Source organism: Pelobates fuscus, chromosome 1 (assembly GCF_036172605.1).
Source record: "Pelobates fuscus isolate aPelFus1 chromosome 1, aPelFus1.pri, whole genome shotgun sequence".
Taxonomy (NCBI): domain Eukaryota; kingdom Metazoa; phylum Chordata; class Amphibia; order Anura; family Pelobatidae; genus Pelobates; species Pelobates fuscus.
Window position 1 is genome coordinate 481,534,732 of NC_086317.1, and position 144,179 is coordinate 481,678,910.

Consider the following 144,179-nt stretch of genomic DNA (forward strand, 5'->3'; position numbering starts at 1 on the left):
GCAGTTACAGAGCTCGCATTGCTCTCTATATGTGAGCAGTTACAGAGCTCCCATTACTCTCTATCTGTGAGCAGTTACAGAGCTCGCATTGCTCTCTATTTGTGAGCAGTTACAAAGCTCCCATTACTCTCTATGTGTGAGCAGTTACAGAGGTCCCATTACTCTCTATGTGTGAGCAGTTACAGAGCTCCCATTACTCTCTATGTGTGAGCAGTTACCGAGCTCCCATTACTCTCTATGTGTGAGCAGTTACAGAGGTCCCATTACTCTCTATGTGTGAGCAGTTACAGAGCTCCCATTACTCTCTATTTGTGAGCAGTTACCGAGCTCCCATTACTCTCTATGTGTGAGCAGTTACCGAGCTCCCATTACTCTCTATGTGTGAGCAGTTACAGAGGTCCCATTACTCTCTATGTGTGAGCAGTTACAGAGCTCCCATTACTCTCTATGTGTGAGCAGGGCTGAGCTGCTGTATCAGGTTTGGAAATAAAACATTCCGCGCATGCGCAGTGAGGCAGAGCCGCTGTTTCGTCCCGCGCATGCGCAGACACTGTTCGGAGTAGTCCGCCCCGCGCAAGCGCAGTGTTCAATACGTCCAGTCTGAGAGAGCGCAGTGTTTATCGCCTGGAGAGAGCGAGCTCGGTGTGAGAGAGACAGACAGAGCCCAGTCAGTCAGTTGGAGCGGATAGCGGGTAGCGGATAGCGGGTAGCGGGTAGCGGGTAGCGGGTAGCGGATAGCGGATAGCGGATAGCGGGTAGCGGGCTCTGGCCATGGAGGATCCCCGGGGGGATGTGAATTCCAACCTCCTGATCGTCAAATCCACCGGAGACCGACAGCTAGACACCGCCATCCACCAATGGCTGCAATGGGACAAGGTGAGTGCGCACTCACACTGCACCCCACTCACTGCACCCACACTGGTCCCACTCACTGCACCCACACTGGTCCCACTCACTGCATCCACACTGGACCCCACTGGACCCCACTCACTGCATCTACACTGGACCCACTCACTGCATCCACACCGGTCCCACTCACTGCATCCACACTGGACCCCACTGGACCCCACTCACTGCACCCACACTGGTCCCACTCACTGCACCCACACTGGTCCCACTCACTGCATCCACACTGGACCCCACTCACTGCATCCACACTGGACCCCACTCACTGCATCCACACTGGACCCCACTCACTGCATCCACACTGGACCCCACTCACTGCATCCACACTGGACCCCACTCACTGCATCCACACTGGACCCCACTCACTGCATCCACACTGGACCCCACTCACTGCATCCACACTGGACCCCACTCACTGCATCCACACTGGACCCCACTCACTGCATCCACACTGGACCCCACTCACTGCATCCACACTGGTCCCACTCACTGCATCCGCACTGGACCCCACTCACTGCATCCACACTGGACCCCACTCACTGCATCCACACTGGACCCCACTCACTGCATCCACACTGGACCCCACTGGACCCCACTCACTGCATCTACACTGGACCCCACTCACTGCATCTACACTGGACCCCACTCACTGCATCCACACTGGACCCCACTCACTGCATCCACACTGGACCCCACTCACTGCATCCACACTGGACCCCACTCACTGCATCCACACTGGACCCCACTCACTGCATCCACACTGGACCCCACTCACTGCATCCACACTGGACCCCACTCACTGCATCCACACTGGACCCCACTCACTGCATCCACACTGGTCCCACTCACTGCATCCGCACTGGACCCCACTCACTGCATCCGCACTGGACCCCACTCACTGCATCCGCACTGGACCCCACTCACTGCATCCGCACTGGACCCCCTCACTGCATCCGCACTGGACCCCACTCACTGCATCCGCACTGGACCCCACTCACTGCATCCGCACTGGACCCCACTCACTGCATCCGCACTGGACCCCACTCACTGCATCCACACTGCAACATTACTGGACCACACTCACTGCATCCACACTGCATTACTGAACACTGCAACAGGACTGGACCACATTGCACTCCCTGCATGTTAACCTAGACGGTTAACTTACGGTAATAGTTAAAAAAGTTATTATGACAGAAAAAAATTGATTTGAAAACATCGAACTAATTTTGGTTATTTTATAATGTAATAATAAAAAAAAAATGGCATAGTACCGTACCCTTATATTTAGTTTGTCACACCATTTCATACCTTAGCCGAGTACCTGGTTACAGGGTGACAGTCCAGACAGGATTGATAAGTAGCTTAGGGTATGACACCAACAAAATGTGTCATGTGAATCTGTCTTCTTTCTAGGACTCGCGTGTGGATTGTACAATGCACTGTTTATGGGGAACGTAGACTATGTGCATTTAGATCAGAGTGCTTTGAATAATAAATGGTTTGTAACTAGCTCAGTGTGATAAAGTAAGGATAGAGAGATTCTTGGCGTGTTTTATTCATGGCATTTACCGCTGACTTTCAGTTGCCTGGAGGCTAATACCTGTGTTATGTAATATAAAGGATGCTGCGGCTGCAAGCTTTGCTGTCTGTAATGGAGTTTACCCGATCTCCGCAATCCCACTGCTCAGAAAGCTTATCAGGGTTATTTACTAAACTGAGAATTTCAAATTTAAGGCCAAAATAGCCAAACTGTAAATACAAGTGACTTGGACAATTTCTCTAATTTGACTATTTTGGCCTACATTTAGCTGTGGGTATAGTGTTTATTTTTTGAAAACAATGGGGTTTATATTTTAAACAATGAATTGCATAAATTTACCAATCTACTTCCCTAATACTATCGTTGCCTTTTGTGTCGCTATACCCCACTCCCTCTAGCGTGTACTCATTGAGCAGGACCCTCAACCCCTCTGTTCCTATGCGACAAACTTGTCTGGTTACAAATACATGTCTGTTAGTCCACCCATTGTACAGTGCTACGGAATTTGTAGGCGCTATATAAATATAATAAAAATAGCCAAGCTAGTTTGAATAAATTTTACTGTGTCTATTATGACAAAAATATTGCAATCAAGTGTCCAATTTACTACAATTCATGGTTTAGTTAATAAACACCTGCTTGCCTACAGGTTTGATTGACATCAATCTAAATATACGGGTATCGTGCTATTTGTTCAATTGCAGCAACATTCACCGTTTATATACCCAGTCACTAAACTGAGAATTCAAAGGGAATTTCAAATTTGAGATCAAGATACCCAAACTGGCCAAAGTCAGCTATGCTTCCAGCTTGCTTACTCAGGCAGACCTTACATTTGAAATTAATTTTGAATTCTCAATTTAGTACCGTATATACTCGTGTATAAGTCGAGTGCAGTTTTGTGACCAACAATTGTGAAATATGCTATGTCTCGTGGATAAGTCGAGGGTAAAACTTGGGGCTATGAAATTCTGTGATTTTTATAATTTTGTCAGATTTTACCTAGGTAAGATCCTGGAACAATCAAACATGTCAGCTAAAAACTGGATTAAAAAAACACTGACACACACACTCACTGATAGAAACACACACTGACAAACAAGCATACACACTGACACAAACTCACACTTTTTATTTTTTTTTATACATTTAAACAAATGTGTGTACCAGTGGCCAGCCTTCTCTATTTAGAACACTTGGCTGCTGGGATATGATGTCATGTATCCCAGCAGCCTCTAACATAATGTGAGCTGATTGGCTGCAGCTCACATCCCCTCATTTGGCCGATACATCTGGAGGGGTAAGAGAGTGACCGTCGGGAGAGTGGTTTTATGTGCTCCCGCCGGTCCGACGAATATGAATGTCCCGTCCCTCTCCCTCCAGCTACCCTGATTATGCCGCCGCCCTCCTTCAGTTCGTGCTTTCTGACAGCTGCAGTCAGAAAGCACGAAAGTGAGTATGCCGCCGGACCGGCTAGGCGGCCGCCCGGTCCAGCGGCACCACTTTGATGCGGCCATCCCCCCTCACACCCGTGTATAAGTCGAGCCTGCATAATTAAGATAACATTACGTTTGCAGGCAAAATTTCTCGACCTATACACGGGTATATACGGTAAACAACCTGGTTTGTGTGTGTGTCCGCCCCCCACCCTTTATGTCATTCTCATCACTCCCTTACCCTTTGTGTGTATCTTATCCCTCCTGACTCCTATTATGCCTCTTAGCCCTCTCCTGTGGTGTGTATCCCTTATGTGTTTTTGGTTTTTTTTGTCATGCGTTTGTTTTGTAGCATGGCTGTGCCTGGTCACACAGTAAGCTCTGAGCATCGAACGGAGCGTGGCCATATAGAACGGGGACATGATATTCAGTGATTCCCCTGTCCTGTCTAATCCCTGCATGTCACTAGCAGCCAGACTTGTCTACAAATCCTTTTCACCTACAACAAATCAAATTCCGCTTAATCTACGCCCGGACATAACAATGTGTCACATAAGTCCTGTACGGATTGATTCGTTCAGGCGTAGATTAACAGGAATGTGATGTGTTTGTCGCAGGTGAAAAGGATTTGTGCGCAAGTCTACTTGCAGCATCTCTATCAATCAATGCAGATGAACATGAAGATGCCAAGCTACATTTAGTGACATGTAGGAAGAGTTAGGAAGCCTTTCACTCTTCCCTGAAGAGAGCAGAGCCACAGATATCAGCTCCGTGAGCATTACTGTGTATCATTCCTGTGCCATTATATGGTTCCTGTTGGTATATAATGCAGTTCTAGTCATCCTGTGTGAAGACTGGAGCTGCAGGAGATAACCTACCGTATATATTCGAGTATAAGCCGAGGCCCCTAATTTTACCCCAAAAAACTGAGAAAACGTATTGACTTGAGTATAAGACTAGGGTGGGAAATGCAGCAGCTACTGATAAATTTCTAAATAAAATTAGATCCTAAAATTATTTTAATTGAATATTTATTTACAGTGTGTGTGTGTATATAATGAATGCAGTGCGTGTGTTTGTGTGTGTGTTGCAGAGCCTTGGTGGGGGGTGGCCATTTTTATTCTTATTTTTTTAATTCTTATTTTAATAATTTTTTTGTTTTTATTAATTTTTTTTATTATTAATTTTTATTTTATTATTTTTTAAAATATTATTTTATTATTATTATTATTATTTATATATATTTTTTCTTCGTTTCCCTCCCCCCCCCCCCATGCTTGATACATGGCAGGGAGGGGGGCTCTCACTCCCTGGTGGTCCAGTGGCATTGGCAGTTCAGTGGAGGGGGGCTGGCAGGAAGCACTTACCTCTCCTGCAGCTCCTGTCAGCTCCCTCCTCCTCCGCGCCGGTCCGGTCAGCTCACAGTGTAAGTCTCGCGAAAGCCGCACTATGACCCCGCGGCTCTCGCGAGACTTACACTGGGAGCTGACCGAGGTGCTGACAGGAGCTGCAGGAGAGGTAAGTAAAAGCTCTCTGCAGCCCCCACAGCCCCATTGTCTGTATTATGGCAATGTAAATTGCCATAATACAGACATTGACTCGAGTATAAGACGAGTTGGGGTTTTTCAGCACAAATACTGTGCTGAAAAACTTGTCTTATACTCGAGTATATACGGTACTTATCTCAAAAACTTCTGCTGCATTAACCCCTTAAGGACACACACGACATGTGTGACATGTCATGATTCCCTTTTATTCCAGAAGTTTGGTCCTTAAGGGGTTAAACCAGTCACATAGAAGAAGAGGACATGCTTCTTATAGGAGGGTCTCATCCAGGCATGGAAACGGTATGGACGCAACTGCAGAAATTAAATAGAAACATCTGCGCCTCTTGCAACTGGTTGCCTCCACCTCATCTCCCTGTCAATCATTGTTATAAGCTCTGTCCTTTACACCTGGCAGGCAGCACCGGGCTTTCTCGGTGGCTATAGTATCGTGGCTGTGCGTGGGAAGGCTGAGCGTGATTGTGTGTGGTGGCTGAGTATGGCTAAGTGTGATTGCTTGTGTGGATTGGCTAAATGTTATTGTGTGGTTGTTGGTGAATGCGTCAAGAAAGGATTAGCGGAGTGTGATTGTGTATGGTGTTTGTAGGTTTTTAATAAAAAAAATGTTAAGTAATCAGGCTTTTTTTCATCTGTTGCTTCTTTAGCACAATAATTATATTTTTTTAATATCCATTTTCAGTGACAAAACAGATATTTCAAGCTGTTACTGTACAGAACGTTTAAATATTGCCCACAGTGTCATACGGACACATACTCACTTTTATACAAACTCATGTGTTGACATCTAGTTAGTCAAACACACATGCATACACTCATTCAGACACATAGTCAAACACACATACTCTAGTCTACATAGATGCTGCCTTTATACTTGGATACTGTTTATGAGAAATGACTGTGATTCCTTATAACCAGTGTGGATTTGATTGAACTCTAGTCTATATTAAATCACTAGTCCGTAAGACTCGATTGAAGTCATGATCTTGTAATGTAAAGACTCATTCTCGTGGATTGCTGTATTCTTTAAAGAGTTAATTCAACCCTTTTTGAATTACTGGGCATCATTCTTTAGGCCCCCTACAAATGCTAAAAAAAAAAAAAATATATATATATTTTTTTTTTTTTTTTTCATGCTATCAATTGCCTGAGGATTTATAAAATGTGTCACATATTATGTCATGCAGGTAGTCTATAGGAAGGCTTACATGTGTTTTTTGAATTCTACTGATCCGATTTCCTGGCTGTAGAACACATTGTAAGGGTGCTTTCCAAGTCACACTTTTCCACAATGACATCGTTCGAAAACATGTTCCTCTCTACATCATTTAACCTGTATTGGGGTGATGAGTAGTGTAATGTTAAAAGCAAGCATTTTATACATTATAATCTTTTTTTAATTAAATTTTTTTTTTTTTTTTATTATTATTGCTTCTGTCATTCCTGAATTTTATCAGGAAAAAAAGCTCGGAGATACTTTGCTTGCTCATATAAGCATTTCCTGGGTTTTTCTTACCTGTTGGCAACACAGTACTGGAATTATTGCGCTCTACTTTTACCAACAAAATGAATGAGACAGACAACTGTTACTAATATAGGGAGAACTTATGCAGCTTAAATGAACAATCTGCAACTCTGCTATTTTAGCCTGAACTGTACAGTTTCCTATCTCAACTTGCTTCCATTCTTGGTTTGATAAATCAACCCCATAGGGTTTTTTTTTTTTTATTATTTTTTTCTTGTGCATTTTGTTCCCCTTTATACATTGGAGGGAGCTAGGCTCCTTCTTGCCCCTGGTGATATAATACCTCCTCAGCATGTAAGTTTAAAGGAACACTATATAGTATAATACAAACATGCATTCATGAGACTATAGTGTTTAAAAAACTATTTAGGTGTCCTGCCTAAAATACTTAAATTTAAATTAAAAAAATAATTTGTAAGTGTTTTTGTGTCCGTTTCCGTTTGTGTGTCTTTCATTCAGTGAGCATGTGTGTCAAATCAGTGTGTCTGTTATTGAGTGTTTACATGACTAGCCCCACTCCAATCGCATAGGAAAGGTGTTTAAACTGGCTCCACCACCATGGCTGAGATAATCAATCTTGATGATCTCAGCCAACCCAATGCTTTCCCATAGGAGAGCATTGGGGTGATATTGCACATGTGCAGTAAAACCCTGTGCTGCGCCATTCAGGACCTCCTTATAGAAATGCATCTATATGGGGAACATTCAGTATCTCCATCTAGAAATGCATGGACTTGGAATCACATGTAGTAGCCGTCTGAGTGACTGTCAGTAGAGGTGTTACTTGGCAAAAATGTAAAGCCTGCAGGGACAGGCTGTAGAGACCCCAGAACCACTATATTAAGATGTAGTGCTTATGGTGACTATAGGACCACTTTAACCCCTTAACGACCGCTGACGGTTCAGGACCGTCAGCGGTAAAACGTGCGTTTGGACCGCTGACGGTCCTGAACCGTCATAACGGTTTTGGGCTACTTACCTGATCGCCGTCGGTCCCACGGCGGCGATCAGTGCTCCACCCGGTCCAGGGGGGTTGCCTGTCTGCCCAGGCAGTCCCCCTTCGGCAGATCAGGACCCCACGGCCATGTGATCACTCGATCACTCGATCACATGACCGCAATAGGTGTCCATGTGTCTGCCTGCAGGGGGACTGTCTGTGCTGACAGGCAGTCTCCCTGCAAGTGAAAAATCCAAAATAAAGTGTAAAAAAAAAAATCTGTGTAAAAAAAAAAAATAAATATGTGTATATATATGCTATATATACATGTATTATATCTATATATACCTATATATAATATATGTATATATATCATATATATAATGTCACACTAAGTGTATTTTTATATTTATATATACGTATATAATTATAAAAATACACTTATATTTAAATTACACACGAATATATACAATATATATAATAACTATATATATGGTATATATATATTATTATAAAATACAAATAATGTTAATAAAAATAAATAACAAAAAATAAAAATAATTTTTAATAATTAAAAAAAATTATATATATATATTCAGTTTTATTCTAACAGTATTTTGATATTGATATATATATATATTTATATCAAAATATACTTAGAATGTAATGATATATATATCTATGTATAAATAAATAAATAAAAATAATACGAAATATACATATGTCCACATACATAATTACATAAATAATTTCATAAATATACACGTAGACGTCAAATATATAAATATGTATATATATTAAAATTCTACGTGCATATTTATGTAATATTTTTACCTAATTAAGTAATTTTAATGATTGCAATTTGAGGGACCTGCCTGCCAACCCAGGCCAAAAGTCCAGATAATTTAATTTGCTAGCACTGTGTTTAACCCTGTAACTTTCTATGACACCCTAAATCCTGTACATGGGGGTACTGTTTTACTCGGGAGACTTCGCTGAACACAAATATTAGTGTTTCAAAACAGTAAAACAGTAAGTTTTTTGCATTTTTCACACACAAACAGCTCTTTCACTGAGGATATTATTGCTGTGATATATTTTACTGTTCTGATACACTAATATTTGTGTTCAGCGAAGTCTCCTGAGTATAACAGTACCCCACATGTAGAGGTTTTATAGTGTTTGTGAAAGTTACAGGGTCAAATATAAGGCTTGATTTTACTTTTTTTTTTTTTATTGAAATTTGTCAGATTGGTTAGGTTGCCTTTGAGAGCGTATGGTAGCCAAGGAATGAGAATTAGCCCCATGATGGCATACCATTTGCGAAAGAAGACAACCCAAGGTATTGCAAATGGGGTATGTTCAGCTTTTTTTAGTAGCCACTTAGTCACAAACACCGGCCAAAGTTAGCGTTTTTTGCATTTTTAACACACAAACAAATATAAATGCTAACTTTGGCCAGTGTTTGTGACTAGGTGGCTACTAAAAAAAACTGGACATACCCCATTTTGAATACCCTGGGTTGTCTACTTTAAAAAATATGTACATGTTAGGTGTGTTTCGGGGATTTATGACAGATAACGGTGTAACAATGTCACTATTGATACATTTAAAATATATATATATTGAAACAGCAATTTCCTACTTGTATTTATAGGCCTATAACTTGCAAAAAAAAGCAATAAAGCATGTAAACACTGGGTGTTTTTAAACTCGGGACAAAATTTTGAATCTATTTAGCAGTTTTTTTCATTAGCTTTTGTAGATAAGTAAAAGATTTTTCAAGTAAAAGTCCAAAAACATGTTTTTTTTTTTATTTTTCACCATATTTTATTATTTTTTTTAAATACAATATATGACATAATATATATACTGGTATGTAAAGAAAGCCCTTCTTGTCGTGAAAAAAACAGTATATAACTTGTATGGGAACCGTAAATGAGAGAGCGGAAAATTACAGCTAAACACAAACACCACAAAAGTGTTAAAACTGCTCTGGTCCTTAACGTACAAACATCGCAAAAACAGGCCGGTCCTGAAGGGGTTAAAGGAACACTATAGTCACCTAAACTACTTTAGCTAAATAAAGCAGTTTTAGTGTATAGATCATTCCCCTGCAATTTCACTGCTCAATTCACTGTCATTTAGGAGTTAAATCACTTTGTTTCTGTTTATGCAGCCCTAGCCACACCTCCCCTGGCTATGATTGGCAGAGCCTGCATGAAAAAAAAAAAGCTGGTTTCACTTTCAAACAGATGTAATTTGCCTTAAATAATTGGATCTCAATCTCTAAATTGAACTTTAATCACATACAGGAGGCTCTTGCAGGGTCTAGGAAGCTATTAACATAGCAGGGGATAAGAAAATCTTAATTAAACAGAACTGGCAATAAAGAAAGCCTAAATAGGGCTCTCTTTACAGGAAGTGTTTATGGAAGTCTGTGCAAGACACATGCAGGGAGGTGTGACTAGGGTTCATAAACAAAGGGATTTAACTCCTAAATGGCAGAGGATTGAGCAGCGAGGCTGCAGGGGCATGTTCTATACACCAAAACTGCTTCATTAAGCTAAAGCTTTTCAGATGACTATAGTGTTCCTTTAAGAACAATATTTGTGTTGTTGAAAATAAAGCTTTGTTGGTTTAAAAAAAAAAAACGGTCTTATAACTTTTTTTTTTTATATATATAAATAGTGTCCCTTTAAGAAACATGCACATTTCAAAACCAGGCAGAGAAACATGAATGAATACGTTGCATTATTATTTTTACCTGTACTGGCAGTGGCAAGTTCTAGCGTGCATAATTTTAAATACTTGTTTCTGGAGTTTAGAATATATATATTATTACATTTATATAATATTTGTATTTTATGAGGATCATTGTAGATACAATATACACATATGTTGGATACAAATATATTGTGAGGGGCGAAATGAGCAAAGAAGGCTTTAAAAATTGTCTTTATTGTAAACAATAATACTCAAAAATACTCTGCTCTCATGGATATCAAACAATTGCAAGCACACCGGTTTATAAAAATAAATACCGTATATACTAGAGTATAAGCCGACCCGAATATAAGCCGAGGCCCCCTAATTTTACCCCAAAAAACTGGGAAAACTTATTGACTCTAGTATAAGACTAGGGTGGGAAATGCAGCAGCTACTGGTAAATTTCTAAATAAAATTAGATCCTAAAAAAAAATGTTAATTTAATATTTATTTATAGTGTGTGTATATAATGAGTGCAGTGTGTGTGTGATGCAGAGCCTTGGTGGGGGGGTGGGCATTTTTATTATTTTTTTAATTATTATAATTGTAATATTATTTTTGTTATATTAATTATTTTTAATATTATTATTTTATTATAATTTTTATTTTTTTCGTCCTTCACTCCCTGGTTGTCCAGTGGATGGGCACTGTGTAGGAGGGGGGCTGGCAGAGCTCTTACTTACCTCTCCTGCAGCTCCTGTCAGCTCCCTCCACCTCTGTCAGCTCCCACTGTAAGTCTCGCGAGAGCCGCACTATGACCCCGCGGCTCTCGCGAGACTTACACTGGGAGCTGACAGAGGTGCTGAACGGACCGCCGCGGAGGAGGAGAGAGCTGACAGGAGCTGCAGGAGAGGTAAGTAACCGCACACAGCCCCCAGTCTGTATTATGGCAATGTAAATTGCCATAATACAGACAGTGACTCGAGTATAAGCCGAGTTGGGGTTTTTCAGCACAAAAAATGTGCTGAAAAACTCAGCTTATACTCGAGTATATACGGTAAATAAATAAAACTGATAAATATGTGGCACAACTATTGGCATTATATGAGGAAAATATATTTAAAGTATATTCCCATTGATATTTGAAATGTTTTAGAACACCTGGGTGACTAGGAACAGGAAACTGTTCAAACATGACTTCCAGTTTCACAGGGGCCAAATTCCCTTAGTCATTCTTCATAATGGGTAAGAGCAAGGGATATAGCTATGATGCGCAGCAAAAGTTTCCATCATCAGGACAATAATTAAGAATCAACTTGGAAGAGCACATGTGTCTACGTTGTCTCAACGCATTGCGAATATAATGGTTAGCGTATCCAAAAATCTCAAACGTATCACAGCAGGAGAATTGCAAAAGTTTGTTACGTCTTTGGTCAGAAAATTTCTTACTATCCAACGTCCCCCACATCGCCACAATTTTTTTAGAATGGTTTAAAAAAAAAAAAAATGCTTCTACTCTCATCCAAAAACAAACTGAACACACACACACATAGTGGTAGCCATATGGAAAGGTAACTCATTCCCATGGTTAAATATGGTGCTGACTGTTTTTCTGACAGAGGACCTGGGCGTTTTTAGGATACCTGTTATAATGGACTCGAACACCTGACTGCTGCTGCTAGAAAGCTTAGAATGGGTTGTGGTTGGATCTTCCAGCAGGACAATGACCCAAACCACATCAAAATCACCACAAAAATAGTGTACTCACATGGATATCCCAGTCCCCTAACTTGAACCCCATATAAAACCTGTGAGGTTGGCCAAAGAGCAGAGTCCAGCAGCTACAACCTTGAAATTTGAAGTATCTGTAAAGACTCTATGGAGGAATGGTCTCAGGTCCCTTGCTATGTATTTTCCAGCCTCATCAGTCATTCTAGAAGACCCCAAACTATTGACAAACGGATTGCCAATAATTGTGACACACATATTTACATATGTAACAATATTTTTATTTACATATTTTTTTTTATAAACTTGCTATGTTTGCAATTGTTTGATATCCATGAGAGCAGAGTATTTTTGGATATTTTTTGTACAAAGGGTTAAACCAGGGGTAGTCGACCTTTTTCTATCTACCACCCACTAATGCATCTTTCTTAAAAGAAAAATGTCCTTACCGCCCATCAGTTTTCACGCAAGTGCTGAATAATTTTAAGAATGAGGATGTTTTTAAAAAAAAATTAAGTACATTTATCTTTTTATTTCTACTTAATGCATGTTTATAATGTTTTTAACTTTTATAAAGTTTAATGAGAATACAAAGTAAATTGAAATTACCTTTACTAGTGATTAATGAGATCCTTGAGGTTGATGCTGCGAGACTAAATATTTGATATCTGGTTCGATTTTCGTAAGGAACAAACGAAGGTCTCCTCTTTCGGTGATATTCAGACAATTTCTCTGTTTGCTCATACTATGATTTCTCATCTGTGCATCAGCTCCCCTCCTCTCCCTCCTCAATTCCCCTCCCCACCTTTTTTTCTTCCTTTTTTCTATTTTTAACCTTCCTTATAGCAAAGCCCAGTAGGAAGGCTGAGCTAGGTAGCCCATTTATTATTATTATTATTATTATTATTATTATTATTATTATTATTATTATTAGCCAACAACAATTCTCTCCTTTTCCTTTTTATATTTTTATTTTCATTTTTTCTCCTTTTTTACAAGTACTCTGCTCCTTCTTTCTCCTATTCTACAAGTACTCTGCTCCTTCTTTCTCCTATTCTACAAATACTCTGCTCCTTCTTTCTCCTATTCTACAAGTACTCCGCTCCTTCTGTCTCCTATTCTACAAGTACTCTGCTCCTTCTTTCTCCTATTCTACACGTACTCTGCTCCTTCTTTCTCCTATTCTACAAGTACTCTGCTCCTTCTTTCTCCTATTCTACACGTACTCTGCTCCTTCTTTCTCCTATTCTACACGTACTCTGCTCCTTCTTTCTCCTATTCTACACGTACTCTGCTCCTTCTTTCTCCTATTCTACACGTACTCTGCTCCTTCTTTCTCCTATTCTACACGTACTCTGCTCCTTCTTTCTCCTATTCTACACGTACTCTGCTCCTTCTTTCTCCTATTCTACACGTACTCTGCTCCTTCTTTCTCCTATTCTACACGTACTCTGCTCCTTCTTTCTCCTATTCTACACGTACTCTGCTCCTTCTTTCTCCTATTCTACACGTACTCTGCTCCTTCTTTCTCCTATTCTACACGTACTCTGCTCCTTCTTTCTCCTATTCTACACGTACTCTGCTCCTTCTTTCTCCTATTCTACACGTACTCTGCTCCTTCTTTCTCCTATTCTACACGTACTCTGCTCCTTCTTTCTCCTATTCTACACGTACTCTGCTCCTTCTTTCTCCTATTCTACACGTACTCTGCTCCTTCTTTCTCCTATTCTACACGTACTCTGCTCCTTCTTTCTCCTATTCTACACGTACTCTGCTCCTTCTTTCTCCTATTCTACACGTACTCTGCTCCTTCTTTCTCCTATTCTACACGTACTCTGCTCCTTCTTTCTCCTATTCTACACGTACTCTGCTCCTTCTTTCTCCTATTCTACACGTACTCTGCTCCTTCTTTCTCCTATTCTACACGTACTCTGCTCCTTCTTTCTCCTATTCTACACGTACTCTGCTCCTTCTTTCTCCTATTCTACACGTACTCTGCTCCTTCTTTCTCCTATTCTACACGTACTCTGCTCCTTCTTTCTCCTATTCTACACGTACTCTGCTCCTTCTTTCTCCTATTCTACACGTACTCTGCTCCTTCTTTCTCCTATTCTACACGTACTCTGCTCCTTCTTTCTCCTATTCTACACGTACTCTGCTCCTTCTTTCTCCTATTCTACACGTACTCTGCTCCTTCTTTCTCCTATTCTACACGTACTCTGCTCCTTCTTTCTCCTATTCTACACGTACTCTGCTCCTTCTTTCTCCTATTCTACACGTACTCTGCTCCTTCTTTCTCCTATTCTACACGTACTCTGCTCCTTCTTTCTCCTATTCTACACGTACTCTGCTCCTTCTTTCTCCTATTCTACACGTACTCCGCTCCTTCTTTCTCCTATTCTACACGTACTCCGCTCCTTCTTTCTCCTATTCTACACGTACTCCGCTCCTTCTTTCTCCTATTCTACACGTACTCCGCTCCTTCTTTCTCCTATTCTACACGTACTCCGCTCCTTCTTTCTCCTATTCTACACGTACTCCGCTCCTTCTTTCTCCTATTCTACACGTACTCCGCTCCTTCTTTCTCCTATTCTACACGTACTCCGCTCCTTCTTTCTCCTATTCTACACGTACTCCGCTCCTTCTTTCTCCTATTCTACACGTACTCCGCTCCTTCTTTCTCCTATTCTACACGTACTCCGCTCCTTCTTTCTCCTATTCTACACGTACTCCGCTCCTTCTTTCTCCTATTCTACACGTACTCCGCTCCTTCTTTCTCCTATTCTACACGTACTCCGCTCCTTCTTTCTCCTATTCTACACGTACTCCGCTCCTTCTTTCTCCTATTCTACACGTACTCCGCTCCTTCTTTCTCCTATTCTACACGTACTCCGCTCCTTCTTTCTCCTATTCTACACGTACTCCGCTCCTTCTTTCTCCTATTCTACACGTACTCCGCTCCTTCTTTCTCCTATTCTACACGTACTCCGCTCCTTCTTTCTCCTATTCTACACGTACTCCGCTCCTTCTTTCTCCTATTCTACACGTACTCCGCTCCTTCTTTCTCCTATTCTACACGTACTCCGCTCCTTCTTTCTCCTTTATTTTACACGTACTCCGCTCCTTCTTTCTCCTTTATTTTACACGTACTCCGCTCCTTCTTTCTCCTTTATTTTACACGTACTCCGCTCCTTCTTTCTCCTTTATTTTACACGTACTCCGCTCCTTCTTTCTCCTTTATTTTACACGTACTCCGCTCCTTCTTTCTCCTTTATTTTACACGTACTCCGCTCCTTCTTTCTCCTTTATTTTACACGTACTCCGCTCCTTCTTTCTCCTTTATTTTACACGTACTCCGCTCCTTCTTTCTCCTTTATTTAACACGTACTCCGCTCCTTCTTTCTCCTTTATTTAACACGTACTCCGCTCCTTCTTTCTCCTTTATTTAACAAGTGCTCCGCTCCTTCTTTCTCCTTTATTTAACAAGTGCTCCGCTCCTTCTTTCTCCTTTATTTAACAAGTGCTCCACTCCCTGCTATTGTGTATCCCCCATACCTACTCCAACTCCTTTCTCTACCCGCGTGTTACACTCGTTCACGAGCACACGCATTCGTACGTGCATACGCCCGTGCGATATGGGCGCACATGCGCGTTCAGGCACACACGCTCGCGCTTTCATGCATTCGCATCTGCAACCTCGCACTTCCTGCTTTCATGCACTTCGCACTAAGTGTGCGAGAGATGAATAAAGGGTTCATCTCACTAAATGGAGGGAGGATTCTGCTACCGCCCACCTGAAATCCCAAAACGCCAACTGGTGGGCGGTAGGGACCAGGTTGGCAACCCATGGGTTAAACAATAATGACATTTTTTTTCACGGCCTACTTTGCTCATATTTACCAAGGGTATTACTGGTGGGCACTGTATATCTGCTGACACTACAACTTTAATACCAGCCATATAATCAAACACTGCCACAAAAAGCACATTTTAGTAAAAATTAGACCCACCAGGGTATTTACAATCCTGTTGACACTTTTCCTCTAACCATTTATCACCAACCAGTTTGCTAGTTATGTTTAATGCTTTGTGTTTTTTACACACTTTTCATTTTCATTGGAAGTTTCAGACCATGTATTGCTACACTGCTACAACCCCTGAGTAAAGCAGGATCCCACATGGAGACCTCAATGACGTGCTCTTGGTTCAGGGGCCCTGAGGTAAAAATCATTGCAGTTATGTAGACATTGCAATGTTTCCAACGTAGGCTTAACACACTATTATAGTGGCTGTCTTCCTATCAGACAATAGCTCCCATGTTGAGAACCACTTCAGTGAGAGGAAGCCGTTACAGTGCCTACATGGAACACTCACACTCCCATCGGTGCTTGGAGTGTCCAGGTGCTTTTCTTTTACGTTTAGAGGTTGAACTGTTGTCAAGTTGTTATGAGATAGGAAAGCCCAGGAAAAAAAACTCAAAGAAAAATTGGTTTAAAAAAAAAAAACCAACAAAAAAAAGTTTTATTTCCAGAATAGTTTTTTATACAACTTGGAAATTAGATAAATTATTTTACAATTATGACATGTTGTTGATATATCTAAACCTCCAGTACTTCTAAAAACTATATAATATGAAGGCTTTTATGAAAGACTTTGTATAAAGTCTTAAACTCATTGCAATTTCTGTAAATCCTAGAGTAAAATAGAAATATGCATTTTCTAGCGGAGGTATTGGATTAATATAGATTCCCACTGAAGTTGTCTGGGTGCAGTGTCCCAGTCACTTTATTCCTGCAGGGGAACAGAAACTGCGATATACATTGCAGGGTTAAGACCGCCTCTAGTGACCGTCTCCCAGACAGCCACTAGAAAACTTCCTGCAGTTTCACTGAGTTTAATGATGTGAAACGATGCTGGGTGTCATCACGCTGTGCATGAGGACTTGCAGCGTCTTGCCGTTCCCTATAGGAACGCATTGATTTAATGCTTTCCTGTGGGGAAGGCCTAATACGCATTAGGTTCCAGTATTGCCCAATTTTTTTCCCATTTTGGCTATTTTTACCATTATGTGTTTTCGAGGTCTTTTCTCTTTAATGGAAATAAGTTCTCTCTCGCTTAGAGGAGACAAAATAATGTTCTTAGTTTTGTTGGTGGTTTAGAGCAGAGGTAGTCAACCTTTTAATACCTACCGCCCACTTTTGTATCTTTGTTGATGGTAAAATATCCTTACTGCCCACCAGTGCCACAGTAACTAATTTTATAGCGCAAATGTGTGTGTGTGTGTGTGTAAGGGGTTTAGTCTGTGCTGTGTTTAGGTGGGTGAGATGTGAAAATCTATATTAATGTCTCCCCCACCCTTCTTCTTACCTATTACCAGGGAGGAGGGACATAATGCTGCAAGTCCTGGTTGTCCAGTGGTGGCATGTTCACTTTAGCCTGCAGTCCTCCACAAACAGCACTGTATCTGAACATTGCTATGTTAACGCGTGGCAACACTCCGACCAGCCTGCTCGTGGGAGGAACACAGCCTCCCTGGCCTTTCCCTCCCTCTTTGATCTCACCAGCCTAAGAGGGCTTAGAGCAAGGATGGCTCTGCATGGGCCGGCAGGGGAGATGAAAGGATTTCCCCTGCCGGGCTTGTCCCACGGCCATTGAGGCACACCAGACATTTTCCTCAGAACCCACCACCGCCCACTTGAAATCATAAATCGCCCACTAGTGGGTGGTAGGGACCAGGTTGACTACCCCTGGTTTAGAGTGTTACTTTCATCACCAATTTCTGTAGTGGTACATTTTTTCATTTTTGACATTGAATTGTGACGGTAATTTCACTGTATTTGTGTATTGTTATCTTGAAATCTTTTATTCCATGTCTATATGGGGTTAGTCAGGACCCCTGTCACAGCTACAATATGACAGTCACCAGTCTTTAAATGTGCATTTACACTTGGTCAGACAGGGTCCTGCAGGAAGGGGTTAACAATTTGGACTATTTAAAATGATGTTAAACTCTGACGACATAGATGATGTTTATTGTAGAAGCAGGGGAAAAAACTCTTCATAGAGTGTGCACCACCCCTATATATAATTTCTAAATGGCACCTTTATTACACTGGGCATGTGTTTAATTCCATATGTCACTAATTACTGATGCCATTTTTGCAAGTGATTCAGAAAGCCTAATGGCAGTGATGAAACATACAGGACCAGACTTTGCACTTGGAAACAGATTTTATTATTCATAATACAATTATTATTCTATATTAGATCACAGTCTGTCTCATTGTAGACACTCCCTGCACTGCAGGCTATAATAATGTTAGGGGTGTATAATGAAATTGATTAATCTTGTTTACCCTTTGTCGTTTGTCCTTGGGTGCGAGAGATTTCAGTGTATCCATTGTGTTCTCACCTAGCCCCAGCTCAGCCATACATTCCTATATTAAGGGGTTGCCCATCTACACTCTCTATCCTTTTTATATTCTCATTTAAAGGTTACTCCAACCATCATAGCCACTGATAGCCCGCTGTATTTGTTATGATGGTAGGGGTATCCTGGGGCTGTTCCCCCGGCAATGGGAAAAACCATTTGCCCTCATACCCGGTCCTGCCGGTGCCGAGTCTTTTCTGTAAGCAGGTTTACGACGGTTTCTGTGCATCGATATTTGCACTGAACTGACTATAGCCAGCCCAGAACACTTATTACGGACTGGATGACAAGGTCCCGATGATGCGGCCGGAGGTGGAGTTTTACCTCCGGCAGCATTTCACACGCTGCACATATTAATAATAATATTATTATTTTTTATTTTTTTATTTATATAGTGCCATCAAATTCCGCAGCGCTTTACAATGGGTGGATGAACAAACATGTAGTTGTAACCAGACAAGTTGGACACACAGGAACAGAGGGGTTGAAGGCCCTGCTCAATGAGCTTACATGCTAGAGGGAGTGGGGTAAAATGACACAAAAAGGTAAGGATAGTATTAGACTAGTGACATACAGCCTCTCGGCACCATGACCACTTCAAATCACTGAAAATCAACCTTTTCTTTATATGTAATTATATGTTTAACAGGATTATTCACTTAAACTCCAGATTGCAGAGAATTAAAGTTAGTATAATGTGGTTGATCTATTGCACTTTGCCCATAAGAGTTTTTTTAATTATTTTTCTAATGTCAAGAAGAGGGACAGCATTGCTATTCTGAACTAATATCAAACTCATCCTGTAGAGGAAGGGGCTAGAATTTATATTCCATTCTGTCTCCTATAGATATGGTAAAATAAAGTCATAGCGTATTGTATTTGCTCTAACGTACTCTACCTGTAGTGTTTCTTTTTAGAGTCTCTGTTTTCGGATTAATACAGTTAGATGGCAGATTATGTATTGGATGTTTTATATCTTATGGAAGCATCCCTGCAATATTGGGCTGGGAGATTAATTTTTACACAAACCTTGTTCCTGCATTCCATTATGTGTGAATGTAGAGTAGTTAGAAGCTCACATGAGTATATTGCTGAAGCTGGCCTAATGCAGAAAGTGCTGGCTCGGGCTTGTGAGATGCTGGCTGACCTTTGTGATTTAAATGTCACATGCATTTATATTCCACATCCGCTCCGTTTACCTTCCTGCCCAGATAACAAACACCCTGAGCTGTATGTTATTTCTTACATTGATTGTAAATCAGTTTTGTTTACTGTAAGCTCGTTTGAGCAGGGTCTTCTTCAACCTATCGTTCCTGAAAGTTTTCTAGTAATTGTCCTATTTATAGTTAAATACCCCCTCTCATAATATTGTAAAGCGCTACGGAATCTGTTGGCGCTATATAAATGGCAATAATAATAACTGCAGAAACCGATCTCATGGGATTTTGAGTTCTTCTATTTTATTACTATTCTTATTCCTCTTAATTAATTCCTACTCTGGATTGTACGGAAGGAAACGCTTAAGATTTCTGAATTTTATATTGTATTCATGATTTTGCAGAGAAACATCTGGTCCATTATCACTTCCCATTTGAAAAAATAAGATTTAGGGCTTATTTACAGTCTTGGATTTCTGCATCTTAGAGGAACCTGCTTTTATCAAAGCAACTATACTTACTGTGTGTGGGCACTAATGTAATATGGAAGTGGTATTTTTACATCTTTCTCATTTTTGTCTGGCTTAGTTGACATTTTATCTAAAAGAGGTAATTTACGAATGCGTAACATTTCTTGCAAGTATTAGAATTTCAATCCTATACAGGAAGTAAAAAAACAAAACATAAAATTAAAATTTTAGCTCCTATGAAAGAAAAGTAGCGTCCTTGTCAGTTATGTAAAAATATACACACTTAAAGGGATTCTATACAAAGGGATTACAAATCTGTTTTCCTAATAACACTATAGTGCCCTTTAGTCCTCCCTTCCCTTGTGCCCCCCCCAGCACATAAAGGGTTAAAAAACATTTAACTCTTACCAGATTCAAGCACAGCTGTCTCTTGGCACTAGGTCAGAACTCTGCCTCCTCCAATGTCATCTGGCGGGGGATCTAATGCGCATGCGAGTGCGTTAGGCATTCCCCATAGGAAAAGCACTGTCTCAAGGGCATTCAGGTGTAGTGCAATGTTGTGGTGAGATTTCTGGAGCTTATATACTAAATCTTGTACATTTGTTAGGTTAGTTGAGACTTCGGCCATATCAGTCTCCGCGGCCTGTACTCTGTCCTTTGTGCATTGTAGGTCTGCCTTGAGTCCTGCTAGTTCTTTTGATAAAGTCGAAAGTCGTGTAACAGAATATCAAAAGTCATGCTTTGTTGCTGGTGGCGATCCCTCTGGGGGTGCTGGTGATATTATGCAGAGGCTGTTTCCCTCTGCTTGTTCAGCCAGGCCTGTTTGGGTAGGGAGAGGTTGGCGTTCCACTGAGGCCTGTTTGCTACTAAACTGGCCAGATTTAGGAATCAGTGGTATGGGGCAGTGGTAACCAACTTTGTCCATCCAGGCTCAGTGAGCATCATGGGGAGTGTAGTCTACAAACATAGGGGATACCGTGAACTGCTGTAAATTACTATGCGTGGGTCAGGTTGCAATGTAATGTGTGCGGGTGATTACCTCATTATCTGATTTCAATAATGGACCAATATATTTAAATGGGTGTTTTGTTGTCTTTCCGGCAGAATCCTAAAACGAGAGCCCAGATTGAGACGTTGCTGCACAATGGCATGAACAAGGAGCTGCGAGAGCGGCTGTGCTGCCGCATGTCGTTTGGCACTGCTGGTCTGCGCTCCGCCATGGGAGCCGGATTCTCTTGTATCAATGACTTGACTATCATCCAAACAACGCAGGTAAGCAGCTGGGTGCATGGCGTGTCAGAAATCCACATCATGGGATGATCACATTGGGGTTTAATCCCCAAACATGGTTTTCTACAGAATTATACATGGAATTGCAAAATGTATGCTTGAGTATGCAAGCTGCTGTAATAGATGATTCAGAGATTGTTTCCTTAAACATTGCTGTGTGTGTTATACTTGGCACTATTTGGAATCCTGAGTTTTGTTTTGTTTTATTTTTTTTTATTTTTTTGACCAGCTTGAATTTCAGTTTGTTTTGGACAGATCGTTTTGCCTTCTCCCGTCTGTTCACAGTCTCACCAGCTACCCATTGAGAGTAATAATAATAATTCACCAAAGCAAGGGTCTGACACATGAAACTATACTCTGGAAAATAACTTGGGAAAGCCCATAGAATAAAAGTTTGAAATTCATCCATAACTTGCATACACTTTTTATCTTTTTAATATGATGGTCCCATTTTAAAATGTGTATATAATTTTGTATAGCGCCAACAAAATCCACGTTGCTTTTACGATTATAGAAAAAGGGATATGAAGGCCCTTCAATCAGTATGCTAAAGCAGACGGATATATATCATTGGGTGTTTTGCAAGACTTGCCATGGACTCTTACTGGTGAGGTGGACAGATTTCAATAGAAATGTACACTTTTGTAAATTAACCTTGCTACACCCCCTGACTTTCAAGCAGACAGCATGTCCTGTTACTTCCTGGTTTGTTTAGCTTAGTGGTGATAACATTTAATGGGCAGTAATTACCCTGAGCACCTGCCTTGCAAATACTTCTCATAGAGCTGCATTGGGAAGTCTGTGATTGGGCAGCCACAGAAAGTCTGGGCGGGGTTAGAAAGGGAGAACTTGCAAAAGACCGCAGACCAAAGATCTGCAGATTTTGCAAGCTGTTAGATATGCCCCCAATGAAAAATGTATAATTGCATGTTTTAATTTGGGGTAAATCTGCTACAGGATTTTTAATTTTGTTTTGTATTTTCTCACCGTAGTGTGCCTTTGACCAGCAAAATGTAATTTGCAGAGTAATCTAAAAAAATGCATAATGTGATATGATTTACAGGAGTGATAAAATAACATAATCTTATATTTTACAACCAGTTTAAAAGACTTTCCCTTCGGATGTTCTTCGTTACATGCGTTAAATCGTATATTGGAGAAATCAGAAGTACTCGGGGCCCAGCCCAAATAAGGGCTTATTTCACTAGTTGTTTAAGATTAAATTTACAGAATTAGTGAATAGTTTCTCATCTGTGCCTATTCCCCCTCATTCCCCGCCCTTTCCCCTCCCCCCCAAATGTACCAAATTATTTGGCAGGTTATCAAAATTTGCTGTTTAGTGAATAATTCCCAAATGCAAAGATTTTACGCACACACACAATTTTCGCTCTTATTGTGCCTGCTGTTTATTGGAACTTACATATTATTTTGTTTTATTTTTTCCAATGCACATCAGAGTCTCAGGAGTGTAATTTCATGCTGTGTAAGGACTGGCCTCATCTGGATACCCATAAAACTAAAATAGCAATGTAATCTAAACTGCATCCTGTACGAAATCTATTTTAAATACATTCTTTTACAGGAGGTCACATGGTTTAATACACCCATCATGCAGCACCGTGGACTATGTTAGCGCTATACATTTTCAACCAATTCTCCAGACTGCTGTCTGAGGTGCTGACCTGCATTACAGGAATCATCCACTGATCCTTGGCAAACGCTAACCGTATTAATTCCATTTCAATAAGTCCTCACTGGCCATACAAAGATAACACCGTTTTACTTTGCCATTTGAAACCATTAAGGTCGATTACACAGGAGTGAGCTTTGTTTTAATTAGCACTGAGCAAACACCAGTGGGAGTGAATGAACTTGGCCTGCTTTATCAGTGTTTCAAATTGTGTTTATCAAGCATGGATTTTTTTATTATTCTGTCAATATCTTAGTTTGCAGTGCGCAATGGACACAGAATGAAAGGAACATGTTAATGTTTCAATATATTTATTTATAATTGCTTTATTCCTCTTCCCCTCCCCCACCCCCAAACCCCAAAAGACCACATTCAATTTATAACAGACACAGCTCATTGCCGCAGCCCAATGTGTCCACAATAAGATTCTCATGCCTGATATCGGAATCAATTCTTGTAAAGAATTGTGGAATTGTGGCCATGAAACGTTACCCGGTGTCGTCATGCTGTGTGTGAAGAGCTTTGAAAACTGAAGATCTGTAAAGGGTTACTCTAAGGCTAAGCATAATACCCAACACCCTGTAATGGTTATGATGGCTGGAGCACCCTGGCTAATTGTTTTCCCTCTTACTTGTGTTCCTGTCGGGTGCCACCTGTCCTGAAGCCGAAAGTCCATCCCACTAGCCATTCATTGGCTGAGTGCGTCAGCTGACAGCTCTCATCATTGAATGAAAACCTTTGCATAAGAATGTGCCAACCCAGAGATCGAGGTAATAGGGGCTAAGACACCCTTATGACCCTGTCGGAGTTGGAGTTACACCTCTGGCAGCATAGGGGGTTAGACTCCATATGTTCAGCATTTGAAAGTGAAACACTGCACATACAGACTCCAGGCACCATGGCCATCACTGAAATAGCCATGGTGTTTGGACTAGCCATTTAGGGGTGACTTCACATTTGTCCCTCTTTCTCTCCAAGTAATCGTGCTCTGTATTTGTAACAGTGATATAGATGGTGTGCAAGTGCTCCTCTCCTTATGTCATTACCAGCATGAGTTTAATGTTGACAGAATGACCTTGGAGTATACGTTTAAACAGTGCATGTGTGTTTTTACTGTAGGCTATATTTAGCATTAAAGGAAGACTCTAAGCACTTCATGGAGTGGTTTTGGTGTATAGATCATACCCTGCAGCCTCATTGCCCAATTCTCTTGTATGCCTGCTCGCTGTCTTATTAAAGGGACACTATAGGTACCCAAACCAGTTAATCTCATTGAAGGGATCTGGTTGTACCCTGTAGCTGAAACATTGCATTACATTTAGAGAAACTGCACTGTGTTGATTGCAGTGTTAGGAATGCCTCTAGTGGCTGTCTACCAGACTTTAACTCCATTGTGAACCGAAGCTGAACGCTGTGCAGGAAGCTGTCTACCGTTTTCTATATCCCCATTGGAAAGCATTGAGTCATTCCTTTCCTCTGGGAAAGACCTAATGTGTGCGTTGCATGCTTCCCTGTTTATTATAGCTGCTTACTATCTTATTGATGCACATTTAACTGCATGCACTTGCTATTTATGATGGCTGCTCACTATCCTTGATGCGTGTTTCCCTGTGTGCTGTCTATTATGCGTGCTTGCTGTCTGTTTGATGCTGCATGCTCTTGCTGTTTATTATGCGTGCTTGCTGTCTGTTTGATGCTGCGTGCTCTTGCTGTTTATTATGCGTGTCTGCTGTCTGTTTGATGCTGCGTGCTCTCGCTGTTTATTATGCGTGCTTGCTGTCTGTTTGATGCTGCATGCTCTCGCTGTTTATTATGCGTGCGTGCTGTCTGTTTGATGCTGCGTGCTCTCGCTGTTTATTATGCGTGCTTGCTGTCTGTTTGATGCTGTGTGCTCTCGCTGTTTATTATGCGTGCTTGCTGTCTGTTTGATGCTGCGTGCTCTCGCTGTTTATTATGCGTGCTGTCTGTTTGATGCTGCGTGCTCTCGCTGTTTATTATGCGTGCTTGCTGTCTGTTTGATGCTGCGTGCTCTTGCTGTTTATTATGCGTGCTTGCTGTCTGTTTGATGCTGACTGCTCTCGCTGTTTATTATCCGTGCTTGCTGTCTGTTTGATGCTGCGTGCTCTCGCTGTTTATTATGCGTGCTTGCTGTCTGTTTGATGCTGCATGCTCTCGCTGTTTATTATGCGTGCTTGCTGTCTGTTTGATGCTGCATGCTCTCGCTGTTTATTATGCGTGCTTGCTGTCTGTTTGATGCTGCATGCTCTCGCTGTTTATTATGCGTGCTTGCTGTCTGTTTGATGCTGCATGCTCTCGCTGTTTATTATGCGTGTCTGTTTGATGCTGCGTGCTCTCGCTGTTTATTATGCGTGCTTGCTGTTTATTATGCGTGCTTGCTGTCTGTTTGATGCTGCGTGCTCTCGCTGTTTATTATGCGTGCTCTCGCTGTTTATTATGCGTGCTCTCGCTGTTTATTATGCGTGCTCTCGCTGTTTATTATGCGTGCTCTTGCTGTTTATTATGCGTGCTTGCTGTTTATTATGCGTGCCTGCTGTCTGTTTGATGCTGCGTGCTCTTGCTGTTTATTATGCGTGCTTGCTGTCTGTTTGATGCTGCGTGCTCTCGCTGTTTATTATGCGTGCGTGCTGTCTGTTTGATGCTGCGTGCTCTCGCTGTTTATTATGCGTGCTTGCTGTTTATTATGCGTGCTTGCTGTCTGTTTGATGCTGCGTGCTCTCGCTGTTTATTATGCGTGCTTGCTGTCTGTTTGATGCTGCATGCTCTCGCTGTTTATTATGCGTGCTTGCTGTCTGTTTGATGCTGCGTGCTCTCGCTGTTTATTATGCGTGCTGTCTGTTTGATGCTGCATGCTCTCGCTGTTTATTATGCGTGCTTGCTATCTGTTTGATGCTGCGTGCTCTTGCTGTTTATTATGCGTGCTTGCTGTCTGTTTGATGCTGCGTGCTCTCGCTGTTTATTATGCGTGCGTGCTGTCTGTTTGATGCTGCGTGCTCTCGCTGTTTATTATGCGTGCTTGCTGTTTATTATGCGTGCTTGCTGTTTATTATGCGTGCTTGCTGTTTATTATGCGTGCTTGCTGTTTATTATGCGTGCTTGCTGTTTATTATGCGTGCTTGCTGTTTATTATGCGTGCTTGCTGTCTGTTTGATGCTGCGTGCTCTCGCTGTTTATTATGCGTGCTTGCTGTCTGTTTGATGCTGCATGCTCTCGCTGTTTATTATGCGTGCTTGCTGTTTATTATGCGTGCTTGCTGTCTGTTTGATGCTGCATGCTCTCGCTGTTTATTATGCGTGCTTGCTGTCTGTTTGATGCTGCGTGCTCTCGCTGTTTATTATGCGTGCTGTCTGTTTGATGCTGCATGCTCTCGCTGTTTATTATGCGTGCTTGCTGTCTGTTTGATGCTGCGTGCTCTTGCTGTTTATTATGCGTGCTTGCTGTCTGTTTGATGCTGCGTGCTCTCGCTGTTTATTATGCGTGCGTGCTGTCTGTTTGATGCTGCGTGCTCTCGCTGTTTATTATGCGTGCTTGCTGTTTATTATGCGTGCTTGCTGTTTATTATGCGTGCTTGCTGTTTATTATGCGTGCTTGCTGTTTATTATGCGTGCTTGCTGTCTGTTTGATGCTGCGTGCTCTCGCTGTTTATTATGCGTGCTTGCTGTCTGTTTGATGCTGCATGCTCTCGCTGTTTATTATGCGTGCTTGCTGTTTATTATGCGTGCTTGCTGTCTGTTTGATGCTGCGTGCTCTCGCTGTTTATTATGCGTGCTTGCTGTCTGTTTGATGCTGCATGCTCTCGCTGTTTATTATGCGTGCTTGCTGTCTGTTTGATGCTGCATGCTCTCGCTGTTTATTATGCATGCTTGCTGTTTATTATGCATGCTTGCTGTCTGTTTGATGCTGCGTGCTCTCGCTGTTTATTATGCGTGCTTGCTGTCTGATGCTGCGTGCTCTCGCTGTTTATTATGCATGCTTGCTGTCTGTTTGATGCTGCGTGCTCTCGCTGTTTATTATGCATGCTTGCTGTCTGTTTGATGCTGCATGCTCTCGCTGTTTATTATGCGTGCTTGCTGTCTGTTTGATGCTGCATGCTCTTGCTGTTTATTATGCGTGCTTGCTGTCTGTTTGATGCTGCGTGCTCTCGCTGTCTGTTTGATGCTGCGTGCTCTCGCTGTCTGTTTGATGCTGCGTGCTCTCGCTGTCTGTTTGATGCTGCGTGCTCTCGCTGTTTATTATGCGTGCTTGCTGTCTGTTTGATGCTGCGTGCTCTCGCTGTTTATTATGCGTGCTTGCTGTCTGTTTGATGCTGCATGCTCTTGCTGTTTATTATGCGTGCTTGCTGTCTGTTTGATGCTGCATGCTCTCGCTGTTTATTATGCGTGCTTGCTGTCTGTTTGATGCTGCATGCTCTCGCTGTTTATTATGCGTGCTTGCTGTCTGTTTGATGCTGCGTGCTCTCGCTGTTTATTATGCGTGCTTGCTGTCTGTTTGATGCTGCATGCTCTCGCTGTTTATTATGCGTGCTTGCTGTCTATTATGCGTGCTTGCTGTCTGTTTGATGGTGCGTGCTCTCGCTGTTTATTATGCATGCTTGCTGTCTGTTTGATGCTGCATGCTCTCGCTGTTTATTATGCGTGCTTGCTGTCTGTTTGATGCTGCATGCTCTCGCTGTTTATTATGCGTGCTTGCTGTCTGTTTGATGCTGCATGCTCTCGCTGTTTATTATGCGTGCTTGCTGTCTGTTTGATGCTGCGTGCTCTCGCTGTTTATTATGCGTGCTTGCTGTCTGTTTGATGCTGCGTGCTCTCGCTGTTTATTATGCGTGCTTGCTGTCTGTTTGATGCTGCGTGCTCTCGCTGTTTATTATGCGTGCTTGCTGTCTGTTTGATGCTGCATGCTCTCGCTGTTTATTATGCGTGCTTGCTGTCTGTTTGATGCTGCATGCTCTCGCTGTTTATTATGCGTGCTTGCTGTCTGTTTGATGCTGCATGCTCTCGCTGTTTATTATGCATGCTCATTATCTTATCAGCATGTGTTTCCCTGCATGCTTTCACTATTTATTATGCCTGTTCGTTCTCCAACTGGTGCAGGTTTCTTTAAATAATCTCACTGTTTATTACACATGTTCCCTGTCTAATTGCTGCATGTTTCCCTGCGTGCTTTCACTGTTTATTATGCATGCTCATTATCGGATCAGCATGTGCTTCCCTGCGTGCTCTCACTGTTTATCCAGGCGTGACTTTATAGTGGCCCAATAAACCTTTATGATTGTGTAACAATGCTCTGTGTATGGAATGCAGCCAAGTAGGAAGATGCAGTTATTGCTTATTAACCATAACTTTGTATTCTGGGCCAATTTGCCCTTTTCAATATAAGATAGAAATGAATCCAGAGACAAGGTGCAAATAGATATAATCTATAGGTGAAAAGCTGCCACTCAAATAGGCTCACCCCAGTAAAGCCTAAGAAACAAAGGATAAGAACAAAAGGGGAGGGTGCAAATCCCCCCTAGTGAGGGCGCTAATCAATACTGACAAGTACGTAAATATATTAAAGTGTCAAAATTTATTTACATAGAAAGAATAAAATAAAATACTGAGCAATAAAAAACAGAGCCAACACCAACCACTGAGCTAGCAAATACAAAGATGAAACAAACAACCCTGGGTCGCGACTCCTAGGGCTGAATATACTTGCGGCTCCTATTACAATAGTGGTGATGAAGTCTCTGGACTGCAATGTAAAAGCTCAACGCGTTTCGTCCTGTGTTTTCCGGGACTTCCTCAGGAGCTGTGGATGCTGTACATTGCAGTCCAGAGACTTCATCACCACTATTGTAATAGGAGCCGCAAGTATATTCAGCCCTAGGAGTCGCGACCCAGGGTTGTTTGTTTCATCTTTGTATTTGCTAGCTCAGTGGTTGGTGTTGGCTCTGTTTTTTATTGCTCAGTATTTTATTTTATTCTTTCTATGTAAATAAACTTTGACACTTTAATATATTTACGTACTTGTCAGTATTGATTAGCGCCCTCACTAGGGGGGATTTGCACCCTCCCCTTTTGTTCTTACAATTTGTCCTTTTAATTCTTCCGTGTAATTTCTGTGCATTCAATGATAGCAGTGTTTATTGTGACGTAAGGAACATTCCCAACCACCATAACCATGACAGCCCAATGTTATATTCAGTTTAAAAACATTGAGAAATGTACTCATTATGTCCGTAGCTTTGCGGATGTTACGTTATTGTAAAATGCACCTCTGGTTTGGCTTCTACTCTGCCCAGGCTAGAGGAGTAACCATAGCAACCATAGCACATGTGTTGTGGTTGCTATGGTGGAGAACAGGGGGACCTCCACCTGTAAGGTTTCTCCTGTTGTCCTTGTCGTTCAGTTTTACAACATTGAAGTCTTTATTTGCACTAGTTGTGTAGAACTTATGAGCAAAATATTGAAACCTTTTGGGGTGACATTGCTCCCAGGATGATCAGTCTGCTTGGGTGCCAGTCATATCGTATTACTGGACTGCTTATAGCCCAGTACAAACTGATCATGCGGTGTACCAGGCACTGCCTGCATGCAGCATGGACTGACAGCCTGTCACAGCGTTCCAATACGGGGACAGCCTCTGGGAAGCTGTTGCTAAATGTCTCATGCTTGAGCCCATTACATGCAGCAGTTGGCATGTTCAGCACTTGCACGTGTTACCAGCGATTTGTTAGTGGCAGCGGGCATCCAATCGCTTCTTGTTGATGCCACTGCATTTGAATGCCATGGGCAGTCTGGGGTGGGCTGTTGCTGGACACTAGTAAAAAAAATTGGCAATAATCAGGTCTTGCCACTATCATCGATACCTGAGTTTTGGAGTGAAGAACAACGTAAATTGCTGCCATATCCTCTGTCAGCCGGCATGAAGTGGTAAATTCCATCCACAGAAAGTAAAGCAGTTGTTAATCATTGTTAAATTGTTCGGGATTAGTTTTGACATTCATTTTCTTGTTCAGTCCGCTTTAAACAACATCTGATGACTATCTCTCTCCATTAACATTCCCACATTATCAGGGTTTCCAAATAGCTGATGCATACACTGAGGCTGCCTTTTCGCATCACTTATTCATGTGTTCTATTTCTGTGTGTATATTTACCACCAGGTTCACGCTGTCTGAAGGACATTCTAGGAGAGAATCACTCACAAGCAATCTGTAGCATCTAATAAGTTCTACATATAAAAAATGTAATGTTATGTGAATGTGTTATTTCTTCCATTCTGGCACAAATCGCTGATTATTGACTGAATTATGTTTTGCTTTTTCAAACAATGCATTGATGGGAGTAGTCTGGAATTGGGACCTGTTGTTCCAAAAGGGAAACATGATCTCAGCAAACCAATCCATCAAATTCCATTTTAGGAATGCCTATAATTTGACTCTACTACACCTACAATAACTGCCCACTGTATCCGTAAAATGTATTGATACAATCTGGGGATGTAGCAGAATATATATTTAAAGTTCTTTACCGTACACATCAAGTCTAACACAGGAAAGAAAATCTCACCACTGTTGTAACAGTAATTAAAAATAGATCATGTTATAATACAGAATGCCTACGATTGGTGTATTAATGTGACTGCTACTCTGCCCAGTAGGTGACATGGGCCTAGTAATTTAATCTTGCAAAATTGTAAGTATTGTATCTAAAATTAGACGTTCTTATTATGTTATTTATATAGCGCCATCAAATTCTGCAGCGCTTTACAATGGGTGGACGAACAGACATGTAGTTGTAACCAGATATGGTTTATTACCTACAACCATTAGTGTGGCGAACAGAACCTTGCCACTGGAATAGACCTGGCTAAAATACTTTAAAAGGGCAATTGGGATTATATGGTTCGGTTCCTGAACAGCCGCACGAACCAGAGACCAACCGGGAGCTTGTTAAGCCTAATTGACAGTTTGTAACACTTTTCCACCGCTGTGTTTTAAGTGTTCGTCTGGGTGGCTGCTGTTCGCATGAAAGACCATGAGGTGGCGGCCATCTTGTCCCCGCGAACACCGGCAGCAGTGTTTTGGTCTTCAAGTTCATGGAGAGGCCTTCCCGCTGGGAGCTGGATCCAGGAGTTTGGTCCAGGGTGGGATGGGACTGCGAGACCCCAACCAAGCTGTAATGCTTGGGTGGGGTCTACAGTGCTGATGGTGTCCGGTGCGGTGCTGATAGTACTCGAGGAGGCACCTAGTTGGGGTGCCAGGTAGTCAGTCACAAGGAGCATTAAGATAAAATAAAAATATGTATAAACAAAAATGTAAGATTTGATACTGCAAATCTGTGAAAAGCTTCTTGGACAAAGAACAAAGGAACAAAACAAAAAAAACCACAAAAGCAATCATGTTGCCCATATAGGCTTAATCATATACAAAGGCACTATTGCAAGCAGGTTGCAAAGGAGACAAAAAAAAAAAAAAAAATTACCAAAGATTAATCTATAAACAATGCAATAACCAACAGTTTTGTGCAAAAATATTGGATATTCCAAAAAAGAAGTTATTTGTGTAGTTTCACGTACACTTTTTTTCTTAAACGCAAAGATTTAATGAGTAAAGAATCTTCACAGAATTTACAGTCTCCTAAAGGAGAGAAAATAATGCTAAATCTTGTCAAATTATCAATTTATCAGACATAAAAAAGTGACTTCATAAATCAAGTGCGCTCCCTTTTCCTATTAAAGGGAACATCCGCTGCCTAATAACAAAATATAAGATACACCCCAATGTAAACATTTAATTATGCATTTTTCCATTGTATCTCAAAACCGCTTGCAAAAACTGCAGATTTTGCAAGCCCTTCCCTTCTAACCTCGCAAAGACTTTCTGTGACTGTCCAAGGTCTGCAAGTTTGCCACGGGGTTTAACAAAGTTAAAGGATCACTATAGTGTCAGGAAAACACACTCGTTTTCCTGACACCATATAACCCTTAGGTTCCCCCCCCCCCCCCCCCCACCCCCTTGCTGCTAACTTCAGTTAGTTACTTTAATCCCGTGTCTGGCTCCCTCGGTGCTGGTGACCTCTCCTCCCCCGCTAGAGGCTGGATTAACCCCAAATGTAAAGATTGCATTTTGTCTGAAACTGCTATGTTTACATCTGAAGCGTTTAAATCTGGGGGACCTGGCGCCCAGACCACTTCATTGAGCTGAAGTGGTCTGGGTGAGTATAGTGTCCCTTTAATTTATAAATGTGCCAATTTCTATTGAAATATGAACTTTTTGTAAAATGAGCAAATGAGGACAAACTCTTCACGTTTGAAGCACTTCAGCAAGTTAGAGTGCTTGTAGGGGTCTTGGGTGTCCCTTCAAAGGGCCACTAAAGTCTCATAGAGCACTTTTGTTTTTTATAAATGGCAATGTTCACATTGCAGGGTTAAACCAACCTCGAGTGGTTGTCTTCAAGACATCTGGAGAGGCCCTTCAGCTGTACATAACCAATGTTTCCTACAGGAAAGCATTGGATTGTGTGCAGTGCCTGTCGCGCATGTGAATCAGGTCCCTATTGCTACTCTGTGCGGACCATTGGATTGGACTATCGCTAGAAGGGGCCATTCCACTTCGAGTAAGTCAGGGGAGGGAGAGATGCAAGCAGTACAAATGGAGTCTCAGTGCTTGAAAAAAGGCAAGTACAACTTTTCTTAAATGTATGGTGAATGGAGTCACCTGGTTGAGGGATACATGGGACTCCTGATATACTACAGGGACGTAGCTAGGGTGTTCACAGATTGGAGTATTTACACCTGGAGGTATTTCTCACTATATCTACGTGTTTCGTTACAGGGAATGTATCTCTACCTGGAGCGATCTTTACAGGATCTCACGCAGAGGGGACTGGTGGTTGGATATGATACTCGTGGACAAGTGACCAGTAACTGCAGCAGTAAGAGGTAAGGATCAGATCTGTAAATCAGTCAAACAAATTCATGGATTCAGTTCTCTCTAAGACTGTGAGTGATATAGTTTGCATATTTATTGAGTCCAACCTTTAAAACACATCATTTTATGCTGTTCATCCAAAATAGGGCAAGAAAAAAAAGAAGCTATTTGAAGCAATTTCCACTTATGCCACAAAAAAGAGAATTGTTTTTCTTCTTGACCCCATAGTAGCAATCAGGTCTCATCGATCAGAAGGCTTATTCGATGGAACAAATGCGTTGCTTTTAATAGAATGTGTATGTAACTGCAGGTGAGAGGAAGTAGGCTTTGCATTGTGTGAGGTGGATAGAGGAGCCAATAACTAGAATATAGTCTAAACTAAATGTGATTTTAACGTTACAACTTGCCATGTATTAATATATTATACAACATTTTATTGTGGCTCCCCTTAACAGCACTGACTGGTAGAGTATTAAGGAATTCAGATTTCAGAGAACCAGCTGTTATATTCTCCCGTCTTACGGAACGGGCAGGGTGGAGGCACATGTTCTGGGGGAGGCTGATCTGAAATTGGACCAATCTTGCTTCCAGCTCATGTTCCCATTTCATAAATCACCAGGAGGGGAGTTTATTTTATCTGCTATTAATCCTGGGCAGTGCCAGATGGCTGAGCTATGGATATTACTGACACGCGTAGTGGAAACATTGCAGATTCCTTCTTTAAATGCGTGAACTGTTTTATCTGCAACAATTATCTCTTTGAATAGAATAATTGGTTTGGGCTGGATAATTAAATCCTACAAATTATTCAGTGTTGGCCCATGAAGCTCTTCACCTGCTTTGCAGACCGTATTGATACTAAGGATATATTTTTGTATTCATGCCTCTTAACCCTTTTATGTCCTGAACCATTTTCCACAATTTGAGAAGCAGACTATTAACCTTTGCAAGACTTGAAGTAAGCAAATTATTTAATTTGATCAGTCCTGACATTTAAAAAAAAAAAGAATTCTTCAAAAGGATACACAGCTGACAATGTATAGGCATGGAGATGAGATTGATGGTAATGCCCTCAATTGATCTAAAAACAGCCTTTGTTTGAATAGTTTGCAAGAGTCACCGTTTTTAAATAAAATGTATTTTCGTAGCTGTGCAATGAAGGGTGTGCAGACCTATGAAACCCACAGTTACGGTAATGTGGCTGGAAGGAGCCTTGCTAAGCGGTGTGTCTTGGAATATGCCCGGTCTAGTCCCAGAAAGTTCTTGGTAGAGAGAGTGTGTTCTGCTCAGCATGGCTCTTCTGCAGTAGAATTTATTTGGAGTGGACATTCACCATCTCAAAGTTTACAGTTTGTCTTTTAACTTAAACTTCTCCCTCCATTTACTTAAACGAACACCAAGCAGCAAAACACTGCAGCACTTGTATTGTATTAAACCGTTTTGGAGCAGGCTCCAGCTTTTCTTCTGCAGCTGCACAGATAATGTGTATTTTACACCTCGGTGTTATCAAGTACGAATCTGTCCAACCTTGGGTGATCTTGGTAGGCAGAGATCTCTGGGGGCAGGTTAACACATTGCTTTCAACTCATACTGATACCGGAGAAACTGACGGAAGCAAAGCACAGAGAGATGGACACAGGTTTCTTCAGGAAGGAAGAGATTCTTTATTGGATCACCGATCGGGACTCAGAGGGACTAGCGTCACCAAAATACAGCAAGTTCTGAGCCCCGGACAATAGTGCAGGCTCCTTATATAGGCACATAACTCCTCCCATATTAAGCTCCACCCGCACATTCTCTTAACCAATCAATACAAATAAGAATTAACTTCCTGCTTGACCGCATGGCTTGTCCAGCACAATGGAGGAGGGGGAATACTACATCCTGTATTCTTGCACATGCTCCGTACACTACTGATCGTATCTTTGATACCGGAGAAACTGACGGAAGCGAAGCACAGAGAGATGGACACAGGTTTCTTCAGGAAGGAAGAGATTCTTTATTGGATCACCGATCGGGACTCAGAGGGACTAGCGTCACCAAAATACCACAAGTTCTGAGCCCCGGACAATAGTGCAGGCTCCTTATATAGGCACATAACTCCTCCCATATTAAGCTCCACCCGCACATTCTCTTGACCAATCAATACAAATAAGAATTAACTTCCTGCTTGACCGCATGGCTTGTCCAGCACAATGGAGGAGGGGGAATACTACATCCTGTATTCTTGCACATGCTCCGTACACTACTGATCGTATCTTGCCTCGTGCAACCAACTGATCGATACGTCAGCATATGCACGTACACATGCCACGTGGTAATCTCGGCCTACTAAATTTATTTTTACCGAGATTCCACCACATTCCCCCCTTTGATGCCTCTTGATATTTCACAATTACTTGAGGCATCACTTAACCTTGGTTTGCATACACCGCAAGTTACCTTGAACCAGACCAGACTTATCTTATGATGTGAATCTTTTAACACTCATCTTCCTGCATTGGTTCTCCCTGATCTAGAGCCTTATACTTATAAATCGCCATTATCTGTGCAGCAGCCTTCCTCTCTGCTATATTTTCTATCAGGCTTTGCACAGACCTAACTACTAAGGGTATAAGACACGGCAGGAGTAGACACAACATTAAAATCAGTAGGACTCCACCTACCACTGCCTTAAGCCCTCCAAACCACTCATACCAGCTACCAAACCAACTACTTGGATTGTACCCTTTCCATACCTGAGTAGGCACATGCGCTAGTTTAACCATATGGCTAGTAAGCTCAGCTATTGCTTGCCCTTCGTCATCTATTTGAAGACAGCAATTGCTCAGGTTAAACTTCCCACATACACCTCCCTCTACTGCCAAAAGATAATCCAAGGCTAATCTATTTTGGTAGACTGCTGTCCTCATCCTGGTGTTATGCTTCGCTAGAAGATTGAGCGCTTGTGATGTTTCGTTAGTAATAATCTCAACCACCGCCTGTAATCTGATAATGCGGTTGAGCATATAAATAGGGGTTCTATAACCAAAGGTACCATCCTCAGCCCACGTGGCTGGCCCATAATAATCTATGATACGCTGGGGAGGCCATTCATTATCTTCCCAGGTGCCTATCTCTATGGGTCCCCTTTTCTTCCTATGATTCACATCATACACTTTAACACCTAAAGTCTCACCTGTTTCAATCGGTAACAAGAAGGAGGATGGTTTGAGCATACCCAACACACATGCCCCTTCCCAGTCCTGTGGCAACTCCGAATAGGCTTTCTTACCACAGATCCAGTACAAATTTGCTGGGGCTCTCCAGGTAGATGTGATGGATAAATCAAACCACACATCCTTTAAATTGGCGTATCTAGCAAACGGGTTAGATGGTTCTGAGACATTTGAAGCCGACCACCAAGTTGTATTCTTTGTATCATCATCATAAGCTTTTTGCCCTAGACAAGTTAATTCTCCTACAGAAGTATTATACATTATTCCTTTCCTTGCTATGCAAACATAACCTATGATGGAGGTCTTTAATCTCCACTCAGATTTACCTCTAACACTCATATGATAATCGGCTTGTGTAGATATTAGTTGGTCAACTGCCTCAGAACCGGACATTACCTCCTTTGCTTCCCAAGGCCATTGGTCTCCCATGTTAGTACCTCCACACACATAGCAGTTGGTAACATTAAGACTACCGGCAATACTTTCAGCTAAATCAATAAACAGGTTTTTAGCATTATGGGGGATCTTATTATCTATACTCATCTCTTCATAAAAGGAATGGTATACTTGATGAGTTTGGGAGGATACCGTATCAGTCTCTATCCCTATAAATAATACTGTCCCAGGATCTAAACCCGTCCCGTATATTTGAAACCCAAATAAATTGCCATATTTGTCTAAGAACTTATCGGGGTTATTTATAAGTATATGGATGGGATTACATTCCATAGACTTACAATATGGGCTAGTCGGCAACTTAGTCACTATCATGTCCTTGTCTACTGTCTGTCCCCAAGTCGCCCACCCCACACAAGACCAATATGGGCAAAAGTTATAGTCTTTATTTGGGCATCTAGGACTTACATATTTATTTTTACTACTGGGACAAATATATTTATCATTAGACCCATACGTCCTCTCCCATCTAAGATCCCCACATACATTCCACGGCTTTCTACCACTTGATATCGCCTTACACGCATCAAATAGCAGAACACCCGAAGAATGTACGGATTCTAACACCGTCTTATTAATTAGGGTCCCCTGAGGATCTCCATTCCTGAGAGTCAACCAAATTGTACGGGGTTGATACTCCGGACTGAAGCACTTAGGTTCTCCTACTCCTAAATGGCACACACTATAATCTATATTTAGGTATCTACATCTCGATACATCTCCTTTACACTCGTATTGTGAATGCCAAATTAGGGTTTGGGAAATATGGTTACCTGTTCTCGTAGTCTTAATGCATACCTCACAGCTAGGAGTGTCGGTACCTCTTCCTTCCTGAATATAAAAACACACATAAATAAACACTATCAAAAACACATCTTTCGCCGTCATCCTCAGTCTTCGTCCGTGCGAAGGCACCTCAGCTTCCAGGATGTAAGGGCTGCAGGGAATGGAGTTCTGCTCGTCTTCACAGGAGTCCCTTCGAGACTTTTCCTGGCTTATAAACTATACGTCGGTGGGCGGACAGGCTTTATTATGGCCTTCTCACTCACGCACCAAATCCCAAAAATAATAAAATTTGTAATCCACAATAGTTCCTCGTTACTCCGACTGAGTAGTGCGTTTTAACCGGATCTTGCAGGGATTCTCTGGATCTGCTGTAACTTGCCAAGAATCGACTGCTGCTGGTTTAACCCTGGAGTGATGTATCCACGGAGTCACTTCGGCTACTTTTATCGCTGTAGGGGTAGACAAAAGAACAACATAAGGACCTCTCCACTTGGGCCCTAACGGTACATTATTCCACTCTTTAATCCACACTTGATCTCCTGGATAACTATGAACAGGGGGATAAATATTCACAGGTAATCTATCTTGTACCCATTTCTGTACCTCCTCCATAGTCTTACCCAACTCTACAACCTGCTGCCGGGTAATTCCTTCTCCCAACTGACTCAAATCCCCCCTTAAGTTACCAAGTACGGGAGGTGGTCGCCCATACATAATTTCAAAAGGAGAGAGGCCCATCCTTCTGGTAGGGGTACTGCGGATTCGCAATAGAGCTATGGGTAAGAGAACGTTCCACTTAAGTTGGGTTTCCTGACACATTTTAGCCAACTGGTTCTTAATAGTTCTATTCATTCTCTCTACCTTACCAGAACTCTGGGGTCTATATGCTGTATGAAGCCTCCACTTTATACCAAGCATATGAGTCAGTTGTTGTAGGCACTGATGAACAAAAGCTGGACCATTGTCCGATCCTATAGAACAGGGTAGTCCATATCGGGGTATTATTTCTCGTAGCAGGAATCTCACAACTTCTCCTGCTTTCTCTGTACGAGTAGGACATGCTTCTACCCAGCCTGAATAGGTGCACACAATTACCAGCAGGTAACGATGTCCACCCGATTTAGGCATCACTGTAAAGTCAATTTGTAAATCGGACATGGGGAGTCCCCCCATAAACTGGACTCCTGGTGGCTTTACTGGTCCTTGTCTTGCATTATTTTTAGCACACGTTACACATCTTCGTACAATGGCCTGAGTCAAGTTGGACAATCTTGGTATGTAGAAATGTTTTCTGAGAGATTCTTCTGTGCTGTCTCTCCCAGAATGTGTCCCGTTATGATAATTTTGGACAATTTCTACCGCTAGTGATGCTGGTATGACTATTCTTCCATCTTCTAGCTGATACCACTTGTTCTCCAAATACTTTCCTGGTTCAGTCTTTAACCACTCCTCTTCTTGAGCTGTATAAACTGGAGTCCATTGGGACAGTGGAGTTGGTATAAGAGCAGCTATATGCCCCACATACTCCTGTCTTCCTGATTCAGCAGCACGCTTAGCTGCACTATCTGCCATCCGATTTCCCTTGGTTACATCACCACCTCCTCTCAGATGCGCTCGACAATGTATGATACCGACTTCTTTCGGCTCCCACACTGCTTCCAATAGTTGTAGGATTTCAGCTGCGTATTTGATTTCTTTTGTAACTGCTGCTATCAACAAGTCATCTACATATTGTAACAATACACACTCTCCTGGGATGGACTAGAAATCCAGTAGATCTTGACTTAGGGCTGAACCAAATAGGGTAGGTGAATTTTTAAACCCTTGGGGCAGTCTTGTCCAAGTCATTTGGCGTTTTGAGAAAAGGTGGGAGGGGAACAGCGCTACAGTACTGATCACAAGGGGGAAAAAAAAGCTGCACACCTGAAAGGAAGGGCTACCCTCAAACCCTTCAGAAAATGGAGAAAACAAAAAACAACAAATACAGGGTGCGCTGGATAAAATAAACGAAAACGATAACACAAAAAGGAAAGTCTCTATAGGTACAGTGTAGACCTTGAGTAAATGTTCTTCTGTTCTCGCTTTGGAATCGCAGTGGTTGGATATGAAACACAAAAGCAGAGAAGGGGGGGACCAATAGTGCAAAACCGTATGGTAGAGAGGATCACGAACAACACAGACGTAGAGAAATGCCAACTTACAATTTTTAGAGCTAAGCCCAGCTCTAGGTAAAACAGCTTACAGTGGTATTTGATACTCCCCACATGTAGGATATAACTGGGCAATTGGAGTCTCCACACGATTCTTTAAAACTTCTGAGACAGACGTCAGCATATAAAATATATAAAAGAAAAAAACCCAATGGTGCAATAACTTAGGTAGTACTGCAACAACAGACAACACAGAGGTCCTAAGAGTGCCAACTTACAATTTAGAGAGCTATAACCAGCTCTGAGTAAAACAGCATACAGTGGTATTTAAACTCCCCACGTGTAGGATATTCCTCTAGTGATGCTTGTAGTGCCGGTCTTATGAAAAATAAAATCACAAGAGAGGGCCCATAGTGTTTTCCTTATGTAAAAATGACAAAGTGATAAAAAGAAACGTACTTACAGTGTTCAGAGCAGCCACACTGCTCTATGAACCAAGCGTAGGTGGAATAATCCCCACCAGGGATTTCTTTTGCAGTACTGGATCTTGTTAAAAATGATGATAAAAAGATCAGCCAGGATAAAACAGCAGCATATAAAGTAAATGAACTAACCCAAAGTAAAAGGTAGTAACAAAATACTTTAATATAAAACAGAGTAAAAATACACAACGCGTTTCGCCAAACAGTAGGCTTTTTCAAGTGTAGAATAAATAATCCTGGCTATTCACATTATATAGGCAGCTAATTTGCAATGAATTTCAAAGATTGGCGCCAAAATGGCATCATTACCATGTGACTGCAGTCACATGACTTTCAGTTATACATATGATAGGTGGACATATTAAAATAGTGAAAAAGAAATCGTTTTTATATTTTAATAGTATAGGGTAGTACTAAACCCACATATGACCTGAGGGGTATAAAAAGAAATAGACTTTTATGTGAGGGAGGGAAGAAATTAGGTTGTGAAATGAAAGGTTAAAGGTCGCGAGGGCGTGGCCGTATTTAAACCAAAAAGGTGGGCGGGGTCGGCATAATGCTGTGTGTATTCGCTGGGAATGCAGGGAAATGTAGTCCTGGTCACATGACATTGGTTTACACATATAATAGGTGGACAAGTTAAAACAGTAAAAAATAATCGTTTTTATATTTTAATAGTATAGGGTAGTACTAAGCCCCCATATGACCTGAGGGGTATAAAAAGAAATAGGCTTTTATGTGAGGGAGGGAAGAAATTAGGTTGTGAAATGAAAGGTTAAAGGTCGCAAGGGCGTGGCCCTGGGACCATCTTAGTAGAGTGGAGTGTAAATAGAAGGCGGCCATATTGTTGAAGGGCAAAAGGGGTGAAATGTAAGGGTGGGCACTATATTTAAAGGGCAAAGGGGTGGAATGTAATTATGGTTGGGGGAGAACATACAGAATATTAAAACATTAAAAAACAGTGACAATATAATACAATTTTATGTGCAAATATAAAAAAAAAAAAAAAAGTTAAAAAAAGAGGAAAATAAAGTTGCAGATTGTATATGGGTAAATATTACTAATAAAGGTTACAATGTATTTTGCTACTATTAAAAGAATAATCCTAATAACCATATTAATTAAAAGTGAATATAAATTATTATGAAACAATACAAAGAATTACAAAAAATTAAAAAGGTCAAATTCTGCATTTAAGCCATCTGGGGTTAGTGTCTTAAGATTAAAAACCCATTCCATTTCGGCTTTTCCCAGAATATTTCTTATATCACCGCCTCGCCATGGAATATTGCATATTTGAATAGGGGTGAATTTAAGAACGTTGGGGTTTTTTTGGTGGTGTGTCAGAAAATGCTTGGACACTGTGTGATTTTCAAATCCATTTTTGATGTTTCGACAGTGTTCTGATATCCTAATTTTTAGGCACCTTGACGTCATGCCTACATATTGGAGGCCACAAGGGCACTCCAGTAGGTATATAACATTTTTCGTACAACACGTAATGAACTGTTTGATATTATAACTTTTGTTGGTAATATTGGATTTAAATGTTGTGGTTTTATTTGGGACTGACGTTTGGGTAGTTTTACAAACAATACATTTTCTGCATTTAAAAAAACCTTTGATGTTAGACAAGGTGGATAATTTTTTTGATGGTTTGGTCTTTGTAAAATTTTTTGTTAAAAGCGTTTTAAAATTAGGGGCACCTCTAAAAATGATATTAGGTTTTTCAGGGATCATTTTATTGAGAACAGGGTCTTCAGATAAAATGTGCCAATGTTTGTGGATAGTTTTCCTTATGTCTTTGTTCTTGTTATTATAGTCAAAAATGATGGGTAGGGAAGGGGTAGTGGTGGAGTTTTTATTTTTGTATTTTAGCAGACTACTCCTTTCACCAGACTTGATTTTAGTGATAATGGTTTCAAGTTTTTCTTCTGAATAATGTTTGTCTAAAAATTTGTTTTTTAAAATGTTGCTTTGTTCGTTAAAATCTTCGTTAAGTGTGCAGTTTCTTTTGAGTCTTAGAAACTGGCTTTTTGGAGCGCTATCTAGCCAGGGAGTGTAATGACAACTGTTTTGATCGATGACTGTGTTTGTACACACTTTTTTAAAAAAAGTTTTCGTGTTTAATTTACCATCTTTAATAAAAATGTTTAGATCTAAAAAGCTGATTTCTTCTTTACTAAATTCTGTGGTTAAAACAATGCCTTTGTCATTATTGCTTAAGTGATTTAAAAAGAGTTTTAAGGAGTTTTCAGTACCTTTCCAAATAAAAAATAAATCATCGATGTAACGGAAATATGAGACCAGGTTTGCCCTCCAATCATGGTTACCCCAGACTGCTTCAGTTTCCCAGTCTGCCATGAATAGATTAGCGTAGCTGGGGGCAAACCTGGTCCCCATAGCCGTGCCTCTTTTTTGAATATAAAAAGAATCTAAAAACCAAAAAAAATTGTTTTTTAAAATGATATTAATACCTTCTATGATGAAGTCAATTTGGGGTTGTGGTATTCTCTTTTCGGCTTCAAGTATTGTTGTGACTGCTTTGCAACCTTTGTCGTGGGGGATAATTGTATAGAGTGATGTAACGTCGCAAGTCACTAAAATGTAGTCATTGTGCCATGTAAAATCTTTAAAAAAGAGGAGAAGGGACATAGTATCTTTGAGGTAGGATTTCATATTTTTTACAGATGGTTGGAGTAAAATGTCAATGTATTCCGATAGGTTTGATAAAATAGAGTTGATGCCAGAAACAATGGGGCGGCCTGGGGGGTTGGTTTCATTTTTGTGGATTTTTGGAAGAAAATAAATTACTGGGATTTTAGGGTGTGATTTATTGAGGTAGTTAAATTCTTTTTTGTTTAAAATGTTGGAGTTACTCCCTTTCAGTAAGTAATTATATAAAGTGGCTTGGATTTGAGGGCTGGGGTCTGTTTTTAGCTTCTCATATACATTAGTGTCGTTTAGTTGTTTGTGGGCCTCTTCTATATACATTTCTTTTGAGAGGATTACAAGGCCGCCTCCCTTGTCCGCTGGTTTAATAACGATATTTTCGTCTAATTGTAATTCTTTAAGTGCTTTTAGTTCTTGGGGGTTTAAGTTAAGTTTGTCTGACTTTTTTTTCTTAATTTTATCAAGGTCTTTTAAAACAAGTTTTTCAAAAACCTCTAAAGGTCCGGACTTGCAATTTGATGGATAAAATTTAGATTGTGGTTTAAGGTGGGTATTGATGATGTTAAGGGTGGTGGTGGGTTGGGTAGGGGTGGTAGGAAGGGACGTAGTTTCATTTCCCATAAAAAATCTTTTTAAAGTGGCTTTTCTTACGAATTTGTTTACGTCCAAGAATGCTTGGAAGGGTTTAAATGATGTAGTGGGTGCAAATTTTAAGCCTTTACTGAGAACGGCTATTTGGGTGGATGTGAGTGTTTGTTGGGACAAATTAAAAATACCCCTTTCTTTAATGGGTTTTTGATTTTCTATTCTATTAGCCTTTCTCTCTTGCTCCCTTCTGCCACTTCTCCTTCCTCTAATGAATAACTTCTTTTTCTTACTCGTGATGCTTGGAATGATAGTGGGTGAGACTGTGTGTTGGATCTGATTTCTAAAAAATTATCCTCCGTGTCTATTTCAGAATCTACTGATAGGAGTTGATATCTGTTATGGTTAGTGATGGGGGATTTTGGTTGGTCTGTGTAGCCATAGTTTCTATGTGCAAATCTAGATCTTTGAGGTCTGGGGGAGACATCCTTATATGTATTTGAAGTGTCATTTCTATAAGAGCTATAGTGGTTGTGATTGTAGTGGTTTTTGTGGTGGTGGTAACGAGGTGAGTGCGTGGACTCCCTTTGGGAGGTGTAGTGATAGGTTCTGGGATGTTTTTTGAGTAAGGGCTGGGGTATTGGTGGTATATATGATCTTACTGTGTTGTCATAATGTACGTTTGAATGTTGGTGAGGTCTATATGTGTGGTCTGATGTGTATTTCAATGCTTGGTGATTAGGTGGGTGTTCATAGTTAGAGTAACGCGAAGTGTGAGCCTTTTTCTGATGTATAGGTGGACTACTTTTATTAAAGTTTAGAGATCCTGAATTGTATTTTGTGTTTTGATGGTAAGTCCTGATTTGGTTGTTTGCATAATCGTGTTTGTCTCTAACATATTTTTTCACTTTTATGTGTTTTGTATCCATTTCTATTTTTTCTATTTTATTTTGGATTAAAATGGAGTTTTGTTTGAACACTGGTGTGTCTATGAATGGGGATAGTTGTTCTTTTAAGTCATTAATTTCTTTGTCTAAGACGGACAATTTCTTACTTTTTTTTATCACTAATGTGTCCATAAGGCCAAAAGTACATGTTTCAAGTTTGTTAAACCATTCATTCATAAATTCTTCATCCTCTTGGTCTCGCCCACGCCCTCGCGACCTTTAACCTTTCATTTCACAACCTAATTTCTTCCCTCCCTCACATAAAAGTCTATTTCTTTTTATACCCCTCAGGTCATATGTGGGTTTAGTACTACCCTATACTATTAAAATATAAAAACGATTTCTTTTTCACTATTTTAATATGTCCACCTATCATATGTATAACTGAAAGTCATGTGACTGCAGTCACATGGTAATGATGCCATTTTGGCGCCAATCTTTGAAATTCATTGCAAATTAGCTGCCTATATAATGTGAATAGCCAGGATTATTTATTCTACACTTGAAAAAGCCTACTGTTTGGCGAAACGCGTTGTGTATTTTTACTCTGTTTTATATTAAAGTATTTTGTTACTACCTTTTACTTTGGGTTAGTTCATTTACTTTATATGCTGCTGTTTTATCCTGGCTGATCTTTTTATCATCATTTTTAACAAGATCCAGTACTGCAAAAGAAATCCCTGGTGGGGATTATTCCACCTACGCTTGGTTCATAGAGCAGTGTGGCTGCTCTGAACACTGTAAGTACGTTTCTTTTTATCACTTTGTCATTTTTACATAAGGAAAACACTATGGGCCCTCTCTTGTGATTTTATTTTTCATAAGACCGGCACTACAAGCATCACTAGAGGAATATCCTACACGTGGGGAGTTTAAATACCACTGTATGCTGTTTTACTCAGAGCTGGTTATAGCTCTCTAAATTGTAAGTTGGCACTCTTAGGACCTCTGTGTTGTCTGTTGTTGCAGTACTACCTAAGTTATTGCACCATTGGGTTTTTTTCTTTTATATATTTTATATGCTGACGTCTGTCTCAGAAGTTTTAAAGAATCGTGTGGAGACTCCAATTGCCCAGTTATATCCTACATGTGGGGAGTATCAAATACCACTGTAAGCTGTTTTACCTAGAGCTGGGCTTAGCTCTAAAAATTGTAAGTTGGCATTTCTCTACGTCTGTGTTGTTCGTGATCCTCTCTACCATACGGTTTTGCACTATTGGTCCCCCCCTTCTCTGCTTTTGTGTTTCATATCCAACCACTGCGATTCCAAAGCGAGAACAGAAGAACATTTACTCAAGGTCTACACTGTACCTATAGAGACTTTCCTTTTTGTGTTATCGTTTTCGTTTATTTTATCCAGCGCACCCTGTATTTGTTGTTTTTTGTTTTCTCCATTTTCTGAAGGGTTTGAGGGTAGCCCTTCCTTTCAGGTGTGCAGCTTTTTTTTCCCCCTTGTGATCAGTACTGTAGCGCTGTTCCCCTCCCACCTTTTCTCACTACAGTTACCTTTCCCCTCCGGGTTCCAGCTGCTTCCCTTCAGATCACAATTAATATGTCTATCTTCGACTATAGAAGTAATTATACCATCAATATAAATGAAGCTTTCAATAATGGTGACCATAGTCCCATCATCCCAAGACCCCCTAGTTTTAGCCAACAAGAACTGTTTATCAAACTAGAAAGAGCATTAACAAGCGAAATTAAATTAAAATGGGAAATCGCTACTCTCAAAAAATATATAGATGAAGGTATTACCCCTAGAGGACTAAGATTATTCAAACTTCCCTCCTCAGACCAAGAGGATGAAGAATTTATGAATGAATGGTTTAACAAACTTGAAACATGTACTTTTGGCCTTATGGACACATTAGTGATAAAAAAAAGTAAGAAATTGTCCGTCTTAGACAAAGAAATTAATGACTTAAAAGAACAACTATCCCCATTCATAGACACACCAGTGTTCAAACAAAACTCCATTTTAATCCAAAATAAAATAGAAAAAATAGAAATGGATACAAAACACATAAAAGTGAAAAAATATGTTAGAGACAAACACGATTATGCAAACAACCAAATCAGGACTTACCATCAATACACAAAATACAATTCAGGATCTCTAAACTTTAATAAAAGTAGTCCACCTATACATCAGAAAAAGGCTCACACTTCGCGTTAGTCTAACTATGAACACCCACCTAAACACCAAGCATTGAAATACACATCAGACCACACATATAGACCTCACCAACATTCAAACGTACATTATGACAACACAGTAAGATCATATATACCACCAATACCCCAGCCCTTACTCAAAAAACATCCCAGAACCTATCACTACACCTCCCAAAGGGAGTCCACGCACTCACCTCGTTACCACCACCACAAAAACCACTACAATCACAACCACTATAGCTCTTATAGAAATGACACTTCAAATACATATAAGGATGTCTCCCCCAGACCTCAAAGATCTAGATTTGCACATAGAAACTATGGCTACACAGACCAACCAAAATCCCCCATCACTAACCATAACAGATATCAACTCCTATCAGTAGATTCTGAAATAGACACGGAGGATAATTTTTTAGAAATCAGATCCAACACACAGTCTCACCCACTATCATTCCAAGCATCACGAGTAAGAAAAAGAAGTTATTCATTAGAGGAAGGAGAAGTGGCAGAAGGGAGCAAGAGAGAAAGGCTAATAGAATAGAAAATCAAAAACCCATTAAAGAAAGGGGTATTTTTAATTTGTCCCAACAAACACTCACATCCACCCAAATAGCCGTTCTCAGTAAAGGCTTAAAATTTGCACCCACTACATCATTTAAACCCTTCCAAGCATTCTTGGACGTAAACAAATTCGTAAGAAAAGCCACTTTAAAAAGATTTTTTATGGGAAATGAAACTACGTCCCTTCCTACCACCCCTACCCAACCCACCACCACCCTTAACATCATCAATACCCACCTTAAACCACAATCTAAATTTTATCCATCAAATTGCAAGTCCGGACCTTTAGAGGTTTTTGAAAAACTTGTTTTAAAAGACCTTGATAAAATTAAGAAAAAAAAGTCAGACAAACTTAACTTAAACCCCCAAGAACTAAAAGCACTTAAAGAATTACAATTAGACGAAAATATCGTTATTAAACCAGCGGACAAGGGAGGCGGCCTTGTAATCCTCTCAAAAGAAATGTATATAGAAGAGGCCCACAAACAACTAAACGACACTAATGTATATGAGAAGCTAAAAACAGACCCCAGCCCTCAAATCCAAGCCACTTTATATAATTACTTACTGAAAGGGAGTAACTCCAACATTTTAAACAAAAAAGAATTTAACTACCTCAATAAATCACACCCTAAAATCCCAGTAATTTATTTTCTTCCAAAAATCCACAAAAATGAAACCAACCCCCCAGGCCGCCCCATTGTTTCTGGCATCAACTCTATTTTATCAAACCTATCGGAATACATTGACATTTTACTCCAACCATCTGTAAAAAATATGAAATCCTACCTCAAAGATACTATGTCCCTTCTCCTCTTTTTTAAAGATTTTACATGGCACAATGACTACATTTTAGTGACTTGCGACGTTACATCACTCTATACAATTATCCCCCACGACAAAGGTTGCAAAGCAGTCACAACAATACTTGAAGCCGAAAAGAGAATACCACAACCCCAAATTGACTTCATCATAGAAGGTATTAATATCATTTTAAAAAACAATTTTTTTTGGTTTTTAGATTCTTTTTATATTCAAAAAAGAGGCACGGCTATGGGGACCAGGTTTGCCCCCAGCTACGCTAATCTATTCATGGCAGACTGGGAAACTGAAGCAGTCTGGGGTAACCATGATTGGAGGGCAAACCTGGTCTCATATTTCCGTTACATCGATGATTTATTTTTTATTTGGAAAGGTACTGAAAACTCCTTAAAACTCTTTTTAAATCACTTAAGCAATAATGACAAAGGCATTGTTTTAACCACAGAATTTAGTAAAGAAGAAATCAGCTTTTTAGATCTAAACATTTTTATTAAAGATGGTAAATTAAACACGAAAACTTTTTTTAAAAAAGTGTGTACAAACACAGTCATCGATCAAAACAGTTGTCATTACACTCCCTGGCTAGATAGCGCTCCAAAAAGCCAGTTTCTAAGACTCAAAAGAAACTGCACACTTAACGAAGATTTTAACGAACAAAGCAACATTTTAAAAAACAAATTTTTAGACAAACATTATTCAGAAGAAAAACTTGAAACCATTATCACTAAAATCAAGTCTGGTGAAAGGAGTAGTCTGCTAAAATACAAAAATAAAAACTCCACCACTACCCCTTCCCTACCCATCATTTTTGACTATAATAACAAGAACAAAGACATAAGGAAAACTATCCACAAACATTGGCACATTTTATCTGAAGACCCTGTTCTCAATAAAATGATCCCTGAAAAAGCTAATATCATTTTTAGAGGTGCCCCTAATTTTAAAACGCTTTTAACAAAAAATTTTACAAAGACCAAACCATCAAAAAAATTATCCACCTTGTCTAACATCAAAGGTTTTTTTAAATGCAGAAAATGTATTGTTTGTAAAACTACCCAAACGTCAGTCCCAAATAAAACCACAACATTTAAATCCAATATTACCAACAAAAGTTATAATATCAAACAGTTCATTACGTGTTGTACGAAAAATGTTATATACCTACTGGAGTGCCCTTGTGGCCTCCAATATGTAGGCATGACGTCAAGGTGCCTAAAAATTAGGATATCAGAACACTGTCGAAACATCAAAAATGGATTTGAAAATCACACAGTGTCCAAGCATTTTCTGACACACCACCAAAAAAACCCCAACGTTCTTAAATTCACCCCTATTCAAATATGCAATATTCCATGGCGAGGCGGTGATATAAGAAATATTCTGGGAAAAGCCGAAATGGAATGGGTTTTTAATCTTAAGACACTAACCCCAGATGGCTTAAATGCAGAATTTGACCTTTTTAATTTTTTGTAATTCTTTGTATTGTTTCATAATAATTTATATTCACTTTTAATTAATATGGTTATTAGGATTATTCTTTTAATAGTAGCAAAATACATTGTAACCTTTATTAGTAATATTTACCCATATACAATCTGCAACTTTATTTTCCTCTTTTTTTAACTTTTTTTTTTTTTTTTTTTTATTTGCACATAAAATTGTATTATATTGTCACTGTTTTTTAATGTTTTAATATTCTGTATGTTCTCCCCCAACCATAATTACATTCCACCCCTTTGCCCTTTAAATATAGTGCCCACCCTTACATTTCACCCCTTTTGCCCTTCAACAATATGGCCGCCTTCTATTTACACTCCACTCTACTAAGATGGTCCCAGGGCCACGCCCTTGCGACCTTTAACCTTTCATTTCACAACCTAATTTCTTCCCTCCCTCACATAAAAGCCTATTTCTTTTTATACCCCTCAGGTCATATGGGGGCTTAGTACTACCCTATACTATTAAAATATAAAAACGATTATTTTTTACTGTTTTAACTTGTCCACCTATTATATGTGTAAACCAATGTCATGTGACCAGGACTACATTTCCCTGCATTCCCAGCGAATACACACAGCATTATGCCGACCCCGCCCACCTTTTTGGTTTAAAAACGGCCACGCCCTCGCGACCTTTAACCTTTCATTTCACAACCTAATTTCTTCCCTCCCTCACATAAAAGTCTATTTCTTTTTATACCCCTCAGGTCATATGTGGGTTTAGTACTACCCTATACTATTAAAATATAAAAACGATTTCTTTTTCACTATTTTAATATGTCCACCTATCATATGTATAACTGAAAGTCATGTGACTGCAGTCACATGGTAATGATGCCATTTTGGCGCCAATCTTTGAAATTCATTGCAAATTAGCTGCCTATATAATGTGAATAGCCAGGATTATTTATTCTACACTTGAAAAAGCCTACTGTTTGGCGAAACGCGTTGTGTATTTTTACTCTGTTTTATATTAAAGTATTTTGTTACTACCTTTTACTTTGGGTTAGTTCATTTACTTTATATGCTGCTGTTTTATCCTGGCTGATCTTTTTATCATCATTTTTAACAAGATCCAGTACTGCAAAAGAAATCCCTGGTGGGGATTATTCCACCTACGCTTGGTTCATAGAGCAGTGTGGCTGCTCTGAACACTGTAAGTACGTTTCTTTTTATCACTTTGTCATTTTTACATAAGGAAAACACTATGGGCCCTCTCTTGTGATTTTATTTTTCATAAGACCGGCACTACAAGCATCACTAGAGGAATATCCTACACGTGGGGAGTTTAAATACCACTGTATGCTGTTTTACTCAGAGCTGGTTATAGCTCTCTAAATTGTAAGTTGGCACTCTTAGGACCTCTGTGTTGTCTGTTGTTGCAGTACTACCTAAGTTATTGCACCATTGGGTTTTTTTCTTTTATATATTTTATATGCTGACGTCTGTCTCAGAAGTTTTAAAGAATCGTGTGGAGACTCCAATTGCCCAGTTATATCCTACATGTGGGGAGTATCAAATACCACTGTAAGCTGTTTTACCTAGAGCTGGGCTTAGCTCTAAAAATTGTAAGTTGGCATTTCTCTACGTCTGTGTTGTTCGTGATCCTCTCTACCATACGGTTTTGCACTATTGGTCCCCCCCTTCTCTGCTTTTGTGTTTCATATCCAACCACTGCGATTCCAAAGCGAGAACAGAAGAACATTTACTCAAGGTCTACACTGTACCTATAGAGACTTTCCTTTTTGTGTTATCGTTTTCGTTTATTTTATCCAGCGCACCCTGTATTTGTTGTTATTTGGCGTTTTGAGCCCGTTACAGCGTTCTCCCATTGGAAAGCGAAAATACATTGACTTTCTGCGGCAATTCGGAGGCAAAAGAAGGCATCTTTGAGATCTAAGACTGTAAAGTAGGTAGCCCCGCCCGGAATTAAAGCAAGCAGGTTATATGGATTGGGTACAACTGGATGTATACTAACAACCGCATCATTGACTGCTCTCAAGTCCTGCACAGGTCGATACTCATCTGTACCGGGCTTTTGAACAGGCAGCAATGGGGTGTTCCAGGGGGAAGTACAGAATTTTAGGATACCATACCGTATGAACTTATCCAGATAGGATTGGATGTTCTTCTTAGCCTTCTGCGGGATGTGGTATTGTCTTAGGCTCACTGGATAAACCCCAAGTTTTAGTTCAATTTTTATAGGTGGAATATTGCGGGCCAGTCCTGGTGGGTTGTTCTCTGCCCAAACTCCTGGTATGTTAAATAATGTCTCATCACTCCTAGGGTTTTGGCTAGTCAACGCTGTATAAAGTCGCCACTCTTCTTCCTTTGGTACGGATAATGTCATGATACCTGAAGGTCCATTAAACTTTAAGGATGTTGTTCCATTTGGTAGGAACGTAATCTGCGCTTGTAATTTTGATAGCATATCACGTCCCAGCAATTGGACTGGGCATTCAGGCATATAAAGGAATTGATGTTTTACTACGTGGCCTCCCAATGTACAGAGTCGACTTTTAAGAACCGGTTTTTCAGCACTTCTTCCAGTTGCTCCTATCACAGTAATAGTCCTTCCAGATGCAGGAGCAACTAGATTAGTCACCACTGAATGTTCAGCACCAGTGTCGATCATGAACGCACTCCTTTTTCCCCCTATTGATACATCGACCATAGGCTCCGCTCGACCAAGGGGGATGGAGCCCGGTCGGTATCAATAGTCCTCCATGACCGTGTCAGCCAATCCTACAAAGTCCCTACCTTCTCTATCGCGGGACCTTTGCGCTGCTGGAATATACCTGTCTTCCCTAACACTTCCTCTGTTCCCATTACTCCCTCTGTTACCATTACTCCCTCCGGGGCCTCCTCTACCTCTCGCTCTGCCTCTAAAGTTTCCGTAACCTGTCCTAGGTCTGTCTCTCTCACACTGTTCTCTTCGAGGACACTCATTTCTCCAATGCCCTTCTTCCCTACAGTATGCACACTGATTTCTACTTAGAGGTTCCTCATTCCATCTACTATCGCCTCTATCTGGGCCCCGTCTATCTACGCCTGCGATCGCTACCGCTAGCATATCAGCCTTTTTACGCATCTTGCGCTCTTCCTCTTTCTTACTTTCTGTTTCCCTATTCATATAAACCTTATTCGCTACCTCCATTAGTTGGGTGATAGACATACCTGCAAACCCTTCTAACTTCTGTAGCTTGCGCTTAATATCTCCGTAAGCTTGGCTGACAAAGGCGGAGTTCACCATTCGGGAATTATCTGCGTCTTCCGGATTAAAGTGGGTATACAAACGGTATGCCTCCAATAATCGGTCATAAAAGACACTGGGCGCTTCATCACTTTTCTGAATCACCTCAACTGTCTTCGACATGTTAATAGCTTTCTTTCCTCCGGCTTTCATGCCAGCAATTATAGCGTCTCTATAGGCTCTGAGTTGAACCATATCAGCACCATTTACATTCCAATCGGGATCGGTGTTGGGATAATGTGTTGCGGCCCATGCTGATGGATTGGCTTGGTTTAAAGTACGGGCTTTATCCTCTAGTGCTTTAATGGCCGCTTGGTTAATCCTTGTCCTTTCCTCATTGTTGAATAAAGTCATTAATAACTGCTGGCAATCAGCCCATGTCGGGTTATGTGTCTGTACTATTGAGGTGAACAGATCAGTCATAGCTTGTGGTTTCTCAGTATACGAGGAATTGTGGGTCTTCCAATTTAAGAGATCGGTTGTCGTGAATGGGACATATACAAAGACTGGGTCAGCATGTGCCATTTGGCCTGCGGCATCGATATAGGCTGACCCAGGATTCAGACGAAGAGGCATCTGATAGTGTTTTAATTGTTGGGCACCGGTCAACTGTCGGGTCTGTATGGGGCTACGTGGAGGGGCGTCAGTCATAGGTTCCAGTCGGGGAGAAATAGGGTATGGGGATGTGGGAGCTTGGTTTTGGGAAAAGGTTGTAAATAAAACCCTTCGAGCCGAGCTAGATGAAGCTTGACCGGAAGTCTGAAGTGGCGCCAAATCAGGATATTCGTTTTTAATGGGGGTTGGTTCTGATTCCGGAAGGGGAGATTTAGTACGAGGGGGGGTGGATCCTGTACTGGAGGAGGAAGCGGAAGTGGATGGGGGTAATGAGGGGAGGGTTGCAGGACTTCCTGCATTTGCGTCACTTCCTCTTAACGGAAAGTAAGGGGGCGGCAAAGGGATCTCGGACTCAGGGGGCGTGTCCAAAATGGGCCTAACACCAGTCCTAGTGGACGAACAAGTCCTAGCTACCATGAGGCGACACTGCTCCTCGTGGCATGTCTGGAGCCATTTTGGCGAGTCATTTACGGCCTGTCTCCAACAATCAATATAAGGAAACTGGCCGTAAAGTTCAGGCCTACCCGATACAGCCACGTGTAAGCGCTGTACCAGAGTTGGATCCAAACTGCCACGTGGCGGCCATGCCGCAACCAAAGTAGGCCACTCCCTAGTACACAAAGTGACCAAACGTACAGGAGACATTTTAACCCCAAAATCACATGTCTTGAATCCCTTTTTAAAATTCTTCACCATACAACCTAAGGGATCCGGAATTGTTGACTGCGATGCACCCATACTTAACAATGGAACGTCGTCGACAACGAATACTATACACGCGTACTATTCAACAGTCACACCCGTTTCCTCTGGCAACAGCACCACATGGTACGGTTACCAAGTGAAACGTACACAATAACACAATAAACACTCAGGGAATTCCCGTACACACACAGCTGTTACACCAGTCACTAGATAATCAATATCATGCCCTTTGGCGTAACTATACAGTCACCCACGCTATAATTCTCTATATACGAATTACCCGTCTATAACACACCCCAGTAACATCGTCTTTTACAAATAGCGGTTACAGTACGGTTAGCATAGGTCAAAGCACAAGTTAAGGTCACAATACAATTATTAGTGGTTATGGTGTTAAACATGCAATGGACGACAATGATTAGTACTTATATACAGTGTCAGTAAATATACAGGGTTATGGTACCGTGCACTATAATACAGCAACACACTATTAACACTCTCGCTAGACGGCTGAGCTCGCGCTATCTAACAAGATATACACTTTACTAAACAATCTTTAACACATTTACAATTCCCAACTAAACTATTGGCCAGTACCTTGATGGACTACCTAAAAACAATCTACATACGTTTTGGTTAGCCACACTGCCCAATCACCATATATAGCGAGCTAGAGGACCGAATTTACACAGACGCCTCTTAGTCGCACTATCAAAAGTCTAGTGGGTTCCAAATTTACACGCCTTCCCACTTAGCCCAGATAGGATGAGAGCTAGCGAACCGAATTTACACAGACGCCGCTTAGTCTCCCGGTCCCTCCGACCTAGCGAACAAAATATACACCCTAGAACGCTAGTCTAGACAAGACACCGGTGTCCGGCTAGGGCTATTTACACCAGAGCCCCGCCTGACTAACAAAATCAAACGGTCTGACTAAAGAGCGTTCGATCGAGCGGTGCGCCTTCGCTCCTTCCCTCCGACAGAGGGGGCAGATACACAGATTCAAACCCCTTTGGGCCTACCGCACAATCGGTATACCCCTAGTGGGTCCTGCCGTCTAAAACAGCAGTTGTCTTACCTCCTCGTTCCTGAACCTGAGTTCACACTCATCGACGGGGACACCCCAGCACTTCTCACGTAGAGGCCGATGATCTCCTGGACAACAGACCAGTGGCGCCGAGACGAAGGGAGGTCCACGCAGAAGTTCAGGGGTGCAGCCGTAGAGAACGTGGGCAAAGATAGACCGTCTCACGCCTCTGCCTCTCAGCTACCGTTGAACGATGAGCTTCCCGGCCAATGCACCAAATGATACCGGAGAAACTGACGGAAGCCAAGCACAGAGAGATGGACACAGGTTTCTTCAGGAAGGAAGAGATTCTTTATTGGATCACTGATCGGGACTCAGAGGGACTAACGTCACCAAAATACAGCAAGTTCTGAGCCCCGGACAATAGTGCAGGCTCCTTATATAGGCACATAACTCCTCCCATATTAAGCTCCACCCGCACATTCTCTTAACCAATCAATACAAATAAGAATTAACTTCCTGCTTGACCGCATGGCTTGTCCAGCACAATGGAGGAGGGGGAATACTACATCCTGTATTCTTGCACATGCTCCGTACACTACTGATCGTATCTTGCCTCGTGCAACCAACTGATCGATACGTCAGCATATGCACGTACACATGCCACGTGGTAATCTCGGCCTACTAAATTTATTTTTACCGAGATTCCACCACAATACATCCTGTCCAAGGATATTTTAGCGCTATCAGTGCTGCTGTAGAGGGATGAAAAATCCACCAGTTTTGGGTGCTGGCGAGAGATCCTGTCTCTGTCACACTTTAACAAAACAGTCTGACATAACGGGGGGGATGAGGAGGGAGGGATACGGGGTAAGTGCTAGTGTACGTTGCCTGTCCGCTCACTGACCTCTCTTGTTTTTTTTTATGTTTTAGACTTGCTAAACTTACTGCCGCTGTACTTGTGAGCAAAGGGGTTCCGGTATTCCTCTTTTCCAGATATGTCCCAACTCCATTTGTGGTAAGTCAGGACAGTTCAGCGTATGGTTTGATATTATTACTGTCTGATGATCATCTAAAAGCCTTAAATCCAGGAGTTTGGGGAGAGCTAAACCGTTCCTAGCTTCATTAATTCTCAGTTTAGTTCATTATAAGTATTATTGTAAATGACTTTCCAGGGACTCTCAGTGTAATACAGAGTTGGATGTCAATTGTTCAAATCTTGTGTTTAGTCTGATGGAGTTTGACAGTCTCTTGAAATCTGTAGTGAGTTTGAATGCTGTCTGCCAGCTATAAATATTCAGACGTGGAAATCTGTATTAACGTGTGTTTGTGTTTCTAGCCGTATGCTGTAAAGAAGCTCAAAGCTGCCGCTGGAATAATGATTACAGCATCTCACAACCGCAAGGAAGACAATGGGTACAAGGTAAGCAGGGAGGTGGCTAGTATCCAGATAGGTATAATCTGACACAGAGCAGGATTAACCATAAGGGGAACCCAAGCAGCTGCCTAGGGATTTGACCGGGGCCATGAATGTGCATGGCCACATTAACCATCCCTATGTGAAGAATGAAGGTGTGAAACTGGTAACCTGCCTCACTACCCCGTGGGATCTTAATCCTTCTGTCTGGACATGGTATTGAAATTCCAGATTCACAATTATATGTTGTGATTACATATGATTGGTTACCAATCTTTTTTATGTAAAACATCACAAACTGCATAAATGATTTGCAGAAGCCCTGGGTTATTGCACGCGGTAGGGTTGCCATTAAGTACCTTACCTGGTAGCTTCTCTTTTTGCAACAGTTTGACTTCTTGTTCCCCAGCTCCACTATGGAGAGCTTAATTCATTCAGAGCTAATGCTGACACACTCAGCTCTTGAGCTGACATTCTCAGTAAACAGCCACTAGAGGCACTTACCTGTTATAAGAGTAAGAATAGGCTCTCTGTTTGCCTTGCAAAGCATTAGGTTGGCTGAGATAGGTAATCTCGCTGTTCGCTGCCATGGAGGCAGAGCAGCTGCAGTGAGGGAAGAGAGGTAAGTAAAACAAACCTTTCAAACCCTCGTCGCAGGAGGGGAAGGGTAGACACGTAAATAAGTAGAGGAACACTATAGCGTTAGGAATGCATGTTTGTATTCCTAATACTTTAGTGTTTCTTTGAGGTTACCAAATTAAGACTTCTAAACAGCTGAAGGATCATTATTAATACAATTCTTTAAACATCAAATTAAAGAAACAAACCAAGTTTATTGGATGCAATTTTTACGAAATTTATAAAAAAATTAAATTGGACAAAACACATTTTCAACGTTGCACTTAAGTCTAATCTTTTTCTTTTTATTGCTTTATTATGTAACTGATACGTAGAATTATATATCCACAATTTATTTCTGGTCTTCCTTAAAGGTTTACTGGGAAAATGGTGCACAGATTACATCCCCACATGATAAGGAGATCCTGAAGTGTGTGGAGGAAAGCCCTGAGCCATGGGATGATTCTTGGAATGAGAACCTGGTTGATGGCAGTCCCCTCATTAAAGACCCCTTGGGAGAAATCACGGACCACTACATGCATGATCTGAGAATGGTTTGTTTCCACAGGTATCTTATTGGGATCTTTACAGCTGGCCGTTGCTTGGATCTGTCTGACTAATCAATCATTTTAAATTATAAAAGCTAACCTGAGTGATAGATAGAGATATAGATAGATATATATATATTTTTTTGTATTTTTTTTGCTTGCATATGCGCATTGAACAGCCACAATATTAAAACCATCCACCTAATATCATGGAGGTCCCTATTTTGCTGCCCAAACAGCTCTGCAGTGTCGAGGCATGAACTCCACAAGACCTCTAAATGTGCCCTGGAACAAATACATTAGCAGCAAATCTTTTAAGTCCTGAAAGTTGCAAGATGTGATCTCCAGGGATGGGATTTGTTTTTACTGCACATCCCACAGACACTGAATTGGATTAAGATCTAGGGAATTGGAGGCCAAGGCAACAGTTTGACCTCTTTGTCATGTTCCTCATACCATTCCTGAACAATATTTGCTGTGTGGCAGGATCCATTATCCTGCACTGCCATCAAAGAACACAATTGCCATGAAGGTGTGTACGTGGACTGCGACAATCTCTAGGTAGATAGTGCATGTCAAAGTAACATCCACATGAATGCCGGGACCAATGGTTTCTTCTCGTCTACCTTCTTTTTATAGTACATCCTGCTGCCATCTCTTTACCACATGCACCCATCCATCCACTTGACCTAAAAGAAAATGTGATTCACCAGGCAACCTTCTTCCATTGCTCCATGGTCCAGTTCTGACACTCACATTCTCATTGAAGGTGTTTTTGGCAGTGGACAGGGGTCATCATGCCCACTCTAACCGGCCTGCGGCTACACAGCCCAGTACAAAGTAAACTGCGATGCACTGTGTTCGGACACCTTTCTATCATGGTCAGCATTTCGTTTTTCAACGATGTGAACTACAGTAGCTCTTATGTGTACTCAGACAGACTAGCCTTGGGCAAACCTGGTTGACTTGTTGTCCTTCCTTGCACTTTTGGTAGGTACTAGCCACTGCATCCCAGAACTTGTTTTGAAGATGCTCTGACCCAGTCATCTAGCCATCACTATTTATCCCTTGTCAAAGTCACTCAGATCTCTTCACTTGCCCATGTTTCCTGCTTCCATTAGATGAAATTCAAGAACTTACTGTTCACTTGCTCCCTCATACATCCCACCCCTTGACAGATGCCATTGTAATAATATAATCAATGTTGTTCACTATACCTGTCAGTGGTTTTAATGTTGTGGCTGATCAGTGTAGGTGTATGTGAGTGATCATATACATTATCTCGCACATTTATGTAGCAAATTTATAAGGATACCACAACAAGCAAATGAAATAGTGTTGATCTCCTTTGGGGTCTATTAAGCTCTTGGTGAAGGATGAAATTACTTGATTTGACTGGCATTCTAACATAATTTAGAAAGTTTCATAAAATGCATCTCCCACCAGTCGCCATGTAGAGAAGAGCAGAAATGAAACATTGATTCTTTTCTCCTCCTTATTTGTAATGTGTGCTGTGGCTATGCCTGGAGTGAACTTGACTAAATCTTTAATTCAACTTACAAGAAAATGGAGTTCTAGGGGACCTCCAGTGTTTTACTCCTTTTCATTGGTGTCCATTCCAGAGAAGTGATGTCTCCCGTTAATTGTTTTAAATTGAAAGGAACACTCGTAACATTTTAAATAAAAATATGTATGTGTAATGATAGTAATGAGTGTCTCTGGTTCTGTTTAGTTTATTGGGCTTCCTGTTTATGATGACTGCAGCCAATCAAATGCTTTTCTGTAGAATATTATTGATGGCACTGCTGTATATGCCTGGCAATACGTTATAAAGCTTCCCTATGGGGAGACTGCAACCATGAAGACTGTAAATGTTAATTTTTATGTGTTGGTGTTCTCAAGTAAGTGCTTCTAGCGGCGGTCTGATTCTCAGAAACCGCAATGCTTACAATTGTCAGTCAGCATTTTTACAGCTAGACTGCATTGCTGTTGGTGTGTAAAGAGTCCCTTTAAAGGTTTTGATGCTGAGATTCCATCAATGTAGTTTGGGAATGTAATTTTTTTTTTTGACATTTCAGAGAAACTGCAATGCTTACACTTGTCCGTAAAAACACCTTTAGTTGCTGTCTGACTGACTGACCAGAGGCATTTATTCTTAAATGAGTTTCACCAAATCTAAAAGTACTAAGGGACACTTCAATGTTAATAAATAATGTATTTCTAATGTTAGTGTTCCTTTAATTTTCTTTCACTGAATGTTTCTGCTGTCTTTGTAAACAGAGACTTTAGTGCATTTTGAATAGCACAAAGGGCAACCAAGCAAACTGTGGCCTGGTAACTGGCCTCCAGAGAGCTGGGAAAATAGCACGCTCTTATATATAATTATCTCTTTTTATTTTACAGAGAGCTGAATATGAAAACCGCTCTAAAATTTGTCCATACATCCTTTCATGGGGTTGGGCATGAGTACGTGCAGTCTGCTTTCAAGGTTTTTGGCTTTGACCCGCCAATTCCGGTTCCTGAACAGAAGGATCCAGACCCAAATTTTTCAACAGTGAAATGTCCTAACCCAGAGGAGGGTGAATGTGTGCTGGTGAATGTCAATTTCTGATTCCTAAAATATTGCCTTATTTTTCACATCCATATCTACTCATTTACTGATCTGATGATGTTTGCCAGACTTGTTTTTATTATAATAAATTTTCTGGCTATTATGAATGCTGGATATCTATTATACAGTTGCACGTAGTATTTATATTCTGCAATTTCTTAGATACATTGCAAGCACCATAACATCAGCCTTCTCTAGTGATTTTGGTGTTATAAGTGCTCGGTCTCTGTTCCATGGTAAGATGTAAATCCATATAGTAGGTTGTAGTGGTTATGGTGCTTGGGATTGTTCCTTTAAGAAAGTTGGCACCAGGGATGCGCAATTCGTATAGGCTGACGCCCGGAATATGCAGTGCCGGGCAGGTAGTTTTTTTTTTTTTTTTCCTTTTAGCCCTGCTGCGGGCTAAAGTGACTTGTCGGGTCCTCTGTCATGGCTCCTCCCGTCTGTGCAGAGAGCCAGCCCCTTCAGTCTGCAGCTCTGCCGGATGTGAGCTGCAGACTGTGCATCTCGTGATCTATGGCCAATCAGTGTTGCTGCGGGTTACCACAGCAACGCTCTGACTTCTGGAGATCGCGAGATACAGCATAGTCTGCAGCTGACACCCGGCGGAGCTGTAGACTGGAGAGACAGCCCACCGGACCAGTCACCCCCTTACTCTGTCACCAGTGACCCCTTCACTCACTTGTCACCAGTCACTCACTCTGTCAGCCCCTCCCTCCCTCACTCTGCCACCACTACATAACCTACCCACTCCACACACCATGTTACCTACTCACGCTGCTTAACCTACACACTACATCTCTATGCTGCACCACACCATATTCCCTACACACCATGTTCCCTCTATGCTGCACCACACCACATTTCCAACACACACTACACAAATGTAGTACATCCCTTTCCCACACCTCACTATATTCCATACACATACTACATAACCTACACAAATACACATTACATCCTTATCCCACCTCACACTATTACACACACTGTATACTCTTCACACTACATAGCTATTCCACCCCATACTATATTTCCAAAGACCAGTTTTTAAAGAGGCGCCCTAGGAACTAGAGCCACTACAGTTTGATGTAGTGGTTCTGGAGCAAAGAAATTGACCCTGTAGGCTCAGCAGTGTAAGCGCTGCCTTTTCTGTAACCAAGCATGTCAATGGATATAAAAGCCTCCATTAATTATAGTTCTATTTTTTAATAAAGTAAGCTACAATTCTCATTTGGAAATGATTGTTTAAATTCACTACCTACTTACATTTGTTAATTTTATTGAAGTATTGTTGGGTCTGTCTCCTAAATTACTATCAATAAAGACCTTATTTATACACTGTTTTGATAAAAAAAAAAAAATGAATTTTTGTATCAGGACAAGTAGATTGTCATGGTGGAAAAGTAGGTTGGGCAAACTCTTTAGTCCCTGGATTAGCATTCACTAAAAATGCTGTTTGTAGAATGGCTTTGACATGCAGCTCTTAGCATTGCACTGACTCAGTCTGTATATACTTTCTAGGAGCTGTCTCTGCGACTCGCTGAGAAGGAAGGTGCTCGTTTGGTTGTAGCCACAGATCCAGATGCTGACAGGCTGGCCGTAGCCGAGCTGCAAGAAACGTATGTACTTCATAGTTTATATCTCCCTTTTCTTTGGCATACTAAACATAAATAAAATGGAAATTGGCTGACCATTGGATTTCAATTAGTGCACGAGACAGAGCAGGGCCTACCACATGCACAGCTAAGGTGTTACAGCAGATATTATAAAGACATTGTTTTCAGTGCACGAAGTAAATATGAACAAGAAACCTTTGCTTCAAGTCATCGATGATTTGTGGAAACATTTTATTTTTTTTAGCTGTAAGAGAGACTGTGCAAGTCACTAAGGAATTGTACACTGAGTGTCCGACAACTTCTTGCTCCATAACCCAGTTCTTGATTAATTTCCCTGGAATTCAGGGCCAAGTGTTAAAACGCAGATACAATTTTCATTTTCAGGCTATTGTTTCTGATGCTGTATTGCATTTTTTTTAACAGGATTATATAAAATCATATTACATTTTATCGTACAACTTTCCATTGAACGCTGGATTAAGGTGTCTAAGGGCATGCCAAACCTTTCCAATACTGTAACCTGGCTTTTGATGTGTTATAGGTTGTTCTAATTTTCTCAGTTTAATAAGAAACAAATCTGTATCTTCATTTTTCAGGGGTCGCTGGAAGGTTTTCACTGGGAATGAGTTGGCTGCCTTGCTGGGATGGTGGATGTTTTTTTGTTGGCAAAAAAAATGCCAAAAGGGATCCGACGTGGGGAAAGTTTACATGCTGGCAACTGCTGTCTCATCCTCCATTCTCAATGCCATTGCTGCAAAGGAAGGCTTCCTTTACGAAGTAAGTGCAAATATCCCAATTAAGCTAGACTACCTTGTGATGGCTATCAGTGACTCCATCTTGAGTGGGTGTCACTTTGCAATTTTTTAGCCCGATTTTGTTCTGTGTTTAAGTACAGAGTACTGGCCACTATATCGATCCACTGGGCAATCGTTTGTGTAGAGAGACAAATTGACTTACTTTACCTCCTCCTGAGTACCATGTGCAAGATTAACGATTGACTATAAAGTTTAGGTGGCTTTCTTTCTTCATTTTGCCCTCTAGATGCTTGTTAATATACCCCAACTACATAACATATCACATCACTGAGTGGAGATGTACTCCCCTCCCTGGTATGTTTTAATTGGGAGAAAGTGGAGGCTCCTTTTGCGGGCCTGTCTAGCATGCATATGCTCCTCGCGGTGCCCATCAATGACTCCACCTTATGTGGGTGTCTCTTTGTAATTTATTGGGCCTATTTCTGTGAATGGGGAGGTTCTGAAGGCCCACCTCTAAGTGGATTCACTCTGCCATTATTGGCTCCACCCAGATTGAACAGGTTATGGGAAAAGGGAGGTCTCTTGAGATTACAGCACGCTGTCACTGCCTGTATATCCCTGACGAAGATGCCTTATTCACGGAAACATGCTTCTGTCTTTTTTGTTGTTTTTAATGCGTATAGCACTGTTGTGGGGCAGGTGGATAGGGCACTTTTGGCTCTTACTTGCCTTGCGGTAATGTAATCCCCTGCAGAGTTTGCTTAAAGTCTAATTTCCTGTGTAAACCATTATAATGTACTTCAGAAAGTTTATTACCTAGTGGGCCACGTGTGTTCTTAATTCCCCTCATATTCTCTACCAGAGTAATAATTATAGGGAGGTAGGACTTGAATACAAAGTATGCTACTTCTGTTACAATGTGTGACAACATGCTGAAACCTTCAAATGTGCATATACCGCTGATATATGTGCTGTTACCTATCCACCAAACCAAATGTTTACACTGTATGCTGGGGGTTTTTGGTTTTTTTTGGCAAGTGGACAAATTAAGTATTCAATAAATATTTTCACCCAGGTATTAAAACCAGCACAAGGATGAAAAGATTAAAAATAAATAAAGGCAAGTGGCATGGAGAATAAGTATAATAATGTAAGATGCATGGGGGGAAAAAAGAAAAACAATGACTGTGCTGGTCTAACAAATTATTAGTGCTTGTGAAAGTAAATTGCATGGTGCAGGTTGTCATTACTTTGTCTACTCACAGGATACTTTACCTGGATTTAAATGGATTGGGAATAGAGTGAAAACTCTCATGGATAAGGGGAAAACCGTCCTGTTTGCTTTCGAAGAATCTATAGGTAACCTGCCAGCTTTGAATCTTTACATAACTCCAACATCAGCAGTGTCATACGTTCTGTGCAGTCTCTGTTTTGCTTGATTTCCCAGAGTTGTTTGTTATATAATGTGTGTAAAAGAATTGCGATCTATGTAGTCCTACAGCAGTTGGATAGCAAAGTAGGAAACACGCTCTGCTTCATTGTTCTAGACTAAGTGCAACCTCTATTAAAGGGGCCCATTTTTTTTATTCCACACAAATATCACTGCTTCCATCACTGCTTCAATATCACTGCCACTGTGTAGGTCCTTACTAGGCAATATGTATGGGAATCCTCCTTACAATGCAGACAGGCTACCAAGCAGCTGTGTAGTTTCTTACTAGGCAGTATGTATGTCCTTACAATGCAGACGGGTTGTGTCTTACTTGATGGGGTGGAATCTTTGCTGTTTAATACTTGCTACATATTTTGCTTGTAAAGACCCTTGATGGAACGTTTATTATTGTTTTTGTTTTGACATATCTGTACTGAGTCTTTATGGTGTTCCAGGATATATGTGTGGAACCGCAGTGCTGGATAAAGATGGAGTGAGCGCAGCTGTAGTTGTTGCAGAAATGGCGACCTACCTGGACAGTATTGGTGTGAACCTGGAAGGTCAGCTTGTCAAAATATATGAAACGTAAGTCGACTCTTCTTTGACCTCCTTAAAGCTGGAAAATAGCCCAAGATTTAGGAAGCGGTGAATACTAAACATGAAGACTCCCTAAATAAGTTGACTTGTGAAAGGGGACACTAACTCCTCAAATTGTGAACCACACTCCAAGAATGGGCTGTATCTTTATTTTCCAGAGTTTTCCTTCAAGAGGTTGCTAACAAGTTTTTAACCCAGTTAAGCCATTACAAAAGACGGACATACGATTTATGTTTTAGACAGATTCCACCCTCAAGGGTTTTCCAAAACTTAAATAGGAATATAGCTTGCTGTCCTGGATGACCTTGGGCTTGTCATATTAATTACAACTGATACTCCTTTAGGAGGGATCCAAGGATAGTTTACCTCTTACATTAAACACTCCAAGCACCATAGCCACTGCAGCTCACTAAAGAGATCAGCTGATGCTCACAGCCAATGAGCTAAGCCTTACATTCCTGGATTTAGCTCCGTTAACAAAAGTTCCCACTTGGGAAGTTATAGCTCTCTGGCATTCATAGCAGAAGTGCAGTGTACTGCTGTAGTAGTAGTTATGGTGTTTTTTGTTTTCCTACAATGCCTAAAAATTTGCAAATAATCCTAAAATAGAATGTCGCACATGCCACATACAAATGCTCATCAAGCAGGGGCAGTTTTGTCAACTTGCTAGAGATTGCATTATAGAATTTTTAGCCGCTGATGATTGAGGTCTGTTTCATTTTCTTAACGTCACATTTTAGAAGATAACTGGTTTTAAACAAATGCCAACTAGCCATTCAGTTAGCTGAACGTCATAGTGGCCACTAACACTCTAAAACACATTGACTGTATGCCAGTCATGTTCATGTTAAGTATTCTAAGTGACAATGGCAGATAATGACATCAGTCACAAGAATAAAGAGAGGATACAACCAGGTCCGAGTAAAGCTATTTTGCACAACTACCCTTTTCATGTAAAATAGTGTGAAAAGGTCAGTCCAAACCATAATCATCCCAATGTCATGCAACTTAAGTCAAAATGGTGCATTGGATCATTAGGATAAAATAAAAAAATACAAGGCCTTAATTGTGTATATTAAAGTATATTTGACTTTATATTAATGATCCAGTGCACCTTTTTGATATGATTTACATGACCTTGGGATGCTTGTGGATTGCCTTTTCTATTTACTTGGGGAATGCAGATCTCTACCATTGTACTCCTGTCTGCCTTGCTACGTTTACTCCTGTCTGCCTTGCTACGTTTACTCCTGTCTGCCTTGCTACGTTTACTCCTGTCTGCCTTGCTACGTTTACTCCTGTCTGCCTTGCTACGTTTACTCCTGTCTGCCTTGCTACGTTTACTCCTGTCTGCCTTGCTACGTTTACTCCTGTCTGCCTTGCTACGTTTACTCCTGTCTGCCTTGCTGCGTTTACTCCTGTCTGCCTTGCTGCGTTTACTCCTGTCTGCCTTGCTGCGTTTACTCCTGTCTGCCTTGCTGCGTTTACTCCTGTCTGCCTTGCTGCGTTTACTCCTGTCTGCCTTGCTGCGTTTACTCCTGTCTGCCTTGCTGCGTTTACTCCTGTCTGCCTTGCTGCGTTTACTCCTGTCTGCCTTGCTGCGTTTACTCCTGTCTGCCTTGCTGCGTTTACTCCTGTCTGCCTTGCTGCGTTTACTCCTGTCTGCCTTGCTGCGTTTACTCCTGTCTGCCTTGCTGCGTTTACTCCTGTCTGCCTTGCTGCGTTTACTCCTGTCTGCCTTGCTGCGTTTACTCCTGTCTGCCTTGCTGCGTTTACTCCTGTCTGCCTTGCTGCGTTTACTCCTGTCTGCCTTGCTGCGTTTACTCCTGTCTGCCTTGCTGCGTTTACTCCTGTCTGCCTTGCTGCGTTTACTCCTGTCTGCCTTGCTGCGTTTACTCCTGTCTGCCTTGCTGCGTTTACTCCTGTCTGCCTTGCTGCGTTTACTCCTGTCTGCCTTGCTGCGTTTACTCCTGTCTGCCTTGCTGCGTTTACTCCTGTCTGCCTTGCTGCGTTTACTCCTGCACGCCTTGCTACGTTTACTCCTGTCTGCCTTGCTGCGTGTACTCCTGTCTGCCTTGCTGCGTTTACTCCTGCCTGCCTTGCTGCGTTTACTCCTGTCTGCCTTGCTACGTGTACTCCTGTCTGCCTTGCTACGTGTACTCCTGTCTGCCTTGCTGCGTGTACTCCTGTCTGCCTTGCTGCGTGTACTCCTGTCTGCCTTGCTGCGTGTACTCCTGTCTGCCTTGCTGCGTTTACTCCTGCCTGCCTTGCTGCGTTTACTCCTGTCTGCCTTGCTACGTGTACTCCTGTCTGCCTTGCTGCGTGTACTCCTGTCTGCCTTGCTATGTGTACTCCTGTCTGCCTTGCTACGTGTACTCCTGTCTGCCTTGCTGCGTGTACTCCTGTCTGCCTTGCTGCGTGTACTCCTGTCTGCCTTGCTGCGTGTACTCCTGTCTGCCTTGCTGCGTGTACTCCTGCGCGCCTTGCTGCGTTTACTCCTGCGCGCCTTGCTGCGTTTACTCCTGCGCGCCTTGCTGCGTTTACTCCTGCGCGCCTTGCTACTCCTGTGTGCAGCACAATTTTTGTTTATATATGTTTCTAGATAAAATTATAGGTTTTGATTTCTCCCCATAGACCAAAATGAGATGTTCGTGATTAGAGCATCTCATCCTTGCTTCAGTTGAGTTTAAACAATGGGTAGGCAATCTTTAGCACTTCAAGTGTTCTGAAATACAGCTCTCATAATGCTTTTACAACCATAATGTTGGAAAAGCACCAGGTGAGATGTAGTCCACAACATCTGAATTGCCGAATGTTGCCTTCCCCTGGTCTAAACGATTCAGTTAGGAACTTCTAATGTGAGGTTTTTTTTTGTTTTTTTTTTAAACCAATATTTATGTATTTATACTGGGTCAAAATGTCATTAGACAATGCACTTCATCAGTGTTACACAGGTTTTATTCTATTTGACATCGATTGGCCTAGATCCTAAATTACAGCCCATTGTTAATGTGTGCATATCTTCGATAATACCTATACACTGATCAGCCGCAACATTAAAACTACCTGCCTAATATTGTGCAGGACCCCCTCTAGCTGCCAAAAGAAGCCCAATGTGTTGAGGCATTGATTCTACAAGACCTTTAAAAGTGTCTTGTGGTAACTGGCACCAAGACATCAGCAACACATTCTATAAATCCTGTAAGTTGTTAGGTGGGGCTTCCATGGATTGGATTTGTTGTACATCCCACAGATACTCAATTGGATTGAGTTCAGAGGAATTTGGCGAAGGCAACATCTTCAGGAAAGATTTGAGCAACATGTCAATGCATTGAACAATTTTTGCAGTGTGGCATGGTGCATTACCCTGCTGAAAGGGGTCACTGCCATCAGCGCAAACAATCTGGTGGCAAACCGCAATGCACTGTGTGTTCTGACACCTTTCTGTACTGGCCAGCATTAAGTTTTTGATTAATTTTAAACCAGAGTAGCTTGGAAGGACTAGCCTTTGCTTTCCGTGTGCATCCATAACCTGACATTGGTTCACGGTTGTCTTTTTTTTTTTTTCACCACTTTTGGTAGGTACTTACCACTGCATGCCATGTTCTGACCCAGTCGTCTAGCCATCACTATTTGTCCCTTTTCAAAGTCACTCAGATCTCTTCACTTGCCCATTTTTTCCTGCTTCCAACACATGAAATTCTAGAACTGACTGTTCGCTTGCTCCCTAATATATCCGATCCCTGACAGGTGCCAATGTAACTGTATAATCAATGTTATTCACTTAACCCGTCAGTGGTTTTAATGTTGTGTCTGATCAGTGTAGATACCCAGGTTAGCATAAAGTATGTGTACACATGTAATCTATACACTGTACCAGTAAAATATCCTGCTAATGACTCAAGATGCTCAATACTTGCCATCACAGGTCCATCACTGTAGGATCACAATGTACCTAGTGTGCAAAGGCTAAAAATGAGATTAAATATTGCATAGATTGTTATGTAATCTGCTAATGTTCTATTGAGGTATACCGTATATACTCGAGTATAAGCCGAGTTTTTCAGCCCATTTTTTTGGGCTGAAAAACCCCAACTCGGCTTATACTCGAGTCAAGGTCTGTATTATGGCAATTTGCATTGCCATAATACAGACTGGGGGAGAGGGGGGCTGGCAGAGCTGTAACTTACCTTTCCTGCAGCTCCTGTCAGCTCTCTCCTCCTCTGCGCCGTCCGGTCAGCACCTCGGTCAGCTCCCAGTGTAAATCTCGCGAGAGCCGCGGCTCTCGCGAGACTTACAGTGTAAGCTGACAGAAGAGCAGAACGGACGGCGCAGAGGAGGAGAGAGCTGACAGGAGCTGCAGGAAAGGCAAGTTACAGCTCTGCCAGCCCCCCTCTCCCCCCCACTGAACTGCCTGCCACTGGACCACCAGGGAAGGAGAGCCCCCCTCCCTGCCATATATCAAGGAGGGAGGGGGGACGAAAAAAAAAAATATAAATAAAATAAGAAATAATAATATAATAATAAAAAAAAATTAATAATAACAAAAAAAAGGGGTATAAGGACCACTATGGGAGGGAGGGGGGTATAAGGACCACTATGGGAGGGAGGGGGGTATAAGGACCACTATGGGAGGGAGGGGGGGGATAAGGACCACTATGGGAGGGAGGGGGGTATAAGGACCACTATGGGAGGGAGGGGGGTATAAGGACCACTATGGGAGGGAGGGGGGGGATAAGGACCACTATGGGAGGGAGGGGGGGGATAAGGACCACTATGGGAGGGGGTGGGATAAGGACCACTATGGGAGGGAGGGGGGGGATAAGGACCACTATGGGAGGGGGTGGGATAAGGACCACTATGGGAGGGAGGGGGGGTATAAGGACCACTATGGGAGGGAGGGGGGTATAAGGACCACTATGGGAGGGAGGGGGGTATAAGGACCACTATGGGAGGGAGGGGGGGGATAAGGACCACTATGGGAGGGAGGGGGGGGATAAGGACCACTATGGGAGGGGGTGGGATAAGGACCACTATGGGAGGGAGGGGGGGTATAAGGACCACTATGGGAGGGAGGGGGGGTATAAGGACCACTATGGGAGGGAGGGGGGTATATGGACCACTATGGGAGGGATGGGGGGGATAAGGAACACTATGGGAGGGAGAAGGGGGATAAGGACCACTATGAGAGGGAGGGGGTGGGATAAGGACCACTATGGGAGGGGAGGGGGAAGTAAGGACCACTAGGGGAGGGGTGAGTCAGGACCACTGGGGGGGGGGGGGTGAAGGAACACGGGGGTGGGGAGGTAAGGACCACTGAGGGAGGAGGGGGGGAAGTCAGGACATATGGGGGGGGAGGGGGCGGCAAAAAATGTTTTGCCTACGGCGGCAAATATCCTTGCACCGGCCCTGCACACACTGCATTCACACACTGCATTCATACACACACACACTGCATTCATGCACGCACTCATACACACACGCTGCACTCATACACACACGCTGCACTCATACACACACGCTGCACTCATACACACACGCTGCACTCATACACACACGCTGCACTCATACACACACGCTGCACTCATACACACACACATACGCACACACTGCATTCATTATACACACACTGTAAATAAATATTCAATTAATATATTTTTTTTAGGATCTAATTTTATTTAGAAATTTACCAGTAGCTGCTGCATTTCCCACCCTAGTCTTATACTCGAGTCAATAAGTTTTCCCAGTTTTTTGGGATAAAATTAGGGGCCTCGGCTTATATTCGGGTCGGCTTATACTCGAGTATATACGGTAATTTGTTTTGTGTGCTTTTGCTTCTTTTTCAGCAGGCATTTTTTTCAGCTTTGCTGACCTGTACAATTACTCTTTTCATTAGTTTTGATTTTTAATTGTTTTTCTTTTATCCTTTTATATAGGTATGGTTTTCACATTGCTAAAACCTCCTATTTTCTCTGTTACGACCCTGCAATTATTAAGAGAATATTTGAACGTCTGAGGAATTTCAATTCGCCAAAGAAATATCCTGATTTCTGCGGCCCGTACGGCATCCTTCATATCAGGGACATCACCACAGGCTACGACAGCAGTCAACTGAACAAGAAATCTGTATGTATAAAGATGTGCAATGTATTTGCTTTTGTTTAGCAGAATTTATATCTCTGAATTAGCACCTTGTAAGATAGATTGGGAAACGTAGTAAAAATACCTATTTTATTGTAAATAAAAGTTTAAAGTAGGGGGGCGGAACCAGCGCCCAAGCAAGGCGGTCGCACTCTCAGTGAGCTCCGAGCCGCCGTCTGAGTCCAGGGCTCCAATAGCGACTCACTGGGCACAGACAAAACTCAGACACGCTCCACTGGGTCTATGGACCATGGGGCGACGCGCCAAAAAACAGCGAGCGAATCCCGGGCCCGGCTGCTGAGATATTGGGAGTTTATTCAAACAGCCGCAGCACCTCATGCAAGCCAAGATGGCGCCGACTGCGACCTGCTCCACGGCTTCGTCGGAAGCAGAGAGCATACATGGGGATGATTCCCACGCCACAATGCTAGCTGCACAACCCACAAAGACAATGCAGCTCCCTCGACCAAAGCAGACATTAAAGCTCTATTGCAGGACGGCCATGTTTCAAGCGGATATAGCTGTGGTGAGGGAGGATGTCGCCAAGCTGACAGGCTGTGTCCGGGCAGTGGAAGGGGAGCTGGGAGGCACCCATTTGGCACAATCTGCCACAGATGCTATGCTCCACACCTCGCAGAAGAAGTGTGACGAGATGGGCCAATGATTAGTGAGCCTGGAAGACAGAGCCAAAGCCTGCAACATTAAGATCCGAGGTATACCAGAGTCTGTCTCCTCAGATGAATTGCCCCATTATACACGACGACTACTAGCCACACTGCTAACACCTAAGCAAGCCAAGCAGGCCGCGACTGACCGCTGCCGGCGACTGCCCAAGGCAGCTAAAGCACCCCCTGAGGCCCCTAGGGACGTGCTCCTGCAATTTCCGGGGGAACTCTGATAAGTCCGCAGTCCTGGGAGCTGCAAGAGTATCTCCCTCACTGACATTTGAAGGCTTGCAGCTATCCTTTTATAAGGACCTATCAATAGCAATCTTGCAGTTGAGGCAATCACTCCGCTTCACCACAAAGCTGTTGAGGGCGGCGGAGATCCTGTACAGGTGGGGTCCACACCACCTATTGGCGGAGAAAAGCGGCAAGAAGTTCACACTCTCGCAACTCCAAGATGTGCCGGCCTTCTTCCAAGCATTGGGAGTTTTGGCTACAACTCATCCACTACAAGACAAAAGACCAGTAGACGTGATCCCTCCATTTGTTCCAAGGAGAGCCCTGACTGGGTCGGCAGACCCTCCAGCTTGACGTCGTCTGAACTAATTTTAATCTTTCTTCATGTCATATTTGACAGATATAGAATGTTTTGTTTGTTCACAGTTATGTTATTATTTCTCTGGCTCCGTAGGCTAACTTACCAAGCCGTAGCACTGCCATAATGCCCCTACCCCCCCCCCCCCCCTCCATATATGCATATCTCTCTTCATAGCTGCCACAATTGCTACGCTCTTTGTACGCGCTCTACATGAGTCCTCAGGAGGCTTTTGGACAACACATAGCACTTTGAATGTAGAGGATGTCATGTTTCTAGTTCTCTCCCAACCTCCCCTGCATCTAGCTGTGTACCACCATCAAATGCTTTGTAGATGCGGTGTGAACAAAAAAAAAAAAAAAGTTTAAAGTAGTTTGTTAAACAAATCATGCTCACCATATGCAAATTTTAAACCAATTTGATTTCCATAAATACATGTGATTAGGTTGGGATCTTTACTAATTACGGTTTTATTTCTGCAAAAGTAATCTATTTAATATCTGTTTAAACGTTAAAAAAAAAATCTCTTCTTAAAGGGAGAGTTGAGCAAAATTCTAAACCAATATTTGTATTCTAAAACAGACAGGTATAACTACATAGCTTTGATAATGTAAATTACCATTGTAAGCATAAAGCCAGAAGTCATTAATATTGCACATAGTACTTTGTCATAGGCAGACCTGCTTTCCTCTTCCGAAAAAGTGAGTGTGCTTTTTTTCTCAGACAGCCCATAAAGTGGGCCATCTGAGTCTTCTGGCTGTGTGACAAGACTTTCCTTGTCTACTTTTTATTTCCAGGCGTCTGCTCTCAAGGTCCCTTTGCTATGATTAATCACTGGTTGGGTCATTCTGTATCATTCCCTTTCTTCTTTAGAAGTTTGTAAATATTTGAGTAATTGGATTGTGGTCTTTGAAATGTCACAGTCCATGCACTTTCTCAAAACTATGCGATGTGTAGGGCCACTACTTGGACGCTTATTCTGTTGCTAAGGTAAATGATCCAGCTGTTAGCAGAGGTCCACAATGATACATTCCCATGCTGTCAGGAACCTAATCATCTCACGTGTTTTTTTGTTTTTGCAGATACTTCCCGTGAGTAAAAGTAGCCACATGATCACTTTCACATTTCAGAATGGCTGTGTGGCCACCTTGAGAACAAGTGGAACAGAACCCAAGATCAAGTACTATGCAGAGATGTGCGGCTCTCCGGGGCAAGGGTGAGTTCGGTTCATTTTGAAGTCTATTTTGTTGTGTCGGGCTGGTCTTTACAGGTAGCAACAGTATTAATCCTCAGGCCATGTGTAATAAATTGTAGTGTTTACTGTCTCCAATAGTAATCAATCTTATCCCGTGACACTATTTTCCGCAGATCATAAATTATTACACTAGCTTAAATTTTATTTTAATGTCTCTTAACCTGATTTATATATTAGGTAGGCTTCTCTGCAAAATCAACTGTCTTGAGAATGCTGATGTTTGTAACTTGCTCAAGGGAGACATCTTGTGGCCTTTTTTTGCAAATTAAATTATATCAGATTTTTTTATATATATTTGAGCATGATGGAAAAGGAGGTCAACAAAAAGATGTGAGTGATGATTATGAATCTTATGAGTTCTGACTAACTTTTGACTGCAGCTGCTATGAACTTCATTCCGGATGGCTGCCTGAGCATGGTGGAAAATCAATATGCCAAACATCCTATGTGCCAAACGGTGTAGTCTTCTCAACTTCATATGTTGATCCCTGACTAGTAAACTGGGATCATGCAATATTGTCTTTAATTGTGTCCAAATATGTGTAAATTAAGTACAGATTTTGGAAAGAACATTTGTTGTGTAGATTTTTGTTCTTATCAGACCGGCAGAGCAGATTTTGTTTGTAGAACTACCGGTCCATAATTACTGTAAGATTTCAAATTTAATTTTACCGAATACCTGTTTGAAGCTCTAAAGTCTTTCCAATAACACAGCATGGCATATTTACCAGAGTTCTGCGCCTGTATGCTAGTTACATTGGCACATGGTATTGACAGAACTTTTCCAAGATTGCACTGTTCTAAAGGAATCTCTATTACTAATCCCTAATCTCCAGTTTAAGATCCATAAAAACACACTTCTGAAGGAAGGAATAGCAACTAACCACTTCTCTCCTTCATCTTTCTTTTGATTTCACAAAACCCAGTTTCTATTGTCTTCTAATTACTTGATGTAATATTTATAGGTTTAATATTACAGTTGAAGCAAGCAATCCCTTTGAATAGGACACACATCATCTTATATCCTTATACACATCCCTTTGACCAGTGGTTCTCAACCCATTCATGAAGAGCTACCAGCAGTTCGTAGAAACATAGAGTGTGATGGCAGATAAGAACCATTCAGCCCATCTAGTCTGCCCAATTTTCTAAATACTTTCATTAGTCCCTGGCCTTATCTTATAGTTAGGATAGCCTTATGCCTATCATGCATGCTTAAACTCCTTTACTGTGTTACCCTCTACCACTTCAGCTGGAAGGCTATTCCATGCATCCACTACCCTCTCAGTAAAGTAATACTTCCGGATATTATTTTTAAACCTTTGCCCCTCTAATTTAAGACTATGTCCTCTTGTTGTGGTAGTTTTTCTTCTTTTAAATATAGTCTCCTCCATTACTGTGTTGTTTCCCTTTATGTATTTAAATCTTTCTATCATATTCCCCCTGTCTCATCTTTCCTCCAAGCTATACATTGACTCTGTCATCTCTGTACTCCAATCACAGTCAATCTATTAAATGATACTTAAAGCACTAGAAGAAACTTTTGCAAAACGTACTGACCTCTACCTAAGGCTATGGGAGTAAATCTATTTGGAGGACAGACAGAAAGCCTTTCACAAATAGGGACCATTGTTGGTGTGTATAACCTACATCTGTTGCGTTTCCATTAAATAACAGCAATGTGATCTAATGATGATGCTTCTGTACTTGCAGGGACAAGAAATACCTTGAAGAAGAGTTGAAAAGGGTCATCGATGCCTTGGTGGAGAATTTCCTGGAGCCAAGCAAGAATGGTCTCACCTGGCATTCTGCTTGATCTCTGCTCCTGTAGTACACCTGCACTCCAGTTACTGCAACATACGAGCCCTATCATCCTTAAAGAAGTGGCCAAGCCCTATGGTTTCATACAGTACCGGGGCTAGTAAAGGGATTTGCTCATTTATCTTCCCTCTACAAGAGAATTGCCCATTGATACTGCAAGCATCTTTGTTTCCTTTGTTCAAATTGTCATTTTTTGTTGTTTTTTTTTCCTTTGTTAATGTTGAACATATCAACTGGTAGTAATGGTAGATGATCTGATTGTGTAGAATATCAGAACGTCTTAGAAGTGAAATCTAAGAAACGGGTCTGAAATCAAATGGTTTTAATATATTTAACCATTGCTGCCTGTTCATAAAAATAATTTATGTTTAAGCTTTCTGGTTAAAACGTTAGATTTAGTCCTCCAGTATGTTACAGAAAAAAAGGAAGAGAAAGTTACGGGAAGATTACGGTGTTTGAGTTTGTGGTTTTATGTTAATTTATTATTTTATATAAGTTTCACTTCATACGTCCAAACCATAGCACTAAGCTTCTTGTTGTGAAGCTGTGGTAGCGGCTGGAAGTCTTATTGCTATTCTTGTTTTACTGTTACAGTTTTGATTCGTGATGACAGGTTGTGTAGTTTGAGTTTGTTATGCAATAAAACTCTGCTTCATTAAGCGTGAAGCAGTACTTCTGCAATTACTGAGTGTTGAGACACTCTACCATAGGGTTGTGTAAATAAATTGGGGCTTGTCCGTATAGTAGTGAGCTACAACTCTCATTACCCTAAGCCAGCCACTCAAAACCATTTTAATTACAGTTTAACAGTGCCCATTAAACCACATGCAATTCAACTGTTTGTGAAATTTTCCATATCCCAAGGACCAGAAACCAATTTTCCTGCTAGTCCCGTATATGAAAAATGCTTGCTCCAGAACGGTTTGTTAAAACCCAGCTCTGTAGAATGTATATTTCTTTAAGCTTCCCTAGTTCGGAAGCCGACCTGGCAACCGTAAGCTGCTTGGGGAGATCTGTGTTATAGCATTCTGATCCTGACCTACAAAGTGGGTTTCAGGATACGAGTGTGCTGCCTTATATAAAACGTGCTTTTCTCGTTAAAACGGTTCCTAACTTTGTCTCTGTATGCTTAGAACAGCCGGGCCTACCCTAACTCCTAGCCCCTTATTTTAAAAATCTTATTGCTTCTGTATGTCTTACAAGTGCCCCATGAAGGCAATCTGCCCCCAACCTGAGCTTTATTTTACCTTCATTTCATACAATCCTGGCATGTCCATTTCTTACACAGTAAGTAATATCACATGTTCCAGTGATCGCACATGGGGAGTGGGATGCTCTTGTAGCGTTTTGTACAGCAGAGCAAAGCTATACTTACACAGATCTCTCTGATCTGACACTTAAAGTCCTTTATATTGGTCCAGTAATATCCATGAGCACTTTAAACAAACATTAAACCATCTAAGAAAGTGTATTTAAAAAAAAAAAATGACAGCTGTAATTAGCTCAAAATGTGCCTTCTGTGAATTTAACAATGGCTCAATACACCGGTAATAACAGAATAATTGTACTGGGGGTAGAAAAACGCCGGAGCTTTAGGGTAATTTTCAAATTGAATGATACAGTGCTGGCTGGGGATAATGAGAAAAGTATCTCAACGCTAGATCCAGTTTGCAGCTTCCCAGCCCTGAAATTAAAGGGATTACTGTTTTAGACTTAATACTTAGAGTATGTCGGTTCAGAATCATTTCCTTACAAGAATTGAGTAGTAGTAGAATTAAGTAGTTTATTTTGGTTTGTTTTTTTTCTTTCTCATATTATGGAAATGTGTGTACATGATAAGCTAGTCAGACCCCAGTTAGATACGACTGGCGTTCTTTGACTTGTACCTTTTGCTAGCTGCTGTAAATGGAAAGCTATATTTCAGTTGTATTTTATGAAGACGCGCACACACACACGGTCTGTTTGTAGATACTGACCATGAGCTGGAGGTCTGTATTTGACGTGAGTACAGACTAATCTGAATTAGCTGTGAGATGGCTATGACAGATTCATTTTGCTTTAATGTTTATCTGCACTTTAGAAAGCAGGAAGTTGCACACGTGCATGGAACGTGCAGCTGGACGCACACCCTAGTTAAGAGAATTTAACTTTTCTACGTAGGTTACAAGGGGCAAAAAAAAAATATTTCCCCTTTTAAAAATGAATGTTTTTTGCGGTTATGGTGCTTGGATTGTTTTTTTAATACATGAAAAGCCAGATCATAAACCAAGTGATTCCTTATTGTTATTCTGTTTTTATCATGATAGCAGTAGGACGCTTGGCTTGTACTCAGAGAGGCAAATTAATAAATCCTTCTGATGTTGGAGCAATTAACACAAAGCAAAACGAATGCTTCCCGTACATATCCTGTCTTACTAACTTTGTGCGCCAGTCTGTAGGTGCCGCCTGTACACTTGCAGCTATGCTTTGCAGTTGTGACGCTGAATGTATGGGATCCTTTGATAGACATGTTTGCACTATAATTAGTGTGGGTAATTTTTCAAAGCCTGTGAATGTACTCCCCAGGCAGTATGTGCCCCCCGTATTGCACTATTATTTTCTTAACGCACTGCTGCCTGTATGGTGATGTTTGAATGTTTGACACAGTTTCATATTGTTTGTTCTTTGTGAATCTTTCCTGGAGGTCACAGCAATGTAGATTTTGTATAACTTTTTGTATTTCTTGTGCGACTGCATTGCTTTGTTGGTTTTGCGTTTGTCACTGATGGTAAGTGCTTGAGTGCCGTAAAGCCAAGGACTTTAGTTTGATTTCGCAGTTTCTCCCTCATACTTGAAAGGTATCACAGCTGGTCAAGTTCCGGTGGGGACATTCCATTTTTCAGAGAAGTGGATAATAAAGATTTTTGGCATTCTACTTTCTCTCGTTTTGATATAACGTTTGTAGGTATTACAGTAGTTCAGTTTATAGGTTAAGCCACTTCTGTGGATGTATTCTCCTTAATGCGGTTTTTACAATCATAGTAGCTCCTGCAATCTGCTTAGTGGGGGCAATCTGGGTTTTTTGCAATTTAAAGTGCATATAGATTGTATGCAATAACATCACTAATACCTGTAGATCTGTTTACAGAATGTTTTGTACACAGATTTCAAACTGAAAGAAACTGAAAGGATGCCGGGTACTAACCTGTCAGGACAGACAATTGGAGTTGGAGTAAAAATGTGTAACTTTTTTCAATGCAATAAACCGTTCAGGGGAAGAATCATATGTTTCATGCCGATATGACATCTCCCCAGAGTTACACAAAGGTAATTGTACACCTTGAAATAAAATATGCCAAAACCTGCTGGAGAATCATACATCACCAAAACTATCCTGAATCATTTGCTCCCCACTGCAAATAATACATATGGGAACAATTAAAGGAGATAGAAAGAGGGGGAAAAGGAAGATGAGGGGAGAGGGGGGGACTCACTAAACAGTAAAACGTGATTTTAAAAGCCTAACATGGCAAACCCACTATGGCCAAATGACAAATGGTGCAAAGTAATAAAGGAATCGTAGGCTGACAAAAAGAAACTAGTAAACCAAAAAAAAAATATCAAATGTATCTTTTATTTATTTCTTTTTGTCTGATTATGATTGCTCCATTACTTGAATTTATCATGTGTTCCTAGTTGGTTTGCTGTGGTAAACTGCACACTTTTTAATTAACTTTTTATTCCCTTCTTATCTTGTGTATTATGTAGTGGGAATCCACAGATTTTGGTGATGTATGGTTCTACCTGTGTGTAACTCTGGAGGTATTTCTCTAAGCCCCCCTCCTTCCAGCATCTTTGCAGTTTCTTTTTTTCCATCTAGCGAGTGGAGAACCTACCACAAGGGGCTTGTGTGGTAAGAACATTTGGATCTCTTTTTATATATTGTCTATACCATTGATCGTTTAGTTGCGTCTTATGATGATACAAATCTTAAACTCCCTGCTGAACTGATGTTCACTAACCACCCTCTGCGGATGTAAATAGAACAAGTGTTCAACATGTAAAGTACAATGCGGGTTTTAGTTCAGTCACACTTAAAATATAAACTACTACTGCCTAAAATGTAAATTGACAACTTTAATCTGGTTGTTAAAAGAATGACTATTACCTTTTATAGTACTGATGTCCAACCATCTTTCAACGCCCATCAACAGCCCATGATTGAAATATTTAGTCATTCTATTACAATATCTATAATGACAATAGCTGGCCCACTGAGATACAATGTGAAGAAGGTTGTAAACTCTTTACTTATAGCACAGTTGACTTTAAAGCAATATAAAGAGTTACTTTGTCCATTTAATAAACATTTTCCAAAAAGTAACCTCAACGATAGTTATCTTCTGAATGAGTTTGTTAATGAAGGGACAGTCTGGGAACCAAAACAGTTTTATTGTTCTAAATTTGATAGGAAGCCAGGAGGTTCCTTGTGCCAGCTTACCTCCAGGTATTAATCGGTTTAAGCTCAGTGTCTTCTGTTCAGCTCCGTTCAGCTCTACAGCTGAACTTCCATTGCAGTCTGAGGCTTCAATCAGGGAGCCTTGGACAGGGGAGCCACTAATCTGCTGATGCTCTGGACCTATCAGAGGCACCCTTGTCTGAGACTGAGTGTTTGAAATGTCTGACTGCAATTGAGGTTTGGGGGCCAAGCAGACTGGTGTCAGACAGAAGTCTTTGTGGGTAAACCATTCATTATTAGTTTAACCCTAGAAGGTAACAGGCAGCATAACAACTTCATTCTGATGAAGTTGTAATGGTGCCTAGAGTGTTCCTTTAAGACCTATGAGTCGTCCTGGGCCATTTTATCAGTTGTAACCTGCTTTACCCTGGATGGGTGAGCATCCTCAGCGATAGAACCATCAGTAGAATAATTAAAGAGTGTCACTTGTTCATCACTGGGAGATGCACCATTATATAACATATAGCATATGAAAACATTTCACTACATAGGTAAGTGTGTCCTTATTAGAAAGAACACTGTGTAATAAATATTTCTCTTGCCGGTAAGTTGCACTAGCGTCATTTTTTAATTGTTTGCTTTTTAGCGATATCCTTATCCATCTGTGGTATTTAAACAATCCTACGTTTGTTCAATTTGCTGCTCAAAAGAAATGTTCTTTTTTTCCATCCACTATGTAATTTATGTTTTATGTATATATTTTTTTTTTTTCTTGTAAAAAGTGTATAGAAATAATGTTCTTTTTCTTGCAGTATGAGTTGTTGACAATACTTCATCTTCTGGTGTTCACTAACACACCATAATGCACCATGGGACAACTGGGAATACATCTTTTAGGAGATTGTAAAATGTTGTCCCCATCTGTGTATTTTGCTGGACCTCCCATTGGTTATCAGATTAGTTATTATTGGTGGCATGCAAACCTCAAACCCAGGGTCATTCCATCAAGATTACTGATGTATGAATGAGTCCACTTATTCTTCGCTAGTGTCTAACTTAATGTCTGATATATTAGCCGCTGCCAAGAGCAGAACTTGAAAACCCAGTAATAAAAGGCTTTTCCTGAGTGACAGTATAGCGCTATTGGGTTTACAAAGCTCATATGTAATTTTGATGCATTAACCCTCTTGGTGCCCGTATTATACACCTGGGACACTAAGAGCTTGGTATTTAGTATATTAAATGAATTTAGCTTGTGTGTTTCAGTATTTTACATGCTAAGTTTGTGAAGACCAACTTATCCAAAGAGGCATATATGTCCATTATTTCCCATTGTTATGTTTTGTTTACCTTGTTTTGCTGTGCACTTTTTATTAATGGGTTATTGCACATGCTAGTACTGCTATAAGCTACTGTATTTCAGTTTTATTATTGTTTTATTGTGGAATTATGAATACATCCTAAATATCTTCTTTACATGTTTGTACTTTATTCAACATGTTTTAAAATGTTAATTTAGCGTCTTTTGATAATTTGACTTAATATGAACTTTCACACCTTATATTAGCAGAAAATGATTGTGCCTACACCTTAACCTATTCAGCTCATTGCACTGGTTGTGCTGCAGAGAGCCTGGTGCCACCCCTAAAACCGGAGGCTCATCCAGTCCATCTGTTGTGGCTTTAATAATGCTCCCACCAATTATTGCTGACCAAGGGGGTCCGGGGCAGCTATAACCACACATCACTCAAGGCACTGCAGAAGGTTGCCTGTTGTGCCTTATTTGTTAACACCAAACACCGCTCCAGAAGACACATTTCCACAGGCCAATGGTCGAATTGCATCTATTTATACACAACTGCATCTGATGTTTGTCATTGCTTACGGCAGGGTTTGAAAAATGTCAGGTTGCTATGGCGACTAGGATTGTCCTGGTGTGTCCTGGGATTTGTCTGCCCATTCAGCAGAGGCGGTCCACTGAGAGAGGTATAGAAGCAGCCTGCTGAGGTAGGTTGTGGGTCGCCCGAGGAGAGAGTGCATGGAGGTGGCCAAGTGATGTTTGGAGTTTGTTAGCTTCCTACTCTTCTTTCTCTGCTCCTTTGCACGTCCTGTATTGATGCCTGGAGCAGGGATAAGACCTCACTTTGGCCCCGGCATCTCTAAACTGCGCTCTAGGGAGCAGAGGCTGGGTGGACTATCATTGAAATTAAAAAAAAAAGTAACATTATTTGTGAGTATATGAGAAAATTGTGTGTGTCTGTCAGGGAGTATACATGTGTCAAATCAGCGAGTGTGTGTTTCAGTGTTGATTTAGGTGATCGGCCCCCCTTCGATTGCATGGGAATGGTGTTTCTACTCACATATTTTTTTTTTTCCCCACTCTATGGTGGTCTCGCTGCTGCTGTCCCCACCTCCATGGCTGAGTTAATCCCATAGGAACGCATTGGGAGGCTATTGTGAATGCGCTAATTAGCATTTCCTTCTAAATATGTACTGAATCAATGTATCTCTATGGGGAACATTCTGCGCATCCATGCAGAGCATGAAGACACTGAATGTAGATGCTGCACACTTTTCTCTAAAAAGGCAGTGTTTACATTGAAAAGCTTGCAGGTATAGGATATATGTAAAGTAAATGTGTGACAAAATGACTCTAATTACAACTAAAACCCACCTACAATCAAATACAAACTATAAAAAAAATGTAATATACAGCTCATATACTAATATGGAGTTGTTGTGCCTAATCATTAAATTCATGAAGCACCAGTATCCAAAAAAGTAACAATCAATTACCTAATAAGGTTTATAACGATATTGGCGGGCACACAACCCAGTTTGGGTCAATTGACGGCACACTCCAGTTCCCAGGTGGTCCCTAGATCGGTACTTTGTTCGGTGGATTGAAGCTACCGAACACCCCGGCAGAAAGGCACGAATAAGCCTTTCTGCAGGGAAAATAAAAGGTTTTAACTGCCGGGCCATAGTCTAAAGGAAGCAGGCGAGCAACCAGGCTTCTCCAGTGCACAGTGGCGAGGTTGGTTCCGCCACATACCGTTTACCAAGTTTGTAACTTTTCCAAGATTTCTGATTAGTGCAGCCCAGCATGTATCTTGTCATGCGCATTAAGTAATCAGTACGGTTGATCAGGCCAGTCGTGACCACCCAAGGCCCATGCCAGTCACATGCGGTATCTTATTCAATCTATGTCCCTACTCTTATCTTTCTACACGCTGTTGGCACCACATCCCTCTTTTCAGCACGTGGGCCTTTTTGGATATTGGCCAGACATGCTATGGAATATTTTATGCAATGTCATCTTAGTTGAATTTCTTAGTGCGACACAGTTTAAGCCAAGTGCCATCTTAACTATCTATAATAGATTAATTTGCTCATTAGTGATCAATCATGCTTAATTAGTTAATTGGAATTTTATCACAATTATCACAGGAGTGTATTATAAGTCTATACCCTCTGCCATATTTTATTATTTATATAGTACCAGCACATTCTGTAGTGCTGTACAATGGGTGGACTACCATACATGTAATTGTAACCAGACGCACAGGAACAGAGTGATTTAGGGGTCTGCTAAATGCTTACATGCTAAAGGGAGTGGGGTATAGTGACACAAAAGGTAGGCGTATGGTAGAAAAGTGGTGCTAGGATAGTATTCACTTGATGACCGTTGCAGGAGAGGAATCCTGGTGCAGAGAGGGAAAGATGTTCACAGTTTAATTGATATGCATTCCTAAAGAAGTTTTCAAAGATTTTTTTTGAAGGAGTGGAGACAGGGTGAAAGCTTAACGGAGAAGGGAAGGGAGTTCCTCAGAAAAGCTCTGGAGAAGTCTTGAAGGCGAGCATCAGCGGTGGGCGTACGGACAGAGGATAGACGCAGGTCTTCGGCAGAGCGCAGGGGCCTCACTGGGACATACTTCTGTATTAGGGAGGATAGGTAGGTTGGAGCAGCATTATGTAGGGACTTGTAAGCAAGCACCATGATTTTAAATTGAGTGCTGTATCTAACTGGAAGCCAATGTAGGGACTGACAGAGGGGGAGATGCGGGCGGACAGGAAAATGAGCCTCACCGCTGCATTCATTCTAGATTGTAACGGTGCAAGCTGGGAACACGTATGACCATTGGGAAGGGGATTGCAGTAGTTAAGGCAGGAGACAAAAAATTAGGTAGCAATATGCAATGTAAATCTGCCGTTGCTAAGGCCAGCAAGGTTTTGTCATGTATAAATAGGGGCATAAATTCTCGAGGTGAAAATATAATTTTGCCTCTTTATAAATCGCTGGTAAGACCACACCTTGAATATGCTGTGCAATTTTGGGCACCTGTTCTAAAGAAGGATATCATGGCACTCGAAAAAGTGCAGAGACGAGCTACTAAATTGATAAAAGGAATGGAGCATTTTAGTTATGAAGAAAGGTTAAAAAATGTAAATCTCTTCAGTTTGGAAAAACGGAGCCTTAGAGGGGATATGATAACATTATACAAATATATTCGGGGCCAGTACAAACCATTATCTGGAAATCTATTCATAAACAGGGCTATACATAGGACACGAGGTCACACATTTAGGCTTGAAGAAAGGAGATTTCATCTAAGGCAAAGAAAGGGTTTTATTTTACAGTAAGAGCAATAAGGATATGCAATTCATTGCCGGAAGAGGTGGTTTTGTCAGTCTATACAGATGTTTAAATTGCAATTGGATAAATACTTGCAAAAACATAACATACAGGGATACAATTTCTAATTAGTGGGGTAATAGCTGCTTGATCCAAGGAGACATCTGACTGCTATTTTGAGGTCAAGAAGGAATTTTTTCCTAGTTTGTTGCAAAATTTGGAAGCGCTTCAGACTGGGTTTTTTGCCTTCTTTTGGATCAACAGCAAAAGCATATGTGAGGAAGGCTGACCTTGATGGACGCAAGTCTCTTTTCAGCTATGTAACTATGTAAGAGAATAACGGCATGGCCCAGCACATTAGCTGCATCCGGTGTTAAATAGGGGCGAATGTGAGCTGTGTTTTTGAGATGGAAGCGGCAGGATTCTGTGATCAGCTGGACATGAGGGGCGAAGAAGAGGTCGGAGTCAAAGAGCACACCTAGTCAGCAAGCCTGCGAGGTAGAGATAATAATGAAAACCTTACCTTAAGGTAACTGGTATGCCAAAGTCCAAGTTGTAAGAGATAAGAAAGGCAAAGGCAGTTAGGAACTTGGACTTTGGCATACCAGTAAGGTTTTCATTTTTGTTTTGAAATAAATGTTATCTATTTTTACTCTAACTGGCTTTGCACTTCTAAGCTCTTACCAGTGACGATCAAGTCATCTCTCAAACTTAATTTAGAGCCACAACATCACACCAAAGCTGAATTACCTGAACCAGTTAAATGTGCTGTGCACTATATTTTTTACTATAAGTACAGGATATAGACTCCAGATCCACTACATTAACCCCTTAAGGACCAAACTTCTGGAATAAAAGGGAATCACGACGTGTCTCACACGTCATGTGTCCTTAAGGGGTTAAGCTGTAGTGGTTCTGGCGCCTACAATGTTTTTTTTTTTGTTTGTTTGTTTTTTAAGAATTGTATTTTTGTTGTTAAAAAATTAAGGTTTATTAACCCCTTAAGGACACATGACATGTGTGACATGTCATGATTCCCTTTTATTCCAGAAGTTTGGTCCTTAAGGGGTTAAAAAGAAATGGCTCTGAACTTATTTATCTGGCAATCCAAGCAAATTCATCAAGCACTGGTCTATGGTGACATTTCATGAAGCTCTTGACAAATGTTTTGTATGGTCTATTTGGAAATTTGTTTTTCTCAGAAGTCAAACAATTTGTACTCTATGGTCCTGATTGGTTTGTATCTTAAGATAACAAGATAACTAAGAAGTTTGAGAGAAAAGTTGCTTAGTACATACATTAACACACATGCTCACCCTCACGAAAAAGAAAGTACACTGTCTATGAATTTTTATATATCAGGACATAATAACAATCATCTGTTCCTTAGCAGGTCTTAAAATGACACAAATACAACCTTAGATGACCAACAACACATTGCATATGTACAAAAAACACAATTACACCCTTACTGCTTACATGAGACTGTATTTATTTATAAAATATTTTACCTCAAAGGATACATTGAGATTTCTCTTGTTTTAAAGTATGAAGAGACACAGGAGGCTAAGTACCAGACTGGTACTGCTAATCAAATGCCCTTGATTTCTAGATCATCAGCAAGTGTAACCATCTTTATTGAAGCTAAAGTTTTAGCAGTTTGCTGATCTGGAGCATTGAGGTGTGTGTTAATACAATGCCAATGAGGAGAGACATTAGCAGTGATCTTAGAGTAGCAACCCTGGTAAGGGTTATGAGGGCATTTCCAAACAATTTAAGGTCCATCATTCTACAGTGGGAAAGATTATGCGAAAGTGGAAGTCATTCAAGACAGTTGCCAATCTTCCCAGGAGTGGATGTTCCATAATATTCACCCCAAGGTCAGTCCGTGCAATGCTCAGATAAATTGCAAAAACCTATCCCACTTACAGGGAAATATTTTTGACTTATGCGGACCGTTTTCACAAAATAAATATGGGGCAATAAGTCGGTAAGACTAGCTTATTCCACATTGACGTCCAATATAGCCAAAGGGGGTCTGGCATTGCCTCACTTATACAAGTACTGTGTTGCGGTCTTACTTATGCACATAAAAGAGTGGACAGACACAGACAGGAAAAAAATCTTGGTACAGCCTAGAACAGAGCTTTACGAAGGTTCCCCTCTACTCATTACTTTGGCAAACATGTCAAATTAGGATCTCTCCCCAACACACCACCCACTCATCCAACACGTCCTTCAAATGTGGCGGTGACAAAAACACCTGGGGGCTGTCCCCAGGACTTTATGTATTTTTCCCACTGGTGGCCAACCCAGACCTCCAGAATGGACAGGGGAGTACCATACTATCCCGAATAACCGGAACTCCTAGACATAAGTCCCGACAGTAGATGATAACCCCCCAAATTAAGGGATTTCCCCAGACAGAACTGACAGATGACATTACTGGACACTATGGGCAGGACACAACTGAATAACTTTCTGACCAAGTCAGTCCTCCTCTTCTGGCACCCAGGGAACAAGACACCCTATGAACTTCTTTGTGGCCCAGAGAGCGAATCTACATGCCCCCTGTCGAAATATAATGTATCCTCCAGACCGCAATGGGGGACCAGCAAGAATCTCTTCCAACAAAAATGGATGAGAGGTCTACACATCCACATGTTCACGTTCTGGAATCGGGAATTAAAACCCCAATTAGCGTTGCCCGCAAAGAGACCTTCTGCAAAAGGGTCACCAGATGGTATAGAACCCCAGCACAGCTACACACCTTTTGGCCCACAGTCAGTGATAAATGTTGGAGACGTGACGGGGAGCAGGGGGATATGGAACACATTTGGTGGATTTGCAAGGACATAGCTCCATTTTTCCGACAAATACTAAATGATATAGCGGAGATTATGCCTCTGTGGACCCTCTTAAACCCATCCCAGGTTTTATTAAGTTGACCACGTTTTTTTTTAAAGAAATACACAAACAGCAACTAGTGAACCCATTGATAGGAGAAGCCAACACCCTTATCCCAATGTACTGGCGTCAAACAAACACACCAACCAGAGAGCAATGGGTGCAGTGGGTGGAGAGAACGAGTGAAATGGAGGAGATACACTGGTCAGTGCTGAGGAAAAGGCAGATATTTAAAAACATGGGAACCCTGGATTAAATATTGGGAAACCCCCCAGTAGAAACCTCCGCTCTGGGAGGAAACACCCAGAACGGTTCCTGTGTAATATATGTATTGCCATAGGAGAATGCCTAGTGCTCCCACATGAGACACCTAAGATGCTGGATAACTTCAAGATTAGCAGGATGCCCCTACCACCAGGGCAATGATCCCATGCACAGCAGCCAATCTACAACAGAATTGATGGAAAAGAATCCATGTAGTCCACACTTCAATGCAAATGAAATGCTGTGGTGCGACCTTAAGAAAGCTGTGCTTAAATGCCAGCAAACCTCAATGAACTGAAGCAAAGTTGTAAAGAAGAGTGGGCCACAATTCCTCCACAAATATGTGAGAGACTGATAGTCATACTAAAACCAATTACATCAAGGTATTGCTGCTCAAAAGCTGTTTTATTGATAGGTGTGGGCTATTCCTTTATTTCTCTACCACATGAAGGCACAGCAATTTTACACACTTTAGCAATTCTTTCAACACCTTTAACCATCTCCTCTCCCTCTCTGTCTTCAACTAAATCACATGCGAGCCAGCCCCTACCGGGCTTGCCCCCAATTCCTGCCCCATATTCCCCCTCCCCCCTATACCAGCGTCCTAGATATAGGGATAGACAAGGGAAAAGGAACAAGAGCGTCTACAATGCTCGACTGCCACTCGGGGTGAGGGGTGGGTCCCCCCCCCAAGTGCGTCTTCCCAAAACGTAGACTAGTCACTGAATCCGCCTACCCGAGGTGGTAGACACGGATTGGAGCGAGGTGAGAAGTGTGTGACCAATCACTTCTCTATCAAGAGAAATAGGAGTGGATAGGATAATAATAATAAAGGAAGTATAGAAAAAGGAAAAGGCAAGGAAAAATCCTTAGAGACAGACACAGGAGTTTAAATAACTCCTCATTACACAGACAAAGCAACAATACAATTGAAATACAGTGCATGTATCACAGTTCAAATAAAATCAACAGTAAACCTTTCCTTTACTCGTGTGCTTACTCCAAAGTCACCTCCCTCAACCCCGTAGTGTCTCCACACGGAGAACGACTTCCTTAAGTCTCACTACCAAAGGCCACGGAAAACAACTGACACCGGTCCGAGATCCGTTAGCCTCCCTCGTTACAGCAGCCCACTGAAAGTGGCCACTTCTATCCTCACTCTCGTAGTGCCCCTATGAAACCCACTCATAAGTCCCACTACCCCGTGGTGATGAAGACAGCAATGCCTGCCCGAATCCACACACCACAAATAAAAAAAAAAATTGGAATGGCTCCAGCCTAGCGCTCAAAGCTGGAGGGTACCACCTCTCTGCAAGCAGAGTTACGTGCACAATGAAGCTAGCTAGGCTATCAAGGTGACACAAAGAAGGATCCCCAGGAAACTATGAATCTACACAATCTCCACAGACCCAACTAGCCTCTTTTTCCATACAGCCACAGCCACGAGGCTCCTAAAAGAGGTAAACAGGCAAAGAAGACCCCCAGGCAAATCTCCACAGGTCAACCCCCCTTTTTCCCTACAACCACAGCACCGTGGTTCCTAAAAGGAGTAAAACAGGCAACAGAAGACCCAGGCAAATCCCCTCAGGTCCACCCCCCTTTATCCCAAAAAGGGGAAAACAAACAAAACAGAGAACCCCAGGCAAATCCCCTGCAGGTCCACCCCCCTTTATCTCAAAATGGGGAAACAGGCAAACAATTCAAACATACCCAGGCAACAGATAGACTAAAGTGCAGGTAAACAAGTGAGTAACGAGACACCGGGCAAGATATTACCTGTCTTTGATGTCCTCCCGGGAAGCAGTCACAGACACGTGGACGGGTCAATCAAAGGGGCCGGAACATACCGGTGGCTCTGCAGAAGTCTCTACCGTGTACCTGGAGGTGATCAATCTCCTTTCCTTCCCCCTGGATTCCTCCGTCCAACTGCGTCTTCCTTAGGATGGCTCACCGGCCGGACATAGCCCGATGCCCCACGTTGGGCACCAAGTTGTTATGGTACTTTTTAGCAGTAAACCAAAATGTTTAAATGTCTGTTCCTGTCCAAATTAAGAAAATTGAATTGCGTATATACGCTGAAGTAATTAAGTCTGACACACGGAGTTCAGGTTAAAATAACTTCGAGAAAATTTATTGGCAAGTGAAGAAAAGCGGGCGCGCAGGCCCTTTTAAGAGACATTTTACGTCATCATTGATTATCAATATATTAGTGAATAAACATCATTAATTGGGTTAATTGTTAAGTGTCTGGATTAGTGTCCACCTATCAGTATAATTAATTGGCTCAAAAACTAAGTGGTTAGTCCCGTGCCAGTGTCCAAATATTTCCAGACCTCAACTTATGTATTTATATATGTATGCGTATATGTAGCATATGTGAAGATGTGTCAATCCTGCTGATTCGAGTCATGTGATCGCAGTATTATTGCATTATTTGGACCGACCGTATTGGCTGCCTCAATTGTAAGTAGGGCTAGTATACTGGCTGCAGGAAGAGCCCAATCACTAGGATATACTATGCCACCCTAACGACATTAAAGCCCTCTTCGTGTAGAAAAGCAAAGCATGCCAGAGCATTGGAAAGGGTTAAGATCATAATCGCCACAATGGTATTATTCTCTAAGTCAATTATACTCCCAGTTTGACTAATACGGCCTTAAATTTGAAATTCACTTTGAAATCTTGTTAGTGAATAACCCTGTAAATATCAATGGCCTTTCAAGGAAGTTATTAAAAAGCTTAACAGGCCATTGATGTTAACATTGTTATGGGATATTTTTTTTTTTTTTTTAACTGATTATGCATGTGTGTACTAATGCACATTCTTAGATTGACTCCAAATGTGCCGCTGCTGAATCAGTGACTTTCTGTTTCTGTTACAAGGGGTAAGATTCCGAAAATGAAGATTAAAAAAAAAAACATTCCAATCAAAATGTAGTTCATGATTTGGTCGGCGGGATCTTTTCTTTGTAATAAATGTTTTAATAATATTTCGTTTTGGTTTTAATAAATGTAAAAAAGTATGAGTGAATGTCTATACAGCATTTTAGCAAATAATTGCACACATCACCCAGTGCCCTGTATTACGATTATCAAACTGCTTTAAAAATACCATACTCAACTGAATTTACTAAAATAGCAGATTCAGATCTGTTATATGCTGTACATACAGAAAATGGTCTAAAAGCGTTTCAAGAGATCTAGTTTATCTCTTAAAAAAAAAACAAAAAAACGTCCTGGATTGCTTTCTGTTACCCATGGTATTCACTCACTCTAATTTTCTTTTCTTTTTTAAAATATCTTTTCCATTTTTAGTTTTCTATTTTTTTTTTCACCTGACGTTTACCAGGGACCACCTTTATAGAGATGTGTTTTGAGTTTTTTTTTTTACAAGATACTTTCATTTGAAATACTTTTGGAAAGAAAAATATAAGTATTTTGTACTTGTTATTTGTATATTTTTCATGTTTTAATTGTTTGATGAGGGCTGGCAATTATATGGTAATACGGTTTGAACATGTGAGTTATTGTTATATATCTCTTCCACTGCTTGCAAATCACAAACTCACTCCTGTTTTCTGTTCAAGAAGGTTATAAGTGTGAATTTCATACAATTTTTGCTAAAATACAGTTTTGCAGATGATGTAGAATTCTTGTTTTTAATGTTTGTGTCCGTATTCCATATATCACGGGGTTGATTAGAGGAGGGAACACTAAGGAGTTTACAGACAGTACAATGTGAGCAGTGAGAGGGAGTTGGTTGGTCCCCAATCTGTAACGAATAAAAACAAATAGAACCCCGACTAAAAATATTGAAAAACTGAGTAGATGAGTCACCAATGTGTGGAAGGATTTCCGACGTTCATGGCTGGAAATTGTCAAGCAGATGATGAATATCTTCAGATAACAATAAATAATGATTACCATGGTGACAGTAAAAAATATCACCCAGATAGTAGTCCCGTAGATATTATTGACAGAAGTGTCTACACAGGACAGAACAAAAATGGACATGTTGTCACAAAATATGTTTTTAATTTGTGTTCCACAAAGGGGCAATCTTGCTGACAGAAGAACTGTTGTCAACACTGCTGCAAAAGTAAAGATCAAAGATCCACCGATCAACTTCAAAGCTTTGTCATTTGTCATTAACATGGAATATTGGAGTGGATGGCAGACAGCCAAATACCTATCATATGCCATGATGGTCAAAGTAGATATTTCAAAATAAGCAAAAGCTGTGATGCAGAATGATTGGATAAGGCAGGCTTCACGAGAAATTGTCTTAGATGAAATAAGGAAATCAATAGTTAGCTTTGGAAGGAAAGATGAACTCCCAAAAAGACCACTGAGAGTCAGGATGCATATAAGAATGTACATGGGTTCCTGCATGCTCTCTTCATTTGCAATTATGAACACGACCATGAAAGTCAAGAGTACGGTAGTTATATATATGATGATAGAGGTTGCACAGTAGAAATATTTCTGCTCTTCCATTTCCACCAGTCCAAGGAGCCAAAGAATGGAACTGGAATTTGACGCATTTTCCATCTTGTTTTTTTTGTTTCTGCTAAAGTACGGCAATGAGATAACTTCATCAAAGTAAAGTGCAAATAGTTGTAATTTCCTTGTATCTCTAGTAGCCCAACTAACAGAAATCTCCACAATGATCTCAAAGTACCATCAATAGATTCTAAGTCAGTTTTTGTAAGCCATTTTAAGCCATTAGCAATGGCATGCTGGCTGCTCTGGTCTTTTTCCTGATAAATTCCATCTTGTATATATAGCATGCTTTTATTTCAGCACTCAGAATAAATATTCCCACTGCTGGGAATTATCTCCTCTCTTGTGGAATAGCAACTCCTAGATTTCCTTAATACACAGGTGCAACAAACTGGAATAATATAGGATAAGAATCGTTTTGTTTTTTCCCCATAATGGGTTACTCGAAGCATCATAACCATTACAGCCTGCTGTGAGGAATATTCTGTCCCCATTCCCCCCACAACGGGGTAACTTTTGCATTAGTTTCCCTTTTACCTATGCATAGAAATGACAATAGCAAGTTAGGAACTCCCCAGGCGAATTACATCCAAATAATGGTTCTTTTTCTATCTTTCCCTCTTTTCTGTGCCATAATTGCAGCTCAGGCTCAGGCACCTAGTAACAAGCCTCATGATAGGATGTTTATATCTGTTCTAGAAAGAAAAGAGATACTAAGAGCTAATAGATAATAGCTAATAGCTGTGCATCCTGGTATAAATAAAACAGTGTCCGCGGTAACCAGATCCTTTTGGTGGCCATCTCTTGTGTTTGTGCTGTTTCTAAGGTACCCCATAAACAACAATGTGGGTTATTGCAACCACTTCCTATAGCCAGCATTCCATGGTCTGGTCTCATTTAGCGATGGACTTTATTGTTGAACTCCTGATTTCTAAAGGCTATAATACCATTCTAATGGTTGTTAATCGGTTTTCTCAAATGGCCCATGTCATTCCACTCAAGAAATTGCCTTCCTCCCAAGAACTTGTTCATGTATTCACACACGAAATATTCAAATGACATGGTATCCCACAGAATATTGTATCTGACAGGAGTTCACAGTTTGTGTCAAGGTTTTGGAGAGCATTCAGTAAACAGTTGAGTATTGAACTGTCTTTCTCCTCTTCATATCATCCCTAAACCAATGGGGCAGCAGAAAGAGCTAACCAATCCTTGGAATTATATTTGATGTGTTTTATTGATAGCAATCAAGCGAACTGCTCTGATCTTTTGCCATGGGCTGAATTCGCTAGAAATAATACTACCCATGATTATCCTGGTCTTAGTCCATTTTTGGTCAATTATGGCCATCATCTCACTGTCCTGCCTATTTCAGCTTTGGATGAACATTTGGCTTGTGTATGGAATACTTGGACTCAGGTCCATGCTGCATTGAAGGCAGCTACTGCACGTTTTAAGTTTCAGGCTCATAGACGGTGTGGAGCCAACCCTGTGTACCAAATAGGTGACAGGGTCTGGCTTTGCACATGTCATATAAAACTTAAGGTTCCTACTATGAAGCTTGCACCCAGGTTTATCTGTCCTTTTCGTGTAGTACGTAGAATACATTTTCGTATACCTAACACCTTCCATGTTTCATTACTTAAACCTTTGATCTGTAATAGATACACCACTCTGTCGGTTCCTCCTCCTCCTTTGGTTATTGCTGGCCAGGAGGTCTGCTCTATCGTTGATTCCAGATTCTCTTGGGGTTCATTGTACTATTCGGTGGATTAGAAGGGTTATGGGTCTGAAGAACGTTCTTGGGTGCCTGCTACTGATGTTCATGCTGGTCGCCTGGTTAGTTCGTTCCACACCAGGTTACCAGGTAACCTGGTCCTGCTCGCCCGATGGGCGGTCTTCAAGTGGGGGGTACAGTCATGGCTCACAGCTCTTCTGTCAACGTGATCCCACATGCCCAGTGTGGCCACGCCAACATAGATGAATTATATATACCTGGGTCAGGGTGGATCACCTCCCGATCCTCTTATGACCAGACAGGTTAATAATTTATATAAACTTAACATTTCTCATATGATCCAACTATCCAATTGAGAGACTGGCAACACATCTCTCTTACAAGATTGGGCAGGGCATGCCTCTTAAATATCTATAATATTTCATGAATGATTATACTTATTACAAATCCTTTTTTTAATTGTGATGGTGATCCTATGGTATGGGAGGTACTAACATCACTAACCTATCTGAATATAATTTGTTGCGGGTACTCATATATTCTCTGATTGTTTCCTGCAACAACTATTCTGTCCCAAATTCCATATTTCTAGTTTATATTATACACCTTTCCCTATATTACCTGAGAATATTAGACATAGTTCCACACTTTTTTCAAACATTAAAACTTGGAAATGTACGAGAATCCAGCTTAACCTCCAATTTTCTTAAATCCACATTTTCACAATAGTCTACCTACCCTAACTCTTAAATTGTGGCGCAAAGGTTCTTTATCCTTCATTGGTCACTATTTAGACTCCCTTTACCATCGAATGGTAACTCTTTGAAATCTATTTAGCAACTACATCACCTCACTCCAAATCCCACTTTTTCAAATGTAAAAATATATTCAATCCATTTTACCTCACCTGTAAGACAATGACTCGACTCTCCGTGATCTGGAACCATTACCAACCTAATTGTTCCCTTAATTTATTACATGGTTGTATGCAAACATATGTAGATCATTCAAAATCCATTAACCATATTTGCAAATGGACAACATCCCTTCCCTCTTTTTCACCAATGAATGACATTCTCACTGCAGCTATTAAATTACCTGAACTTTTTCCTGTTCCTTTGTGGCACAGATGCATTGATGGATTCCATAACATATGCTTACTTTACTCTCAACACTGACTTAATTTAATAGACTCCTTTAATGTCTTGTAATGTGGGGAAGTGGAGGGTATTTATTACATTGTGTTTGAGCCTGTACTTGGATACGAAAATTTTGGGCAGAAAGTCAGATTTATATCGGGTCACTCTTATAATTCCCAGTAGAACTGGCCTTTAAGCAAAAATCTTGGCAATAATACGAACATGGCGACAGAAAAAAACCCAATTAAATGTGTTGAGCACATCGTTCACTACCTCGATCACCTCCAAAACCTTGTTAAGGAGATTTTTTACTGACAACACGGAGCCAGATGCGCAAACAGTTTATACAACCTAGGATACAACATAGGATCTCCAAATAGCCCAACTTTAACTGTAAAAGACTACAACAAATCCCACCTACCGCATACCCTCCAAGCTGATAAAACAGAATTACTGGAGGCACCTTTCACTAGTGCAGAATTGAATACAGTTATCCATTCCATAGCACAGGGTAACAGCAGAGGGTAAAAGCCCAGGCCCAAAGGGCCTGACAGCTCGCTATTTTATAGTTTTCAGGCATATCCTCGAACCACACTTCCTCAACACTGTTAATGGAATAACACTATAGTCTCCTCTCCCACCACCGATGCTGAGAGCATCTATAATGGTCATCCCTAAACCAGGGAGAGATCAAACTGAATGTAGCAGCTATAGGCCATGATTTCCCTGATTAACCTGGACCTAAAGATTTTTGCCAAACTCCTCACTAATCGGCTCAAGTCTTACTTGCCTAACAAAGTGGACTGGTCCTATCTTTTTTGTATGCTAGAGGCACTGGGACTTGGTCCGACATTTCCGAAACTGGGTCCAAGCACTATACAGGGAACCATCAGCTAGTGTGAGGGTCAATGGACAGGACTCACCCCCTTTCATCATAAGCCATGGAACGAGACAGGGGCTTCCCTTCTTTTCATCATGGCCATGGAACTTTTCTCTAAATGCAATTAGGGCTAATAATAGGATAAATATCCAGGAGGAGAAGTAAAGGTCTCTGAATTTGCTGACGACGTGCTCCATACTAGCAGAAATAAATCAATATTGTGCCTGCTCCAATTTCAAAAGTAATACAGATAAATGTGAAATCCTGGGAACATCTGTCACCCCAGAAATTAAATCACAGTGAGTGAGATATCAGGATAAATTGGTTGAGACAGGATTGACATATCTTGGAGTCAGACTTAGCTCCGATACTAAAGGTCAATACCATTTGAACTACCTCCCCCTATTGAAGGATATAAGCATGAACCTTAAAAAATAGGAACTGCCCCACTTCTCCCTATTTGGCAGAATTATCATCCTTAAGATAAGGATTTTACCTAAAATATTGTATCTGTTCCAGACTCTTCCCATGCCACTCCACAACCAATTCTTTCAAAGCCTAAAAAGTATGTTTACCTCCTATGTATGGGGATACAGAAAGTCCAGACTTGCTTATACAGTACTGACGAGTAACATAAATAAAGGAGGCTGTGGGGATATTTATGGGATAATAATAGTAAACAGTTGAGAATTGCTCACTATTTCAATTCTCTAGACCCCAAAGATCGTTATCATGTAAGTGAAATGTATTCAATATAAATAAAATCACAAATTGTTATAAAAATAGATACAATTTATTGTGACAAATTAAATAATAATAATAAGTAACATGCATGATAGTAATCAATGAATATTTAGTATAACATCAGTATACATACAATGGCAGTTTAAAAAAAAAAAAAAAAAAAAAAACACGTTCCAATGGTTAACACAATATCAATTGTCAAGACAAGATTTATGATGGTGTTTCACAGAGAAAGAAAGTGAAAGTTTCACACAGAGAACACAGAATTCCTCAGAGTGCAGCGAGAGGCCATAAAACTTTAGCTAACAGTTAGAATAACCCTTTCAATGCTGGCTACATTCTCCTAGGCATTTATTACCTATTCTCATGTAATTTTAAATAAAATAACATCTAAACCAGCGCATTAGTCATTTCCTGGAACCATCCAATAAAAATAATCTACCAGATTCTATAAGCAGAATTTTAACTTCCTTAAAAAAATATGTCTTATCTTAAATTAGAGCAAATCAATACACCTGGATAAATATACGGTATGCTAACATGTGATAATATCACACTAATATATAATTACTCTTAATTCCATCTGCAGAATGGAATGTTTATAACTATATATTCTTTAGTTAACTAAGATTTCTAAATATCGAAATCTGATCGTGATTTATCCAGTCATATATCATGCTATTAGAAAACTTTTAATTAATTTAGATTAATTAAATGAAACCAGCATAATTACCAGTAATGTAGATATTTTCATCAGATGCTTTTAGGTAATCTCAGGAACTTGTTTGTCATCGGTCTCTTTCTTGCTCTGACTCTGCTTTTCTTTCTTAGCCTGCGATCCTGACTTCAACTTCCTTAGTTGCTTCCTGACTGCTTCCCCCGACTGCTTAGCCTCTCTCTTCCCTTCGTCTTAACTTTTTAACCCCTTAAGGACCAAACTTCTGGAATATAAGGGAATCATGACATGTCACACATGTCATGTGTCCTTAAGGGGTTAAAGGGAAAGATTCTCTGTTCGTCACTGGGTGACCAGACCAATAGGAAACTGGAGGTGTGGTTACCTTCCAGATTGCAGTTTAGGTATTTGGTCCATAGGGGGTAGTATCGTCTCACTAAACATTCCTATCCAGGAAAGAGTTAACTTTTCCTGGTGGCTATGTTGACGTAATTTGGCTTATCTATATGGCTAACATATTTTAAGTTTACTTGTCAGTTCAAAGTGTTTCTTTGGGTTTTGTCCAGACAATGTGTCGGCAATTCCTGCTGTAATTTCTAAAATGACAGTTAGAAACTCAGTTTCACCTTAAACTTACAATAGGACCTTGTACAATATAGAAAGTAAAATTAAATTATTTAATCTTCTCTGTCACAAATGTCTGGGTTTAGAATTATTTCTATTCCATTAACATTTAGACATCTATTCCTCCCACGTTTTACTGCTTATCACTTGGTTTGCATTCTTTAGGTCGGATTAAGGTTAGTCAGAGAAAGAGTAGAAAATTTGTGTCTTTGTTAGTTTGAAGATATAACTAAATGGAGTCTACTCTGTTCAGAGTGACTCTGACAATATACATTTTAATTTCTATCATAGCACAAAATGTCTGCCGATATAAATACCCTGACAAAGTTTAGGTCTACCCCACATTTATAGATATTGCAAAGCAGTAGTCTGCACTAGAATACCGGACAGACACCGACAAGAAAAAGTTATGGTATGATCTGGAGCAATGATTCTCACAGGTACCATTAGCCATGCTTTCTTGGCAGACTTGTCAACTACACAGAGCTTCATCAACTCCTCACCCCCTCATACACAATATTTTACAGAAATGACAATATCATAAAACCTTGTGATACTTTCCCCAGGACTATCCCCATACTTTCTAAAAGTTAATAACCCAGACTTTCTTGAGGGCTAAGGAGAACCCATTTAAAGAGAATAACCGGGTTAGTCAACCCAACCAAAAGGTCGGTGCTGGCAACAAATGACCCACCCACAGTTGCTGACTTTTGGGATATTCACAGGCCTTAACACACTACTTGATACGATAAGACACTCCCAACTGAAACGTTTCCTACAGAGGTCTGTCATCCCATGTTGGAAACCAAGAAACATAACCCCCTTTGAGACCTTATGTGGCACATCAGGCGATCTCAAATGTACACTCTCTAAAATATATCATATGATCCAAACAGAAACTGACAAGAGAGATGTCACTTCCTTTCTAGGAAATTGATGGAAAGACTACAGTTTTTGAAATGATTGTTTAGATACAATTGTGGCTTTCCTACCCTTCACAAGTGAAGGTTCCAATTCAAAATGAGACTCTTCAGACCAAGACCAATCATTATCTGGAGTTCTTACTTCTTCCGTAGGAAGAGATTCAAGAGTAAATATGGCATGAGAAAGTGACTTTGATAAATCATTCATTATTGCCAAAAATATAGATTTGAGCACAGAATGTGACATAGAAATTAAACTAAAGGAGGGAATTTTATCAATAGGCATATTGCTATACATAACTTTTCTTTCAACAGAATATTTAGCAGACAAAAAAAAAATGCTCAGCACTTGTTCTGGCTTTTAGGGGGCTTCCCACTATAATTTATATAATACAATATATATATATATAAATACACACACACACACACACACACATCAACAATGCAATATTTATAAGTATATATAAAATCATATAATATTAGAAAACTATAAAGAGCCCAGTATTACAGTATATATAATTTATATAATCAAATATTGGAAAATCATCAAAAGCATCATTCAGATGGGAGATATAGTTCAGTGCATGGCTCAAAATTTCCACTCGCCCCTGTATAATTGAAAATTTAGCCCTGGCGAGTAGAAATTTACTCCTAGTGAATGTGCCATGGGCCTTCCAGCAGCACAGATTGCGACCCCTGCGATCGCGGTATGTACGCCAGTACAAGCAGATACACATACACTTAAAGGACCACTACAGACACCCAGATCACATCAGCTCAATGAAATGGTCTGGGTGCCAGGTCCCTCTAGTTTTAACTCTGCAGCTGAAAACATAGCAGTTCCAGAGAAACTGCTATGTTTCACTGAGGGTTAATCCAGCCTCTAGTGGCTGTCTCACTGACAGCCACTAGAGGCGCTTCCATGATTCTCACTGTGAAAATCACAGTGAGAAGACGCTGGATGTCCATAGGTAAGCATTGAGTAATGCTTTCCTATGGGCGGTTTGAATGCGCGCACGGCTCTTGCCGCGCATGCACATTCGGAGCTGAGAGACAGATCGGGGCGGAGGGATCCCCAGCGCCAAGGGAGTACGGCGCTGGAGAAAGGTAAGTGCTGAAGGGGTTTTAAACACACATACTCTCACGAACAGACGCATACACACTAGCTAACAGACACAGACATTTACTGACAGAGACACACTCAGTGACAGACATACATACACACTCACTGACAGACAGACAGACATACACACTCACTTACAAAACATACACTCTCATTGACAAAAACACACTCACTAACAGCCACCAAACAGACTCACTAACAGACACACACAAACTAACGCACTCAGTAACAGACACACACAGTAACACACTCACTGACACACACACACTCACTGACACACAAACTAACACACCCACTGACACTCACTAGCAGACACACACTCAATAACAGACACACAACTAACACACACAGTAACATACACACACAAAAACTCACACACACACTGACACAAAAACTTACACTAACACACACACACACACACTCTAATACTAACACACACTTTTTTTTTTTAAATGTGATCCCCCAGCCTCCCTACCTTTGGGAGTGCTGAGGGGATTCCCTGGGGTCCAGTGGTGCTGCCCGGCGGGCGGTCCTCTCCCCTGAGCGCTCTCTGCCCAGCTCCCTCACGCGCCATATGACGTCATATTCCGGCTCCAGCATCAGTGCAGTGCGCGCAGTATGCCAGTGTATGTATGTATGCCCCAAGGCTGGCCCTGGTGTCACCGGGTGGGCATGTTGCGGCCCCAGCCTGCGCAGAGTAAGCGCGGAGGGCCCACGGATCAATTTTCGCACCGGGACCCCATGGGCGCTGCGGAATAAACTGGTGCTATATAAATAGCAGTAATAATTAATGACGAACAGTTAATTTCCAAGTCCCTTTCACGTATTTTGTTTCTTTTCAGTTTGATTCATCTTCATGGATCAATTCATGGGATCGTCTTCACACTCTACGACAATCATCCATTCAGGATTCGGATCATTTTCAGTCTGAATCTTCATTGTTATCGTTGTTTATTGTATTTACAGGATGCGTTTACGGTTATATCACATCAAAGAAAGAGGAAGTGATACAGGGGGAGGGGCCTTTTATACCCCGTTGCAATGGTTTTTTTTTCACTAAACTTTATTGTTAAATCTGTGCTGCTGGAAGGCCCATGGCACATTCACTAGGAGTAAATTTCTACTCGCCAGGGCTAAATTTTCAATTATACAGGGGCGAGTGGAAATTTTGAGCCGTGTACTGAACTATATCTCCCATCTGAATGATGCTTTTGATGATTTTCCTTGCGGCTAACAGACATCCTGGGCTGGTGGCTGCTGGGCTGGTTGCTGGGCGGGCGGGCGGCTGGCGAGGGAGCACTTCCTCTGAGCTGTCTGCTCAGCTCCCTCGCGCCCCGCAGAGTGAGGCTGGGAGCCGGAATATGACGTCATATTCCGGCTCCGCCTCCCAGCCTCACTCTGCGGCGCGCGAGGGAGCTGAGCTCAGAGGAAGTGCTCCCTCGCCAGCCGCCCGCCCAGCAACCAGCCCAGCAGCCCGACCGGCAGCCCCACTAGACCCCAGGGAGAGGGAGAACCCCCCCAGCATTCCCAAAGGTAAGGAGGCTGGGGGGGTAAATTAAAAAAAAAAATGAGTTAATGTGAGTGAGTGTGTCTGTTAGTGTGTGTGTGTGTGTGTGTCTGTTAGTGTGTGTGAGTGTGTCTGACTGTGTGTGTCTGTTAGTGTGTGTGAGTGTGTCTGTTAGTGTGTGTGTGTGTGTCTGTTAGTGAGTGTGAGAGTGTCTGTTAGTGTGTGTGAGTGTGTCTGTTAGTGTGTGTCTGTTAGTGAGTGTGAGTGTGTCTGTTTGTCTGTTAGAGTGTGTGTGTGTGAGAGTGTGTCTGTTAGAGTGTGTGTGTGTCTGACTGTGTGTGTCTGTTAGTGTGTGTATGTCAGTGTGTGTGAGTGTGTCTGTTAGTGAGTGTGTGAGTGTGTCTGTTAACAGCTAACAGACACACTCACACACTCACTAACAGACACACTCACTAACAGACACACTCACACTCACTAACAGACACACTCACACACAGACACACTCATACACTCACACACACACACTGACAGATACGCATCCATTAGCTAACAGTTAGCTAATGGATGCGTATCTGTCAGTGTGTGTGTATTTAGAAGGCGGGGGAAGGGTTGGGTGGGGGTGGCGGGGGGGGGGGGGGGGTGGGGGTGAGGGGGGCGCCTGAGTTTTGTCCTGCCTAGGGCAGCACAAAACCAGGATACACCCCTGGGGGTCACCGAGTGTTGGGGGGTCACCCCTGTGGAATTCCTGCCACCGAAAGGTCTATCAGCGCTTGCTTGGGCCTGGGCAGGTCTCGCTTGAGGGTCACCCAGCATAGGGGGTCACCCCTGTATATGTATGTGACTTAGGACTGGTGCCAGACTCACTTGGGGTTCACCCAGCATAGGGGGGGGGGGGGGTCACCACTGTAATATATTCAATTATGTGCACCCACATATGGTATTTGAATACTGTTGCTCCAATGGAGAGGGCCTTTTATCCATGAAGGTGAACTGTAGTGAGTGTAGGAGAGAGCTGAACACTTTTAACCAGCACCTATAATCCACAATCATGGAGTAAACACATCCTGTACGTCTATTTATACCTCCATTGTGCAAACACCTCAGGGAACAGTGATGTTTACATATATAAGAAAACCTGCAGAGAAAAGCTATGCCAGTTCGTGGGAAACACTAACTGGCGAAACCAAGATGGCCGACGTGAATCTTGCGGTACCGTGAGATCTAAGATGGCCGATGTAGGTGCGCAAATATGCCGTGGGGCCTGCCGGTATGGCAAAGTGCCCCCTCGCTCCCCCCACCTCCAGCACCCTTGCCTTGAAGCCCAGAACCCTGTCAGTAGAGAAGACGCGATTGCGATCCGCGCGAGGATAGTGACGCGGAAACACAGGGCAGCAGGAAAACACAGATAAAGCAATATTAAACCAACAAAAGGGGTAAAGCAGGGAGAAGAGGAGCAGGGGATAAATAACAATACACAAATGTTCAAATAAAGTGCAAATAGTTATTACAATAAATGAACAGTGTGGAGCAAATTACTCTGACCTGTGCCTTTGCTGGAGCAGCAAAGAAAGAGGAAGTGATACAGGGGGAGGGGCCTTTTATACCCTGTTGCAATGTTTTTTTCACTAAACTTTATTGTTAAATCTGTGCTGCTGGAGTTTTAGTAAAGAGAGATTATACAAAATACAAAGCCTCCTGTCATGTTATAAAATTAAAGGGACACTGTAGGCACTGAGACCACTTCACCTAAGTTAGGTGGTCTGGATGCCACATACTTCTTGTTTGAACCCTCCAATGTAAAACATTGCCATTTTACTTAAATGGCAATGTCTACATTGCAGGGTTTAAATGTCTTTGGTAGTTGACACTCTGACAGCCGTACAGAGCATCTGATTGACAAAGTGTGGTGTTTTCCCTGGCATGGGCACTAGTCTCTTAAGGCTTTCTTATGGAAAAGCACTGGATTGGCTGAGATCATCGATTAGATCATCTCAGTCAAGGATGTATACCAGTCACTGAGAGAACAGCGCAGTGTGGGGAAAAAGGTAAGTTAACTTTCTTTTAACTTCCATGAGAAGGAGGGGCAGTCACCGGAATGAAGACCTGGACGCTATAGCATTAGGAAAATACATTTGTATTTCTAATGCTATGGTGGCCTTTAAATTCAAATTTAACTAATATCTCATAACTAAAATAACCACTAGATGGCATTGCACAACAGGGAAAAGAACAAGAAAGATACCTGCAAATCATTAACTTAACATTAGACTTGAGCACAGAGCAATCTGACCAATAGAAAAACTGCTGCAAGAAGAGCAAACAGTAAAACATGAGAAAAAAGCCAGCAATGGGAAGGAAAGACAATATTGTCATTCTGAGAGTATGCCACAACAAATATGGCTGCTACTATCCAAATCTCACTGGCACACATGGGCCCCCAATATGGCTGCTACTATCCAAATCTCACTGGCACACATGGGCCCCCAATATGGCTGCCATGCTCAAGAGATCTTCTTAGATAAGCTTAAATGATGGCTAGGAACAAAAAAATAAAACGTCCTGCATATAATTAGAGCAAAAAAAAAACCTGTTAAAAATATGGAACATTTCTTATTAGAAACTGTAATAAATAAATGCAGAAATTGAAAGAGATTGTGTCAGAATAGACTAGGAACTAAAACACACAGACCCACAACACAACAAAATAGAGAGTAGCCATGTACCGGACCTTAGGGTGGCCGGAATAATGGTGGACAGATTCAGAGTTAATAGCCGAGGTCAAGAATAGAAGACAACTGGATAAACAGTACACTAGCAAAAGTCAAAGGAGTACAGAGATCAGGAGAAACATTAAACAAGCTACGTTCTGAATACCAGAAATCATGCGGTATTGGGCTAACTAGAACCAAAACAGAGCAACAACATAGGAACATAGAATGTGACAGCAGATAAGAACCATTCGGCCCATTTAGTCAGCCCAATTTTACAAATACTTTCATTAGTTCCTGGCCTTATCATAACTCTAGAACTCCCATGCTTAAACTCCCTCACTGTGTTAACCTCTACGACTTCAGCTGGAAGGCAATTCTTTGTATCCACTACCCTCTCAGTAAAGTAATACTTCCTGATATTTTTAATCCTTTGCCCCTCTAATTTAAGACTATGTCCTCTTGTTGTGGTACTTTTTCTTCTTTTAACAAGGTGTGGAAAAGGTGAGAATAAATAGGCAGGGCTTATTTTCTAGTGGCCCATGTCATCTCAGAGTTCCACATGACTCGTGTGGTACAAAACCATAGGAGGCTGATTAAGGATGTCATTGAATCGTGCAGAATTCGGTCTGGCGAATGCATCATTGGGACCCAATTTTGGTCTGGAAAATGGAGTCTATTATTAGGTGGGGTCTATTAGGTTTGGAGGACCTAGTATTTCCCCGCTAGCCCTCAACCATGAGTGTCTTTTAGAGGCTCTAATTTTAATAATCTGTGAGGACCTGAAGTGGCAGATGTCAGACAGCTAATAAACCCCCCAAAAGTGTTCCAATCCTAGTTCCAATCTTAGATGGCTATGGGTCCCCAGGTCCCTAGCTACACCCCCAAACAAAATAACCCTACCTACACCCTAACTCTAATAATAGTGAGGGAGGGCCAATAAGCTAAATACCAGTAAAAAAGAGAAATAAAAATACAGAACGAAGACTATTGCAAAAAAAGAATACTGAAAAAAGCTGCAATGCAATAAAAATAATCCAAGTTAGACATTAGGGGTCCCGGCCTATACAGAGCTTGCATGGAGAATAAAAAAACGTCCCCACGCTATGCAGTTTCACTCAGAGCGCTCTGATTGGTTGCATGTAAATCAACCAATCACAGCTCTGTGACAGACAAGTCAGAAGGTTATGAGAAGGTTCTAATCTCCCCATCCTGCATCCATCTGTGCTCCTATGTTGACACAAATATTACTCTACAAACTCAGAGGGAATAATGGAGCATCAAGTGCTTGCATCCATTAAAGATGCTTCAGACCTTATACTAATATGTGTGTCATATTTACCCCATTGGAATTGATCTTATTTCCTTTTTATGAGTAACTGTTAGTCATTTAAAAAGGCTGAAGATTTGCATGCTCGTTTGTCACATACGCATATTAAGAAATGTGTCATTGCAATGGAAGGTTTCTGCTCACACTCAATATTCTGAGAAAAACTGAATAAGATGGGATTTGGTCTGGGGTATTGACCTGATATATGTATGGACATGGTATGAGTACCAATGTGTCTTCCTCATCTGCTTAGTTGATCTTATAATAATTATAATCCTCATAACAGTGAAATTGCTCTTTACAGAGTTTTGTGCACAATTTCTTAATTTTCAGTTAATCTGTGTTCAAGACATACCAGTTATATTTCTTTGAATTTTTGTATCAGCTGGCTTCTTTGGTCATTATTAGACACTTTATTGTCAATTACTATTTACAGCTATGGGGAGTAGCAGTTGAATTTTGTTTAAAATAATCAAGTCAGAAAAAAGAGTCCTGATCTGAGTCAAGAGTGCCCAGACACCATCCCCCTATTCAGGATTTAACCAATATTAATATTTTATTTCTTTAAAATAGTACCCAGAAGCTCATCCCCACCATGCTTTTTGGTCTAATGAGGAAGTATTAGCCTGAGCACCAATGGGTAGCTTTCAGCTTATCACGATGCCCATTCAGGTAGAAGAAAGTGCGTAATCTCTATGCCTTGGCCATACCTCCGATGACCCTCATTCAAGGTTAAACTGTTTTAAAATGGTTTAATTCTGAATGAAAGGAGAGATGAAATGGTTATATTGGCTATACCTTTAATTTAACAAATTGGCTCCCACTTCCCTTCACTTTCTGTTTTAATTTTTCTTAGCAAACATCAACCATAAAACTATTTTGTTCTACTTACACTACGATGCAACACAAATTGAACACTGACTTCTTTCTGGAGAAGAAAAAAATGTCTTAATGTCTTAATTAGCGAAATTGATATGTTGGGAATACCAAGCGTTCTAATGATCTAATGTCACAGTTTGCGCGAACGATCTCTAACGAGTTCTGTCTTATTGGACCCCCGAGATAATACCTGTTCTTTTTTTTATTTCAAGTGAGAATTCTACAGAGACTATTTAACTCAGCCTTTTGTAAGCCTCTGATGATATCCTCATTAATGAGTCTCTACAGCTTTACAACAAAATATCTTTCTGCTGATTACTGTACTTCAAAAAGTAAATTAGTCATTACATAATTAACAGCAGTAATATGGAGTGTTTATGACATTATCACAACTTGTTGCTGTTCTTTCATTTACATCCAAACATTTTAGTAATTATATTTCAGTGATTTGTGTTAAAGGAGTTTATCACGTAGAAAATAAAAATCCCATGTCAGTCATTTTTATGCAATCTTCATAGTAAATCGTCCTTTGAGCTCCCCTATTTGCTCCATCGTCAATAATGCTGAGAAGCACTGGTCTGTAATAGACTATTATCGTCAAAAATCAAATAATACACAATCATAAAAATACAAACATACATCAAATAACCATTAACAAGAGCACATGAGCAAAATACTTAGCTGTCTGAGGAGCAGCAAAGAAAGAGGGGGATTGTGGGAGACACAGGCCTTCTATAGCTACTTCCTCTACTATGTGATTGGTTGCCCGTGTACCTATACAGTTTTTTCTTTCATTTTGATAATATTTAGATTCCTCTATCTTTGCTGCTGAGGAAATAAAGAAAGAGTTATGCATAATATGAGCCTCCGTGTCTTTAATAAAATCTGATACTGACCAGTTTTCTGATCATGTACGGTTGCTTGTGCCCACTCTTCTTCTAACATATGTATCGTATTTACCTATACATTACAAAGATGGTCAGCCATAGCAAATCTACATGAATCGCCATGAAAGCATTCAGGGTGCGGATTAAAATTGGTGCTTTTGCAAATCCCGTACAAAAAAATCCTATGTTAGTTTTTTTTTTTTTTTTTATTACAATTTTATGAAGTACATACAGAAACCATGTTACATCATTGTTTACATAGATTACATAGATTCAGGTTACATTTAAGAGGTTAAGTACAAAATCTATTGTCATATCTGCATTTTTTTTGTTTTTTACATTTCAGAGTTTACATCACATTATTTACATTACAGTATTTGTAATCTGTCCCATGCGTAGTACGTAGAGGAGAGTACTTGTCGCCTTTCGCCCTTCAACCTATCATGACTATGATTCCTTATGTTAGTTTTAATGAAAACAAGTGAACAGTAAATAGAGAATGTATTTGGTTCGGAACTTTATTAAAACCAGTGCTTTGTGAATTAATTTGCTATTTATTGTTCACTTGCTGTAAATGAACAATAATTTGTGGAAGATTCCCAAAGCACTGGTTTTAATTAAGTTTGTAACTGAATGCTATCACTATTACATAGTTACATAGTTACATAGTTACATAGCTGAAAACAGACTTGCGTCCATCAAGTTCGGCCTTCCTCACGTTTGTTTTGCTGTTGATCCAAAAGAAGGTGAAAAAAAAAACCTAGTCTGAAGCACTTCCAATTTTGCAACAAACTATGAAAAAAAAAATTCTTGACCCCAAAATGACAGATGTCTCATAGGATCAAGCAGCTATTACTCCACTAATTAGAAATTCTATCCCTGTATGTTATGTTTTTGCAAGTATTTATCCAATTGCTGTATGGACTATGATAAAACCACCTCTTCAGACAGAGAATTCCATATTGTAGCGGACCGTTTCGCTCACAAGAGGATAAAAACCGTTTAGGCGATAATCCCCTTCCAGAAAGACAAGCAGCTACTGCAATCACCAATCTCCCGAACTGCAAACTACATAAGTTCACCAGCTTCCGAACAAGAGACACACGAACACTGGAAGCAGCCGAACAGGAAAAAACATACGAAAGGTTTACACTCCTGGCAGTCAGCAAACAATCCAATTCCCCCAATAACGAGACGACACTTCGTTTGAGGGTCAAGCAGAATCTGACTGTACTGGCACATACAGCCTCTTTTATTCCCAATCCACAAACATAGTACAGCCCTAAGGGTTTTACAGAACAACCAATCAATCCGTACAATACACACAGACACTCCCACACAAAATCCTCCCCTCTGCATGTGATATGATTACTGAACACAATGGGTAATATCATTATCACAGGCAGAGGAATACAGTTTTATAAAACATATCACAGGGACCCCAAAACATGCAATAACCCCATATAACGTATATCAACAGAACCGGGGGATCTGGGTGAACCGCATATCCAAAATTCACCCAGATCCGTTCAGTAGTTTGGAAGATACAGTTTAATGCAGATTCCGCAGAACATATACAGATTGTATAAAAAATAATTACTGTATAACGTGTCCCCTGTTGTATAGTTTAAAACTACTGCACGATGTCTTTGTGTGCCAAATACCGGCGAGATTGCACCGTGTAGAAAAGTCACAACAGTGTCTGTGAGTTAAAATGGCCGCCATCCATTGTTCTCACCATGTGCCTCTGATACATGAAATGGTGGACACCCAGTAACTCCACAGTATGTCCCCAGATGGTTCTTAAAGGGCCAATAGCAGCATAATACAATACAATATGCCCAAATATTGCATTCCAAAAGTACAAATTTACCAGGGGCCATAGTCAGCAGGTAGGAGGCGGGCAACCAGGCTTCTCCAGTGGACAGTGGCGAGGCTGGTTTCGCCACACATATCCCTATAGTTCTTACTGTAAAAAAAATAAAAATATTTGCCTTAGATTAAATCCCCTTTCTTCCAGCCTATTAATTATTCACTTGCTTTCACGAAAATGAACAATACTTTTAAATACTCTTTGCCCACTGGCAGCACAAGCAGCAAGCAGGAAAATAGTTAAATAAACCATTGGCAATATGAGCGTTAATTATGTGGTGGCTGGCAAGCATTTGCTAGTCAGCTACCTGTCAGACTTGGCTAGAGGATCCTCAGCAAGGTGTGAGGCAGTGACGTAACAAAGGCAAAGACAGAGGGATAGGAAGAGGAGTATCACCAGACATTAGAGTGGTCAGGCTTAACATAGTGCAGGAACTAGGAAGTAACAGGACTAAACTAAGAAAAAGACCTCAGGCCAGACGAAGAACAAAAAATGAACACAATATTAGACTTAGGCAAGGGTCAAGAGTACGAGAAAAAAATGTCAGGAACAAGCCAGAGACTGGTATACAGAATGGAAAGTCAGACCAGGAACTGGTACACAAATTGAGGCAGATGACACACAGTCCGGGTCAAGTACACAAGGGCAGGAGAGCAGAACATAGCCAGGAAAGACACATCAAAATAACAGCAAAACAGAGTCCGAGCAAAATATCACAATGGATAAAGGAAGTGCAGTGGCACAACAAGCAGTGTGCTGTATCAGTTTTCTCATACCACCAACATGGTGTAAAATGTAAAAACAAAACACAAACTAAAAAATAAATGAAAAGCTATGGTTAATTAGACAACCATATCACTATCATTGAGTTTTCACACCTCCCTGTACCCCGTGGTGTGGGTGGGACATGTCTACTAAATATTTGAAACTAGAGACAGGGAAGTAAATCCTCTAGGCCTGAATTTGAAGCATTCAGTCTGGATTTCAGCCATCTGACTGGGTGTTTTTTTTTTACCCATTCAGTACAGGGCCATTCATCCATTGTTTAGTGAAATAGCCTTCAAACTGTGCAGTAAAAAAAACAAAACAAAATAAAGAGTATTCAATTAAAAGTGCCCAAATGAGTGCTGGGCCCTTGTGATAAAACAAAGTGAATGGGGATTCTTACATATCTTCCATAAACAAAATGAATAAGGGCCATAGGCCCCTGATAACCAGGGGTCTACTAATAGGTCCCCTTTCCCTCTTTCTTTACTTCTGACTGCTTGACTGAGGATCTATTGTAGGCTGTGATTTATGGTGCATATTGTAAGGTTGGGGTGAATGGTCAGGTCGAGTCTAGTATCATTTTAAGGAGTCTGTATACAAGATATATAAGATTTGGTACTGCTCCTCCTTTTTTCCTCTCTATAGATCAATTCTCATTTGATCTATGAACAAAATCAACATTTAGTGACTGTTCTTAATCAGTTAGCTTTTTCCCCATCAATCATGAATCCAAAATTAAAATCACAAACCAACCTGAACGTTTGGCATTGCATGTTTTGGTTGATTCATGGTGTAAAACAGCCCAAACGCGTCTGAATTGCAGTTGGGCCTGAAAAGTATTTTTGTCATTATCTACAGCAGCGATACAGTAAATTTGTATAATGTTACACAGTATAATATTTTTTATTTTTTATTATTCAAGATATTGTAGAATTTAAATTTTATAAAGTTTGATAACGTAATGGTAATTATAACAGAATGCTTCTTAGGGTTGTGGGAATAAATAGTTCCATTTAGAAGGAGACAGGTTTAGAATTATGTCAAGTTTAGCTTGGTCGATATATTGGAGCTTCAGTAGAAGGACATGGTGCACAAGTCTTCACATTATCAGGCATTAAGGGCCTGCATATTGGGCTCTCATAGGCAACCAGAAGAACATTATTGATAGTAAAACAACCCAGAACATTTGGTAGATCAAGAGTGGACACAAGTGTTATACGAGGATATTTAATCAAACTGGGTACAATTGAAAAAAAAAAAAGGGGGGGGGGGGGATCTCTGGCAGAGCTGTATATAGATTTTTATAAATTATGTAAAGAAAACAAAAGTTTACCAACTAAAAAGACAAGTACAAAATTGTTACTAATTCAAAATAGCATAAATGATCTATTGATTGAAGAGAATAGGAAAGTACAATATCTAAGGACGAATTGATATTATAAGAGCAATAGAGCAGATAAGTTACTCACAAATAAACTGAAAAATTAAAACCAAATGAGGAGGATTCATAAAATTAAGATGGAGAAGGAAACATATATGTGCCCAAAGAAAATTGGCATAGCCTTTAATGAATATTATAGACAAGTATATAATTTAGAACTAGAAGGAAAACAACCTCCCTCAAAGGAATATTTAAAAAAAAAAAAAATGCCAAAATTAGCTAGAAAACAACTAAAAGCTATAAATATACCTATAACTTCAGAAGATATAAAAGTAGCAATAAATAAATTGAAGATTAACAAAGCTCCCGGTCCGGATGGATATACAAATACATTTTATAAAATATTTAGAGATATACTATCGGTACCTCTTTCAAGGATATTTAATGAGATTGTAGCCAATCGTACCAATCGTTTCCCTAAGGAGATGCTTCAGGCCAATGTTGTTCCAATTTTGAAACCAGACAAAGATCCAGAGATACTAGCGAATTACCGGCCCATATCTCTTCGTAATGGAGATGTTAAGATTTATGCTATAATTATAGCGGACCGTTTAAAAAGCTGCATTTCAGATTTGATACAATTCAGCTCAGAGTTTGGGAATCCAACAGACTAACCAATCAGACCAAATTTGGACTCACTGCAGTTTGACCAAACTTCCACTTCTACGATTATTCTTAAATAATGAATCCTATTGCTGGTGATGTTTGGAGACAGAGAACACAAGTAATTAGTTGTGAAGTTGGTTCTCAGGTATAAAAATTGCAAATACTCATGCCATCTATTTGCACCAATGGATTAAACGATTCCACTGTTTTACCCAGGAATCATGTATATTTTGGTACTGTGGTAGAAACCATGCTGAGCTGGTCCTTATGAACCCAAAAATCAAGCAAAATGTGTGTGGAGTCGCTGAAAATATAATTTTACTGGAACGTAACCACAAAATCTCCCATACTAGTAAAATATTTTGTATTTACTGGCAATGCAGTATTGCCTATTTCAATGTTTGCAATCTTTAAAGGGAAAATGTGACCACTTGGCCTTGAAAGTTGAGATTTTGGAAGAGTGACTTAACAAAGAGTAAATGATTATCTGAGTAGTTTCACTCACATGGCTCATAATGTAAGTAATCCCTGTATGCATTGATTCAAGCCATGTTATAATTGTTGTTGTATTTGTATATATCACTGCTAATGACAATTTGGTTATTTGTTGTTTTTGCTTTATCTTTTCTAGGGAAAGAATTATTAAGAACAATGTTGAATAGCTAGTGAAATGATCGAGTCACGTCAAACGACTAAACTAATTATACCCAGCATTTACTTAATGAGTTTCTCTTTCGTTCTGTTAAAACATACCATGTATCTTTAAATGTGAATACCTGTATGTTGTTTATGTAGGAAAGTGTGCAGGCAATGATAAATGGTAGGTTTTATGCCTTAATATTCTCTGTGCTTGCGAAGATAACTAATTAAGTGTTATCTACTGGGATGTTAACAGATGAAACACTCAAGGGAACACGACATCGAAAGAATATTTAAACACGTTTCATGAAGCCTTTTGAAATTAGATCCTTGATCAGAGGTAAAGTCTCATCGGCTGAAATAGAGTGAAAAATTATCTTTATTTGTATACTTATGCCTACTGTCTCTTTGGATCTCTCTCTCTCTCCCTGTCTCTCTCTCTCTCTCTCTCTCTCTCATACTTATTGTCTATTTCCACCTCTCATTTCTCTCTTGTTAATAATGGATACACTGTGTTATTTACTAAACTCCAAATTATAGCAATAGAAAAACAGAGGCAAACATAGCTTATCTGGAAAAATTCTCCAACTATACTTAAATCACAGCTTGGGCCTTTTAGACTCAGTTTGCACATTTCTATTTTAATTCAATATAATTCTGAGCTTTGTGAGTAACCCTGTATAATTTCCGTTGTTATAAAAAAAATAATAATCAAAATTAATTATATATTTTCACTAAAGCTAATTAGAATAATCCATGGCCTGTTTTGTGCGCACTATGGTATGTTATGAACAAAACGTGTTGATGACATGATTGTTAATGAATTATTGATATGTAGACGATTCTGTGTGCTAGACTAGTATGAATAGATTTCACATTTCACATTTCACAATAAATTACTTTTATTAAACAGGATCTTAATATCAGTTTTCAATAGAAAAGACAAGGATGGAAAATAACTCCAATAATGATAAACTGGTGCTTCTCGGGATGGAAGAAATGGAAGGATTTAAATATGTATACAGTACCCTCTTTATTGTTGCATTTATGTTTATTGTCCTACTGAGTATTATGATTATTTCTGTGATTTTGACTGAGGAAAGCCTCCATGAGCCCATGTACATTCTCATATGTAACTTGACTTTTAATGGCCTTTTTGGAAGCTCATCTTTTTTCCCAAAATTAATTGTTGATCTTTTAGCTTCTTCTAAAACAGTCTCACGCATTAACTGCCACATCCAAGTTCTTTGTCTCATGACTTTCATTTTCTTTGAAATATCAACTTTTACAATCATGGCTTATGACCAATATTTAGCCGTATCGCACCCTCTCAAGTATGTTATGATGATGACCACTGAAAAAACTGTGAAACTCATTGTTGGAGCTTTTATCTTTTCTTTCACATCCGTGCTGATATCTGTTCTTCTGTCTTCCAGACTCCCTCTTTGTGGAAATGAAATCAAAAATATATTTTGTGACAATATGTCTTTTTTAATTTTGTCATGTGTTGAGTCTTCCAAAGATAATCTATATGCAGTCATTGTTACAGTCATTTTCTTAACAGTCACAGCATCAATAATTATCTATTCTTATCTGCAGATATTTTATGTTTGCATAAAATTGACCAAATCTTCATATAAAAAAGCTTTGCACACACTGGTGACCCATTTACTCAGCTTTTCCATATTTATGGTGGGCGCTCTTTTCATATTTGTTCGACTTAGGCTCCAGCATAGCAGCAAACTTCCAGTTTTTGTTCACATTCTGCTGTCTGTTAATTTTGTAATATTTCCCCCACTTCTCAACCCCCTGATATATGGGATAAGGACAAAAGCATTAAGGATTAAATTGATTTGTCTCCTAAAGAAAATATAGACAGCTGTATAAAAGGTGAAAATGTCAATTTCATAAAATTGAAAATGTTAATAAAAAACAAAAAACAACAATTTGCAACCTCCTGGTAAATTTTAAATATATTTTGAACAAGTCCTGGGAGTGTTATCTATATCTATCTATCTATCTATCTATCTATCTATCTATCTATCTATCTATCTATCTATCTGTCTGTCTATCTGTCTGTCTGTCTATATATGTATGTATATATATATATATATATATATAAATTTAATATTTTCAATAATAGTGTTTTTTTAAGTAAATATAAATTGGCAGGTCTACCTGACAACCCAGGCAGTTCCCCTGCAGACAGTGATGCAAACTGCTGATCCAAGTACTGTGATTGTGATATAATTGCGATCACATGGCATGAAAGGTCAGGAATTGCTGCAGAGGGACTGCCTGGATTGTCAGGCAGTCCCTCTATCATGACAGATGTAAAGTATTGGTTACTAGGGGGTAACACTAACAGCATTAAAGCTATTCTTTTGTAGAGTGGCATAGCACTGGAGTTAAGGGGTTAATAAGACTACTGCAGTGGCAGCACTGGGGCCCACACACTTTGGGCCACCTGATGGGTATAATTTCTTTATTCCTGAACAGGGGCCTGGCCAGGTGCGGCGGCCCTTTAAGACTGTGATCGGGGCCCCTGTAATATCTGCAAGCAGGAAGGAAGTAAAAACCTGTCACTTCCTCCCAGCTTCTTACTGATTGCACCAAGTGGGAGAGAGGTAGGGAGGATGTGGCGGCACAACAGTCAGCAGTGGAGAGAGAAGCAACCAGAAAGCAGCACCCCTATCCAGCAGCAGGGCCACAAGAAAGACACCCTCCTGAGGACTAAAGGTAAGCTAATATCAGGTGGCTGCACATATAAAACTTATAATGTGTCTGTCAAGGCATGTGTGTATGTCAGTGTGTATCTATGTGTCAGTGTGTGCATGTAACAGTATATGTGTCTGTGTGTGTGTATATCTGTGTCAGTGTGTGTCTGTGTATTTGTGTGTCAGTGTGTGCATGTATCAGGATGTGTGTCTGTGTTTGTGTGTATCTGTGTCCTTGTGTGCATGTGTCAGTATCCCCGCTTGTGTGTATCTATGTCAGTGTGTGCATGTATTATTATTAATATTTATAAAGTGCCAACAAGCTCCGTAGCGCTGTACAGTGGGTGGACTAACAGACATGTTTTTGTATCCAGACGAGGAGTTGGACTCACAGGAACAGAGGGATTGAGGGCCCTGCTAAAAGAGCTTACATGCTAGAGGGAGTGGGGTATAGTGACACAAAATGTAAGGATAGGGTAGACAAGTAGGTTGCTAGTATAGTATTCATTGAGGGTTTAGTGTTGTTTTGATGACAGTTGCAGGGGAGAAATCAGGGTGCGGGGAGAGAAAGCTGTTCTCAGTTCAATTGATATGCTTTCCAAAAGAAGTACATTTTCAATAATTCTTTTGAAGGACTTGAGACTGGGTGAAAGTCTAACAGAGAAGAGAAGGGTGTTCCATAGGAACGGTGCAGCCCTAGAGAAGTCTTTAAGGTGAGCATCAGAAGTAGGAGTACAAACAGAGGTTATACGTAGGTCTTCGTCAGAGCGCATGTGTCATATTTGTGTATTAGTGAGGATAAATAGGTCGTAGCAGCATTGTGTAGAGATTTACATCTCTACACAATGTTTATAAGCTCTTCCCATAGCTCCTGAGTAAATTAAAGATATTGCCTAAATCTCCTGAAAAACACCTTCATGGGTGTTCTATGCTGAACCCAGCCCAGGCTAAATAGATAGGGGGCTAGCCCATGATGAAGGTGCAGCTGTTTGCACCGAAACGCGCGTCAAGTCATCTGTTCTAATGTCAATCTTTAATTTCACATTTGCCGAGCACGTATTTGGTGTATAGGAGAAGCCTTTTTTTTTCTGTTACTTTAGGTAGACCTTTATAGAGGGCATCTATTTAGACTGGGCTGGGTTCAGCATAGAACACCCATGAAGATGTTTTTTCAGGAGATTTAGCCAATATCTTTAATTTACTCAGGAGCTATGGGAAAGAGCTTATAAACTTTGATGCAACTCTAGCATAGAACACCCATGAAGGTGTTGTTCTAGGAGACATAGTAAATTTCCTTAAGCTTTCTTATGTGAGAGAGAGCCTACAATTTTATAAATCTCTCTAGCTCTATGATACAACCTATGATTGCTGGCCATCTGTAAAGGAGACATATTGATTTATGTCCCTCTAGTGATCACAAGTGTTGATAGATCTCATCAAGTCTTGCTCTACCTTACCCCATATTTCACTCCATTTTTGAATTTTTCCCTGATCCAGATAGCACAATTATTGCCCTCTATTTTTATTGTAGTGGTTCTATGATACAACTACCCGTTCACAGTTGAGTGAACCTTCCCCTCACCAGCCTATCCAATTATTTCATCTCTACAGCAATTATAACTTGGCCTTTTCAAGCCATTATATATACCCAGCTGCTTTCTAAGATTGAATATATAGATCGGAACTGGTGTATTTATACATAGCAACTACCTCAGTTCCCCAGTCTCGTTCATTTGTATCCATTTGTTTCCCCTTTCTTTCTAACCCAATTAAGTTTTTAAATTTATTGGATACATCTCAATTTGATACGGACTGTGTGAATTAGCTTTTATGGTCTACCAGAGCTGCAGAGACAATTCACTTAGCTTTAAATAATTTATTTATTAATTTGCTTATTTCATGTTTCGATTTCTTTAAAATACCAGTATATATAGCCCTCTCTAGGGTGTATATTACTTACCTCTCATTTGTGTAAAGATTTGTAAGCAAGTATCAGGATCTTAAATTGAGTCCTATATCTTACTGGAAGCCAATGTAGGGACTGACAGAGGGTGGAGGTGTGTCAGCGTATACATGTCTTTGTGTGTGTGTGTGTGTGTGTGTGTGTGTGTCTGTGTCTGTGTCTGTGTCAGTGTGTGCATATGTCAGCATGTGTGTGTGTATCTGTGTGTTAGTATGAGTGTGTCTCTGTATGTCAGTCAGTGTGTGCCTGTGTCTGTGTGTGTATCTGTGTGTCAGTGTGTGCATTTATCAGTATGTTCATCTGTGTATGTGTGTGTGTATCTGTGTGTAAGTGTGTGCATGTGTCAGTATGTGTGTCTGTGTGTGTATATCTGCATGTTAGTGTTCATATGTCAGTGTATGTGTCAGGGTGTGAGTGTATCTGTGCTAGGTTCCAGGAACCAACCAGAGACAGAACATAGATGCAAAACACCTTTATATAAATAGCAAATAAAGAAATAACCAAAAGCAAAGTCCAGGAGGCAAGCGGGGATCAGGCACCAGAACAGGTAGTCAGACGAGCCAGTATCAGGAGAACGGAGAGCAGCGAAGTCAGGAACAAGGCCAGAGTCAGGAACCAGGAACACACAGGAACAAGGAGTCTTCTGGGAAACAGGAAACCACGTAAGGGCAAGGAGGTACTTGGTGGGACTTGCTGCTTAAATATGCTGCACTGATTAGCAGCAGGGCTGGTTACTACAATCAGGTGAGTAACTGTGGCAACATTAATGAAGGAGCTGATTGTTAAAATCAGCTGAAAACTCAGACACAGAAAAAGGAAAGGTTGCGGTTTAAAACAGCAAAGAAACATTGACAGTCTGTGTATCTGTATGTGTCAGTGTGTGCATTTGTCAGTATGTGCACATGATTATGTGTGTGTATCTGTATGTTAGGGTGTGCATCTATGTTTGTATATGTCAGTGTGTGTGTCATGGTGTTTGCATGTGTCTTTGTATATGTGTGTCAGGGTATGCATCTGTGAGTCAGGATGTGTGCACATATCAGTGTGTGTATGTGTCAGTATATTTATGAATTAGTGTAAATGGGTCAGTGTGTTTATATGTGTATATTGATGTGTTAATATGTATGTATATCTGTGTAAGTATGTATGTATCTATGTATGTATGTGGCAGTGTATATGCATACATCCAAGAAATCAAACACCAACACACCATGCAAGCACACTGAAAGTCTGAAATCTAACAACGTTTACATGCAAACACACCCATGCATTTAACTCCAACATTATATACAAACAAACTTCTTCACTCAAACACCAATACTACACACAAATGTACATTTGCATTTAAAAGCCAACATTGCATCCAAACACATCCCTGCAATCAAACACAAACATTACATACAAACACACCCCTGCAATCAAACACAAACATTACTTGCTGTAATACTCCCCTGTATTAATACACTAAAATTATATACAAGCACCCCTTCAATCAAACACCAACACTACACTCAAAAGCACATCTACATTTAAAATCCAACACTGCATGTAAACATACTCCTGCAGTGGCGTACATACCGGGGTCGCAGGGGTCGCGGCTGCGACCGGGCCCGGCCCACCAGGGGGCCCGGCCGCCCTGCGACCCAGGTATGTACTCACTGGGCCAGCCTCTTCTCCTGGGGGGCCCAGGAGCCGGCCACCTCCGGGCCCCCCGAGGCTGGCCCTGCTGTCACCCGGCGGGCAGTCAGGCTGGCGGGCGCGCGAGGGAGCACTCTCCCCTGAGTGCTTCCTCTTCAGCTCCCTCGCGCACCGCACTGAAACCGGAGCCGGAAGATGACGTCATCTTCCGGCTCCGGCATCAGTACGCGGCGCGCGAGGGAGCTGAAGAGGAAGCACTCAGGGGAGAGTGCTCCCTCGCGCGCCCGCCAGCCTGACTGCCCGCCGGGTGACACCACTGGACCCCAGGGAATCCCCTCAGCTCTCCCACAGGTAAGGAGGCTGGGGGGATTAAAAAAAAAAACGTGTGTGTTAGTGAGTGTGTGTGTATGTTAGTGAGTGTGTGTTAGTGAGTGTGTGTTAGTGTGTGAGTGTGTTAGTGTGAGTGTGTTAGTGTGAGTGTGTTAGTGTGTTAGTGTGAGTGTATGTTAGTGAGTGTATGTTAGTGAGTGTGTGTTAGTGTGTGTTTGTGTGTGTGTGTGTGTTAGTGTGAGTGTGTGTTAGTGTGAGTGTGTGTTAGTGAGTGTGTTAGTGTGAGTGTGTGTTAGTGTGTGAGTGTGTGTGAGTGTGTTAGTGTATGTTAGTGAGTGTATGTTAGTGTGTGTATGTTAGTGTGTGTGTGTTAGTGTGAGTGTGTGTTAGTGAGTGTGTGTTAGTGAGTGTATGTTAGTGAGTGTGTGTTAGTGTGTGAGTGTGTGTTAGTGAGTGTGTGTTAGTGAGTGTGTGTTAGTGTGTGTGTGTGTGTGTGAGCGTGTGTTAGAGTGTGTGTTAGTGTTAGTTTGTCTTAGTGTTAAAGTGTGTGTGTGTTAGTATTAGAGTGTGTGTGTGTTAGTGTGTGTGTGTGTGTGTTAGAGTGTGTGTCTGTGTGCGTCTGTTAGTGAGTGTGTATGTATGTTTGTCACTGAGTGTGTGTCTGTCAGTTAATCTGTGCGTGTGTGTCTTAAGCACTTACCTTTCTCCAGCGCCGGACTCCCTTGGCGCTGGGGATCTCTCCGCCCCGATCCTCCTCTCAGCTCCGAATGCGCATGCGTGGCAAGAGCCACGCGCGCATTCAAACCGCCCATAGGAAAGCATTACTCAATGCTTTCCTATGGACGTTCAGCGTCTTCTCACTGTGATTTTCACAGTGAGAATCGCAGAAAATCCTCTAGCGGCTGTCAATGAGACAGCCTCTAGAGGCTGGATTAACCCTCAGTGAAACATAGCAGTTTCTCTGAAACTGCTATGTTTTCAGCTGCAGGGTTAAAACTAGAGAGACCTGGCACCCAGACCACTTCATTGAGCTGATGTGATCTGGGTGTCTGTAGTGGTCCTTTAAGTGTATGTGTTTATGCATGCACTGGCGTACATAACGTGGTCGCAGGGGTCGCAGCCCTGCGACCAGGTGCCCATCGCCATGTGTTGCGGCCCCAGCCCGCGCAGAGTAAGCGCGCGCGCGGGGGGGGCCCACGGATCAGTTTTCGCACCGGGGCCCCATGGGTTGTGTGTACGCCACTGTACTCCTGTATTCATTCGCAAACAATACACACAAATACACCACTTTATTCCAATGGCAATAGAACATACAAATACACCCATACAAGCACACTTACTCTATACAGAAACATGCTTATATTCAAATGTATAAACACAAATACAGTCCTATATACAAGATAGGGCATTTAGGCATTCTGCTGATGTGCCTAAATTAAAGGACAAAACATAGTGCAATATTGTCTGGAACTGTTATCGAATAAAATATTCCATTACACTCACAAGTTACACTCACACAATGTAGATGGGAGGTCTTTTGAAATCTTCCTCCAGTGAGGACCGCAGGGTGCCCCGGCTACTAGGATGTTCCAATGATCCAGCCAAAACGAAAGCTCCCCAAAAACTTTTTTATTTATAAAACAAAAAATTATGGAGGAATACAAATGCATAAAAAATATAAATAAAATATAAAAAGTCCACAGGTCCTACGCGTTTCATTCTTGTTAAATAACTTCCTCAGGGACCACTTATGTATAAAACCACAATCGATATGCAATAAACTAAAAAGGCAATATAACATACCGCTCTACCAGTCCTCTATAAATAGGGCTAGTCCCTTAAAGTTCATTGGTGGAGATGGTGGGTGTCTCCTCTTCAAGTCTTCTTATTTGCTCATGGATTCTCTTCCATGTGTAGATCGTTGACCGGCAAAACGAGCACTCCGATCATATTTTCAACTAACACTTCCGCGTTAGTCACGTGCTCCGCTTGCCTTCCACTGCGTGCATCTCCAATATGGCCGTGCGTTCCACACGACGAGGACAAACAACATCTCCTAGTCTCCCCCTCTGGTCGCCGAGGGGAATTGACTGCAAGGATGGGCAAATGGTAGACCCCAAGCTGGCATAGCATTGTGGGAGTTATACAACATATGGGGCCATTCTGCGCTTGGCAGCTGCCCAACAAACGTTATTGAAGCAGGGCCCTCTCTACATTAGTTCCGCTGGGTTTATAAATGAGATTGATGTAACATAGCAAAAAGGAAAAATTTTCAGATGTCAGTACAATTGCCATTCTTCTGATATCATTCATTTCCAATGGTAGCTGAATTTCCACTTTTCTTCTTTGGTTTCTCTCTCGGTTTTCAAATGCTCTTGTAACAATCATTTCTTTAAAGACACTTACAAATCTTTCAATAAAGCCCAAGTTTTGTCATACATTATCTAGAATTATTTGACAGATTTTTCCTGTTGTCATCTGTAGTACAGGGCTGCTATATCCCCTTATCTGCATCTTGTGTCTCCATCCATATATCTACTAGGATAGAAGATGCCAGGTAAACAAAAAGCTTTGGACTAAATTATCATATTTTTGTTTTATGTATTATGTTCCATACTTGTCTGATTTGTGTTTGTTGTTTTCTGTTTTTTTGTATACACTAGATCAGATAATCAGCAGTATTTTTGAATTTTTTCCCTGCTTATGTTCTTTAATTTTTGGTTTATTCTGCTATATATCCACCATCAATTAAGAATATCTTTCTGACGGAGAGACCCAAGAGGGAGCCTGCTCATGGTGGATACCTAATAATTATAAAGAAATGAGCAGAGTCACAAGCAATGTTGAAATATATAAATATACAGTTTGGTAATATTGGTTGTCCAGAGAAAATTCCATGCATATAGCTATTTTTGTCAGGCATGTTTCTCCCCAAGTATTTAAAGCCAAAAGCAGTGGCAATCTAATTACCAAAATTAAGCAACAAATTAGTATTCTCTTGAAAAATATGGGAGTGTGCTACCTGGGGATTTGTAATGGATGATCAGGGGGATAACAAACCAAAAACTCAGGTGACAAGATAAGCATGTGTGAATACACTTCAAATCAAATCTTCAAAAAATAAAGAAAACGGTCATATTGCAAAGCAGCCACAAGGTGGAGCCCAATAGATTGGCTTTATTGATACAGGCAAAGCCTCCAAATTCCCTTGCATTGCAATTGATATGAGGGTGACTGTGTACTACTAAGTTTAGGTGCAAATATTTCAAATAAAATTATTAGAGTTAATGCGGCAGAGTAACCACACATGATAAAGTGTGTCACCACACATTATAAACCACATTGTTGGATAAAACACTCATACAGTGCCAGTATTGATACTGGACTTCATACACCTTCCTGCCTATATATTTTGTAAATAAAAACTAATACATGATTGCTATTCCGTTCTATGCATGTCACGGATCACCAGGGACCATAGAGGATCGCTATACTAAGCAGTGGCACTTTTCCTGTTAATATGTGACAAGACTGTGAGAACAAGTCCAAATTTTCTTCAATGGACTGACGTTATGCCATAGATCCAGGCACCATGACCACGTCAAGTTAATTGGATCTAGTGTCTGGTTTAAATTCAAACTTTTTGCATCCGAATCCTTTACAAAGCAATAATATTAAACAAATATTTATTTATATAATTATAAAAAAAATTAGAATCGACCAGGTAGAGGATAAAGAAGACCTCTACCACAGTCTGCAATCCTGTTCTACAACAAGAGTTGAGTAAGCAAGACACACACACACATACACACACACACACACACACACACACAAAGGGACTGGGGAGGAGAAAGAGACAACCTATGTGGAAGAAACAAAAAACACAAAGGGACAGCTATGATGAAAGAAACACAACAGGGCTGAGGGAGTACACATAAAGGGGCTGGTATGAGAAAGTGATACAGAAGGGGGCTGGGGAAAGAAAAAGACGCGCAATCGGGATGTAAGAGGTACACACGGGGCTGGGTGAGTAAGAGATACACAAGAGATTTGTAGGAGACACACAAGGTAGGTGTAAGACACACAAAGGGCTAAAACAGTGATATAATACACTAAAGGAGTAAAAGTTGGTAATAAATTCAAAACGTAGTTTAAGAGACACCTTTAGCTCTGTACCATTAACTTGGCGAAACCGCGTCAAAGTGCTGACCACTCTAACAAAGAGGAGGTTTCGCATGCCAAAACCTGCAAGCACCAAGACAAGTTGAACAAACTCAATTTCATTGGACAAAAAATGGTCCAAAGCATTGCGAATCGCAGACTAGGGCCTACAAGATGGCGTTGATAACAACGGCAGGTGCAGCTCAAGCTTAGATACAGAGGTATCCTCGGAAGCAGAGCCCCTTATAGCCTCCTTCCAACAAAAAGCACTGGATCAACAGTCCAGCAAGCTCATTCCTATATGGCAATCAAGTGTGACTGAAATTAAGAGAGACCTGCAAGACTTGGGCTCTCTTACGCATGTGGAATCCAAGATGGAGGAGATAGTGGATGCTCAAAATCATGCTGCAGATAAGATCCATCATGCTGCACACAATGTGGAGCTAAAATCATGGATCTTGATGATCGGTAATGACGAAGCAACCTTCTAATGAGGGGAATCCCAGAAATGGTCCAAATAGCAGACATACCAGCGTTTGTGCACAATTTCTTTAGGATCCTGATTCCCAAAATACTGTCCAACATGCTGCTTCTTGACCGCCTACATAGGGTTCAAAAACCCCAATCGATCTCTGCCTCACTGCCAAGAGATTTCCTACTGAAAGCACATTATTTTCAAATAAAAGAGCTTATCCTATGGAGGAGCCGAACGATGAGGCAGCGGCAGCGGAAAACATACCAGCGTATCACGGAGACCCTACGGGAACATCGCATAATTTATCGGTGGGGCTCCCAAGCCACCTGATTGTCTCAAGAAATGGGAATAACCTGGTCATTCAGACTGTAGAGGAAAATGTCAGGCTCCTGCAACAGTGGAACCTGCCAGTGTCAGAGAGAACACAACAAATGTAGTCACCGAAACGACTGGATAAAGATTGATCCCCAGCTCGTGGCTCCAAGGGAACTTTGCAAGTATACTGCTTTTCCTAAAAATTGTGCGCTTACCTGCACATGTGGTCATTTAGCTGAGAAAATGTCTAGCACTAGTTTCTGTTTAGCATATGTTTAATAAATGCACAGTTGTACACGTGAAGTGTCACCTAAGAGTAACAGGGTGCGTTGAGTTCATCCCCTATTAAATAAATATATATATATATATATATACAGGGAGTGCAGAATTATTAGGCAAATGAGTATTTTGACCACATCATCCTCTTTATGCATGTTGTCTTACTCCAAGCTGTATAGGCTCGAAAGCCTACTACCAATTAAGCATATTAGGTGATGTGCATCTCTGTAATGAGAAGGGGTGTGGTCTAATGACATCAACACCCTATATCAGGTGTGCATAATTATTAGGCAACTTCCTTTCCTTTGGCAAAATGGGTCAAAAGAAGGACTTGACAGGCTCAGAAAAGTCAAAAAATAGTGAGATATCTTGCAGAGGGATGCAGCACTCTTAAAATTGCAAAGCTTCTGAAGCGTGATCATCGAACAATCAAGCGTTTCATTCAAAATAGTCAACAGGGTCGCAAGAAGCGTGTGGAAAGACCAAGGCGCAAAATAACTGCCCATGAACTGAGAAAAGTCAAGCGTGCAGCTGCCAAGATGCCACTTGCCACCAGTTTGGCCATATTTCAGAGCTGCAACATCACTGGAGTGCCCAAAAGCACAAGGTGTGCAATACTCAGAGACATGGCCAAGGTAAGAAAGGCTGAAAGACGACCACCACTGAACAAGACACACAAGCTGAAATGTCAAGACTGGGCCAAGAAATATCTCAAGACTGATTTTTCTAAGGTTTTATGGACCGATGAAATGAGAGTGAGTCTTGATGGGCCAGATGGATGGGCCCGTGGCTGGATTGGTAAAGGGCAGAGAGCTCCAGTCCGACTCAGACGCCAGCAAGGTGGAGGTGGAGTACTGGTTTGGGCTGGTATCATCAAAGATGAGCTTGTGGGGCCTTTTCGGGTTGAGGATGGAGTCAAGCTCAACTCCCAGTCCTACTGCCAGTTTCTGGAAGACACCTTCTTCAAGCAGTGGTACAGGAAGAAGTCTGCATCCTTCAAGAAAAACATGATTTTCATGCAGGACAATGCACCATCACACGCGTCCAAGTACTCCACAGCGTGGCTGGCAAGAAAGGGTATAAAAGAAGAAAATCTAATGACATGGCCTCCTTGTTCACCTGATCTGAACCCCATTGAGAACCTGTGGTCCATCATCAAATGTGAGATTTACAAGGAGGGAAAACAGTACACCTCTCTGAACAGTGTCTGGGAGGCTGTGGTTGCTGCTGCACGCAATGTTGATGGTGAACAGATCAAAACACTGACAGAATCCATGGATGGCAGGCTTTTGAGTGTCCTTGCAAAGAAAGGTGGCTATATTGGTCACTGATTTGTTTTTGTTATGTTTTTGAATGTCAGAAATGTATATTTGTGAATGTTGAGATGTTATATTGGTTTCACTGGTAAAAATAAATAATTGAAATGGGTATATATTTGTTTTTTGTTAAGTTGCCTAATAATTATGCACAGTAATAGTCACCTGCACACACAGATATCCCCCTAAAATAGCTAATACTAAAAACAAACTAAAAACTACTTCCAAAAATATTCAGCTTTGATATTAATGAGTTTTTTGGGTTCATTGAGAACATGGTTTTTGTTCAATAATAAAATTAATCCTCAAAAATACAACTTGCCTAATAATTCTGCACTCCCTGTATATATATACACACACACACATATATATATATATATATATATATATATATATATATATATATATATATATATATATATATTATATATATATATATATATATATATATATATATGAAACCAAGAGGGCTGCACTCACCTATACATGCATACATTATAGGGTGCTGCTGGGGCCAAAATATACAAAATACAGAATCTGGATTCTGCAGCCCTCTTGGTTTCTTTTATATATTTGGGAGTCCCAGGCCAACTCCTTGGATTTGCACCCCTCCCTGTTACAGGTGCCTCATTCCAGGACCCTATTTAGCATTGACTTGCAGAAATTCCCAGTAAGGAAGTATTTCCCAAGTAAGTGGATTAATCTCATAAGAGCAAGCAATAGGCTGCTACTAGGATAGGACCTGCTGAATATGGGGTACTTTGAAGTAGTTGGCAGGCTTATGCAATGTATGATCATATAATGTAACTAAACCCTAGACATGTGCAATTCGTTTCGGGCCGAATATGAATTCGGACGAATTTCGGGCAATTCGAACATTTGGGTACTTCCAAATGTCCGAATAGCCGAAGTGCCGAATTTCCAAGGTGCCGAAGTTCCGAAATTAACGAATTTCCAAAGTGCCGAAGTTCCGAAGTTGCCGAACTTCCGAAGCACAGTATTGCCTAAGTACTAATATACTTACCCAGTGGAAGAAAAAGAATGTTACACTGTATACAATTTTAAATAAAAAGTATACAAACATAGCCAGGATTCAGCGGTAAGCATCTGCAACACTTACAACAATCAACTAACATACATTCATATAAAATGTAAGTTACTTAGCCAGTCATGTAATGACAGGAATGAATAAGTAGATAACTCCCTAATTCCCACGATATTAGGGAGCTATCTACTAAAAGGCTGAAAGACCTGAATTGGTCTTTCAGCCAAATTTACTAATACTAAGTAAAGATTACAGTAAATTATGCCCCTACTCGCTATACCGTGAGTAGGGGCATGTCTATTAAAAAGTGAGCAGCCAGGCGGGGGAGCCCGCTGCCGAACAGAGCAGACGCACCTCAGAAGGCTCTGTGCCATAACGGGCAAAATAACTGACTTTTTGGTGGAAATTAGGCACTTACCTACCCACAACTTACACTGACATCGCAGACATCAAGATGGACAGGAAAAACAAAAAACCCAGGGCGGACAAAGCTCCTGCTAGCCATGACATTGGCGAACTCCTGCGGAGCTCTCAGAAAGCCGCATGGGAGAAAATGGCGCTGGGGAAGAAGGATTCTCGGACTCCTCTGACGACGGTTATACTGACACGGGAGAGGGATCTTCCCTGAACAGACCTGTGGGGCGAACGACCAAACCGCCTCCGCCGGGTGATCCAGTCACTGCAGACCTCCTAAAGAGTATGTTCGCCGAACTTAGGCAGAACTTAGCTAAGGACATAGCCTGCTTTAAGGACGCCATTGCGGGCGCAAACACGAGGCTTGACCTTCTCGAGACCACGGCAAATACTCGGGACACCTAGCTAAGCACTTTGGAACAAAAGGTCTCTGACCTCCAAAAGCAGCAAATCAGCACCGGTGAAAAAGTGGAAGCCTTGGAGGATTACAGAAGGAAACATAATCTTAAGATTAGAGGGGTGCCTGAAACCGTCGGATTACCTGACCTCCCACACTACATTAGGCGCCTACTGGCTACGCTGCTACAGCCTAAGCAGGCCAAAAATATAAAATTGGACGGACTTTTCCGTTTGCCGAAACCCGCAGCAGCACCACCCACGGCCACCGCGGACCTTATAGTACGGTTCCAGTCTCTTCAGGACAAGGCTACTCTGCTGGCAGCAGCCCGGGGGAGATCCCCGTTGATATTTGAGGACTCCCAGATCTCCTTGTTCCCTGATTTAACGAGGAACACTCTCTCATGGCGCAAATTACTCCAACCCCAACTGCAACATTTGCGCACTGTACTGTCCTGTTACTAAAACAAAAATCCTCACTCTGCATTTTTTCTTACCGAAGCCAATGTGAATATTGTACTAACTGTCTGCTTCAAGGATAGGGCGGTAGCCCACTTGTTGTATTACTTGCATGCAGAGTGAACAAATAAAGAATAAAAAAAAAAAAAAAAAAGTGAGCAGCCTGTGGCTGCTCACTGTAAAAACAAAACAAAACAAAAAAAACATCCCCCCTCCCCCTCCTAACCTGAAGGGGGGACCTATTGCCCCCCTCCATGGGCCCTTACCCCTCAATGGTGGGTGGGGGCCCTAAAGTAAAGTAATGGGGGGACCTAATGTCCTCCCTCCTGGCCCCCACCCCTGAGCGGTGGGTGGGGGCCCTAAATTAGAATGAGGGGGAGGACCTAATGTCCTCCCCCCTGGCCCCCTCCCCTGGGCGGTGGGTGGGGGCCCTAAAATACTAATTAGGGGGGGACCTAATGTCCTCCCCCCTGGCCCCCACCCTTGAGCGGTGGGTGGAGGCCCTAAAATACTAATTAGGGAGGGGACCTAATGTCATCCCCCCGGGCTCCCACCCCTGAGCGGTGCGTGGGGGACCTAAATTAGAATGAGGGGGGAGGACCTAATGTCCTCCCCCCTGGCCCCCACCCCTGAGCAGTGGGTGGAGGCCCTAAAATACTAATTAGGGGGGAGACCTAATGTCCTCCCCCCTGGCCCCCACCCCTGAGCGGTGGGTGGGGGCCCTACATTTGACTGTCACAGCACTCTGATTGGTTGGTTTGAAATCCACCAATCAGAGTGCTCTGTGTCATTTTACAAAGCGTGGGAAAGTTCTTTGGAATTTTCCCACGCTGTGTAATTTGACTCATAACTCTCTGATTGGTGGATTAAGTAGCCAATCAGAGTGTTATGAGTAAAATTACACAGCGTGGGAAAATTCCAAAGAACTTTCCCACGCTGTGTAAAATGACACAGAGCACTCTGATTGGTGGATTTCAAGCCAACCAATCAGAGTGCCGTGACAGGTAAATGTAGAGACTTACCTGTCAGTCTCTTCATTTACCTGTCAGAGCACTCTGATTGGATGGCTTAAATCCATCAATCAGAGTGCCCTGAGCTTAATTTCAGGGCAGGGCAAGGCTTTATAAGCCTTCCCCCGCCCTTCAGAGCTCAGTCTGCGCGGAGCCCTCGCCAGGAAAACATCAAATGGTACGTTTTTTTTTTTTCAGGTACTTAGTTAAATGAGCCCCCCTCATTATTTTTAGGGTGAGGGGGGTAGGTAGGGGTTCATTTTTTGGGGGAGGGGGATGACTAGGGGTTTGGGGAGGGGGGTTATTTTTTTATTTAGGGCCCCCACCCACCACTCAGGGGTGGGGGCCAGGGGGCAGGACATTAGGTCCCCCCCAATTAGTATTTTAGGGCCCCCACCCACCGCTCAGGGGTGGGGGCTAGGGGGGAGGACATTAGGTCCCCCCCTAATTAGTATTTTAGGGCCCCCACCCACCGCTCAGGGGTGGGGGGCCGGGGGGGAGGACAATAGGTCCCCCCCATTATTTTACTTTAGGGCCCCCACCCGCCGCTCAGCGGTGGGGGCCGGGGAAGGCAATAGCCCCCCCTTTAGTTTAAAAGCCCCCACTCGCGCGTCGCGGGTGGGGGCTCGGGAGGGGGGACCCATTTTTAAAAAAAATTATTTAACAGTGAGCAGCCAGTGGGAGTTGGCACCCAGACCACTCCAATGGGCAGAAGTGGTCTGGGTGCCTGGAGTGTCCCGTTAAAGTTCAGTATTGATTTAAACAAGTTGAATGTTCAGCAGGAATATAGGTTGTTCAGGTTATTATGCTGCAGGTTGGAAGATAATGCAAGAATGAATGAGTTGTACAGGTAAGTTTGGAGCAGGTTGGTGAGCATAGCAGGTTATGAAGCCAATAAGGAATGTCCACAGGTTAACTCATAAGGCAGGATATAAAGTCTCTCTCAGACAATCATCAACTTCAATGTCAAGGCCAAGTGGTGTGTTGGGTGTTACCGTTTGTAGGAACCCAATTAGTCTAGTCAGGTGAGAATGATAAGGTGAGTGGTCAAACTAGAGGCAAGGGAGGCCACAAGTGGTAAAACAAAATCAATGTAGAAACTTGTTTTTTTAAATGATACAGGATATACAGAACAAAAGTCTTGCTTGTCAGAACAGGATCCTGATCCTAATGAGATGCTGGAGACTAAGTGGCTATCCGCGAGTAGCTACCTTATCCAAGCCAGGTAAATCACGAACCAAATGTGAAAATTTAAGGGCCCATCTCACTACTAAATTCGGATGTCAAGATACTTGCCAAAAGTTTTGCTAACAGACTTACCACGATTTTACCAACCATTAACCATTCTGACCAAATGGGCTTCATCAGTGGTGGACAAGGTGCAGATGGGACATGTAAAGCTCTAGCACTTCTTCACAGCATGCATAGAAGCTCACAAAACAGTCTGATACCGTCACTCGATGCGGAGAAAACTTTTGACTGTCTGCACTGTTTTTTCCTGCAGACGGTCCTAGAAAAATTTAAATTACAAAATTCATAAAATTGGTCTATTTGCAGATGACATTATGTTATCACTAAAAAATCCTATGTACTCAATTACATCCTTAATGTCTATCTTGCAAGAATTTGGTGACATTTCCTATTACAAATTAAATACCAAAAAAACGCAAGCACTCCCCTTTTTTATACCATGGTTTGAATTGGATATTTAAAAAAAAAACAAAACAGTGTGACTTTGATTGAAGAGACTCTTACATTTCCTATTTAGTTATCGATTTTTGCAAAAACCTGGCTAGGGTGCATGAAAACTACTTAGGAAAAGTCTGGCCCACGCAAATATCATGGTTAGGTAGGATCAATTCGGTTAAAATGAATATACTTCCAAAAATATATTTTATCTTATTAGAATCATACCCTTTACTATTCCTCTATAATTTTGTAGAAAAGTTCTCTTTACCCTTTTGACATTTATTTGGAATAGGAAACGGGCAAGAATCACGTTTTCCATATTGCAAAAACCTAGGGTATTTGGGGGTATGGGTTTGCCAGACTTTGCTCATTATTTTTACACTACCAATGCAGCTGCTGCATAAAAAATTAATTTAGACACTGGACAGCCCCAATGGCTCGAGATGGAGACAGCAACAATGTTCCTCATCTTATTAAAGAAATAGTATGGCTTCCTCCATCTCGATGACCACGTTACATAAATATGTACCCATCCACCAAAATTACTATAAAATCATGGAACATATTATATTAACAAATTAAAACCTTTGCAATTTGGTCTAGGGCAACTCCATTATCAGTTTTAATGTAATCTTAGATTTAGATTACTAGACATCACATTCAATTACACACAGTGATAATTTCTTTACATTAAACAAAAATAGCAAATTTGACTAAATGAAAAACAAATTTGATTTGAACATTCCTGATGAAATAATATACAACAAAATAATTAATCTTATTATTGTTAATTGTGGCCTTTCAAGACAGCATCCGAACCAAAGTAAACTGGAATGATCAAAATTAGAAAAACTATACTATTCGCATCCTGCTCGGAAAGGAGTCATTCCTATATGCTACACTCATTTGGCCGGGGAGCTAAAAAAAACATTTGATTCCATGATAAAATTGGAGGGATAACTGGGTAAAACATTTAACATCACAGAATGGTTTAACTTTGTAAATGCATTGAGGGGTATTACACAGTGTGTGGCACATTTAGAGTCCCATTATAACATTTTATACCATTGCCAACTACATTTGGGTTGGTCACGTGAGTGGAAGTCTGTCAATCAGTTTGCTTTTCGACACCCCGCTGTCAAAACAGCTTTAATCAAAACATGTTGGAAAGCGATCAATATGCTTGCTATGTCACAGTCGTGCTCCATGTCTGTTCACAGCAATTACTTTATTCTTAGGCTGAAATGAATGTTAGAAATAACTTTTTTTTTTTAATGAAATGCTCATTTTTCTGGGGGAGGGAGGATGGAAGTGGGATGACAGAGCTGTGGATGACACTTTAGTATACAGTATTACTTTACAGTGAAGCTAGTGGATGCATGGAATAGCCTTTCAACTGAAATGGTAGAGGTCAATACAGTGAGGGAGTGTAAGCATGAGTGGGATAGGCATAAGGCTATCCTAGACTTAAGATAAGGCCAGAGACTAATGAAAGTATTTAGAAAATTGGGCAGACCAGATGGGCCGAATTGTTCTTATCTGCCGTCACATTCTATTTTTCTATGTTTCTATGGTACCTTACTCCCTCCAGATTACACTAATTGAATTCATCACATACAAATACATGCTGGAGGGGGTGTGGACAAAGGGGATCTTTGTGTCACATGCTGTGTTCGTGCCCCAAAATTAGACCTTATTAGAAATTGATAAATAAATTAGTTAAAACTGTTGGCAATTCAATTGATAATTTGACACCAGAACTTTGTCTCTTCAAGCAAATCCTCATAAATTTACCAAATTATAAAAAAATGATACTAGGCCATATTCTAATTTCTGCAACGACAATTATCACCTGACACTGGAAAGCTATTAACCACCACACATAAATGAGGTCATACAATACATATTTGAAAATAGACGCTGCAAACTAGCTTTCCGCTTACCAACACCAAAAACTGAAATTTTGAAACAAGAGTGGCTTTTATGGGAAGAAAACATCAGAATCAATTATAATCTTATTTCGTAGTTTGTTCTTGACCGGATTATTGCTATGTTGTAAATATTTGATTGTATATAATAATAAATTGTACATAAACTGATGAGTTATTACTCATATCCCACTGGATGATTGTACTTACAGAGTTTATCACCTGTTTTATTATTATTTTCTGTATTAATTATTGTATCTTATTGTTACTCACAAACCCCCTCACCTCCCTGCCAGTAGTTCACTCCATCTCACTTTTCTAGGTGTCATTCTCCCCTTCAATTTGTCCACATTGTATCATTTAAACTACGTAAAGTTGAGCAAAGAAATAACTAACACACTACATAATTGGAGTAACAAATTAATCTCCTAGTCGGGATGTATAGCTGCTGATAATCTTGCCAACGCTGCAATATATGCTCCGAACAGTCCCAATGTCCTGACAGCATTTTTTAGAACTCTCCAAAAACAAATCCATTTGTTCATCTGAAATGGAAAACAACTTAGCTCTTTCAACACTCTATAAACATGTTTGTAAGGGTGGAAAGAGCCTCCCCAATATCCATACAAAGCAGCCATCCTAAATATCCTTGTGTCAGCTAACCAGGTCAATATCCCACCACAATGGGTCCATTTTGAACCATTTTGGACATAATCATGTGGTATCAATAGCTTGATATGGATACCCTCCCACCAAAAGCCCAGTCTAGCTCAGGCACTCCCTACCACCTTAAACACAATAGCGGTATGGGACCGATCCCGAAGGCTTTTGTGCAGCTGCCACCCTACCTCTCTAGCCACATCCCTATCAGTTTTGTCTGTTTTAATGCCTGGATTTAACTTTAGGATTTGGAATAGATGTGGTGTTAAGTACATTTATGAATTGCAACTTAATGGGAAACTGAAGAAAATTGAACAACTGTAAGATAAATACACACTGTCTAACACGGCAAGCTTCTCACACGTACAATTACAATCTTGGTGGCACGCCCATGTGGAGATACCCTCTTTGTCTCCATTCAAGACGCTGACAAACTTTGAAAAATTCTACATGGCCCTATCACCAGTAAAAAATAACGATATCTACCATTTATACTCTACTAAAACCAGCCAGAGAAATAAAATACGAACCCTGCACTGTGTGCAGGCCTGGGAAAAAGACCTAGGTCACAAGATGGCAGAGACCGCATGGCTAAGGGCTATAAATACATACAAGCGATTGACTTCGTGTACATCCCACATGTAACTTTCAAGAAAAATATTCTATCACTGGTATATGGTCCCGACCCGTATAGCAAACATGATGTCATGCTCCTGAGCAGGTCAGAGAGGAGACGATTGCAAGGGTTATTGGTTAAAACTTTATTTGTCATATTAGACATAACAAATTTAATGAAGATAAAGAATAAAGGGCAGTCTGCCACAAACAGGAGACTTTGAGAAAAACAGGGTTTAGGCGATATGCCACAAACAAGATCTTAAGAAAGTAAATGAATAAAGTCTTTTGTATACAAGCAGGCTTGAAGTTATACCAAGTAGTTATGGGTTTCCAGGATACTTTGCAATGCAGCTAGTTATAGGTAAATACCTTTTAGGATAAGGCAATACAGGATCATGCAGAGTTGTAGAGGTTGAAACAGGTAGGTATATTCCAAAATTATATAATGCAGGTTGCTTACAAGATCATGTAGTGATGCAGCAATTGAAGCAGTTAAGATTCTTCAATGAAGGCAATACGCCACAAATCAGGATTCATGGAAGCTGATAAGGAAAGTATTTCGGTAAGATGTAATTCAGGCAAGTTCAGGATGAAGTAATGCAGGTTAGTGCCTTTCAGTATGAGGAAATGCAGATGATTACAGGATGAGGCACTGCAGGTAAGTTCTCTACAGAATGAAATCATGTCGATAAAATACAGGATATTACCAGGAACAGAGATTCTTTATCAGAGCATAGACTTCAATGTCAAGGCCCTGTTGTGTGCTGGGAATAGATTTATCAAGCCTCCTAATTAGTTAATCCAGGTGAGGTTATTAAGGTGAGTGTAACGGATCCACTGGCACCCCGACTGGGTACCTCCGTTGAAAGATGCTCCTAGCGCTTCCAGAGGACTCCAAGCACTCCACCAGACACCATAAGCACCGCAGGCTGCAGCTATCTCCCTTCAGAACGAAGCAGGAACAAGCTCTTACAAGAGCTCAGTGATTATAGCAAGGGAATATGCCTAGCATAGCAATCCCTTGTAGCAGATTCCCCCAATAAGAGACAGGACTCAAGTTGAGGGTAAAAATAGAACTCTCTGGCTGCTAGCTTGCAGCCCTTTTTATTAGGTGCTCCCATGAAGGGGAGGGACACACACAGTAACGTACATTAACCAATCACACAATAGTTACATCCCACACATAGCCCTCCCCTCTACCTGCAAACTAATTATCTGTACACACAGGAAAATACAATTATCCTAGGTAGGGAAAATACAGTTTTTACACAACATTCATAACTCCCAAAATATACATCACATTCGCATAAAAATACATATACACAATCAATCCATTCGGGGGAACAACATACTCAAAAATCATACGAATTGGACCAGGGGTTCAAAAGTTAGTACAAATGTGCATTTGACCTTCTGGAAGCATGGTTTTTAGAAGCTCAAACTAGTTCCCAGAATCCTCTATCCTGGAGACAATGGAGAAGCTGATTTAATTATATCCAGGGACAAACACAGCCTCCATTAAGCACATGTTACCAGCAACCACCAAAAGACATAAAAATACATAACTCCTGTTATACTAAACAGAACCCCCACATTCAACCCATCCCCAGATGGCTTGGATCTGAGCGCTCAACATATCCAAACAGCGTTTAGATGCCACAAACGCCATGGGGTTTAAGTTTCGTATGAGCTGATGAGAGGGCCCATAATCCTGGGGCAGCCCAATAACCCACAGTATGCCCAAATATCGTGCATAAAGGGCCAAATCGCCCAGGGACCGTAGTCACAGGGTAAGAGGCGGGCAAGCAGCCCCCTCCAAACCACAGTGGCGAAGTGGCTTTCGCTACATATCTTCCCATTCGGGGGTAGACTAACCAGGTACCTGACCTTCTGCCGGTCAGTACCTAGATTAGTCGGGCAGCCCACCCATAAAACAAAATTAGCAGAGTAGCCCACCCACAAAACAAATTTAGCAGTGTAGCCCCCCCACAATAAAGAATTCACAGAATGGCCCACCCACGGTACATAGTTCACAGAGGGTCTAACCCACAAAACAAATTTAGCAGTGTAGCCCCCCCACAATAAAGAATTCACAGAATAGCCCCCCAACAATAAGTCATACTGGCCTGTAGGTCCCAAGTTGTGGGGTGAAACTGTGGCACCCTCGGCCTTGCTGGGCAAACGGCTGTGAGTACTTGGGGGCCAGATGCCCGATGTGCTCTGCTCCGGGGTCAGAGCTGGGGTAGTCTCAGGGTAAGGAAAAAAGGAAGGACAGAGGCCAGCGGCACTCTGCCCAGTTGCCAGCTCTTCCGCTGAGGCAGCCTGTAGAAAGTCAGGCTCAGGGGAAGGAAACAAGGGAGGACAGAGGCCAGCGGCGCTCTGCCCAGTTGCCAGCTCTTCTGCTGGGGGGTCAGGGAACAAAGGAGTTGACTGGGGAGGAGAAATATCACTTACCTCCCCCTGGTACTCCGGCTGCTGCTGGGGGGGGAGGTCAATGCTCTCCACTTTCTGTAACTCCAGCTCTAGTTGGGGATCTGGGCCGGTTGCCCAGCATCCCTGTAGGGCCGGTGGAGAGATCTCGGTCCCATCTCCACCTGCCTGCAGGGGGTCCTCCCAGGACCAGTCTATGAGGTCCTCTACCTCGGGTACCTCTGGTTGCTGTTGGGGAGGGAGACCGGTTGTCTCTTCCTCCAATAACACATTCTGCCGCTGGGGAGTGAGACCGACTGTCTCCCCTCCCTGTAAAACATACTGCCGCTGGGGATCTGGGCCGGGTGCCCAGCATCCCTGTAGGGCCGGTAGAGAGACCTCGGTCCCATCTCCACCGGCCACCTCGGTTTCTTCCTCGTCCCACTCTACCTGTGGCTGGAGTTTCTCCCAACGTGCCCACTGGCCTTCCCTCAACGCCCTGTGTTGTAGGTTCCGGGTCACCATGTCCCAAACGAACCGCACGTATTTCTCCTCTGGATTGGGTCCGTAAAACTTCAGGCGCAACCCTACCATCGTGCCAAACTCTAGTACGGAGTAGCTATACGCCATGCTTGCTGTAGCCACTGCTGGTTCCATTATGTTGCTGAAGATAGGGACGCTGCACAACTCCACACGTTACCGGTGTCTCTGAGCTGCTTCTCCTCACACTAGGACGCCATCCCACCGCTTGCCACCAATGTAACGGATCCACTGGCACCCCGACTGGGTACCTCCGTTGAAAGATGCTCCTAGCGCTTCCAGAGGACTCCAAGCACTCCACCAGACACCATAAGCACCGCAGGCTGCAGCTATCTCCCTTCAGAACGAAGCAGGAACAAGCTCTTACAAGAGCTCAGTGATTATAGCAAGGGAATATGCCTAGCATAGCAATCCCTTGTAGCAGATTCCCCCAATAAGAGACAGGACTCAAGTTGAGGGTAAAAATAGAACTCTCTGGCTGCTAGCTTGCAGCCCTTTTTATTAGGTGCTCCCATGAAGGGGAGGGACACACACAGTAACGTACATTAACCAATCACACAATAGTTACATCCCACACATAGCCCTCCCCTCTACCTGCAAACTAATTATCTGTACACACAGGAAAATACAATTATCCTAGGTAGGGAAAATACAGTTTTTACACAACATTCATAACTCCCAAAATATACATCACATTCGCATAAAAATACATATACACAATCAATCCATTCGGGGGAACAACATACTCAAAAATCATACGAATTGGACCAGGGGTTCAAAAGTTAGTACAAATGTGCATTTGACCTTCTGGAAGCATGGTTTTTAGAAGCTCAAACTAGTTCCCAGAATCCTTTATCCTGGAGACAATGGAGAAGCTGATTTAATTATATCCAGGGACAAACACAGCCTCCATTAAGCACATGTTACCAGCAACCACCAAAAGACATAAAAATACATAACTCCTGTTATACTAAACAGAACCCCCACATTCAACCCATCCCCAGATGGCTTGGATCTGAGCGCTCAACATATCCAAACAGCGTTTAGATGCCACAAACGCCATGGGGTTTAAGTTTCGTATGAGCTGATGAGAGGGCCCATAATCCTGGGGCAGCCCAATAACCCACAGTATGCCCAAATATCGTGCATAAAGGGCCAAATCGCCCAGGGACCGTAGTCACAGGGTAAGAGGCGGGCAAGCAGCCCCCTCCAAACCACAGTGGCGAAGTGGCTTTCGCTACAGTGAGTGAATCGATTAGTGGCTATACCCAACTCCCCTTCCTCTTTGTTGTTGTTCATTTTTGAAGACACATATCCTAAACCGATCAAGTATATGATCTTTCATATTCTCACAGCAGCCCTGTCATACATTGCCAAAATTGTCTTTCCCCAACCAACGCCTCTATGCATGAATTCAAAATACCACCAAGATCTTAAGACACATATCACTAGTAGGACGATAAGAGTTAAACATACTCCAAATACCACCAATGGCCGGATGGAGGCATGTAGTATGGGAAAATTAGGCCTTGAAACACCCTACTTAGCCAACTATACCTACAGACAACACTTTGCCGACACAATGCCCAAGGGAAGTTGAGAGCGGTAAACAATCCACTTCGGTCCATTACTAGTATAAAACGGTTTTGGTATTCCTTCCTATCGCACGAGGAATGGCTGGTTTCACCCCACCCTCTTTATTTCCCTCTTTCTGACCGCTATCCGCCAACTCAAGTTCTCAGTTACACCGTAGATACTAAAAGCAAGCCACAAATACAGTAACAAACAGGCAAGGTGAAACATTAAGGCAAGGAATAAGGTCCACGATAGATAGCACACAGGTCAGCTCCACAGTAGAAAGTGGAAAATGCACATACCTACACCTCAGAGTTCAAGTCGAATACAGTATCGATCTCAATATGGCTTATTAATATATATACATCCACCAGAGTACTAGACATACCACCTTTTGTGACAGACGTGTCCACTCAGTTTGAAAGTACGAACACAATGTTTCAATATGTTACTCGGAAATATTCTGTATACCAGTGCTGTTTAAGTATTGCTTTCTTCTACGAGTCATATATGACCTATGTTTACCTATTACAATGTGATGGAAATGTGGTAACATATTGCTAACTATGTCATTGTTTAGATGACAGACCCCCCACCCCCCCAAAAAATAAAAAACTATTACTTATCTTTTTCTGTTTGAACATAAATGGATTGTGCTGTCTTTTGCTAAAAAAATTAACATTTCTTTTTTTTTTTTTTTTTTTTTTTTAAATGAAGCATCAAATGAAAAAAAGGTTTTTAGAAACATTATGAGTGATCGTTAATGTTTTAGTGAATGGTGAAAGTGCCAGAGAAGCAACAGTTCATCTTTAATCTGCTGGGATTTCACTAAAGAAAATATTTTGTTAAAACTCAGGGGGAAAACATGCTGCTAAAATATTATAAATGGTGGGTTTGCAGACTGATAATGAATCCATTTGTAAAGAAGGCTGGAGGTGAGGTGAGTCTTAATGGTTGGGATTTTCTGAACAAAAATGCATCTATTTTAAACATGTTTTACCTCTTCATTATTTTTAAATTTATTTATCTTTTAAATAGCATTAGACTTTGATTTTCTATCTCACGTTTTCCCTCTCTCCTCTGACATCAGAATACTATAGTTTCTACAGATATTTAAAAGATTTACAAAATACTAACATCATCGAATTAACTCTAATAAAAGCTCTTCTACATTTGTGTACCGTATAGACAAAGCAAATATGTTTCAGTGTTTCTTTTCAATAAATTACTGGGATATGTGTAAACAATAGCATGAATAAATCATATCTTTCATAATACTTTCTTTAAACAGGACACTGGGGAAAAATAAAAATAAAAAAGCAAGGATGGTAAATATCTCCAGTGATGACAAACTTATTCTTCTTGGATTGGAAGAGTTGCAAAGATTACAATACATGTTCTGTGTGTTCTCTATTGTCACATATTTATTTATTGTTCTTCTGAGCATTTTAATTGTGCTTGTGATTTTGAGTGAAGAAAGCCTCCATGAGCCCATGTACATTCTTATTTGCAACTTGACTCTCAATGGGATTTTCGGAAGCTCATCTTTTTATCCAAAGTTAATTAGTGATCTGTTAACTTCATCTAAAACAGTTTCACGGACGAACTGCCACATCCAAATTCTTTGTCTTATGACTTTCACTTTGTTTGAAGTATTAACTTTTACAATCATGGCTTACGACCAATATTTAGCCGTTTCGCACCCTCTCCAGTATCTTATGATGATGACCACTGGTAAGACGGTGAAACTCATTGTTGGATCTTTTATATTTTCTTTCACATCTGTGCTGATAACTGTTCTTCTGTCTGCCAGATCGCCTCTTTGTGGAAATGAAATCAAAAATATATTTTGTGACAATCTGTCTTTAATAATTTTGTCTTGTCTTGATTCTTCTGTGAATAATCTCTATGCATTCATTGCAACAATCATTTTTTTAATGTTTACAATATCAGTAATTGCCTATTCTTATCTGCAGATCTTCCATATTTGCATAAAATTGACCAAAACGTCCTATAGGAAAGCTTTACATACACTGGTGACCCACTTACTCAACTTTTCGATATTTCTGGTGAGCGCTCTTTTTTTGTTTGTTCGTTTTAGACTCAATAGCAGCATGGTCCCACTTTTTGCCCACATTCTGCTCTCTGTTAGTTTTGTCCTATTTCCTCCACTTCTCAACCCTCTCATATATGGTATCAGAACAAAGGCCGTAAAAATAAAAATTATTCGTTTCTTAAAGACAATTTGGACACCTCTATGAAAGCAAAAACTAGATTTTCTTGAATAGATAAAAAAAACAAACAGAAATATACTGGGATAACCTAAATAAATAATGAAAAAAACTAATTGTAAATTGCATTGTGTAATACGAATAAAAGTGATAACATTTCTGGTTTCCATACCTGCAAACTGATTGATATTGTTTTTTTTTTTTTTCTTTTAACCTATCTGACCCAGAGTGCATTTGATAATATGCGACTTTTAACAGACACTGCGCTCTATGGTAATTAGACTTTTTGGGACGTACGTTCCTGTTATATATGTTTTCTTTTTGTACCTACAGCAACATGTTGCACTTAAAATGTGGCAATATATGCTTTTTGAATTGTTGTATACATATGCAATGCAATAATAAAATTTAAAAATTAAAAAAAAAAAAAAATCTGCTTTCATTTGCTATTTGAGTAGCAAAGCTTAAAGGGACTCTCCAGTGCCAGGAAAACAAACTGGCACTGAAATTCCCCTCTCCCTCCCACCTCCCATCCCAAGTTGCTGAAAGGGTTAAAAGCCCTTCAGTGACTTACCTGTATCCAGCGCCGATGTCCCTCGGCGCTGTGTCAGGCTCCACCTATGCTCCTCCCCCACCGACATCAGCCGGCAGGGGGGAAACCTAATGCGCGAATAATGCTTTCAGCGCTTTCCTATGGGGATTTAGGCGACGATGGAGGTCCTCACACAGCGTGAGGACGTCCAGCGTCGTATAACACACTTTGCGTGTTCTATGTACACATAAGTGTCCTCTAGTGGCTGTCTAGTAGACAGCCACTAGAGGAGGACTTAACCCTGCAAGGTAAATATTGCAGTTTATGAAAATGGCAATAATTACACTTGCAGTGTTAAGGGTAGTGGGAGTTGGCACCCAGACCACTCTCATGGGCAGAAGTGATCTGGGTGCCTGGAGTGTCCCTTTAAGCTATTTGACTTAACTCTATGATAAAAAATAAAAATATATATTCTAAACCCTGGTACTAACTCATATTCCAGTATCGTTCATGCAGAGGCACAGAATTATTATTATTATTACTGACGGAGCTAAGACCCAATCATTACAAGTGGGATGGGGGCTTAGGTTATGTATTACTTTAAATTACAATTTGATAGCATTTGTATGTGTCTAAATATTTGAGTTTGTCTAAATGTGTATGTGAGCACTTGTGATTGAATATAATACTATCTTAGAGTGCCTGAATGTACATGCGAGTGCTTGTTATACACTATAATAGAGTGTCATAATATGCATGTGAATGATTGTGATAGGGTATAATACCCTGTGTGTACCTGTCTGTCTGTTATTTTGTGTCAGCAAATATTTATGAGAATAGATCAGTGCTGTGTGAGTCTGCAAATATCTAGAGTATAATACTTTCTTATAGTATCAGAATGTGTGTAAATGCTTGTGATAGAGTACAATACTACCTGAGAGTGCCTGAATGTGTATGTGAATGCTTGTCATAGAGTATAATGATACCTTAGTGTGTCAGAATGTGTTTATGAGTGCCTGTATGTCTGGTTCGGATGTGTCTGCAAATATTTGTGAATATGGATAAGTGCGGCATGAGTCTACAAATGTCTGTGTGAGTCTGTTAATGTGTGACCGCCACACTATCTTGAAAAAGCCCGGGTGTTTGGGCGAAACGCGTTGAAGTGCTAACGGCTTCTATCCTAGAGGGGTGAATGAGGAGTGATTACTGATACTGGCTTGGAAACTTGGCGTCCTTCCAACACAAGCACTTAGCTCTCTGGCAAAGAGATTCAGTCTCGACCCATAAGATCGGAAGGACGAGCGGTAACAGCACTATAAAACCCATGCTTGTTTGTGGTTTCTTGGAAACAAGTACCACCATTTGTTTATGTAAGGGTTCCTTTTGGGGGAGAGGCTTTTTAAACTTTTATGCCAATAAATACAGTGTTACGATATGAGGATTTCTTTTGTATCTTTTTAAATTGAAGGATATTTCTAGTGTGTTTTTAGCACTTTTATGTATTTTATATTAATATTTTCATTCTAGTTTTTACTTATTTATTGTGCTCTCTTATTAGCTTTTGTATAAGCGTGTGTAAGTGTCGGTGAACCTAAAGTCTGAGAATATCTGTTAGACTGTGTTTGTTATGTAACTTAAAACCTTTATAAAACAATCACTTCAATTAATCTTTCTTATTTTAAATTAGATAATTCAACTGCAGTGATGTAATGATTTAATGAACAGCAGGGGAAGAGTAGAGTATCTGGTCCTTTTAGTAAAGCTTCTACTGTGTGCTTGAGTATTCTGTTCATACAAACAAATAATTCAAGCCTCTTTTAAAATGTATCATAGAATCTGATAACACAACCTCCTTAGGTGGAGAAATCCACATCTTTATTGTTCTTACTGTGAAGAACCCTTTCCTCTCCTGTAAGCGAAAACACCTTTCTTCCAGTCTCAATGGGTGACCTCTTGTCGGTTGTATATTCCTGCTAATGAACAGGTTAGCACATAGTGGATTGTACTAACCATGTATATATTTGTATAGTGCTATCATATTCACTCTGATGGAATCCAGTTTTTCTAACCTTTCTTCATAATTAATGTTTTCCATCCCCCTTACTAGTTTTGTAGCTCACTTATGCACTGTTTCTAGTTCTGCAATATTTATTTTTAAAACTGCTGCCCAAAATTGCACTGGATATTCAAGGTGGGGGTCTTACCATTAATATGTAAAGAAGCAAAATAATTTTTGGATCACGTGAATCAAAACCTCTTTTTATACATGAAAACAACATATTAACTTATGCAATGGCAGACTTCCATAATTGCATAATGTTGCCTAGGTTTAAGTGGCTTGTGGTTTCATTTTTCCAAATTGCATGACTTTGCATTTATCTGCATTGAATCTCATTTGCTACTTGCGTGCCCTGTTCCCCAATGTATCCAAATCCTTCTGTAGATAAGTTATATAATTTCCAGACTGTATTATCTTACCTAGATTAGTGTCATCTGCAAACACCAACAAATGATTTTCAATACCTATTTCAAGTTCGTATATAAATGGATTACAGAAAAGTGAACCCATAACAGAATCATGAGGCACTCCACCGGCCACTCCAATATGAAACTTTCCATTGAAAGCTACTCTCTGCAGTCTATCTTTTAGCCAGTGTTCTATCCAAGAAAATTTTTTTTTTTTTACCTAATCCAACTGATTTCATTTTCACTGATAACATTTTATGTGGAACTGTATCAAATGCCTTAACAAAATGCAAGCAGATCACAACTATGGGATCTATATTTCTACTAACTTCTTCATAGAATGCAATTAAATTAAATACAACAAAACAGTGTCTTTCACAATATCACACAATAAAAGTGTGTGAATGAAAAAAAGTGCATATGTGTGTGATT

The 144,179-nt window shown here is 41.0% G+C and overlaps 4 protein-coding genes across 4 annotated transcripts; 3 read left to right on the plus strand and 1 right to left on the minus strand.

Annotated features, from left to right (window-relative positions):
- The first annotated feature begins 721 nt into the window (after positions 1 to 721).
- Positions 722 to 75,785, plus strand: PGM2L1 (phosphoglucomutase 2 like 1). The gene is made up of 14 exons (XM_063432347.1): positions 722 to 876; positions 21,508 to 21,675; positions 33,222 to 33,328; positions 56,208 to 56,292; positions 56,614 to 56,697; positions 57,684 to 57,877; positions 60,261 to 60,450; positions 61,993 to 62,090; positions 62,684 to 62,864; positions 64,108 to 64,201; positions 64,730 to 64,859; positions 70,808 to 70,997; positions 73,355 to 73,488; positions 75,241 to 75,785. Exons 1-14 carry the CDS (start codon positions 772 to 774, stop codon positions 75,341 to 75,343), a joined length of 1,863 nt encoding a protein of 620 aa, XP_063288417.1. The 5' UTR covers positions 722 to 771; the 3' UTR covers positions 75,344 to 75,785.
- Positions 75,786 to 91,199: 15,414 nt separating this feature from the next.
- Positions 91,200 to 92,144, minus strand: LOC134585781 (olfactory receptor 51G2-like). Its single transcript, XM_063441252.1, has one exon. The coding sequence runs from the start codon at positions 92,142 to 92,144 to the stop codon at positions 91,200 to 91,202; it is 945 nt and encodes a 314-aa protein (XP_063297322.1).
- A 21,376-nt stretch (positions 92,145 to 113,520) lies between these two features.
- On the plus strand, positions 113,521 to 114,456 carry LOC134585791 (olfactory receptor 5AN1-like). The gene has a single exon (XM_063441262.1). It carries the CDS (start codon positions 113,530 to 113,532, stop codon positions 114,454 to 114,456), a length of 927 nt encoding a protein of 308 aa, XP_063297332.1. The 5' UTR covers positions 113,521 to 113,529.
- A 25,387-nt stretch (positions 114,457 to 139,843) lies between these two features.
- LOC134585800 (olfactory receptor 6B9-like) lies at positions 139,844 to 140,779 on the plus strand. The gene has a single exon (XM_063441273.1). It carries the CDS (start codon positions 139,844 to 139,846, stop codon positions 140,777 to 140,779), a length of 936 nt encoding a protein of 311 aa, XP_063297343.1.
- Positions 140,780 to 144,179: the final 3,400 nt, after the last annotated feature.

Excerpts from the sequence above, each read along its gene's own strand:
- PGM2L1 (XM_063432347.1), top strand. The coding sequence starts at position 772 with ATGGAGGATCCCCGGGGGGATGTGAATTCCAACCTCCTGATCGTCAAA. Across the intron at positions 21,676-33,221 it reads CTATCATCCAAACAACGCAG|GGAATGTATCTCTACCTGGA; the intron begins GTAAGCAGCTGG and ends GTTTCGTTACAG. Across the intron at positions 57,878-60,260 it reads AGAATGGTTTGTTTCCACAG|AGAGCTGAATATGAAAACCG; the intron begins GTATCTTATTGG and ends TTTATTTTACAG.
- LOC134585800 (XM_063441273.1), top strand. The coding sequence starts at position 139,844 with ATGGTAAATATCTCCAGTGATGACAAACTTATTCTTCTTGGATTGGAA.
- LOC134585781 (XM_063441252.1), bottom strand. The coding sequence starts at position 92,144 with ATGGAAAATGCGTCAAATTCCAGTTCCATTCTTTGGCTCCTTGGACTG.
- LOC134585791 (XM_063441262.1), top strand. The coding sequence starts at position 113,530 with ATGGAAAATAACTCCAATAATGATAAACTGGTGCTTCTCGGGATGGAA.